Consider the following 144,179-nt stretch of genomic DNA (forward strand, 5'->3'; position numbering starts at 1 on the left):
TGTGCAGTGGCGCATCCTGGTGGGTTAATCAAGGGAAGCAATAAAGCTGGCGGGGGGGTTAGAGTGTGCCGAAGGCACGCGTATTCTAGGGGGGTCCGGGGGCATGCTCCCCCGGAAAATTTTTGCAAAATTACACTTAAATAATGGATTATAACGCTTTCTGGAAACACTTTCAGGGTAATATTTGTATGAAACTTATTAGCAGATAAACAGCTATTAACTTATTAAAGGTAGCTCTTATCTACACACAAACGGGCAAAAACTGCGGCTAAAATTAGAGAACACAAAAAACTCAGCTACACAAAAACCCTACAGAGTAAGCGATTCTGAAATTGCTTCCACAGATTAGTTAAAAGAAGCGTAAATCGCGTAAACTTTGCGCGATTTACGATTTGCAAAATTTATTGGTGTCTTTTTGTGTGTCTAAAACAAGTCCTGGGGGGTGTTAATAGCCAGATGTCTTGGAAAACAATATAAATTTATACAAATTATATTATATTTTCAACAAAGGGTTCAACTTCGGAATCCAAACTTTGAAAATTTGGGGGGGCCATGGCCCCGTTCGCCCCCCCCCCTGGCTACGCCTATGCATACGTAGCCTACAGTTAAATCGCCCGCAGTAACGACTTTTGCGCGATCAGCTGATTGCTAGTTTATAGTGACGTAGACTGTACAATCGCACGCTTCGCTGCTCACGCCCATTCCCGTTTTGAAAGCTCTGACAAAAGCACGCGCAGAATGCTGATCAGACCGCAATGGGGCAAAATTTTATTTAAAATTGTTTTATGGTAGCATGTTAAACACAAAGAACGTGTACAATCGCCAAGTCAGGTTTTTCCTTTAGTATCCCTTTAAATATGCTAATTTTAAACTAAGTTAGTTTTACGTTTATGGATCTGTGATAGGCGTAGGAGACGGGAGTGCAGGAGTAAAGGGTCCCTTTCCCGCTATAAAAAATGCCTCGAGTTTGGGCAAAAAATATTCAGTTATTTGAGCAAATGAAAGCATTGAAGATTGTTGCGTTTTCAAAAATATATTTGCAAAGACAAAATTGAGGCAAATTTTGTTTGTATCCAAAAATTTTTTACTTCTACGGCTATAGGGCCTGCGATAGCATTTTTTTATTTGTCTTTTTAAGTATGCATTAACTTAGTTGACTTTCAGCATTGGTAGGTTTAATTTTTGTATTGCAATAAAAAACCTTTTTTAATATAATACCCTGTTTATTTGGTTTTGATGCAAAGAAGTTTTTTTTTAGTTGTCATGCAAGGAAGCATTTTGTGAAAATTCTACGCCAGCAGGTGGTGCTGGTGCTCTAACTAGCTTTGGCAAAACAAAAGCCACTTGGTCAGTGGTTCTCAACCAACTCCCACAAACATTTTAAGCGACCCCCAGGTTGGAAACCACTGCACTAGGTTTTATTCCTTGTCAACTTTAGAAAGTCTAAAACCAAGTCCCTTGTTTGCTGCTCCTGCTCAAAGAGCATAACAGAAAATATTGTGAAAGGCTATTTTCTGTTGGAAATGAACTTTTGGTCTTAACGAAACTGCATTTTTTCATTCCGATAGCTCAGTACGATAAGCGCTTGAACATTTGTGAACAACAGGATAAAAACTAGCGTCGGTTCGAGACTCGAGTGTTCGAGTCTTAACTGACTTCAAGAGCAGCTTTTCGTTCTGCGACACTTAGTGGAAGAAGCAATTTATAACAATTTAGCAAATAATAAACCCAGCCTAGGCCTACTTTTTCAACGTCGGTGACCGACCTGAGTCAGTTGTTCAAAATTTCAAAAACAATCAATCCCACACTGACAGGATTAGCCTAAGCTTATAAGGCGTTTTTTTTACTCCGAAGCTGCTATAAATTGCAGGGGTCCTTATAATTACGACATAAACTGTTAAAACCACAATCAATAAGTATTAATCATAAGTCATAACTTAAGCAGAAATGTGTTTTTCAGCAGTCGAGTGTAGCAAGAACTGACAGCGATAGACACGTGTTTCGCTCATGAGGCTGGGCTCATCAGTATCGCACAACTTATTCATGCCACATAGTTCTCAACCGCCGCTGCTCAAGACAGAAATGTAGCTTATTCAGAGAGTAAAGATTCCGCAATCAATTAAATAGAAAAAAAAACTTAGATGCTGAGATTAAACTTTCACTGCTTTGAAGTAGCCTGAGTTTCCATCTTTACTGTACTTCAGGGGGGGTAAAAGGTAAGACACTGGTCATTACAATATATCGAGTAAACGTTACCAAGAAAATCTGATTGGATTTTGGCAGTGCTGAGCTGCATAATCGTTTCTTCTTTTTTTACCAGCTGCTACAGAGACGTTATTTAAATAATTATTTAAAAAAGTTATAAGAAAATGGTGTGCTGCAAAGAAAAAAAGCTTGAAAACCACCTTGTTTGGAGCAATTGTGTCTGTTTAAAAGTCCGTTGTTGCCAAACGAAATCTTCAACAGAATGTGCGAAGGGAACAAGGTGTTGCGACCGTGCTAAATCCTTGTACATGCTCAGTTATCCTTTCAGCCTGGCGCAAGTTTTAACATCTGTGTTTTGTCGCTTCTACTTTTTGTAGACCCTTGCAATGTCATGGCAAACATTACTTCTCGCTTTGATGCTTGGGAACAAATACTGAGACTGAATTTCAAGGTTGAAAAGGTCGTAGCAAAATTTTGTAACTCTCAAGTCTCAACCACATTAAACTACATCTTCCGAGAGCAAAGAAGCGTTTCTTTTGTTTCTTTTATTACAAAACACCGTACCACAAAGGAAGGCTGTTAGAAAAAGCGATGTATTCAAAAATGACAATATCCAACGAAGGCAACCGCAAAGTTAGTGTGAAAATGTGTCCCAGAGTGTAAGTGTACTGCAACAAAACGCACATAGAAAATAGTTTAAATTGCTTCGATATAATATAACGTTGAAATAACTAAAAATAAATCAACTTGCAAGACTGTCACTATCTCAGAGAGAAACATGAAAAGTTTTTCATTTTGAACAATGACAAGGCAAAAACTTCACAAACATTTCATTAATGTTACGTAAGGGTGAACTAATAATTCCAACATATTCACTGAGTATTTCCAACTGCCTTTCACATGTTAAGAATTGACCTTAATAAAACAAATAAATCAAAGCACTCGAAGTTCAAGTGAACAAGTTTTGCAGTGAAGCACTTGCTCAAGAGCTCATGGGACACTGGAGAGGATCTTTGGTATGTCCTTTACAGCTCCGTTTTAGTACAACGAAAAAAAAACATCACGAGACCATGCTTCGATGTATACATCGGTGATTCCTATCAGCGGGAGAGTTCAGATAAACATCAACCGATATGACGTTTATTCAACGACAATGAGCAATCAATCAATGTCAGATTAAATCCGAAGTTATGGCAGCAACCTAGTCAATAAAGCAGTGTATTTTACAGCCAGCAAATCAGTATTTCAGTAAAAAATACTGATTTGCTGACTGAGAAATGCATTGATGCCACCCATCATGGGTTTGCAGGTTAAAATTTGCCTTCAACGTCAAGAGAAGAAGATCAAATATCGAAAATACAATCAGAGCCAGTGGAGTGGACTACACCTCTCACGGGGGATGAGGGTATGTTGACTAAAGAAAGAAAAATCGTATCTGTAAATGGTTGGTGTGTTTCATTTATCTTTGGGAATTTAGAAAGAGAAAAGAATAACAAAAGATTGGAAAATCCTGCCATAACTGACCATGTTTTGTTTTCCATGATAAAATATTCCACAACGGGTAGGCTCGTTATGGATACAAATCACCCTTCATTGAAATCGGCGATGCTGGAAATGTACTACACCTTTAAGTGATCATTATCATTCAATCAACATCATTTTGACGTAGGCTATATTGCGACAAAACATCAGTTGACTAAACAACTAGAAAGCAATTTTTGTCGTGCTTACATTGATTCAATGTATGCAGATGTTGAATCAATGAAAAACGACGGATTCTGCAGTCTAGGCATGTGAAATACAGTCATCAGAGAATGAACATGAAAATAAATATTCTAATGGGATAACCTTGATCGCAAAAATAACGAAAACGAGGCAAGACAAAAAATACAACGATTCGGTGTGAGCGACTTCAGACTCCTTTGTTTTTTAGGTGAGTCCAAGAGGTTATAAAGAATCTAAAGGCTGCTTTATACTTACCATAGACTCAAACATTACATCAGTGTTTCTGTTAAATGAGATAAAATATTTGAAGTACACCGGATCTTGATGAAAGTGTAAAGGAGCCTTTGAGAAGCACTAAAAGCGCGGAAATATTGCGCTTTGTCAAAAAGCTTAAAACTAACTGTCAAAAACAATACAAATTGTCAAAAATATACTGCAAACTAATCAATAGAATCAGGAAAAAGATGCAAACAGAATAAAATTGCACTTGATGTAAAAGATTTTAAAATACCAAATGAGTGACATGGACCACAATTCGGTATACCAGTGTTGCCAGACGCCCACTAGTGAATTTTTTTTTAATTATAATTGACACTTATAGGACTTCACCTCTTTCAGCCTAAGTAAACAGTGACAATAAGTTATTTCGCATAAAATTTTCCCGTAACTTTCTAATGTAATAAAACAACTTTCACGCAGAAGTTTTACCAAATCCCCAATCGCAAATGTATTTCTTGACAATTTTTCAAATTTCTTAAATTCGAGAAACAAATTTCTCATGTGGCAACACTGGGGTATGTGGTGAGTGTAATGATAGAAATTATTGTCAAAGCCAACTTCAAAGGAATGTAAAATCACTTCAGAACAATTTTAGCTGACCTGCATACAGTCAACAAACGTTACTTTTTCATCCTTTTCAATGCATCAAAAAGCAACATTTGCTTCGCGTAGGATGGTTGATATATGAACATTGAACAGTTGCAAAAGATCAAATTAAATTTACTGGACCTGATAGCGCGCCCAAACACAACAAGACAGGTTGGATGACAACACATCAATTGTAAGGCGTGATAAACGACAGGTTGGTTTACTGATCAATTGCTACGTCAGACACGGACAGCACTGGACTAATGACTTCTTTAAAATTGCTTTTAAGTGAATATAAGCCCAGGTGGGTCCTTTGGTATGAAATCGTAACGAGTATATGACAAAATATATTTGATTTCTACACTTGTTAAGATTTTGTTTATAAAGCTAATGCTCGTCATTTAAGTCTTTGAAAAACAAAATGGTTTGGAGGAAGTTCATGGTTTAAATGTTTTCGATAAGTTATGCACAACTGCACATTACTTGAATGCCAATTTCTACCAAAGTGTCGATGGAACTTTTCAAGCAACCTGCAATTATGACGCAACGATGAGCAAACAAATCTAACAGGAGAAGGAAAGAAGGGGGCTAATGCTAACTAGTCATAACCGGTTCCAGCCGGTTTAAACGTCAAGAGTCGTCAAAACGTCAGCAGATCGGTTCCGGCGGAACTGACCAGACTGTACGTCTCGAGTCTGAGATGCGGATTCTCCTCCTAACAAAAAATGAAGAGACGATTTTTCCGTACTTGGAGTCGGGGACCCTGAAGATTGTTGAGAGTGGTATCCTTCAGAGGGTGAATCCGTGCCAACAAGCACGACCCCACTTTTATTTTCATGACCAGTTTGGGATGAGCAATCGTTAGAAATTGTTCTGGAATCTTCTAAAACTTTATTACATAAAGGAACATTTGAGTTTGGGAAGCAGCCGAGGAACCAATCCAATTCTGGTGTTTGACACGCGCAGTCCGTTCGTGTATTGGAACACGACTTATCAGACGTGTCTTTACCATCAGAATCCATGTTTTTGCACAACTTCTTTTCATGCACAGCTTCACCAACATCATCTTCAAGAGGTTTGGAAAGTTGCTTGTCTTCGCAAAATCTATTCAATGTCAATTGAGTGGCGTGTTCCATAGCAAGCCTGCTGGAGCAGAGTTCTTTCTTGATGATGATTTTATCAAAGCCAGGATCGGATACAGCGTGACGATGCTTACTTAGTGCTTTGCAGAGGCGCTTGTGTCCTTCGGAGGTTGAAACTCCACCAGACCGCATTTGTTGAAGAAGATCTTGTTCGAGGTATTTTTGTTTCCACTGCAAGACAAAATATGATGTCATAAAGATGATTGTGCAATTCAGCTACTAAAAAACGTCGTTTCCACAGAAAAATGGAACACTTTTCATTTCAAAACTTTACAAGTCTGTACATATTAATTTAATCCAGTTTATGAATAGTCGCATGATCATTGTAAGGAGATGATACCAAAGATAAATGAAAGAATAGACGACGCCCGTTTTCGTTATTACCTTTAACATCTCTACGTTAGTTTCTAACATTTGATCCTCTGGGCTGTTGTATAATTCTATATCGTTGGAGGAGCTGCCTGGAATTTCTGCCGCATCCATCCCGCTGATTCCTTCGTCATTGGAGGATGTGGAGTTAAGAGGACGCTGAAAATTAACAGCAAAAATTAATAAGCATCATTGTAATCATTTTTCACAGCCAAATAAGGCCGCAGATGTATTGCTCTGGCATCCTTTGTCTCTATTTATTTTTCTCAATATATTTTTCACTCCACAAGTATCTTATCTAGTTTAATGCTTGATGGCAATGAATCATTCTAATAAATGTAAGTAGAGTCACCATAGTTATACACTTTTTGACGGTGATGTGCCGTATTTTTGTCTGTGACAGTCGCATTATGACGATCGGGTGCCACCTGTCGCACATGGCGTTCTCTTCCGAGCGAAGTGTTTACATTGTAAATTCCATTAATGCTGTGTATCTGACTTTTCGTTTTAAAAGAACATCCACTGTGATTTGCAGTTGCCTTATGTGTGAGCAGTGATCTTTAAAACGAGATTCCGAGCTGTAAGTTCTTACAGCAGTATATTGAGTATTCGCGACAAATCAGCAGGCCTTCTGCTGTTCAGGCGGTCACAGTTCATAAAAAGACGCAGACGCATGCGTTTAATAACCCTATATCGCCCAGGTAGTGCCGATTCAGCACCGTACAGTTTAAGTACAATTCATTTGTTAAACTCGAAGCGTAAGGCGTGAACTAAATCCGGTACCGCGTCTTTAAGATTTTCAGTATAACTCGATATGGCATCGAACCCAGGTCTACCGTCTCATACGCGGATGCTCAAAATCTTTTGCAATTTTAATTGTACATAACAACACAAAACATGTTTTGACGTTTTTTTAGTCATTTCGTATCTAAAGTAATAAAATGCATACAGATAGTGCAATGTGCATCTGAACTCATTATTACGAAGCTATAGCACTTGATTATTATGATCTAACAATCACACAGCACAATTCTAATTCACTTCGCCGCGCGACGTTGAAGGCTTGAGAAACAAATAAATAAAAACTACTGAAATTTCTATCGTTGGGTGCGTTGCTAGTCCAAAAAAATTTCCAAACGCATTGCAAAGAAAAAAGTTTAAGAACTGCTGGTTTAGTCAAATCTGCACCTACCATCGTTTGTTGTAATCGTTCCCACAATCGTTCTCGAAGCTCGCTCTCCATCTTTGTCCTTTGTAGAACAATCTTCTGTAAAGCTGCCATGCTTTCCGAAAGCTGTGATGTCCACGCCACGTCATTCTGGTGAGGAAATTTCTCCTGAAACATCAAGGACAGATGTTTTTTTATCAGAACAACCACAACTTATAAGTGACGAAACACATGGCACAAAGTGTGAGGTGATAATGCTTTGAAGAATGTTGTGGACGTGAGATACGAGCCACGCAAGTTAAAAATATCTTTAGTCAAGTCAAGGTTTGTTAATGTTAAAATAATGTTAAACATGTGAAGTATTTCAAATGAGACAATAAATCACTCGATTCTTGTTTAAGCAATTCTTTCTCCAGATGAGGCACATGCGTCAATTTTTAGCCAGCATAGAAAATAAGTGAAAACAAGTTGCTGGTCAGAAGTACATAACATGTTTGTTGTGTTTGTCTTTTTTTTCACCTTTCAAAATCAAATAAGCCACCACGAAGACCTGGCTGGCAATCCACAATAACGCGAGCACTTTACTAATGTTGCCACATGATGAAAAACCTTTTTTTTTAAAACAGCACTCACCTTCAAAAGCTTAATAGTCGCTTGAGTTTTATGAAGCGAGGCAGTCACTAAATCAAGATCTCCTGTTAACTCTGAAATTCTTTCACGACATTCTTCCAGTTCTTCTTCTAGTTGGCGCTCCTTTTCTGCAAGTTTGCGATCTGAAAAAGAAATTGCAAAAGTGATTACACCGCTTGGCAACACTGTAGTTAAAAAAAATTAATTGAATGAGCAACTATAAAAAAGCGGCATGTCAAAAAACTATGACAGCGTTTCTATACAATGAAATGGGTAAATACAGTAAAGTACGGTAAACTTGAAAATTCGAAACAAGTGGAGAGGCACGTCTTTAAGGCACGTCTTCAAGGCACGTCATTTTCGAGTCAAACTGTAGACGAATTAACTTGTGGAAGTGAATCTTCGGAAAGCCAGAGAGAGATAAACAAGAAAATATGTCATAAGGAATTAGAATGGCGCGCTTTCGCGGTTTAGTCTGTGTCATTGGCAGACTTAAAATGTCTTGAAAACAACCGATATATATATTTACCGAGAAGCTTAATTGCAAACCGCATTGAAGACTGCATCATAGAGCAACACCAATAACTCTGACCGCACAGTCTGATCTCAATCTAATTGTTGACGACACAGGCTGAGCTCGACTTCTAAGAATTCGATGCATTTCCTTCCACAAATCAGGATTACAAGAAACCGTTTAAAACTATATACTTTTGGCCATAACGCAAGAAAAAAAACAACAACTGACTTTCTTGTGCGTCGTTTTAAAGTCGATGGAATCGTTTTGTACTTTTTTGTTATTCTACTATTTTTTGTCTAAAATCTTCAGTGTTTTTAACGGACTAGTCAACAAAAGACACTTTTTCGATGTCTACTTCAACTAAAACCTTGAAGTGAGTGAGCAAATAAAGACAGGGAGAAGGCTTAGGCGGTTTATTATTGATATACGCATGGTGAGTCGTGATGGTAATAATTTGTGAGATAATTTATAGGAGGAGTCATAAAAATACCAAACCACTGAATATTGTAGAGAAACGCTCATCATGGCTATCCACCTACCTAACATGGGAATAAAAAATCTCAGTTTACTGCAATGTTACGTAGAAAATGTTTGTGCTGGTGCAAAAAGTTTATATATATCTTGTTTTATGGGAAAGCAGTGTTTGGAGATTTTTAATGCAACTGAAAAGAAACGTAATAAATACGTAAGGGTTGGAAACAAAATACTTGACTACAAACCCCTGAACTTGTGTTACAATTTAAGAAGAAAATGACAGTAAGCATTATACAGAGCCAGTTTGACACCCTTTTTCCCAGTTTATAAACTAGCTTGTTTTATTGGGTAGCCTATTTGCCCAACTTCAAGCATCTATATAAGATGAATGGAGACGATCAGCATCACTAAGCAAATGAAAATAAGTTTTTCTCGTCGATTTCTCTTTCACAAACAAAATAAAGCTATTCACCAGGCATTTGATAATAGAATGATTTTTTGCGTTCTTCTGGAAACTACACAGTAGGAAACGACAAGATGTTCTGAAAATGACTGGTATTCAACGTCTTGTTGTACTAGTCTGCAGTCATTAGAAGAACTTAAAAATGCTTTTTTCTCGTTTGTTCAATCAAAGGAAAATCTTATTTGCAAGATGGAAATAATCTGGTGATTGATTGGACTTTTGAGGTACCGCACCGGCAGTTCCATTTGAAAAGTTTAAGTACAATGATGAAATGGTAAACCAATTTGTCAAGGTAATACAATTGCGTACCAACAGCTCAACAGCTACATTATACACTCATTTCGACATGGTCCTTCATACGACATTCATAGCATAGCATTTTGACATTTCATAGCATTTTGATTTATCATCATATTTATCCGATGTTGACAACGCAAAAAATTCTCGAATACTAATGAAAAAACAGCCTGAACTACAAACAACGAATCAAATCGCGCTAATTACTGGCTTCAATATTTACTCACAAGGCTAAATTGTTCACGCAATGCGAGCGCAAGGTATGTCAATTCAACTTTTGTTGGAACCATCAATTTTTGGAAAACAACTACAGAAATTTGCCAGCTGTGGAAGCTGCTAAACCAGTGATTCATGCTTAGCCACAAAAGTTTTCTACCTGGAAAGAATTACTGAAAGCAAAACTGACAAGAAGGAATTTAAGAAAACTATTTCGTATGTGTAGTGATGCGACTTCAACTGACTATGACATAACAAAATAAGTCTTTGTCTTAGTGGAGCTGCAATTCACATCAAATAGCTCAATTCTGACAACAAATAATGTAAATAATAAATTTGTACGTCAAATACAAATCAGGGTTAGGTTGGTGGTTTAATTCTCACGAGGCAAACCGATCCAAACTCAGCAGCAAATTAGTCATTTTTTACATTGATTCGACGTTTGTAGACATTTAATCAATATAAAAACCAGCTCATTTGCTGCTAGGATCTGTGAGTTGAGTGAATCATCGGAAGAAAATTCTCTTCATGACAAAACATCATTAACGATGATGATTTGTAGTAAATAACTTTCCATCAATTTAAAGAAACTGTTCTTTCAACATCCATTGACGCTTAAATTGCACGAGAGCAATTTGATGAGGTTGCTGAGGAAAGATATCGCGTATTTTGCATGACAAAAACAATCGGGGAAAATGACAACTTTTGCAAGATAAAAAAACGACGTATTTTAACGTCAAGCTACGGATATAAGCGGGTAAAAAATTCAAGTTTTGAACCAAAAATAACCGAGTGAAGCGTAAATTAATTATACTCTATCAAAAGAAATGACAACAGCGACGTGTGGAAGTTGAAAAATGTTTGGGAAAATAGGATGACATATGGCTTGAAGCCTTTACGCGTTGACAGGAGCACAGCTTCAGAAAAAAAGAATTTCACAAGTGTTTTAAATTGACTCGACTTCAAAATAAGAATTTTGTGAAGTTGTGGAAAATGAAAATTAGTGACAAAACCCGTCGTTACTTAGTGATGTTATTTTACGTCTGCAGACGTTGAATCAATCATGGTTGAATATTGATTCATATTATATTGATATGATAAAAATGCAAGAAAGCTTTAGCCGGTCACAGCAGAAACGTCAAGTTCGAAAACGTCAAGTTTGAAAACGTCAAGTTTGAAAACGTGGACGTTTTTCGTGCTTTGCTTTAATTGTATTATATTTTAGTATTTTGCCCCAGTGTCTTTTTGTGATGCCAAACAGCTGTTTACAATTTGATTGCAAACAACAAGCAATTTCGGCACTCCCATAAAATTTGAACATGAAGTACATGGGAGTGTAGGGTAAAGAGGCATAAATGGCTCGTGTTATCAGATAAACGAATACGGGAAATAGGTAACCAAGAAAGACATCGGAGAAATTGGTTTTGAGATATTTATGCTCGTTCCGTTTAAAACGCGGTTAAAAATTATAAAAAAGAAAAAAATGGTTAAAAAATATCTTCAAAGGCTTGAGAGGGAAATGTCTGCACGTGCGTGAAGCTGCTTAAATATTTCAAGCTCCGAAATCATAAATCCGGCAATTATACATTGATTCAACGTCGAAAGACGTATGTAAAAAAAAAGTAAGAGCTACTTTCGTTTGTTGACTTGGAGCAGTCCGAAATTTTAAGTGGTCTGATGTTGAAGGGAAGACCACAAGATAGAAAACATGCAGATAGAGAGCAGATATAAATAAATTCCATAAATCCTTGGCCTACTTTTACAATCCTAAAAACTATGTGAAAAGTCCGAGAAATTTATTTCAATTAGTTTCACGTAGATTTTTCATCTTTCTACGACAAACAAACAGCAAAGCAGCACAATTGTATACTCCGTCAGCTCAAGTCGCTTCAAGCAGTTATGACAAGAAACCACCTCTTGCCATTGGAATTTCAAAGATCTTGAAAATGCTTTGCCGAGAACTAAAATCCTTAACAAAACAGAATTCCTATCAAAAGCTTAAAACAACACGAAACAAGAAGGTGCCTCACAAGCGATCGAGCCACAATCGCGTGCCGCAACGAGATACACAATCAACATTTTATGTTTAGAATGCTGCAAAACAAAGAACTCACTTTTAGCTTGGTATGCTTCGACCAAACTATTGTCTTTCGTCGCATCGCTGACGTCATCCTTTGATGATGTCATTGTGGCCGTCTTCAGCTGCTCCGTCAAAATTACGACTTGTTCTGAAAGCAACAAAATAACGTTGGTCGTTCGAAACAGCTGCAAAAACGCGGATGAATATCTGTTTATAAATGAAACAGGCATTTAAACTATGAGCTACTTTGCTTCAGCTACCAGCTAGCAAAATCAGTCATTTTTGCATTAATTTAACGTCTGAAGACATCTGCAACGCGAAAAAAATCTACTGCCTCACACAGATGTGTTCATCTGCCAACCCAGAGCAGAAATATCACAACACAATATGATGCTGCGAACTACTGGAGAAGATGAGTAAATTGAATCTTGGAACATTTGGAAGGAATATGATGTTGGCTGAGAATGCATTATGGCTGCAGCAAAACGATTTATTTTGATTTTGGCACAAATATTTAATTGAAATCATTTCACGAACTTTTCATCAGCTTCAAACGATTATAACGCAAGTACAGCACCACACTACTGGCAACACCACGACTTGTTCAATTCCCAGAAGGACATCAAAAACCTTTGATACTGAACACCCACTACTCGTACACACAAATTGTCGAATTCTCCAGAGTGGGCGACGATAAAACGAACACCTGTTCAAGATTAAATTCACCATAGCAACTGCCCATATCATAGAAGAGTGGATTATCAAGACATTTGGTTTAATTTTTAACCAATGTTATACGTGCCCAGTGGAAATCAAAAGTATAAAGAGTGAATTTTCGACAATTTTTAATTAATTTGTGTGAACAGAATTTGCTAAATTAGAAAAAATGACAGCTGAGGTTTGCAATATTTCAAATATGCTGATGTTGCATTCAAAACAAACCTATAGTTTAGTTTGGATACCATTGTCTTGTCAAAACATAAATACGTCGGGATGACAACTATATTTCCATAAACTAACGTCTTTTTAACGTACTTTGTGTTGCAGAAGTGAAGCTATTCTTAGTCACAATGGTGTCATGCAAACACAAAGGCCACCACCAGCTCAACAAAGGCATTCAATTGTAAACGTTTCAAAAATTCAAGATGATGAATGGAATTTCTATAGATTTATCTTTCACACAGAGTGGACCACATAAAGATGTTACCCCTAGTTCACTTTCAATTATGCCATTCGAGTATCCACACCTGAGTGTTCCAACCTAGACAACAAATCAGTCGTTTTTTACATTTTTTTACAGACTTAGAATCAATTTAAAAAGCGACTGACTTGCTGTCTGAGAAGTTGTTGCTGAAAGAACGGGAAAGAGTTAATAAAATGCTTTTAAAGAAATATTGTTGACAAATTATCTTGTGATGGATTTGAAGTCGAACAAATCACAAATCACTTTGACGTCACAAACTATGGACGAAAACGTCACACACGCGTCGCGATAAGCGATATTGCTAAAAATATGGCTTGGTGTTGCTATCGACAACAAGCCTGAGAATAAATAACAGAAGAGCTACTTATAAATAACAGCAAAAAATATCACAACACTCTTCACAGATAAGATGAAGCGGCCTTTCAAAGACTGCAGAATCAATCCTGGTTTGCGTTGCTAGATTGTCAGTTTAGGTTGGTACAACATACTTCGATTATTTTTGGGTGGGATTAGATGCGAGTGCTTCAAATTTGCTGACATTGACAGAATATTTCATATCCCTGTCATCTTTGGGCTCCAATGCTATTAGTTGATGAAGACAACAAATTTACTTTATTAATTGAAAAAATAGAAAGCAGATTTTGAGAAAAATTACCTGGATAGCTTTGGCCTAAACACTTTCAAAATTTTCTATAAAAGTTAGTCAGCCTGAGGCTAAAAAGCTGCAAGCCGCCTGATTCCTCATTGTTTTTGATATTCGGATTGTTTTCGATGTTTTGGTTTTATAATTTGTGAGCACCATCAATCAACCTCAACTATTTGAAGGTCTCTATGACGTCATTTGGTAACTATTCGAGCGCGCATAAGTGAACTGTGTGCAAAACAATTGGAGCTCTTTTTTATCAATTCATAGTGTTCCATTAAAAGTTTAAAAAACAATCTTCGACATTCTGTAGTATGAAGTGGGACAAATACACCACGATACCTTACAATTTAGACATTGGTCTTTGAAAATGTTAAAGACGTTATCTTGAAGAAAGGCGCTGAAAAAGGCTTCTCCACTTTACAATATAAGCGTGTAGTCACAGTTGTGTCTAAAATCTAAACACTTAAATTCGGAAATAAGAGATTGGAGTCCAACAGCAAGCTTGAACTTACTCGGGTATCAACATTAGTATCAAGACATCTGCGGCTTTTCGTAAGCAAATATTGAGTGTTTTTGGATATTTGAACAACGTTGAAATTACAAGTCATAGAGCCCAACTACATTCCACAACTAATGCAACCATACCCTGGGCACGCACAAGGCGCGTGCTCATGCAACGAAATTCGAAATATGTGAACCACAATTTCCCTGAAAGCAAAATCAGTCATTTTTACATTGATTTAACGTCTGCAGACGTTGAAACAATGTATACATCACCGGTTTTGCTCTGGGTTTGTGGTTGCATGCTGACTAAACATAGTCTAGCCATCGCAGTCCATGCATAGCATTATTGTGGTTTAGCAATTTCCGAAAGAAATAGAACACAATAAATAACAACAACCTTTGGCATTACAATCGTTAGTAATAATGCTCCATTCTGTCAAACAGTTGCAAGCAATGATAGAGAAAGTTACAATCATGGATATATTTTATGTCATGCCAATATATGAAATCCCCAAGAAAATTTATAACCTAAGATTTGTCTTATTCCAGCAAATGCACCAGCCAGCAAATCATATTCACATTGATTCAAATATTAGTTTTCAACGAAAGAAAACACTGCTTATCAATCTTATATCTTCACAGGATTGATTGGAAGCACATAAAATTGTTCAGCTGCTATGCCACTGATCAATTCAGTCTCTGATCCCAGGCCGCAAAATCCGTCATTTTTACATTGATTCAACGTCTAGCTGTTTAAGATAGGTCGCAGCAGACAGACGTCATAAGATACAAATATTTACTAAGACCGCAAGACGAAGCCATCATCTGATCAAGAAGAATGTTTCACAAGTCTGATAATATTAAAAACCTTAAACCAAAAATAAAATGTAATTTTTCCTTGAAATACGATGAGCTTATAAAAGGGAATATTTTGGACACATATAATAAAACTTGAAGATAAATTTTACAAATCATTTTAATTCTTTTAACATAACTTGGAGATATAAAATGCAACTCAAACTCTAAAACATTAATTTCTGCCAATAATCCAGTCTCGGATGAAACACAAAAAAGAATCAGAATGTTTCTCAGTCTCAAAGCAAGGTCGGCGGAATTGCGAAGCTCCCATCTACAGCTCAGCAACTTTTGAGGGCTGATACCGAAATCCTAAAATTCTTCCGACTCTTACATAAAATTCAACTTACTTTCTAGAAGATTCTTTTCATTTTCCACTTGTTTGAGATTTGCAGTGAGATGTTGAAATCGTTCCACTTCCAGTTTTTCACGTTTGTTGGCGGATTGTTGAAGAATCTGGTGTTGTTGGGTAATCCTCGTGAGATCCATCTCAATCTGCGGGTATGGAAAAGTCGATGCTTACACGAAATCTTAGAACTCACAAAATTACAAATCAGTTTTGGTAGAACAAGAAGATGTTGACGACAGGGAGAAATAGAGGAATTATTGTAGACAACTGGTCGACTAGTGGGTGAAAGATGGGTAAGTGGGTGAAGGCTAAAATTAAGCGGACGTAAACGAAAGTTGGAATCTCCTATTCCACTTTGAAGTGTGTAATGTGTCATAAAATGTTTTGACAAAACACAGTCGCGTGTGCTCTGGATAGGTGTCAAATAAATGTCTTTTTGAACATCATGGAAACGCTTTCACCACTTGGCCATGCAACCGACCCGTGTGGTATCCCATCAGCTGATGAACATTCTGGAGTGGCAGAAATAAAGGACCGCCAGAAAGTGTCGTTTACTTAGCGTAAATGCTTGTCTGTCGCTTCAAAGTGGACAAGTAAATATGAGAGATTTTGCAATGCATTACATGTGTTTACTTATACAGTAGAAGTCGCCTTTCCTTTACTTTAATAATAATCATAATAATGGTATTACAAGCACAGTAGTGGACTAGCACAAGACAACTACTTAATCAAAACTTACCGATTCGTATTTTCGCAACTTTTCCGTTGCTGACTCTAAACGATTTCGGAGATTTTCGTTTTCTAACTCCAACTGGTCGGTCAAGTCATTGTTGCTGTTTGGGTGGCTTCCACTACTGCTACCACTGCTGCTCGCATTGCCGTGCGAGTTCTTCGAGCTGCTGTATCGTTTACGCCGGCGCGCCATGAAGTTGATCCCGCCGTTGCTGGCAGTACTTGTCGAGCTATTCAAACTATCGCTTTTACTCACACCACTTCCACTGCTCCCAGCGCTGTAATTGTCTTGCGCGTACGCTTGAGGGTGGTTGTTCTGTGGGGGTGGATTGTACAAGCAATTGGGACTGCATACCCCCGCGTCGGGAAAGGTTAGGGTCTCATGATAACTAGGAGTGTCGTTTCCAGTAGTTGTGGAAGAGGAGGATGAGGAAGTGTTTGCTAAGTCTCGACAGTTGCTTCCACTCCCGGACCTTCGTAAGTGGCCGTTTGATCCATTGCTGGTCTGACGTTGATGAGGATTGCTGGGTACGACAGGGTTGCTTGCAACATACATTTGTGGGTTTTGGGTATTGTAAGGTGAATCTTGTTTGTTTCCATAAAACGGTGTTCCACGCATTGGCGTGCCGAAGCAGTTGCCAGTTGGCGACACCAAAGCTGGGCTGTTCAAGGAGTTGCTACTGCAAAAATATCAACAATAAGCCACGAAGCCAACATCTAAAAACCAACCACTAATAAAATATTGGTTTGCATAAGAATCTATTTAGATGCCTTCATGGCCACCTAGTAGAATGGTCATGATGCCTTGCTATTCACATGCGAAGTTACTCACAACAAAGAAATTAAATTCCACGGAAAAATCACAAAATCATGGAAAAAATATTGAACATATACTTGATAATTGCACTTAAATTTCGAAAAGTAATATGGTGCCAACTTACTTGTTGTTATTCTTTTTTTTACTTAAATTTCCAAGAGCAAGTGAATTGGGTCTTGGGGGATTCCATGGTCCTCCTTCAACTTCGGATCCTTCTACGCCCCCATATGTTCTGGGGTAAGGTGGGGGAGGGGGCCTTGAGGGAGAATGACCACTGAGCGCTGACAACAATGGGGCATGTTGGGACGATGTTGCTTCTGTGACGGGACACGATGGATTCTGCCCAACCAAAACATGATTTGGCAGCCCTGGGTAATATGCCCCATGTGGAACGTGGCCGTAGCGGGCAGGCGTATCGCGCACATAAGGGGCCTGACTGACTAAAGGAGTTTGAGGCATGACTTGATGCTTTTGACTGTTCTCAATATCTTGACTCTGACAGATCTGAAAATTGACAACAAAATATTTGGAAACAGATCTTTGAAGTTTTGCTCTACTTAAAAGCGTATTTCCTGTCTGACAACCTACGCAGTACGCATATCTAGAAAGTAAAAAAGAAAGTCTAGTGAAAACACATTTCAACATTGCATCGAATATTGGCGGTTAAAAACAAAATAATGCAGCATCAAATAACTTTTTGTGAGCTTGTCAAATTGACCTTGACAAAACATTCACATAAATAGGACTTCTAAATATGCACAAGACAAGCGTCTGCCGCCATTACGGAGATAACTGAAAACTCGTGCAATTTGTTGCTAGTGTAGTATACTGTTCACTTTAACTACATAAATTTGTTTGTTAAAATAGATGATACAATTTTAACCTACAGTGCAGAACATGCTGAAAAAAGTAGCTCATCTCCGCTGCAAATGTCTATGCTTGGCTTGCTATCTTGACTTTAAGTTATGAAACGCTTGTCTTCTCAAAACTACCTTGGTCGCAAAATGTTAAAGAATATCGAAGAAAAAGTCAACCGCTATTACGCCCGCGGCGGGAGCGCTCAATTATTTCATTGCTTGGTATCTTTGAAGCGACCTACTGACTGGAATTTGTCATTGGGAGCCATTTTAAGGAAAGGTATGGTTGGAATGCTGGATTACTCAAAAGGAAATTCAGAGAAAAATTCTGTATAGTGGATGTCATCGACAAGGTATGCTTTAACAAGAATTTTCTATTTATACCTTTGCTACACTGAAAAAGTTTGGCTACAGGCTGCTCAGTTTTAGAAGATGTTCATCTGGTGTAATCTGAAGTTGTAAAACTGTTAGATCGCACATTTTCACCCATTTTCTTGCATTCATTTTCAATCAATTTACATTATAAAGTCTCCTTTTTTTTGAATTATTTAAATGAGATTAACCTTCCCTTTCCACTTTCTCTGGAGCTCTGTTACGTTGGCATATATTGTATCTTCGCTGTTAATGACCACAAATAGAAAATAAACTGACTAAAGAGATTTTTCATACCCTAGCTTGTTTCCAGCTGTTTTCCCACACTTGCTGCCTGCTGAGATTTAGACAAAACACGTAGCTTGTCACAACCACAACAAAGTAGCCTCACCACATCCTGCCAAGCCTACTTGATAGGCAAATAAACATGCACTTTTTACGTAGATTCAATCACATCATTCGTTGAGATACCAATTCGAAAGCTAACCTTGTTCCAAATGCTTTGCACCTGGATTCTTGACTTACATTTCAGCGTGGTACCAAAAAGATTTCTAACTGCTTCGATTCTTAGAAACTAAAAATTTTATTGGCGTTATAAAGTAATTCTCTGCATTCTACTTTATATTTCCTGCAAGTAAATGGACTCAAAAATACTGAATACCAAAACGATACAAAATAATCAAACTTCTTGATCATTACAACTATTCTGCGCTGCAAGGCCATAAACAATGAATGGTCTGTCATTGGTTACCCGAGAGCAAACAAGCAAAAGTAATGGCAGCATTGCTTTTTGCAATATTAAAATTCTTGGAGTAGACATTGGTAAACAAGTTTGCAGAGATCTGCTCACAAAACGACGTGGTAGAAAAACTTAACCAAACACTATTTGACGACTTTCTACGTTAAATTACCGAAAAAACAACGGCGCTTTTGCATCAGTTTATGGTAATAAAGGACATCACTAGCCTATTTCATAGAAATCCATTTCAAATATCTGCGGTGTGTAAATTAGAGTAATCAAATTTAAAATAGCCAGTTCCCTTACCGCATAAGTACACTTCAAATTTACCAGATTCTAAATGGAATTATTTAGGCTTGGTTAGCATAAACGTAATTAGCCTAATTATGGTTGGAATCCCCATTTATTTGTCGCAAATTGCCTGCTGTCCAACTCGAAAGTCAAATATTTTCCTTCAAATTTTCGCAATGTTAATTGAGATAATGGGATGAAACAATTCTGAGTAATTTCAATGCGTAATTAAAATGTGAATCGAAACCACACAGAGCACATTCATGCGCACGACACAACTTGTTCGCAAAAATATAAATCTAACATCAACTAAACACCAAACAACGTTGTTTCAAGTAGTGATAATGGCAACTACCAGAGATACCTTCACTGACTCATAACTGGGCTGCGGCGTGTATAATCCCATATTATTGCTATTGGTTGTCGGGATAAATTTGGTTTGCCATTCCTCGCAACATACTGTACTTATTCTTTAATCACAGCAGAAAACTTCATAACACTGAACTAATCGCATTTGTTCTTGGAAACAAAGAACAAATGCTGGTATTTATATGCCCCCATTTGATTTTGCAGATAAAGATTTTTTTATTGTTGCATGTTCATCCAGAACCTGGTTTACATTTCTGCTAACAGTCTGATGCAAAACAATTCACTTCATAACCATCAACAGCCACCCAGCCAAACAGTTGCATTCGTAACGTCGGCCGACGCTGAAAAGATGTACAAATTGCAACTTTTACTGGCTGGAAATATCAGCCTCAGGTCAAAGACTCGAATTCCACAAGTAAATGCGTGGGTTGAGCGAAGTTGCTTCCTGATGAAAAAAAATGTAACTCTTCTGAACAAGGTTGGCTCTGTTTACAACCAATTAATAATTTTGGCTTATACATACAAGCCACAGACCTTTTGTTTCAATTTCATCTATGACGTCAGAATGGTAGGTTTGTGATATCAAAATATCTCATTATGACGTGAACTTGAAAGTTTCTCCACATTCATGACGGCACAATAGTTTCTTTGTGCATCACAGAGAGGCCACTGAACAAACATGGCGGCAAACATGTTGTAAAAAAGCTGAACCTCTGTTTTGTCAAAACAAACATACACACAAATACCCACATCCCTGAACAATCGTTGCTTTGTTTTGTGGATGCTGGGTTGGAAAGCCAATCTAAATTTGATGAAGTAAGTTTCTGAATTTACATTTGCAAGCTTCAAAATGTTTCAAAAATAAATGCTTTTAATTTTTGTTTTTCAAATATATAATCAAACATAGCCAGAGCAATTCATATTTGCAGCTGCAGCAGTGTCGTAAGGCATGGACCCAACTGACGGCACGTCTGAAATGATCATCGCATTATCTGCAGCAGTAGACACTACACACTACAATTAGCCTCGATCCTACTTAGAAAATTATGAATTTTTTTACATTGTTTTAACATCTGCAAACGGTGTAACGTAGAATCAATGTAAAAAGGTTGATTTCGTGGCCTCCATGGGTAGGCTGCCATCAAACTTAAATAAATTTTACATTTCGAGGTGTTAAATCGACGTGTTTCAACATTACTGTGACTAAAACGCAGAGATTATGAGTGTTCAGCTGTCTGGAATTGTTGTGCTCATAGAGAGGAAAAGTAGACTAACTGTACGTTGATAAGACGTTAGTAATAGTTGATTCGACAAAATATAGATATCGTTTGATAAATTTGCAGTCGCATTCACTTAGCCCACCAGATTGCTTTAACATTCAAAGCCGTCTTTCAACTTTTCAATTGCAATTCGAATATTTTGAAAGGACGCTTTCAAAAGCTTAACTGAAATACGAAAGGGGACAACTATCAATTTTATAAGATTTTGCACTTAAATGAAGGGCAGAAGAGTGGGCTACTTTGATCTACAATTGCGGTTTTGACACAAGCAAGTTTTTTTCCATGCAAAAGACAGCATACGTGACTTTCGAATCAGCATTTAAAACCTTCGTCACTGAACAAATTATAGCTTCAGCACACACACACAGACTTTAATTGAAAGCTTTAAAATTGGAATGAAAATATAAACGCTTGTTTATGAATTAGGTTGGACGTTGGTTCAAATATTTTGATATGCTTAAGTTTAAACTTGAAAATTTGACAATTGGTACCTAATTTAAAAAATAAAACAAACGGTAATTCCAGCCTGATGAAGCTGATTTACAAAGAAAAAAGCATAACCACAGGGTTTAACCATGTCTACAAATTCAACATTATTTTAAGTTAAACTATCAGTTAAATCAACGTTGATGAAATAAAAATGTGAAAATTCAAGAAGCTGTGGCCATACACGTGGCCAATCGCCACTCGTCCAACCTACTCCTGAATATACTGTACTTATTCTATTTCGCGGTGGTAGTTACAAAATAATCGACGATAATTACCACGGCAATCGAACAACAGTCAGTGAAACAAAAACCGCATAAAGCCAATGTGACGTCAGAAATCTAAACTGCGCAAGTTGGACGTAACCGTGAGACTTGAGCAAAAGCATTTAACTCCTCTTTCTTGCAACTGTACAATTGCCACTTTAGTATTACATCTGCCTTTTCTGTAATTAGCTAGTTAAGTCCATGTTAAAACTATTGTTGCAAAATGTGTACTCCACTTAAATAACGGAAACATACCATCTTGCGCTCATGCTGTCTTGCTCTGCTATTAAATAGTTTATCGAGACTGACATGTTAAACCCTTGTAGTATGAAAGCCCAACTTCACTTCGAATTTTCAAAAACACTGCTTGCTGTAAAGGCTATATCTAATCACAAGTTGAAGCTGATGGGGTTCTGGTCATGGCTGAATGCACATATCTCGAGCCGCTTAAGCGTGACCAAGTTGTCACATTCCTGAAAGGAAGGTACCCGCGTCACTAAGTCATGTTGAAAGAAACACTTTCGGATATCGTGCAGTTGATAACAGTTGAGAAAAAGGCAGTACTCCAAAGATCTTACTCGAAATCAATGTTCGCAAATGCTGATCCGATGAAAATATTTAACTTTAACAACCGTTTTAGTTTCACAAACTTTCATGGACAAGCAATAAAAATCGTTGGCCAGTCAATAGTGAAAGCGATACTCTCTATTCAAGACTGACCAAAACAAATCCAAACTTTTTCTACAAGCCGTAAAATTGAAATAGCATCAACGTTTGATGTCGATCTATGAACGCAAACGTAACAATCAGTTATCTTTAAGTTACTTAACACTCTTCAATCTTTGAGCGCTCTTCCCAAGTGCCATTGTTCCAGCCGCTTAATGAGAATTGACAGATACAAACAACGAATACATTATGTTGTGATTCAAACATTTTTTTAGCTTGTTCATTTTGTCTTAGTTAGTAATCAGTTTCTTTTTGACGTATACAGACGTTGAATCAATGTAAAAAGAACTGTTTTTTTTTCTGGCTGGAATTGGATGTTAATATAATTGGAAAATTCTGTCGGTTTGCGTATGACCAACTGTTCTCTGGAAAGCTGGAATGTTCATCAATTTCGTAGATATTTCCAGTGGTGGCTGCAGTGTCTATTCGACCAGCAAAAATTGCCTTACTTATATGGTTTTAACAAAAACAAAACTTGAAGCAGTGTTAAAATAACATATATTTCGCCTGAGCCTGACAATGTCACTGGAGCACTTGCACAATTAATGCTATTTTGATTTCATTTTAATGTTGTTATTCCCAATCTTGAATGTGGGGCGGTAAAAGGGATAAACCATCGGCCCCAGAGGCTCACACGACGACGAGATTTAATAATAGTTCAGTGCAATAATGTGGGATGGGACAGCGCAGCGGCTAAGGGGTTGGCTTTCCAATGATGCGAACCTGGTTCGACACCGGCTCAAGCTGGTTGTTGATAAACACCGCTCACCTCTACCCAGGGTGTAATAAATTGGGTAGGCATAGTTACTGAAGGAAAGGGGACCCAGAGGAAGCAACTGGCCACCTTGCTCTCATTTGTGCGAAGGCTCAGTGTGATAAGAACCTTATTTTTTCATTCTCCAAAGCTCAGTAACTGAGTATGGGACCTTTACCTTTGCAGTTAAGTAAATTAATCAGAACCACAATGATGCTTCTTGACAAGAAGTAGCGCCAAGCGCGAAGAAGCTAATTCAAAGTACATATCAATGTAAATTGTGACCAGAGCATTTAAACAATCATGTTGATGAAAAAAATCTATCCATTTTGCATTGATTCAACGACTACAAATGTTCCAACAATGTAAAAAATGGCACTTTTGCAAGATGGAAATATGGATGGTTTTCTAGGTTTCAATGAAAAACAAAAATCACGTGTTTTATAATGACCAATAGCGTCGCCAGATGCTTCGACGTATCTGTAGAGCACAATGTCTTGACATTTTTGGTGAACAGAAAAAAGACTTAATGCATTGACGTCAGAACCATTTTTGGAGGTGATCTAAGCTTAAAGGAATTTTCCTGCCATGCTCCATTGCCTGGGGCTGTGGCATTGAATAACCAAGCCAGCATATCAGCTTTTTTACATTTAAATTTAACGTCTAGAGACGTTAAATCTATTTGAAAAGGGATTGATTAGTTGGTTGGGAAAACCAACAAAGGTCAGAATTACCTAGCATCCCAGACAGCAAAACCCATCAAAAGAATAATTTCACGTCTGAATACGTTGAAACGATGCAAATGTGAAAGTTTCTGTTACTGTATGAATACAAGCGCCATAACTTAGGTGTATTTTATGTTTCGGAATGCCAAAATAACGTCACAACTACTGACTGACAACAGCAATTGAGACAATTCGTCTGCATCAAACATTCCAATGCATGCAACAACCGCAGCTTAACGCGTGGCCTGTTCAATGCGCATGCATACCACCACCGTTTTGTAACACCAGTTCAACATAAAAGCTCAAAACATAACTGCATATTACTTAGCCTTACGTACAAATCCTTCAGAACAACATTATATTTCACCACCGACCGAGCTATAAAAACAATTGCAGTTCCTACCACATAACTTTCATTATGGCAGAAACTTTGTTCATGAAACAAAACAGAAATATTGAAAGCAAATACAACTTCCTAGGTGTATTATGGTAGCGCTTTTCAACCGGAATGCACAGTGACAACAGCCAACAGAGGATCAGAGGTTCACCGAAAACCTTGGAAAACAGAAGCTTCCTCCTTGACGTGATTTGACCTCTACATGACAACGTAACTTCACACAAACAAAATGACATTTATACGTCATGAGTTCGGAACTATGAACGCACAAACGTTGATAATGACGTCATAATACATACCTGTGCATAGTCAGCCACTGGAGTGGAGTAAATTGTTGAGTTTTCTACTTGAGGAGTTATAATGACTTCCTGGAGGTTTCCAAGGTTTCCGTGCAAAGATGCTCGCCGCCTCTCAGAAATGGACTCCTGGTTGGAGTCTTGGGATGGTGCTGATCTGCTGGAAAAGTGTTTGGTTTGGAGAGGTCTGTGGTTTGCAGACAGAGGAGAAGCCATCAAGCTGCTGGAGGCGCGATCAAGATGCTTTAGAGAATGACTTTGGCTAATAGTTTGGCTGGCATGTTGCAGATGCGCATCAATTGATCTTTCCTGGATAGATCCTTCTCTACTTTGGTGGAAAGAACTTGCGCGAACGATGTCCTTTTTATTGTTTTTACTCCTGTAGCCTCTTCGTTGATTCTTTCTTTTTTTGTCAGTATACAGATGCTCATCTCCTCCACTATTTGACTTTGGGTGGCCATGTAGCTGCATGCTTAGTTGGCAAGAGGAATTTGGGAGCTGATTATTTTCTATTAAAGAAAAGCTGCGCGACCCAACTCCATGTGTCACTTCCATATCTTGACTGACAGGTGTAGAAACACTCGAAGCACCCAACGAAAAAGTTCCTCTTTGTGAACTTGCTGTTTCGTCTGCCTCAATTTGGGCTTCAAGGTATGTGGGTGGAGGAGGCCGGAATTTAAGATCGGGTTCCACTCTTTTCTGAGCATTTAACTGTAGCTCATTTTTGGTTCGCAAAAGCACTTGCATGGCAGCAGAGTGTTTTGGAAGATTTTGATTTGCTAACGGCAAATCGCTGGACAGTTGCCGGTTCTTTGTCATTGCAGTCTTACTATTCTTTTCACCGACAGCAGAGTTTTGATAACGATAGCTAAGCTGTTGTTGGTTGGCTTTATCCAGTGTGGAACGGCAGAGAGCATCCAGTCTGGCGGCAGGGCCACTGTCATTTCGAGGTGTAAGCGGAAATGACTGACTGTCTCGCGGCCCCACATCTGATCTTGAGTCTGTGACACGTAACGCAGGGTCAACATCAAAGTTCTTTGAGTGCACTTCGCTTCGATTCAAAGCTATGTCAGGTTCAGAAGGACTTCTTTTCGGCAAAAATAGAGCGTTGACTTGACCCGACCCGAAGGCTTGGTTTGGAGACAATGCCCCGGTAGGTTCGGTGTTGTATCGTTCTGCCAGCAGCTGCTGCAGCACGTTACTACTTCCAGTGTTTCCATTGTTGGACATCATCGCTTTTGAGTGAAATTCTTTTTCGTGTGAGTTGTGGCAATATTCGGTAAGGGCTTTCGTTTTCTGAATTGAACACACCTTGCGTGCCTTTGACGTCAGACGACGTAAGAAGACTATGTTCTCGATAAAGAATCAAAGCGCATCACAGACGAAACAAAATACTTGTACTCAGCCTACTCACAATCTCATGACCAACCTAATCAAACATCTGCAAGGAAAATCTTTTGTTACTGAATTTTACATGACAAGTCGTATGGAGTAACAAAATACAATTATTATAGTTTAATTTATGTAAAATTGATGTATAAATAAAAGAATTGGAAACTTAGTGATACTACCAACGTGATTTGTGACACGACACACTCTCGGTCTCATTTTTATTTCGAAAAAAAAAATACAATTGAGTTTTTACTTCTGGTATTTGCGTTAAATTAACGTGAAAAGTCTGATTTGCAAGCTGAAAACGCGAGATAAATCCTCTTTGAAGAGATGACTCCTTCTGCTAATCAAGGAATGGAATGAAAAGTAAGTGGAGTATTTCAGTCATCGGTGAGTTGTAGCCTACAATGCCGTTTGTTAACCGAGAACCCATCATGAAGCAATACCGGACACTAATGATAGCCAGAGATAATGAAACGAGCAAAATACTTGAACAATGAGCACAAAAGAAACTTCTTGGTCATCATGTGTGTAGTAAATGTTTCCTATGAAAACCAAGTGGAATCTAAACCAGTGTAACAATAAATTTTACAATCTTACGTCAGTCTAACGTTGTTAGACGATAAATCAGCTACATATTACTACAATGACTGCCAGAGTCGCGGCGAATGAGAGTTGTGGGTTCAAACGCTTTGAGCATTTACCCTTAATGGAATGCGAAATATTTATAGAGGCAAGATCTTAAACACTGCAATCGAACACCAGGTAAAGCACACTTTTGTTCGCGTTAATTCAGCATAAAATAACATTGAATCATTGTACGATGGCAGGGTCATTCATCTTGCTGATGCAGCCAAATTTGCTCTTTGAAAGTGTTGCCAGAATTGGCCTAGTGAGCACGTTATTGCGGATTAGGATTCTTAGACAAACAACTCAAGCGCCAGCCGCCAATCCAGTTGATAAAATCGATTCTTTTCCCAACAGCATCAGGACTGATTTTGGCAGCCGGGCATTGACTTTTTGTGACAACACACCAAAAATGAAATTTTTTCACAATTTTTAACTGCGTTGCCTTTATAAAATGTACGATAGCTAATTTGTAGTTAAGTGCTTCAATTTTTCTACCACACATAAGATTGAACTAGATTACAACAGAGATACAGAAATAAATATAAGCGCCTGTACAAACACAAATACAGTTCGGTGCAGCAATCAGTCAGAAAGCTCTCACATTTTGAGAAAGGTAAACAGTTTTAAAATTATGTAATTAAAAATAAATCTATCCTCTACGAAATCGGAGTGTCTAGGGAGCTGACTTTGTTCAGCCCCCATCTTATGGAGATGCCTAAACGTGGTGTAGAGGTGAACCCAGGCTGAAAGCTAGGCTAATCCCTAGCAACTCCTGGGGCTAATAGACACACTTAAAAGTCCCCAACGGCAATCTCTTTATGGCGGAAGAGGGCAGTGTCTGACGGGCAGGCATCCTGTAAGGCGGGCCTCAATGAACAGAGCACCCGGCAGCCCGTTGCAACCGGTTCCCCTGAATCTGCACGTTCCAATCTTATTGGACCGCAGTGGACATGGAGCTGGCCAAGAGTGTGTGCGTAGCCCTCGCGTAGTCACGACCACCTTAAACAACCGCACAAGCGAATGGGCTTTGTCTCAATTTGGACCAGGACCAAAACAAAGCCCAATGGCGATGATATTACGAGTAACGGGGGCAGGCTTGGTAGAGCTGGAAGCCTCCAGCCCGGTCTCACACATTGGCGGCGGATCTATGATGATCAAACGAAACACTAGAAAAGAAAAGCTAAAACTATCACGTCCCCCACCCTCCATACAATGTGACTTTTGCCCACGTCTTTTCCAACATAGACTGGGCCTCCAAAGCCACATACGACATCACCATCCAAAGCCAAATTCAATTTGAAGACAAAACCAATGCTCGGACACGAGCTGGAGCCGACGAATTAACAAGAAATTACATTCAAATTATTTCAAATGATAAATTCTTGCAACATCAACAAGAAAAGCGAATTATGTGTTAATCATTATTTGTCGTTTTTCGCGTTAACACGGGGTGTCAGTGGCAGGCGAAAAAAGCTACATTGCACACAACTTTACAACGGTCCTGAAAAAAATTATCTTTTTTAGAAAATGTTACAACTACAAAGAACAACAAAGACATACGACTAAGACGACTAAGCTGCCAAATAGGTTTTCGTTTGTCATAGTTCTACACAGGGGCTTTAAAAATATTGAAATCACTACAGAAGTAGTATTACAAAAATGCTATGTTTATAGTTTATACAACATTATTTTTTTTCACGTTTCATTTCTGAGATGTACAGTACGTGGTAATTGTAATTATGATCATTATACAGAAAAAAGCGCAGAGGAAAATTTGAGAGATTAATTTCGAAATGCAAAAGTACAGATATATTTGTAGTTTAGGCCTAACATTTTTTCACCCGCAAAATATGCGACAAATGTCCTGCAGTCTTAAACGCAAAAAATGAAATAAATTATAATTTTTTCTAGTTCACAGTAAATAAGGGACATAGGTGATAGTAGAAATCTAAGTTCAGATTTGGATTCAGCACCCCAAATTACCCCAAATCAGTTTTCTGAATTCAAACCGTAGAAAAAATGCTTTTTTGTAGACCAGTGCGATCAATGAATAATTGTTTTTCAGCAGCCAGTTGTAGCAAGAATTGACAGCGATAAACACGTGTTTCTCCCACTTCAGGACTCATCAGTATCGCACCATTAATTCATGTCGCAGACTATCGTCCACCGCGTTTACCAGTAAATTTTGCAAGATTGTTATACAAGCATAAGGCTGGTGGCTTTTGGAATTATAGCTTGGACGTTGAAAATTTTCTCGCAAATTTTCTCCTTAAAAAAAGGAAGAAAAGCTTTGGCTAAAATGCAACATTTTTTAACCATCATACAATGCTGATAACATTAACACGACACAATATTGTAATCAAAAAGATAACAAACCGCAAGAAATTTAAACCATTTTAACTTGTTCGGAGAAAAGAAAAAGACAAACCTATATCAAGCAAATGTTTTCTAACCTAATCTGAGATATCCATGTTTCAATCTGCAAAACATGTTTTAAACCTGGAATTTGTTGCTACAAGTTTTTTGACCATCAATAAAAGGCGAGCGTTCAAAAGGAGGAAGAAATTTCACAAAATATTGTAGTCTTGTGGATCATGTCAATCATCACTTGTTGAAAACGATGAGCTGAAATGCTATCTGGCTGACTGGCCACCATTTCACAGACATATTTAAGCACTTTAAGTTTCTTTAATTTTAATCTAATAACAAGGGAGTAAAAAATATATTGACAGATCTCGCACTTTTATTTACGCTTCAACGACTGAACATACTCTACTGAAAATGGAGCATTTCCAAAAAAAAATCAGATCAAACAGATATGACCAAAACTTCACAAATTTTGTCGAGAAAATTGTAAATAAGCAAAACTTTTCTTGCAAATTCCTTGCCTAAGCTTCTTTTGCTTTCTTGAACTAATTTAGGTCTTGTAAGCACAGGCGTAATTGCGCTGGGGTATCAGAGCATGCTTTCCCGTAATTTAAGTACTCACGGGTAAAATTAATTCGGTAACTTTGGAAAACCATTAATTACGCTCTACCATACACGTCAACTGGTACAATTGATTGACCAAAAATATGACAAATCGTGTTCTCTTTTACAAAGTAAAAATGCAACCAACATTGTCAACCGAGTTCGCATTGGTCGCTCAATGCTTCTACAATAAATCTAACAAGATCAAGGTAAAAGCTTTGTTGGACCAAACTAAAATGGCTTTTACAAATTCTTTTTTCCTAACAGAATTTCCTTTATTTTTGTGATTAGGATCAAGAGAAACTGGTCAGATGTAGATCACAAATCGACCTATGCCCAGAATTTTAATATCATATCCAAGCCGAACCCAACCTCAAAGTAAAATTTACCTTATCCGTAAACAGAAAAAAAAAATTGAATGAATTGGACTTGCAAAAGTCAACCTGGCCTACACAACAAAGGTCTATACAGTGACACCAAATTCGGGGTGTATTTTTAGGGTTACGCCAAGCCTGGTCGGGCTCTGCAATAAGTATTTACGATTAAGCCTACTCAAGAACTTTTGAGAATATTGCATTCCTGGCTGCACAACCGTCGTTTTGTACATTCAAGACGGTTTTTCTGGCTGAAATGGCCTGCTCTAAAAGAAATACACGTCCTGTTGTAAACTACCCAGCCATGCCAGAATCGAGTAGCTGACAATTAAATTATCATTAAGTAGTTATTTTGACTAAAATTGTAACTGATGAAAGTGAAGTAGATATTAGCACACCTGTTCACAAGTACCAAAAAATGTCTACAAAGTGGTAAGCAGAAGCTGCGTCTTTTTGACATTCATTGTCTGCATAAGTGATTGTTTAAAACTACTTTTGTGTTATTTTCTAGCCTAAAAGTAGAAAAATGATTTGAATTTTTAAAATATTCAAAGTAGGCTACAATCAGTGTCTGAATACCTGCACCGCCTTTACCGCATACTTCATTGCATTGACTGGAACACAGACAAGCAAGTGATTTTTTTTCTTCACTAAGAACCCACTGTGGTAAGGCGCTCGCATACCTGACATATTCTAGTGACTGTACTTCATGAATATGCAAAATCCTTTTTTTTGCGTTTGTTAAACGCGTAGCAACGTCACACAAACGTTAAAATACCTGACTAGATCTCGAAAGTTAAATGAATCACCGAGCTAGTTGCTCGCATACCACATGCCACTTTTCTTTCACATATTCCAACGGATCACATCTCAAACCAAAAGGTCAAGTCACCTCAAAGACAAATTGAAACTATGAAGAAAATTAAGTGTCACACAGTGGCAATTCCTTCCATTCAATGATAATAATCTTATCTTATAGACAAAGCAGTAAAGCACAGCATTTTTTTTTCATTTGCTTGGGTTCGTAGTCAAAGCATGCCGGAACACTGAGCCCACTTTGTCGTTAAACTAAGTAAATAAAAAATAGTTACATTTTTTAAACCTGATATTCAATCCAGTTGTAACAATCAGAAGCTACGCGCCAAAAATTTCTGGGATAAATCTCTTGGTGTCATGTTTCTGAAAGGTATTTTTATCAGCGACAGAAACTAATCTATTTATACGTTGCTTTAACGTCAGAAAACATAGCAGAGATGCGTTTTCAGCGGAATATATGAATCAGCAGCTAATGAGCTAGGTGCGTTAAACATTCGTTAGAGAACCCTATCTTTAAAGCTGATAAAAAAATTTAGTTTTTGATTCTACCGAAAAACTGTGCTGCACAACAAAGACTCCCGACTTTTGCTCTTTCAAGGTTTCAACAAATGAAGCGATTTAACAGAAGTAGGCGCGTATTTGCTGCATGGATAAAGTAATCATCACAACATATTGTTATGTTTCTGATAACTTGCACTTATTTTGACTTTTATCTAATCAGGTAGGTCTGATGTCTTCATGGACCAACATTAGATAATTACCTATCTAACATACAGTATATAGTACTAGAAGAAATAATCCGCATCATCATACAAAACTACACTAACGACAGGTAATTAACAAAATTAAAACTGCCAGGAATGAGATTTCATTGAGGGCACAAAATTTACATAGAAGAGTTTGAATATTTTTTCCACGTAATAACCTTAGCGGTTATCGTTTCAATTGGGGCGACGCCTCAGTCCGTCGGCGCAAAAAACTCAATTGTTTCTTTGTTTCTTGTTACATAAATCTACCATAGATACCTCAAACATTCCGCAGACGACGCGAGTCTTATTATCAAGACATCTTAAGATGGTTTCTCGTAAAACTCGACACCGCATGATCGGTAAGTGTGCTAGCGTTACTAATAGGCTTATGTGATCTATTTGATTTGATGCTGAGCCGAGTTGGTTTTGGAATTTTGTGCACGTTTGAAAAATTTCTTCAGAGTGGCAACTACAAGTATAGAAAATAAATTTTCTATTCGTTGTATTTTTTGGCGACAGCTTGGAAAGTGATTATGCTTTTTTCAACAAAATTTATGGTTACGGCAATAAAATCAGCTAAATGTGAACAAAACTCTTTTTTCTTCCTTTTCTGCTGAACTACTTTCTTTTACTTTTACACTTAAAGAACACAATTAAAGACACAATTAAAGACACAATTAAAGACACAATTAAAGACACAATTAAAGACACAATTAAAGACACAATTAAAGACACAATTAAAGACACAATTAAAGACACAATTAAAGACACAATTAAAGACACACTTAAAGACACACTTAAAGACACAATTAAAGACACAATTAAAGACACACTTAAAGACACAATTAAAGACACAATTAAAGACACAATTAAAGACACAATTAAAGACACACTTAAAGACACAATAAATCGCTTTTGTCGCAAAATCAGTGTAACACCGACAATTTCAACAAAAGCAAAACGCGGCGTCTCTTGTTCTTGCTTCTTATACTATGGAACACCAAACACATAGCCTATCATGCGCATGTTAACATCGATATACTTCTACTGATTGGATTTTATGTTAATAAAAATCATGTTGACATTAAAAGACAATTCCCTATAGAAAAGCTGTCATCAGTTTAATTCAGGTCACTTTTCATTCTTGTTATCTGGGGACTGGAAACGAAAGGCGTAGGCTCTTTTTTTTTTCTAAAGCGTTGGTGCTGAATCAGCATAAAGTTATAAAACATACCACAAACATTTTAATGGTTTTAAAGCGTTGTGTAAACTCACACGTTTTTAGATTGTGACTGATATGGGAGTCACGATGGGGAAAATGCTTCACGTTTTTGTATCAATTTATAATGCGTAACTTTAACAAAAGTTCTGGAATGCTATTAGTTATGCCAGAAGGCAGCAGAGACATAACACAATCCTTTCAAGAAGCTTTTAGATTGATTGATCAGCAAGTCCCATTCTCCCATTTGAAATTCAAATTAAGTTTTCCTTATTCAATGCCAATTCTCCAAATATTGCAGTCTGACACAAACCAAATGTGACGACATGATTTGTTTGTTTTTTGTTTATAAACGTGTCCGGATTTTCCGGTAAAGCTAAGAAAGAAGTGGATGGGAAAGCAAAACGGTCATTTCAAAAGTATAGGAAAGACAAGACTGACGCGATTTCAAATGTCAAACAGAACTTCACACATCACACCACCTGCGCCCATAGCCGACACATTACTTAAAGAAAAACAAATCACCATAACCAACAAGACATAAAAACTAGCCAGAAACGATTTCAAAAGCCATTGATTAGTGCGAGTTGTTCATTTTTTACTCCGCTCTACGCATTGATCATAAATACAATTTCTTTCGATAACACAGTTCTGTTGTATCATACATTTCATTTGGCGCCTTGTAAGTGGGACACGCAAGAATGACACAGTCAGCAGTTTGTTCCTCAGGGCAACATCTACAGGCGCATTGAGGTGATGAAATAACATCACGATGTATTTGCGTAGCTTTGTAGTATGTTATGCTTCACGTTTTGTTTATAGAATTTATGTTTTTTTACTTGTTCTGGAAAAACAATTTAAACTTAAATAGATCGTCTTGGCTGCCTGTGCATGGCTCGATCAAATTCTAAATCAGTCCTTTTTCACATCATCAATTTAGCGTCTGGAGACGTTGAACTATTGTGGAGAAAGGTGCCTTTTATCGAACAAAGTAGCCTACATTCACGCACAATGCCGTATGACTGTTGTCATGGCAACGAAAAATCTAAACGTACGTCGGCCACCACTCTTCATGTGGAGATGCCACGTGCCGATGCGTTCCCAGGTCAAAAATCATTTATTGTTATTGTGGTGCATTGATTTAACGTCTGCAGACCTTGAATTGGTGAGAAAGACCTGATTTGATGGATGAGCCAGCGAAAACCTTCTTTCGGAAAGTTTATCCAGCTATGTGTGTTTCTTTGACGGAAGCTGAGGCGTTTGCAATTAGACATTTTTGACACCACGGTGGCATTCTGTCAACTTCCTTTTTTTTTTTTTTAATTGCCTGAAACTAGGAGTTTGCAAAACAAATTTTGTTTCGGTGAAATCAAGAAAAGAGAATCTGCTTGCCGAAATAAAATTATTTGGTTTTGAAACTGTTTTTGTTCACGCTTATTAAACAGTTTTCACAACAATACGTTATGGTAGAAGTAAAAAGCTAAATATTTTTCTATAATTTGCAATCACAATTCACGTTACGTTGCAGCATAATAAAAACTTCTAATGATAATTTTCCGTGCTTGTCGTTAGCATTGGTGTCAAACTAAATACATTATGGAATAAAGCCGTCACAACCCGGCAATTAAATCCCAGCTTAAAACGAACTAATGTATTTTAACGCTAAACTATTTAAGACATCTTAATTGTTTAGCATTGGACAATGGCCAAGTGCAAAAGTATTTCGACAGTTGTGACAGCTACCACTTTAAAATCTCAACTAACCAAACTGTAGTACTCCATTATAATGCGGCTGTTGTTGCTTTGTCACGATAGCGCAACACAATAAGCCTCTTGTGGCGCGACAATCACACACAAGTAATCAATGCTTGCTTAATCTCACTGGAATGTGAAACCAATTATTGGGAATACCGATAGTAGTTAATTCATCAATGCACAAATATATAAATAAACTTGGATTTTATTAATATTATTAGTCAAATTGTGAATGCTTTAAGAGGTAAACAGTAAGAATAATAACATTTGATAATTGAATTGCTTTCAACAAGCAAATAGAAAGTATAATTTCACATGCTAGTCATCATCACTTGCTACAATAGCCAGCAACAAAGGTGCATCAATACCGCATCTACTGCTGTTGAAAAACAAAGTACCGATTTTGTTTATTTTCCTTAATTCACTGTTGATGATGAGGCTACTAATTTACATTAATCGACGTGTGAAGGCATTTACTCAACAGTCTGATCTTTAAACACTGTTTTTCACAATCGATTTCTCACTTGCTTCATGATTATAACTTCCTCTTATCTTGCTACTGCGTACAACTTCACTGGTTTTGAGTCTTTCTGACCCATCTTCAATTTACCTGCTATTTTATTTAATCAAAATGTTCTCCTCCAATGAATTTTTAATCTTTTGTGCAACAAAACGTTAGTTAACGTTAACATGAATGGATTGTGACGCAAGATAAGGTGCGTCACAGTGACTGATGTGAGAAGAGCCACGTAGCGTGTTGGTTGATTACAGTTCAAAAACCAGACAACCCTCGGGAGAGCTTCAATGAAATTTTGGACGTTGGCTTCCTCTGGAAAAACTTGTCATTGATTTTGTGGAATGAATTAAATACCAACTGGGAAAAAAAGCTTTCTTACAATATTTTTTGACGTTGAATCATAGTGAAATGGCAAATTGTTAACAAAAAATATGTAACGAATTTCGTTTCCTTTTAAGGTTTTACCGCACATGTGATATAGACTAGGAATCATGGAAATAAAGTAATTCAATTTCATTTTTAACAATCCACTTAGCTGTAAAATGCAATTAGCGAAGTGATTTAGTCATGTATAATGAACTGGTAGATTCGAAGTCATGGATCAGGGCTCACGTACAACACGATTCCACCATACAAGTTGCAAACTGGTAATTTAGTTTCATATAACAAGTTAATGGCAAATTTAGAGGGATTTTAACTTGAAATACGACGACAGCACTTGCCAGCACAGACAGAGACAATGCATTGTTCTATTGTTTGGTGTATAACACAAACTCATTGTGTTATTGTTACGTAATTGTACAACCAGAAGGGCGATTCTTGCAATGGAACCTACCCAATTCTTACCAAAACTATTTTAAACTTAAAACAAAGGAAAATCATCATTTTTACAACCATTGAGTTAAAGAACAGATCTTCCACAAACAGAAAAACAACCGTTTCTACATTGAATTAATATAAAAAACGGTTGATTTGCTATCTGGGTAGTTAGTTGTTATATTGGCGCAAAAGTAAACAACAATGTCAGGGACAAGGGCCGCTTAGGTTACGCACACGCAGCAATATGTGCTGACAAATACTATCATCCTTAAAATACTTTGTACAAGGATAAGCAAAATCTTTTTACTACCAAGTCAAAATGGCAATATAGTAGACCAATACAATATTATGTTAGTCATACATAGTTTTTCAAACTAGATTTTTCCCTCAATATTGACTGTCTATTTATGGTTCTTCTAATTCTGCAACCGCCAGTAACATCGCAACAATTGGCTATCGTTAAATAACATGATATGCGCTCTTCTGGTACAAACTATGCAGAACTATGCTCAATTATTTTTCCTACTTTGAGCTTTTTGAAGTTTTTCCAATTTTTTGTGTTCATTGGATGGCTGGTAAGTCGCTCATTGTAGAAATGGTTTTATGAAAGAGCCCGTTCCAGGAGGAATGCCGTTACTCTGCAGAAAGCTTACAATGCCATCCCAAGCATCATAGCCCTGGTGGCAAAAGGTCTCTTTTTATGTCGTTTCAACGTCTCCGGACGATGTAACAAGGTAACAAATGATAAGAAAGCTAACTTTTGCCAGGAAAAACACCTATAAGTATAAGTGGGTTTTCAAGTGGGGTGGGGTACATACCGCACAACGAAAATAACTCAGCACAAGATAAGATTCGGGGCATAACTCTCCCTTATTTACCTTTCACCATATTGTTGTTGAATTGAGATTATCATAGGCTTAGCCACTTTATTGTAAAATTTAAATGTCTGTAGTTCTTCAACCCTACTTGCTCTTAAGAAGCTTATAGGTGTGTCAAACTCAAAGACAAACTTAAACTTTTAATAAAATTGAAAGATTTTGAATTCCTTTTCCAAAGTGTACCAAAAAATTTGCGAAGTGCTATGTAGAAGCATTTCAAAAGCAAAAAATGGAAGATTTTTGTTTTATGGTTTGTTTACAGGTGCAAACCCACTTAAGGGGCATACAATGCAGTCCAGTTGGGCTCAGTTGTGCAGTCAAGTCGACGCGCTCAGCAATTAGAGTTTTATCTAAAACACAACAGCTTCACAAGACAGATGAAGAACCGGACACATCATATTGGGTTCTGAAATCAAATACGCCAAGCTTAACTCGGCATCATAAAACATATTAACATAAACGAGCGTTATTACATAGATGCAGTAACTCAAGAAAGGCTTTTATTGGTCTCACACTCAACTCAAGTTGAGATGAAACAATTCAGAAAAGGTAGTTAAATTTTTGCTTGCTTTTGGCCTTTAACCGTCTAATCTTAAAAGATTCCGCATGATTAAATAAACACAAACGCACTCCGGAATTTTTATAGGCGAAGGCTTGTTTCAGTTGACCTCATCTCGATTTACTTTTCGGCATTAAAGTCGCACCAATATATTGCTATGTCGCACTTATCGTATGCAACATAGCAATACGTCTACGAAGATGGACAAAAGGCTAAAATTTTAAACCGAACATGAAATGTTAGTTGGGTAGCAAGGTAGAAAGTACGTAGATTGACAGTCGCAAAACCGCACATTAGATTTCAACTATACTTCACTTGATGTTCATTCACCATTGTCACTGACTGACTGACACTGCATTTGCTCTCAAAAACGCATTTTCATAAACGCGCTTACAAGGGTTTGCTGTTTCAACTCGTTGAAGAAGCCAGTCGCGCTTGATTGACGAAACGTCGGAATAAATGCGGAATATCACGGAAAACATCTTGTGATAGCTTGGCTTAATTTTCTCCGGAAGAACTTATTATGCATTTGAACAAAAACATTTCTAGTGATGCTAAATGATTTAAAAAGGCAACTTACTCATAACGTTCAATAGATTTCTTCTCACAACATGCTAAAATCATATCTCAAAAATATATCTTGACTATTGTATAAAGTCTAATTCAATCATACATCTCATGTTGAAGCATGTATTATACCTGGCCACTATTGTCTGACCACAAAACAAGGAATGTATTGTTTGTTTTTCAAAGCTGAGTTTTTCTTTTGACAAGCGAATCTCGTTGAACACTCGCCATACCTTGCACACACACGTCAACACGCACGTAGACGCACGCACACACACCACCAACGGCATTCCACTGGGTTCGCTTTAGTTTGTTTGTATAAGGCTTAGAAATGTCAGGCATGCCACAAGCTCAAATGCCTTGGGCAATTCACACACACTCATGTTTCTACTTGAAGAAATGTGGCGAACCGTAGTGATTACGAAAATTATTCATCGTCAACCGCAATTTCGCAAAGAATTTTTGGCCAAAAGATGAATTGCTGAGAATGGAAGAAGGGATTAGTTTTACAGGAGCAGGAAGGGTAATGGCGTGTACCTCTCAAACTTTGCAAGCCGTACAGTTTAATTATTTCTACTTTTTACAATCCAACATAATTTTACAAGCAACATCGACCTCAGAGGTTGGATGTTAGCAACAAATAAATGGATAAGAATTATAAATAAAAACAAACTAAACTACTGTAATCTGTTTATTCAAAGCGATTTTGTTTGTTCAAGATCAAACAAAAACAATCCCTTGAAAGTAACTTTCTAACCAAAACAAAAACGTTTTGTCAAACTAAAACATAATAGTGCGGGAGTGTGGTCATGAGACAAGATAGTGAGCGGACAACATAACATAAAATAAACGTAAGCTAATACAAATTCAACAAAAAAGATGCCCCTTTAGCGAATAATTGTTTGTTGAGCCTGGGGTTGTGGAATCTCTCGTATACGCTAAAAAACTATCTAAACTCTTTAAGTGTAAATTTGATATCGACATTGTTCCTCTGTACAAAACCTTTAAAATAAGTAGATATTTTTCGCTGAAATCTCCCGTTCCGCAGTCTCTTCGTTCCAACATTGTCTACAAATTCACTTGTTCGTGCGACACGAACATGACATACATAGGTATGTCCACAAGACACTTGGTAACAAGAGCAACGGAACACCTAAATTTAACAGACATCAATAAACACAGTGCAATCAAAGACCACATTTATGACTGCAGTATTTGTTCCAACATCAAATTTACATTAGATTCATTCAAGATAATTCGCAACTGTCAATCAGAGTTTGAAACTAAAACATAATACTCTCTCATATCGATGTATAAAAATATAAAATATTTGTGTTTTGAACATTCAGCTTGAGTAATTCTTCTTCTTCAGTTGCCTTGCCTGAACCAGGCATCGACGGCCTCAGATGAATAACACTGGTCTACACAAAATTTCAGGTTGGGGTTTTTACAACTCATTTTAGCTAATTTTGGGGCGCTGAATCCGAAAATGAACTCAGATTTTCTCTATCACATCACGTTTTTGAGATATGAAATATCCCTAATTTTTGAAAAAAATCAATTTTTGCCCCCCTCTGTTGTCAAAACAAGGAATTCTGATGCAATAAACACTGTTTTAGCCTACCTGCAATAATCTAGCTTTAATTAGAAAACAAGCATTCTATATTATATTCACACAAATTTGCGTTGTCTTTATTAAAATTTCATGCCTTGGAATAATAAATAGGCATGCAAAAGAGCAACCATAATAACATCAAACGCTACATTATGCTGACGAACATGTCGATAGGACAGTGACAAGGTATTATCTGAATTACAGCCTACAGTTCACACAATATGCACATAGACATTCCAATGGAGTATAGAAATTCTGAAGACACATACAGAAATAGCAAAGTGCCAAAATAAAGATTGACTCAAAGGGACTTGGCCAGGGCGAGTTCAGAAACAGTCAAAAAAAGAGCTTTCATACAATATGAACTGGTCCCCCAACTTATAAGCTTAAAAATGATCAATGAAAAGTCTCCATTCGTCTGCATCATACTGTGGTAATCCCATTTCTAGAAGAAGCCCTTCTATATTGTTGCAATAAACAAAATCATTGTGGGGAGCAAAATATGGAAGCAGTTCTTCTTCTCGTTTGCGATAAAATGTCACGCTTGTACCAGCTTTGAGAAGTTTACTTTCCTGTAGCCTTGATGCCAATAACTCCGCAGATTGCTTAGGCAAATACAAATTTCTCACTAAATCATTTAATTCCATCTGATTAAACTGGGAAGGCTTGTCTGACAGATCCTCGGGTGCTGGTTGAAAAATTTCACTTTGTGATGTAAATACTGGCAGTGGCTTTTCATCACTGTGAGGAACTGGCCGCAATGCCGAATCCAGATTTGGATATTTCAAACGATGTTTACTCTTTTTGTTATACCCTTTCACACTAACAAGACAAAAATAACAATCGTCAACATGATTTCGTTGCTCTCGCCAAATAATGGGTATTCCAAATTTCACTTGTGAACCTTTTCCTTGCGACCAACTTCTCAGACATTCAACGCAGGTCTTGCACACTTTATGAGGAGCCCAGCTTTTGTCCTGGTCCCCCAACTTGACTTTAAAGTAAGCAGGATATGCCCTTTTTACAAACGTGGTAATATTGCATTGTTGAGACTTCAACATGAAGCATCCACAAATGTAACAAAATATATCCGGATCATTACAACATTTTCTTCTTTAGCTGGAACTGGAAGCAGACATAGCTTGAGATCAAATATAACCTTGCTTTGTTAGTAGTTTTCTAAGAGCAAGTTTTTCCACAGAAACACCTCTATACCAAAAACTCTAACCGACTTGAACTCAAACTTATAAAGTATGAAAATACCTTTTCCTTCTACAAACCACTTTTCAGCTTGAACTCTGATGTTGTTCTGTACAATGTACATGTGCTTTATGAAACTTCTAAATAAATCTTCCTTACTAAGCAAGAATTTATTACTTAGTCAAATCTACTCCCACCAGCTGTCTTCCTACGATATTCCATCTGCACACTGCACAGAGATAGCAGCTGACCCACGGATAACGCCTGAGAAGCCAATACAGGGAGTTCAAGCCAGCATGGAAAAACTCAACGCTACCAATCTCCACTATGTCCTATTACGATTATCATAACAGGAATTTTTTTTAATTTAGAGGAAATCTGAACCAATTTACGAATTTAATGTAAAAATATCTCTATGTTTGAAAGTTGATAGCTGTCAGAAAATAATTATATTTGACATTTTACTGCACTAAAAAGGGTAAAAATTGGTCAATTTCATAAAATAATGGCAACGATAGAAAGAAAACTTGATGTGATAGAGAAAATCTGAGTTCATTTTCGGATTCAGCGCCCCAAAATTAGCCAAAATCAGTTATCAAAACCCAAACCTGAAAAAAAAAGTTGAAATTTGTAGACCAGTGTAATTAGACCAAATGTTCCTATTATATGTTGCATGGATAATTGTTTCTGTCTTGTCGTTAAATTGTTCCAGATGTGTTTGTCTTTGTCTGCCAGGTGCCCGCTTTCCAAAAATTTTACCAGTTAAAGAGAGATGCTCCAGTTTTTGCTTTCTTACTACATGGCCGAGAAATTTATATTGTCTGGTTTTCATACTTTTTAGTAAATCGTAAATCAGTAATTAGTAATCAGTAATTAGTAAATCAGTAATTAGTAAATCTTTAAAGCACATAACAATGTTATGTCGGTGCTTTTCAACAGTTTTTCGTAAAATATGTTTTACAATTTTTCAGGAATCTCTTATACCTCACGAATACCGAAGCACAGAAATAGGAATGGATTTATCATTCGGAATAATACCACATTAATTTTTAGAATAAATTTGGGGGGGACAAATCTCAGCATACCAATGCTTATTTTCGATTAAGGAAACGTCCTCTTAACCTTAAACGTAACAGTTTTACATGCTTGCAGGAGCTTGAAATGCAAATCCGGTAACCAAGACTGACACAATAAATTTATTTTTACAGTTTAAATATTGTAAAGCGTTCCATCCGCTTGGTGCTGCTAAGTGAAAAGCTCTTGTTGAAGTAAATTTCTCAGACACACCGTGAGTCGAACCACGGTCCATTTATCATGTGACACTTTGTTCACAAAATCAAGAGTTTCTTAACTGAGCTGCCGGGCTGGGTACCATACTGGCCACATACATTGGGCAGAGGGGAAACCTCGAGCATGAATTAACAGCATTTAGATTTTAGACACAGTCGCCAAATCAATCTTTTTCACAATGTTTTAATTCTTCAAACGTGAAAATCGACAAAAAAGTTCTAAATGGTTCCGTAACTTTCAGGTTAAAAAAGGATTGCAAATCTGGTTAAAACAATAGGCTAAAACATTTTTTTCTATTTGCCAGCACTTTGGGTTTGGTTACAAAATGATACCTCTCAAAACCCTTCACTGATGCACAACTAATTTTGTGACTCATTTGAGGAAATTCTTATGCAGCGTCAGCTAAATTCTTGAAATTGTTAGGAAACTTGATCTTGTCTCAGGCTGCAATATATTAACATCAATTCAACCTCACATTACGTCGGATTGTGACAAAAGAATGTGGAATTTTGTAACCCATGATATGAGCCTTACTGTAGATCGCATTGAAAACAAGCATTTCACAGTTACAAGGTTTTCCCAGGACATTTCACGTATGTTTTTAGCAACAAATGTATGGCTATCGCAACTCTCTCTGAGACAACATGTTGACCCTGTGCGCAAACGGGCTTGTTCTCTTTCCTTTTTTTTGGTCAAAGTTTTTAACGCCATGCAAATAATAAGAAACAATTGTGCACTTTTTGTTTTATTTCTTCATTTTCTCAACTCTAGTGATAAACAAAATAAACGACCGTTCTGTAACTCAACCAAACTAAAAACTGGTGAATTTTGCTCAACGTAGTCAAAAAATGAAACGTGTGACTTACAAAAAATGTGAGATCATCTGAAGGCAAGCGCGAGACTAATTTAGTTTCCGAGCTTGCGGTGATCGAAGCCAAACGTCACAACCCCACTTCGCATTTGGTGAGCCTGGGTTTGATTTCAGATTGGGTCCTGGCAAAGGCTTAGAAGTGGTGCCAGGATACACTGTCACGCGATGCTGTAATAATCTCCATTTATTCCGACGTTTCGTCAATCAGACACTTTAAGGAACAAGACTTCGTCAATCAGGCACTTTAAGGAACAAGATTTCGTATATAAATAAAGGGCATGTGATTGATTTTTGCAACAGTTAAACTGGAGTGCGCTGTAGACAGTCGAAGAAGTTATTCGTTTCATATATATGCCAAGCCATGTTCAGAATGGTTCTATTTGAGAAATGTAAACATTTACTATGCACAAGGCTTTGGATAGAAATATACTTTTTTCTTAATAAGGTCGTAACCTCTCTGCAATGATGTTAATTCATTTTTCATACGGTCTATTAGTTCAAAGAAACACCTTATGGCAGTTTGGCTCATAGAAAATACAGAAACTGGTACCAATACTTCATTTGAACCTCGGTCAAGTAAAGACATCAGATGTTTCTAGAATATTCTCATAAAGCAACACAACATTGCCTTTTTCACTTGAAATGTGAAACTTTTGTATTAGCTGCCTCGAAAAGCTGCCTTGTCTTTGACCCGTGAAGATCTAATCGGTGTTGGAATGTCAAAAAGGCAAAAATTACTTCCTGTACAAATCACATTAGCTTTCATAAGTAGTGAAGAGCTTGGATGTTCATCAGTATTACCATCTTTTTTAGCAACAGATTCTTTGCATACGTTGTCGTGCCGCATTTTCGCCTAAAACAGTTGGTTAGAATTTTGTACCAAAGGAGTAAAATCATGTAAAGCGTTTTACCGGCCAATGTTTTGATACAAAAGATAGGTGAAGATGAAGGACAGTTTGTGGTTAACCTTTTCCAGGTGTGGTAGGTGATTGCCCCCTCCCCATGTAAGTTGTTCTAAAAAGTTCCATTAACAAAAATAAAACAAAGACAATCCTATCGATAATAAACAAAACTTTTCAAAATTTTCAAACTTTTCCCAAATGTTTCGTTTTGAAAGATAATTCTTTTTTATAATTTTATTTATATTTGCTTCGATGTGGAAGTGAAACGAAAACAAAATATATATCAGAGCTTTACCAATTTTTAACCAACTTCAGCACAAAAATCTTTTGTTTCGTTTCTAAGCAAAATTCTCTATTTCCATTTCAATGTGCAGGATTGCATTTGTACGAAGTGGTTATTGACATCAATCCAGCCATTAAACCTCCACTTTTTAAATTGATTTAAAGTTTTTCTAAACGTTTAATTTTAGAAACTTTTATGATCTCCAAAAACCTTTTAAGCACACCAGACTTTCATCATGATCCGGAAACGCCTTTAAGTAAATGTAACTTTGACGACATAAACTGATGAGAACATTTTGGATTTTTTTCCCAGCGAATTGCTTTATCAAAAATGAAAGAAAATAAAGTAGAAATGAGTTATGAGATTGAGCCAATGGCATAGAATGCAGCTTTTTTATTGTGAGAGTGTAGAGACTCATAAACTTTTCTCAAAACTCGTGTCCTACTGCATGAGAGGTTCATGCAGTATAAAACTTTAATGCAAAGTGTAAACTGATTGACTCAAAAGTGGTTGACCAAGCAATGAGCTTTATATTTTCACTTTAAGTCTATAAATCCACTCCTAGCAGTAAGGGTGACAAAACAAATTTATTTTATTTCTCTATTTTTACCAGTATTATATTAGACTTGAAATCATGCCAGTTTAAACGACAAGTTCCATGCTGAAATCAAACGACAAGTTCCATGCTGCATCATATACCTGACAGTGGACAGGACCTACTGTAAAACTTAAAGCACCGAGCTTTAAGCCTGAATAGGACAAACAACGCTTATCATCATGAAAACAACGCACAGAGACAGTTCAGTTTGTCATGTTCAGACCGTCAAGTTCAGTTTTCCCTGAGAGAAAAGATATAAAGTAAATTATATTTCCGTCTGAGAAAAGTTGTTGTCTTCTTTCACATGATCAGCTTTCTGTCAGTGCCAGGATTGTTGACGTAATAATGGATAAAGCTATTAAAAAAGTAAATAAATGATGCATCGGATGTACAAGAAGGTTAGTTTCTCCTGAACGGTCAATTGTCAATATTATATTTACTGGTGTTCATAATTATGCTATACATCATTAATTGAATATAAAGGGATTTGATAACAGGAAATTAATCAATGCGCTAAACCTGGATATCCTCTGCATGTTTATTAGTTTACGTATTAGTCAGACAACAATGACTTTCTTCGTGACACTTTCTACAAAGTTAAACGCACTCAAGCGCTTCTAAATAGGTTTGTAAAACGATCCAAAATTACCTGACAAAAACAAAGAAAATGTAAAATTTTGTTAAGTCGCTTCACTCTCTTCATACACTCACTTCACTTAAGTAGCTCCATTTAAACTTAGGCACTTACAATCTGAGTCTAATCTCATTTTCCTTACTCAGACTGCTTAGTTGAAAAGCATTGTTATGGTGCCCGTGAAAGTATTTTTCTATGTATGCTACATTGCTACAAGTATTGCCGAATGTAACTTACAACACTTTGTGACGTCACAAGTGCAGATTCTCAGCAATCAAACCAGGCCGAACATGCATCGTGATCACATGCGGTAGAAAAATATTTATCTTCTGCTAAAAAACGATTTAAGTTTATTTGTTTTCATAGATTTGCCAATTTTCTTGGTTTTAACATGTTCACAATCTTTTCGAAAAAACATAGCTATCATAAATCAAATCTTCTTGTATTCAATATTATTTGCATCGTAGAATAGCGGTGACTGTCATTGGTACAATTTTTGTATCGTTGTGATAGATCTGTAGCCTAGAAACAAGCTTTATTGCTCCTTTGCAATAGCAACAGCAAAGGCATGTTTCAATCTGTATCATATTTTTGATATTTGTTCCACTTCAAGGAAGACGATACTGTTCGCACCACGGCAAGAATTGCAATCAGTGACAATTAAATAAAGAATGGGACTGTTCACCAATCACCATATTCACTAGGCATTATAATTACCACTAATTTCTTGCGTTCTTCCGGTGACTGTAGACTAGATAATCACAAGATGTTGAAGTGATCCATTTCAATATCTTGTGATACTAGTCTACAGTCACCAGAATAATACAAGAAATTAAATAATCAGTGAAACTTGTTTCACTTCAGTGCTTCACCAACTATTTGGTTTTTGAACCTCAAGGATGACATCTAACGAGTAGTTTAAGTATACATTAGGCATTAGCAGCTTGTCAGCACTCAATGTGGATGAAATCTACCCGATATCAGCAGTCAGCACAAGGCTGAGTACTCACTGTACAACAGCAGGCATTAACATTTGTTGCTTGTAAAAGCCTTGATGGCTAGCCTGGAGGCTACACCGGTGTAATTAGTGAGACGCAATGTTCACTGTTCAGCCTTATGTTAACGCCAGATAGATCGCTTCTTTTACGCCGTAAATGTACATTGCTTGTATGTTTTGAATCTATATCCTCGGACTGACAAAACCTTGATAGGTTATTTCTGGTAGTTTCGCATACTTGTAGAGGATTTTGACGCAGGGCCGGTTACCGAAATTGACAGAGTGAAGTTTTTCGATTGTTGAAGTGTTGTTGCCAAGGAACTATTCCATTCACTAGATGCCGCTGAATGGAGAGCAGTCCTGAAATGTGTTGCTCAAGCACACCCCGAGAGTCGAACCGGTGCCCCGTGATCTTGAGCCAGGCGCGTAACCACTGAGTCATAAATCCTTGGCAACAGCTTGTTTGTTTGTTTGTTTCTTCCCATTAAGATAAGAATTCAATGGACCGGTAAAGGCAGCACTTGATAGCTTTGTGGCAGAAATTAGTGGTGCGAAACTGATGAGCTAAGCCTCATGAGCGAAACACCGGTGTATCGCTGTCAATTCTTGGTACACTCGGTTGTGGATGAAGATTTGATAAATATTAATCACATTTAAAGTTTTTTCGTTTATTCAAGTCTCGAAAGTTTATACAGCGTTGCATTATAAAGCTATATGTCGTATTCCAATACGTTAAAATACATTAGAATTTGCTTGTAGTGACAATTAAAAGGACGTTCGAAAAAGCGTCGCTAATAGCGAATTGTTACAAAAGCAGAATTCAGCTATATGTAGTTTGAAAACGGGACTTTGCAACAGATGCCACTGTAGCGAAATCCATATCAAATCTAACTCTACTTTATATTTTTTCGATTTATTTGATCTATCGAAAGGGTCAGGCTTGCTGCACGGTGAATTTATTTGAGTAAGCGTAAGTTATTTACAAACAAAAACAAGGGACGCGATCCAGTAAGTTATGCACATGACACAAACTAAACGTGTTCGTATTTTAGTTTTGCCACATGTTAGGTTTATAATGTAGTGTATTGATCAGGTTTTTGGATTGCAAATATACATACAAGATGTGGTATTGTATGAATTCTGACGTCATGAATGAAATGCAATGCACCGAATAATTTCAATTTGTAAATCCAAATAAGACAATCTTGATATTCTTTAATGAGCGTGTAATCAAATTATTGAAACAATTTGTTAGATTTACAATCAGTGAGTTTGTGAAGAGAATTGTATGGAATCGTGTTTCTTCTGCCAATACCCATGAGAAAGATTAGGACATTAGCTGTATGCGATATTAGCTGCATGCGACGGGACAGCTGGTGGTTTCCGAATCCACACCTGGACAAAGTTGGGAAGAAACCTGGAACAACAATAAATTTATTCAGCAGAGCTGCCTTCACAGTTCAATGCTTGGTAGTTCCAGTTCAAACTTTCATGTGTAAGCCTGATGGACACTTCTATTCGCATAAACGCAAAATGTTTCAACTAAAACTATGAACAATAAATTTGTTTGGTTTGGTTTTGAATCTTTATTCTCGGACTGACAAAGCCTTGATAGGGCATTCCTGGTAGTTTCGCATAGCCTACTTGTAAAGGATTTTGACGCAGGATCGGTTACCGAGATTGGCAGAGTGACGTTTTCTGATTGTTGAAGTGTTGTTGCCGGGAAATTATTCCATTCATTAGGTGCCGCTGAATGGAGAGCAGTTCTGAAATGCGTTTTTCAAGCGCACACCCCGAAAATCAAACTAGCGCTGCGTGATTTTGAGCCGGGGCGTAACCGCTGTTATACTTACAAAGCCTAGCCAAGTCTCCACGTTGCACAAGTGGCAACACTGCTGTTAATGGATAAACCTACAAGTTACAAAAAATAACATATGAGTTAAACCACTTGGCATCCCTGTTTTTAAGAGAAAAACAGTTTCTAACATTTTTGTAGCAGTCAATGCGTCTGCCTATAAATGTGCCTCTTGGTGGTTGTTCTGCAGGTTTAATGTTTTTGGTTTCAACTTTTTCGTCTCACATAATTTTATTTTATTTTATTTGAATGTTCTCATCACCAGCATGCCTCCTTGGATGCACATTCTGGATCTTGTTCTCCTTGCAATACCGCATGAGTATAATGGGTTGCATTGCGAATACTGCGACCAACTGGACCAGCCAGGACGAGCTTGTCTAGAAAAACCTACGTATAAAACAGTGGTGTAACTATACAGACAAATCTAAGATTGAAAAAATATTTTAGAGTAACTTTCTCTATGGTCGAAAGAAAATGTCAAAACAGATTGCTATTTCTTGTTTGTATTTTGTTTTGTTTTGCTGTTTTCAAATATCCATTTGCTGTTCTTTTGGAGGCAGCAATGGCGCTGAATGGAGAGCAGTCCTTAGAATGCGTTGCTCAAGCGCACACCTCGAGAGTCGAACCAGCGCCGATGTTTACAGCTTTGACTCTCGAGAAGTCATAAGAAAACAGTTTTAAAAATTAAATGAGGCTGTTGACCACTGACCAGGCATTTAGTTAAATAACATGATAATGATATACGTTCTGAAAATTGAATGAGGCTGTTCACTAGGCATTTAGTTCAATAACATGATACGTTCTACTGGGGCAAATTAAGCTAAACTATCACAAGATGTATGAAGTGACAATCTGTTTTTATTCCGACGTTTCGTCAATCAGACACGATTGACTTCTTCAGGAGGCTAAACCAGGTAGTGACCACCTGTCTTTACTTATGATATACGTTCTTCTAATGCAAACTAAGCTTAACCCTGAACTATCACAACGTGTTGGTTACTCACAAGAGTGAACGTTACAGATGTCGGTGTCGGTGCACTTCCCCGGTAGTTCATTGCAGTTTCTCAAAGACGTTGTGTATCGATGATTGCGCACACATATTCGGGTTCGAGTTTTGACTCCTATATCGCAGGTTTTTGAACACGCCATAAAAGAAGACCAAGGCCCCCATGAATACGTCACACATGGGGGTAAGTGCCCCCTGCAGGGCCGAGTATCAATAAAATTGCCTCGACAATTTTGTTTGGCCAGCGTTGGATGAGTTACATAAAGACAAATTCTTCTTCTTGTTTGTTCTCCCTTTCCGCAGGTTACTGGACAATCACTCCAAGACTTCCATGAACTCCATCTTGGGTCTATAAAACACAACTTTTACTATATTATAACAACGCAATGTGAAAAATTTGAAGTAAACAACTACTAAAGTCACAAAAGTGAATTTTTGAGAAAAAAGTTAAATCTGTAACGGCCTTATTAAACAAATTTAATCGGGTTTTGTTTATTAAACCAATCTAAGTGGGTTAAAATTCTATTCTGAGCCACACAGACCAGAAATTTAGTTACACCTCTTTTGGTTTTGACTTGTTGATGTAAGTCAACTTTTTGGACCACCTATTTATTTTGCATCTTACCGTGATGGGTGATCAAGTGTTTTTACATTCATAAGAGGCGACACAGCCGTATTATGCTTATCAAAAAGCGGAGTGGCCACGACTACATAAGCCTGATTTAGGTCAATCTAACGTTTCAAAGTACTGTACAAATTAGAAAATTTGAAAAAATTTTGTGCAGTTTTGTAAAAGAGGATTTTATCGTTTCTTACTTGGTGGATAAGCCCTTACGGCACATGTTTGTAATGGAGCTCTCAAACCTGATCGAGTTAACAATATCAAATGATAAGGCCAAGTTTCGGTTCCATTGAACATAGGAAGTCTTCTTAAGTTGCATCTAGATATAAATAAAAAATCATAATCATGTTTTATAACTACTTTTTCAAATTCGAATTTATAAAATATTGACAACATTAAAAAACGACGATGTAGTTAATTACCAAGCACACTTGTATTAGCCTACTCTTTTACAAGTTTTCTAGCTTTCTAAGGAGTTTAAGACTGTCCTTGCTTTTATTATTTCTATTTTATTGAACTGTCTTTGAGTGAATGTGACCGCACAATATCTTTTTACAGGACTACACATTTCCAGCTCTAGAAAGACAGAATATTACTTACGTGTCTTTGATGGCTCCGAATTGCATGAAATCGGCAAGAGATCGAAAGTTTAACTCACTTCTTCCGCTCCTTTCTGACATACAGCGTGTGTACTCATTAATACCTCGAGCTGCGGGGCTGCGGTCATATGGTCCTGACGTCAGCAATAACAAAGGAATTGACGTCAGTGATGACGTCGAATCAGATGGCGAGCATATTCGTTCATTTGTTGGCAAATTGAACAATTGCACAGGAATATTTTCACTCGATCTCTTTTTGCGTCTATTAGAAGGATGTTGATCTGTGAACAAGAGTTTAAGCTGGATGAATACTGTATACTTGCAATATAGACACTTCTTGTCGGTTGCAAAACCGAGTAATGATAGCACCTGCAACACATTTGAAAACGAGTCGGTTCGACATCTATTGACGTAATTATTGTCATGTTTTTGTTTTGCACGCATTGCTTAACATTGCGACAGCGTATACTCAGTAGGTCGTCTGCTGCACTGCGATCACAAACGCAAAACAATAAACAACAGGAAGCAGCAAAGGAACATATCAGTCTTTGAGTCAGCTGTTTTTCTTATTTTGGCATGCCATTAAGTGTCTTTGCCGAGACACAGCCGCGTGCTCTGGATCAGTGTCGAACCCATGTCCTTACGAACGTCGCGCAGACGTTTTCAACAGTCAGCCACGCAACCGACTGAGAGCATGTGGCTGTGTCTTTGGCAAGACACTTAGCTTAGCTACCTTGTCTTCCCGTCCATTTAACTTAAATCTTCAAAAGCCTCTACAAGTATGTGAAACCACCAGGAATATTCTATCAAGGCTTTGTCAGTCCTAGAATAAAGATTCAAAGTCAACCAACCAGCAATAGCCTGGATATCACAAAAACGTGTTGTCAATCAAATAAGAAGTTAAACGAAACGATCAAGTTTGAGCTCAACACTGCCGTTTATTGGCCAAATTCATCATCACCACTAGCACTTTGTATGGCATTCCGTCATCTATTACACACGTATCCCATGACACAACTATAGCATGCCTGTCGCACTGCTACCCTTGAGAGATAAACAATTCATTGCAGATGCAAGCTCTCCAAATACTGAAACAAATGAATCAGCTGTTGCTTGTCTTCCATACCACAACCAAGAAGATATTAACACCCTTGTCCAAGAATTGTCGTTGACGAAGTCAAATGCTGAGCTATTTATTTCCAAATGAAAGCAATGGGACTTACTGGCTGAAAGTATTCAAATTAAGTACTTCACAAATTAAGCGACACCGCGACTTCCAAGTGTTCTACACGTTCAAAGACGGTTTATGCTACTGTCATGGTATAGAAATGGACTCTTTAAGGGTATAGGTATTTCTCGCAACTTTTCTGAGTGGAGACTCTTTATCGGCAGCTCATATAGAAATTAAAGCCAGGCAAAGCACGGGCCCAGACCATATATGCCTAGAGTTCATCCTCCACGCCGGCAAAGCACTGAAATCGTGGCTGCCTGCTTTCCTCTCCTCTTGCCTGCACCACTTAAAATATCCAAAACCTGGAGACGAGCTGACGTCATAGCCATACCAAATCCCAACAAGCTCCTGGATGATGCTAAGAGCTACCGTCCTATCTCACTCATATGCATCTTTTATAAAATCCTCGAACGGCTCATCCACACCCGAGTCGATTCAATCATCGACCCACTCTTACCACCAGAGCAAGCAAGTTTTCGACGTGGCCGATCAACTGTAGAACAGGTCACTCGCATGAGCCAAGACATAGAGGATTGTTTTGAGGAAAAAAAGGCTGATGCCGTGTTCATTGATCTCACTGCAGCATATGACACAGTGTGACACAGTGGCCTCGCCTGCAAACTTTTTTACTTTCTTCCCCACCGGCACATGGTCAGAATGCTTATGGAGCTTGTCTACAACCGCAGTTTCACCTTCACCACCGGACGCGGACGATGAAGCAGGCCAAGACACCTCAAGAACGGTGTTCCTCAGGGATCCGTCCTCGCTCCACTCCTTATTAATGTTTACCTCCATGACCTTCCACCAACAACATCTAAGCTGCATGCCTATGCCGACGACTTGGCTATGGTGCATAACGCTTCGGAATGGTCTCCACTGAAAAGGATCCTAACTCAAGATATGGCTGAGATGTCAGACTACCTCCACAAGTGGAAACCCAAGCTCAGGAAATCTAAAACGATGTCGCCGCTTTCCATCTAAACAACAAGGAAGCAAAGCGTGAGCTGAACATCAATATCGATGGAAACATCTTGCCCTTTAACCCCACACAACTCTATCTCGGTGTTAGTGTGGACAGGACTCTCATGTACCGACACCACTTGAAATCACTCCGAAAGAAAGTATCATCACGCGTTGCCCTTATTCGTCGACTGGCAGGTACGAGCTGGGGTGTGACAGCAACAACTCTGCGCACCACAACCCTGGCTCTTGTCCATTCCACCACAGAGTACTGCGCCCCTGTATGGTGTCGTAGTGCTCATACTCACTTGCTCGACAAACCCATCAACGACGCCTTGCGTATTGTATCGGGATGCCTGAAACCTACACCTACTGAGTTTTTACCAATTCTTTCAGGCATTGCCCCTGCCGAGCATTGCCGCAGAGCTGCCACACTCTCCCTGGCTCGTCGGTCACTGGAGTCATTCCACGCGCTTTACAACTACTTCACCAGACCAGCAAATAAAGAAACGCCTCAAATCGAAAAGCCCCTTTGTTGCTCAAGCACAGTCATTGCTGGAGCACAACACCAGTGCCTCATCCTGGATCACCAATACCTGGCAAGAGGAGTGGACACACAACACCTCCAGACTCCACACCTTTATTCCTGACACTGGACCCATGCCACCAGGAAAGGAGCTTAGCCGACCTGCCTGGGTACGGTTGAATCGCCTCCGCACGGGTGTTGGGTGCTTCGCACCCTTGATGCACAAATGGGACCTATCAACATCTGCGGCATGCAGCTGTGGTGCAGAGAAACATACAGCAGATCACCACATCCTCTACCAGTGCCGACGTTTACTCCACCAAGAGCAGATGGTCTGCCTACGCTGGAGGACTCTACTATCAAGTGGCTGCTCGAAAAATGCCCGGACATTTGACCCCAATGAAACGTAGTCCAAAAACTAACCTCTCATAGGAAAGAAGAATATACAAACCTCAAAGGTTTGTGTTGCAAAACACAAACAAATGTCTTTCCTTTCTTTTGGCAAGTCCAGATGAGTGATTATGTGCTTATGTACCTGAGATGCAGTAAAGTACGACCTTTACAACTTGGAGGTCCTGAGATGAGATATTGGATATTTGATTTGGATATTCCTAAGATGCTGTGTGAGGTTGAACAGAGAGCTGGATTTGTTCCGTCCTTGTACTTAATGGGCTTCTAGGCAATCACAAGGCAGAGAACTACGGGAAACTCATCATCATCATCATAATCCATCGTCGGTTTGTTCCCCACTAGTGGGGGTGGCCGATTGTTTCCGCGCAGCAATTGTTTTAATCCCTTTTCTCCATTTCACCCTGTCCCTTGCATCTTCCTCCTTCAGTCCGACTTTTTTAAATTCATCCTTCACTTGTTGTTTCCACGTTCTTCTTGGACGACCGCGTTTCCTCTTCCCATCCACCTTTAGATCTAGTGCCTTTCTAAGAAAACTTCCTTCCTCCCTCCTTATCACATGTCCATACCATCTTACTCCATTTGCCCTTGCCAGTTGGTCTATGGTTTCTCTCATCTCTAGCATATCCAACAATTCTTCAGTCCTTTTTTCCCTTCTCGTTTTCACCCCACACATTGCTCTCACCATTGACCTTTCCGTTCTTCTCAGGATTGCCAGTTCACTCTCTCTCAATATCCATGTCTCGCTACCATATAGCATTGCAGGCCGCACACAGCTCCGATATACTTTCCCTTTCATCCTTAGTGAGAATTTTTTCAATGTTTTTTTGTTTTCTCGGAACCCAGAGATTCTTCGCACCCCTTGCCCATCTAAGGGCTGCTGGGGACTAGGGGCCATTTTTAGCTTTTGCTACATTTAAATAATATTTTGGAGCAAAGATTTTCCAGCCGGATGCCCTTCCTGACGCTAACCACAGTTATTGGCGGTGGGCCTAGCCTTTACTTAAAAAAGTATTTCCTGCAAGGCAGCAGGATTTCTAACAAGTTTTAGCCAACCAGTCGAGGTTGTTGCCCATGAGGTGGGACGTGGACCCACTTGTTAGTTTGGTGTGTGATCAAGACCAGTGTTCCCCGAGACCCATGGTGTAACAATCCATGGCGACTGCCCAGGGTTCAAAGGTGCTACTTGTACCTCACACCTACCTCACAGGTGAAACTACTGTCGTTAATGCGTATTGGAAAAACAAATGGAAGATGTCGCTGAAGCTACACTCATCCATGTCACCTTGATAAACTCAAAGATAACATGGGCGAATATTCACAAGGACAAGGTGAAAGACTTCATCTTGTGTGGAACGCTATAAAAAAACGGTATAATGATGAAAGTGGAAAATGGTATGATGACGGGGACTACACATAGAGCCTTTTACATGAACGCAACTGATATATTATCGCCAATCTCAAAAACACATTTCATGCTAATTGTGTTGTCAGTTTTGAGTGTTTCAAGTAGCCTAATAACTTAGGTATCCTATGGATTCTAAGCTTAAATAAATGCCTACAGCACCAGGCACTTACGGACTGTATCGGGTTGGTGCAGTGAAATTGCCTTCATACATGTTTTATTTTTGTGGATGTATTTATTTTAAATACTATCAAAAAAAAAGCTTTTGCCGTCATTGCATATTTATGAGAATACAAAACAACAAAAATGAAATAAGATTTACTGTAACTTCATTCTATTGATTCGAAAAGACATTGTGTTAACTATTGCGTTAAGAAAGCAAAATTTGTCATTAAAATTCCAATAAATTGATCTCACAAAGTCAGAACCGAAGTTTGAAATTCTTGAATGCTCATTCCTATTGATTTACTAAATCAAAAAATAACAGTTTTAACCTATAGCCAAATTTTGTGTTATACAGTGTAATTGTTAACCTAACAAGTGACAACAAACCCAACTGGCCCTATGGCACTTACTTCTCTTATGAATATAATCCTGGATAAAATGTTGTATGCAAACGATGAATTTAGATCTGACCATTCCTGGGTTGAATCGATCTATTACCGCGTTTGTCCAACATACCTCACCAACTGCAAGATTGCTACCTACCCTAGAAAAAAAATTAAACTGAATGGATTATCTCGTTAGCTTTTTAGTTTGTTTTTGCTAAATACTAATAGACCGGCAAATTTACAACATACTTAAAGTGTAGTAATACAGTAATTGACGTAAAAAAACATATAATATTTTATTATAGCTTGGTAATAAAGATTAAATAGTCTATTACATTAGAATGTGTTGAGCATGTTAAGCATGCACAATATTACACATACAACAATTTCACATTAAACATCTTCAAAATCTTCAATAAGCAACCTAATGATTGTCAATCGTTTACTAGATTTGATATATTTCACGCTTTTCGACTTAGAATATAATGAAATTCAAGTTTATGAATTCTATAAGTACCTTGAAACTTATTAACAATCTATTTTACCAGTTAGAATGTATAATTCTTTTTATCTAAATTCTAAAGGATACAAAAATTTAAAAAAAAATCTAAACGTCTTATCACAAGTCGACCCATATTCATTAAATGGACAATTAACTTCGAGATTTTTTTTATAAAATGTTTAAAACTGGTTAATTGTTTCAATTAAAGTCCAAAACTCCTTTCCGCTTGCCTTCCAATGCCGTGATAAATTTCTTTCAAGTATAATGCAAGCTCTCTACACATTGGTTTGTCCACGCGACTCGCGACATACGGCCAGGAGTGGAAAGCATCTAAATTTAGCTAAGTTAAGTAAAAACAATGCTATCAAAGATCACATTCGAAAAATGTCAATGGTGTCTAAACAGCAGACCTTCATTGGAGTATTTTGAGATTATTCGAAAGAGTTTTTCCGACTTTAAAACCCAATTGACGAAGCACTTAATGTTCATACCTTGCGCTCAACTGACAGTTTAATAATAATAATGTTATATTTTTATTTATTGTTGTGCTAAAACTGCTAAGGTCTTTCAGCTACAGAGATAATTTTTAATTTTGTGTCAGGTTTACGATGTCATCACATTATTATCCGACATGTCACTGCGTTTTATGCAAGAAAGAACAACAATCGATACCGTGTTAAAAGTCTTTGCTATGACCCAACAAAGAATCGATTTTAGATCTACCAGCACCAGAGCCGAAGACGATAACCACTCGGCCACTGAGATGGTAACTGACAGTAGTCTATGCCGGCTAGGCCTCAATGCCCTGTGTTTGTTTACAGCTTTTCATTAAATTATCACGTGCTATGCTTCTGCTAGCCTTCTTGATGCGTTATTTATTCTCTGAGTAAATAAAATCACTATTATCAAGGTAATCTAACAGCCTAGCCCTAATGTCACCCTTTTGGAATCGTTAGAAGATGCTGAAAAGCATGCAAAAGTGAAACCGATAATATTAAGCAGACGTGGCAATAGAAATGTTTGTTTTTATTTTCAAATGCTTGATCCGTCTTCTGTGCAATCCTTTTCTCTGCATTTCGTATTTGAGCAATGTAAAACAGTTTTCTCAAATATTTAAACTGTTTTTCTGCGCAATACTGTAGGCTACATTTTTGAGAATTTTGTTTTTACTGTAAATCAGTTTTTTTCAAAAACTTGTCTAGGGATACACGTATGGCTGAAAATTTTTGCGGTTTTTGTTTCTTTCATCATGTTTAATGTCTTGTTATTTTTTGGTTTCATTTGCTCATCTAAAGTCGTGAAACTTATGAGTTTATGACGCACTGGTGCACTACTCACTGGCAGTCTGGTAAACCATCTGTCACGTGATACCATATGGAGTGTTCGATTCCCCAACCTACAATAGTTCTCCAGTCGAGAGTGGAGTTGACCTGAAGTAAAAACGAAACCAATTTTTTTCATTTATTGAACTAAAAAAGCAGACAAGTGTTGTGACCCGAATTAGATGCTATTTTTAATAGTCTGTAAAAACACACAACACAAACTTAAAACCTATCGACTAAGTTATTATACAGAAACCAACGTATTTAGGCAAGAGTCTTATCAATACATGGAGAATCATGATAATAAAGTTGCGCCAACATCATACAGCACAATAGCTTTAGACAGACAAGGACAACCTAACAAAAAATTAAGTTGCCTGATCACGCCACAGAGTTCAAAGTTAGCCTTATATTTTAGGTCGCAAGCTAGGCCACTAAAAAATGAAAGCCCGAACTTATCATTTTGCTAACAGCAAGTTCGAAACATGAATGGTCTAAACTCCAAATGAATCGAAGTGGCAAAGGCAAGTCGGCTTGCGCAACATCATACAAAGTCTATGGAATACAGACGGGAAACTAGTCCGAATATTTTAAAATCTTCATTCTGAACTGGATGCAGACTGATTTACAAAACGTATTCCTATTATTGTATAAATACGTTGGATTTTATTCTTATAGTCAGGTACCGAACTCAGCCACAACCTTCGTTCGTCAATTTGTTCTGTTTTATGTTACTCCAACAATTCCTAGGAGGAAGTGCATTGATGTTGATTCTTTTGACTTTTTGTCCACATCAAAGTGTGCTTCATCGGTTTGCCTCATTTTTTTTATGAACTTTTTCACCGTTGATTCTTCAACCTTATTGCGTTCCATTGCTTTTCTTCTGGCCGTCGACGCACATTTTCAATTTCCATAGTGTCTTATCCCAAACATCCTCTTTTTTGAACTCACAGTTTCTGTATCATCTCTATTGCATTTCTTCCATGTTCTTTTAAGTCTTTCTTCTACATCATCAATCATTATAAAGTTCTATCTGTCCAAATACATTCTTTTTCTTTAAAATGTGTATAGAAACATAGAACTGGGGTAGCCAAATAGGACACTTCAAACATTTTTTTTGGAGATTTGAAAATCATTTTAAAACAATTCTAAAAATATAACTTTGACGAGCTTACTAGATCGTCCATGCATTGAGTGAAGTATTCTCCTCTACTGACGCCAGTGGCGCGTTTGCGCCTGCGCTTTCTGCCCCAAGGCAATCCATTGATGCAGCCTGCAATAAAACAAAGTTAGTAATGACAGTAGGTAGTCAAGTAGAAGAAAAATCGAAAAATTTGACTAGCTGCAGCAGAGACCAGAGAGTCATAACAGTTGTTTTTTATTATGTTGCTCAACTGCACATTCTGAGAGTTGAACCAACATAGCTGGCGCTTGTTGTTTGGATATCCGATGTCCGAGTCTGACGTGTGCACTTTTCTCAAATCAGGTTTGGATTTGGCTAACAAAGCACAAACAAAAGCATTTAACAACCAGAGGATACATTTGATAAACATCAGAGACAACGCATTCTGAGGTGTGGACACCAGCTGTCAAATGGCTGCTGCCAGATGACACAGTAAAGGAAGTGTGAGCAACAACATTGCAAAGATTGTTTGCGTTCTTTCTGGACAACAGCGCGGCTTGCAATAACGCGACCACACCAAAGCCAATCGACTTCTCTTTTGTGACATAATTTACCAGATTGGTTTTATTTATTCTTGTTACGCTGTAGCCTATGCTTTTTTGTTTTGCTGTATTTAAAGAATGACATTGAATAGAACTGTTACGTGGACATTTATTAGCAGAAGACATTTGGAGTTTTTGACTGATCATAATTATGTTGGTAAATGCAGATGTGCTCAACTAAACATCACCACGATTATTTATCGCAACGTATCACAAGTAATTTGTGCGCAGGGCTGTGGAGTCTGGTGAAAAACATACGACTCCGACTCCTCGGTTTATAACTGGCCGACTTGGACTCAGGACAAGCTAAAATTCCTGTGGCTCCAACTCCACATCCCTGGTTTGTGGTCATTAGTCGTCAAATATTCTTTAATACTCTCTTTTACATAGAGTGACTGCATGATGCTGTAATGTAGTGGAAACGGTTGGACTGTTTTCTGACAATACATATCTGGTTTAAATTGGACGTTTATGTTGACTGGGTATTGCCTGAAATTATGAAAGTTAATTTCAAAAACACAATTTGAGCAATTGCAACCAACTTTAGTGCAATTTTTACAAAAATTGCAAACTTTGAAAAGCTTTTAATTTTTTAGTCTTGACTATTCAAACTGTATGATTTATCACTGTCTAGCTGAGTGGATTTCGCTTTCATGGGTGTCTCGCTAATTGACCTGTTGCACTGTTGGTTGTTCTTGCATTGATACAGCGCCTTCGTGAAGTACAGTAACATCCCTACAATAGTTAATTACTTTTTCAATGCATGTTGTCACGGTTGCTAGAAGAAAACAACTAATTGACCTAGTTTTATTGGCAAAGGCTATATTTACCACATATAGTGAAAATAACCTTCTTTTTCTTATAAAGCTTCTGTCTATAAAATTTGGCCAAATTGTCATTTTTTGTCCGAATTTTAGGCCAAACCTAGCAACCGTGCATATTGTAACGTAGTGACTTAAGCGCAGCGAAAAGTTTCTAGCTGTCTGCAAAACGCTGAGCTCCTCCCACTGTAGCGAACATTGCGCGTCGTTTATGATACTACTTAATATTGACAAGCATTAATATCATGTCAAAGTATAATGGCGTATTTCTGTATCCTCTGCCATTATACACACCAGAAAACCAATGTAGTCTACTGTAGTGTACACTGTACATACCTTCACAATGGCCAATAAACAACAACAATACACTGAATGATGCAACAAGTGAAACTAAAGAAGCCATTTTCTTTGCTCGTTCACAGCTTCATGTCATCACCATTGCTGCTCAGTGCTGCAATAAATAGCTGCCAGCAATTACTAAGATATCATGGAATGTTAAACCAATCACAGTATAACAAACTTTTTCCTATGGCAATATAAGTACCTGATACCACTGGAACCGATGATTGGATTTTCCAAATGCCATTGCAGATGAAATTAACCAAATTGGCCTGAAGCAAAGTAATATGAAAAGAATTGCAATAACAGTTAACTAGCCTGTCAACCTTATTAACTAATTAAGTGACTTGCGTTCTTCTGGTGACTTTCGGCTACTAGGTTACCTCCTGATGTTAAGGATGATACCTAGCTTTTATTACCGACGTTTCGTCAGTCAGCACGACTGACTTTATCAAGTGGCTGAAACAGGTAAACACAACCTGTTCAGCAACAAATGGCACAACACTTTTTAACCAATCTACCTTAGCAAAAATGGAAATTAAATTTTAATTACAGATTTTGATTTTTTCTTTCTGTTTGGAGATTTTGTGTCCAAAGCTAGTGCCAAAATTTTACTACAGAAGAAAGCTACAAAGTAAAATAAAAAAGAAAGTTACAGAAAAAGCCAAATGTTTTAGTATGTTTGGAAAAACACACAAGGATTGCTGCATCACTTCATGTAATAATAGTCTAATGCTTGCTTTTACGTAGCGCTGTAACCATTGTATAATAATGCGTTGCTCCTCAGCCCTTTACAAAGCAGAGTGGAACCCAATGGAAGAGAAGCCGAGTACATTATTGCACGAATCCATTCCACTACTGAGTGTCAAGCAGGAGTAAAGTTCATTATCACTTTTGAAAAGTCTTTGGTATGAGCCGACAGGTTATCAAACCCATGCCTACCGATTCAGAGGCGGGCGCACTAACCACTAAGCCACTAAGCCGGTCCGTAAAACTGAAAATAAGAAACATGACAAGATGCAAATATAAATAACACTCAACAAAATCTCTGTTGATTTCTAGTTGTTTCTTATGAATGTCTTTTAGTGGAATTTGTTTTCTGTGCATCTTTATATGGATTTGAGTTAAGTGGACGAGAAGACAAACTTGCCAATCTTTATATTTGTCTTCAAGCACTCCTCCAAGTGTCTCGAAAGAAACAGTCGATTCTCTGTGTGAGCAAAAGAACATAAAACCATGAAGCGACGCAGCATTTAATATAAATGAGAAATAAATTAAAAATTGCAAACGTTTTCGGCTATACAGCATGTTAACCGTCCTCAAGCATCTGATCGCCAAATCCGGACCTTTTCGCTTGCCAAATTTGACCCGTGGGCCACTGTTTGCACACTCTTGGCTTACAGCATGTTAGCCCTTGTCAAGCATCTGAACAACTAATATACACATAGCCTACATAAACTGAAATAAGAAATGCACAACAATGAACTAAACGTGGGAAAGGAATGAAAGCACACTTATACGTGGCAGGTTAATTACACATGAAAACACATCTCACATAACGATTTAAACAAAGATGTTAAGCAGATTAAAAAAAGTGGACAGTTGTTTGCCGAAAGTGCCTCGTATATACTCAACTTTTTAGTTTATTGCACCATGCCTCTTTCATCCAAAAAATTCTTGATATGCCATTATTTCGATGTGAATAATCGGCAATCACGACAATTTGTGTTTAACCGTGCATCCTCGTAAAAATATTATCTAAATTGTCGCTTTTCTATTCCAAAGATAGTAAATTTTAATATCGGTCCCTTTTCTGTCTTCAGCTTAATAATACTTTAACTCAATATTCAACCGGATCTTAAAGAAATGTTGCAGTTGTTCACTGTTGTTTTGTGGACTAAAATTATTTAACTCTATAGTATGAATATAATCTTTTCTATTATATTATTACAACAAAGCGTGTTTTTCATTGCAAAAGTTGCTTACGGCGCTGAGTTCATGCCCCTGATTTTCCTTGTAAAAAACTTTTTCCTATTTTGAATGACTGAATTCACTTCAGGGGTCGAGGGGTTCTGCCTTTTACCAACCTTGGGCAGTGGCTGCGACGCGGTCTAGATGTTTGGCCAGGTGTCGAGCAGCCATTGAATTGATTCGTCATCCAGTGCACGCAGACCACGCACACCATTTGGCGCATGGTAGACGGCGCAATTGCAGATGGCGTGGTCTGCGGTTTGTTCCTCCTTGCCACACTCACAGATTGCGGATGGAGCCATCCTCTCATTTGTACATGTTGGAGCGGAATAGTCTGACGCCAGTACGCGGCGGTTGAGCCGCACCCAGGTCTTCCTTGGCAAATGCATTCCGGTTACGTGGAGGCAGGTGTCCGAAATAAAACTTTGAAGTGTTGAGGAGTTCTTTTTCCACTCCGAGAAATAAATGTTTACTTCGCTGAACTATTATGCTGATGTAGCAAGCACAAAGAAATCTGTTCGTTAAAGAACATGGTAAAAAAACAACTTCAAATAGAATGTTTAAGTTGAAACAAGTAAACCGATAACAATTGTTTTGTAACTTTGATATTGAATCTTTTAAGATGCAGCGAGAGCTTCCAAAAATTAGTATACACAAGTATGTACATTGTACAATTACAGACAGACGGATGTCAGTTAAACGTTGAACAAACGCCAGGGTGCGCTTTGCAGTGTTTAAATGGATGATAATCAAATCTCAGCCCGCTCAATGAGCAATTTGTTTTTTGAAGGAGTTGAGTGTAAATACAACATATCGGGAACATGAAAAGAATATTTCTTTCACCTTTTCATGAGTCAAGCCTTTGTAGACCCAATTTCGAATTTGAAAACTGACAGAAATCCATTTGTTAATCATTTTTTAGTCTGTTATTTTTTGCAGTCTTTCTGGTTTAGCGCAAATTATTGCTGCATGGATGAGGGCAGCAAAAAGAATGGTTAAGGGCCGCATGTGGCCCAATGGACGGTGGTTGAGAATCACTGGTTTAAACAACAGTGTTGACAGGTTAGCTAATTAAATTGTTGTTGCATTTGTATTCACATTTTTTTGCTGCACGCCAATTTGTTTATAAGCCATGAGCACGAAAAAACCCACAATCGCCTTTTAATTCCAAGTCCGTTAGAAATACAACAATGTGTTTATTGTGGCTAGCTTATGTTTGCACATGACCTTAGCTTAGTCAGAAGCTACTTATTGAAACATTGAACCACAAGAGAACACGCATGACAAGAAATTGTCTTGAAACGACATACTGGACACCGTAGTACAATCTCGATGGAGGTTCGATTCCCACTCAAGTCGAAGTCGTCCACAATTCCTATCAAAGCTAGTGTAATCCGCTATTACCACAGCGAACTCGCAGCATCAGGCTAAAACAGGTCGTTAATATTTACATTGTGAAGTAAGCAACGATCATGCTGCTAAAGGCGAAACTCAATCTATTGCATTCCTATCACAGTTGGAAGTTCGATTTCCGCTCAAGACACATGTATGTGCACCATTAATGATCCCAAACAAGGGTGAAACTCAAGTATGGCTTCTTCCATTTTCGTTCAATCGCAGTCTTAATAACTTTACAAATCCTCACACTCCCTTATGTTTTTGTTTACAGTTTAAATATTGTAAAACATTTCATCCGCTAGATGCCACTAAGTAAAAAGCTATCTTTAAAAAGTCTTTGTTACACACGGCGGGGTAAAACCAGTAGCGTTGACAGGGGGCTTAGGGGTTAATTTTTTACTCTGGTCCAAGATAAGTCTAGAGGCCTGTAACCTTTCTAAGGGGATCTTTACAAAACCACCAAGTATTCTCTAGATATAGTGCGTTTTTCTTAGAGAAGTATCTTGGTTTAAAGCCTGAAGATCCCATTGGTACCGAGCCTAAATTATCTTCTCAACGGCCCTGGGTTGAACCATCGTTCCTTGATCATTTAATGTTTTGTTTACAAGCCCAACATACCGGAAGCATTGAGAGTTGAGACCTCTAGGTGTGCGCTTGAGCAACGCGCGTTAAGGACTGCTCTCCATTCAGCGGCACCTAGTGAATGGAGTAATTCCCTAGCTACAACACTTCAACAATCGAAAAACTTCACTCTGCCAATCTCGGTAACCGGCCCTGTGTCAAAAGCCTCTACAAGTATGCGAAACTACCGGGAATAACCAATCAAGGCTTTGTCAGTCCGAGGATAAAGATTCAAAACCAACCAACCAACGACCTGGTCATCAAACCCACCTTTTTCACATTAATGTAATTCTGCAAACTTAAAAATCGTTGACAAAAGACTTATCTGCAGGCGGAGATTGATCAGACCGAAAATTAAAGTCATCCAGAATAAAATGAAAGTCGCATGGACTTTTCTGAATTGGTAATTGCAACTTTTGATTGAGAACCTGCAGCCATCACATAGGCACTAAATGTAATTCGTTTAAAAATACATAGTTATCACGATTCAAATATTTTGGCATCCAATGTTTTTGCTTTGTGGAGTAGTGATAACTGTTAGTGTCATTAGTATTATTTTTATGTCGTTGTGATAGATCTGTAGCCTAGGCTTAAGATTTATTGCTGCAACAGCAATGGCATGTTTCGATCTGTATCATATTTTTGATATTTAGTTTCACTTCAAGGAAGGCGATACTGTCCGTGTCAACGCAAGAATCGTAATCAGTGAGAATTGTTATTTCTTTTATTTTACTTAGAACAAGTCAGTGGTGACATTTAACGGGTAGTTTTGTCGGCAGTCTATTGTAGCAAGAATTGAAAGTGATAAACACCATGTTTTGCCCATGAGCAGTTTTGATATACTGTACATTGGAAGTTTTTTAGCACTCAGCACAAGGCTGAGGACTCATTGTAGAACAGCAAGCATTAACATTGTTGCTTGTAAAAGCCTTGGTGGCTAGTGTGGAGGCTACACCGGTACGACTACCGAAACGCAATGCTCAGCCTTATCCCGACGCCAGATAGATCGCTACTTCTGCGCAACTGCGCAGTAGGCTTCAATTGTACATCCTTGGCAACAGCTGGTTTGATTTCTTTCCATTACTGTAAGAATTCAATGGACCGGTAAAGGCAGCACTTGATAGCTTTGTGGCAGAAATTAGTGGTGCGAAACTGATGAGCTAAGCCTCATGAGCAAAACACGGTGTATCGCTGTCAATTCTTGGTACACTTGGCTGTGGATGAAGATTTGATAAATATCAATCACATTTAAAGTTTTTTCGTTTATTCAAGGCTCGAAAGTTTATACAACGTTGCATTATAAAGCTATATGTCGTATTCCAATACGTTAAAATACATTAGAATTTGCTTGTAGTGACAATTGAAAGGACGTTCGAAAAAGCGTCGCTAATAGCGAATTGTTACAAAAGCAGAATTCAACTATATGTAGTTTAAAAACGGGACTTTGCAACAGATGCTACTGTGGCGAAATGTCATTACAATCGAAGTCATTATGATCGAATTCTACTTTATATTTTTTCGATGTATTTAATCTTTCGAAAGGATCAGGCTTACTGCGTGGTCATCATCATCGTCGTCTGAGCTTCTGGGGCCGAGGGTCTATCCTTTTACCACCCCCAGATTCACGATGTTCCCGGACTACACTGGAAGGCTACTAGAGAGCAGCCAGTCTTTAGTTTCATCATCCATGACGCGCAGACCTTCCACTCCGTTAGGTGGCTTGAAGATGGTACAGTCATTGATGATGTGGTCTGCGGTCTGTTCCTCGGCACTACATTCACAGGAGGAGGAAGAAGCCATTCCCCATTGGTGCATGGTTGAGCGGAAAAGCCCGACGCCCGTACGAAGACGGTTGAGGCGCACCCATGCCTGTCTCTGTAGTGTCAGGCCGATGGGGCGTGTGTCGGCGTCGGGGATGAATGAATGGAGTCTGGTGGTGCTTGACCTCCATTCAGAATTCCATTTATGGTCCGCCCAAGTAGCCGCAGAGATGTCTTGTTCATCAGCTTCGTTGATCAGAAGCCGAGCGGCTGGCACGAATGGGTGTCTTGATTTCAGTCGGCGAGGGTGCCCGTTTGGGAAGGCAGAGATCTTGTGGTGGAGAAGATGGTTAGGCTCCAGTGCCCGTCGACCGAGGGACAGAGTGGCTTCTTCGCGACGAAGCTCAGTAGGTTGGATGCCAGCGAGAATGGGGAGATTGTCCAATGGTGTGGGACGCAGGCATCCGGTCACTGTGCGCAGGGCGCTGTTTATGGCAGTGTCAATGTTGTGGCGGTGAGCATTGCGGCACTGCGGCACCGCCACAACTGCGTGGTGAATTTATTTGAGTGAGTGTAAGTTATTTACAAACAAAAACAAGGGACACAATCTAGTAAGTTATGCACATTGGCCACATGTTAGTTTTCAGTGTAGTGTGATGATCAAGTTTTTGGATTGCAAATATACAAACTAGATGTGGTATTGTGTGAATTCTGACGTCATGAATGAAATGCAATGCACCGAATAATTTCAATCTTTAAACCCAGATAAGACAACCTTGATATTCTTTAATGAGCGTGTAATCAAATTATGAAAAAAATTTGTTAGATTTACAGTTGGTGAATTTGTGAAGAGAATTGTATGGGATTGTGTTTCTTCTGCCAATACCCATGAGAAAGATAAGAACATTAGCTGCATGGGACATTAGCTGTATGGGACATTAGCTGCATGCGACGGGACAGCTGGGGGTTTCCGTATCCACACCTGGACAAAGTTGGGAAGAAACCTGGAACAATAATAAATTTATTCAGCATAGCTGTCTTCACAGTTCAATGCTTGGTAGTTCCATAGTTCAAACTTTCATGTGCAAAACTGAAACTATGGACACTTCAGCATTTGCACAACGCGAAATGTTTCAAACTAAACTGTTGAAAGTAATTGATTCTGGTTGTGCTTAAAGGCTTAGTCTACATCATACATAAGTGGCAACACTGTTGTTTATGGATAGGCTAAAAAGTTGAAAAAAATAACAGATTGAACAACTTGACATCTTTATTGATAACTGATAAAGAGTTAAAAGCATTTTTGTAGCATTCCATGCTTCTTTCTTCAACTGCATGTCTTCCTTGGTTGTTCTGCTTGCATTTTGTTTTTGCTTACACGTTTTTACGTATTATGTTTTATTACGTTTATAAGTTTTATGTTTTACGTCATTATGTTTTACGTCTTACATTTTATTACGTTTATAAATCACGTTTTACTTTGTTACGTTTTACATTTTATTACGTTTTTAAGTCATGTTTTACGTTGTTACGTTTTACATCCACAACACCAAGGAGGAATCTTTGTTGGAATGTTCTTTTTACCTGAATACTTCCGTGTATGCATATTCTGGATCTTATTTGCGATCCGGTACCGCAAGAGAAGTATCGCGTCCTGCATCGAGAATACGACGACCATTCGCCCCACGCAGGACCAGCTTGTCTTGGAGGACCTACGCAATACGCATGAAACAATTTTGTAACCATACAGACTATTCTAGAATCGAAAACAAAACTTATAGCAAGTATTTTTAATGGGTGAAAGAAAGTGTCAAAACTAATTGTAGTGGTTATAAAATATCTATTTGCTGTTATTTTTTTGTGGAGACAGCATTCCGTATTTGTAGGGATAGGGAATTATTCCAGGCTCCAGCAGTGGCGTTTCCAATAATATAAACAATAATTAATTTTAAACAATAACACAATTTTAAACAATAATTGTATATTTTCAAGTTTTAAGTAATTACTTTTTGTTTATTATTGTTTACATAAATTTCGTTTTCATATGTGTGGAAAAAAACATAACAGTTTTTGTGAGAAATGTGTGGAAACTGGAGGAAAAAGAAACGAGAATTAAGTTTGTGAAAAGAGCAAAAGAGCTGGTAAACATGAGTGCGCAGGACTTGTGGGCTTCATTTCAGAAAGGTGTCCTAGCAGCATGTGATGAAGTATGTGGGAAAAAGAAAGTGAGGAGGGTTCGTGGAGACACATGGTGGTGGGATGAGGAGGTGAAGCATGCGATTTCACAGAAAAGAGATGCGTACAGGCAGTGGCGCAAAAATGGGTCAGAAGAGAATAAAAAGAAGTATAAGAGTATGAAAAAGAAGGCAAAGAGGGTTGTTGCAAGAGCTATGAAGAATGGTGCTGAGGAGGAACTTAATAAAATGGGGGAAAGCCAAAACAAAGTATTCAGACTCATAAAGCAAATGAAAAAGGATGGGAAAGATATTGTAGGGGGAAGATGTATAAGGAGTGGAGATGGGAAGTTGCATTTCAGCCCGGAAAGCAGAGGAGAAGTGTGGAAGGAACATATGGAAAATGTTATGAATAAGGAGAATGTATGGGATCATATGACAGAGGTTGATCTGGTGGAGGGTCCAGTGGGAAAAGTTACTCGTGATGAAGTGGTGGAGGCAATGGGACAAATAAAACTGCATAAAGCAGCTGGTCCATCAGAAGTGAGCGTAGAGATGATAAAAGCAAGTGGAGAGTTGGGAATTGAAGTAATGCTACAACTTAGCCAAAGGGTATTAGATGGAGAGGGAATGCCGGAGGAGTGGAAGCATAGTATTGTTGTTCCACTGTTCAAGAGAAAAGGGGATGTGAGAAGTTGCAGTGCATATAGAGGTGTAAAACTACTAGAGCATGGAATGAAAATTGTGGAGCGAATAATAGAAAAGAGGTTGAGAACATTGGTGAAATTAAATAATATGCAGTTTGGATTTATGCCAGGAAAAGGTACAGTGGATGCTCTGTTTATATTGAGAAGAATGCAAGAGGAATACCGAGAGAAGCAGAGAAAACTATATATGTGTTTCGTCGACTTAGAAAAGGCATTTGACAGAGTACCAAGGAAAGTGATGGAATGGGCAATGAGGAAAAGAGGTATACCGGAGGTATTAGTGAGAGCTGTGATGTCTATGTATGAGGATGCAAGAACAAAAGTGAGAGTTGGATCAAATTATTCAAACGAGTTTTCTGTGAAGGTTGGTGTACACCAGGGATCAGTTTTGTCACCTCTGATATTTGCTATTGTGGTTGACGTTGTAACTGAAGGAGTGAGGGAGGGCTTATTGAGTGAAATTTTGTATGCAGACGACCTGGTCTTGACAAGTAATAGTATGGAGGGAATGGAAAGAAGCATTTGAAACCAAGGGTATGAAGGTGAATCTTGAAAAAACAAAAGTGATGGTGAGTGGAGCAGAAGGAACAGTTGTTGAGAGCAAAGTAGATCCCTGTGGAATATGTGGCAAGAGAGTGATGAGAAATTCAATGCAATGCAAGGAATGTGGAAAGTGGGTACATGCAAGATGTGCTAATGGCAAGAGAGCCGCAACAAGATTGGCGAAGTGCTTTGTTTGTGGGAAATGCAGTAAAGGAAGGAATGAAGTGGAAGGCCATGATGATGAGTTCTGCCATGGCATCGAAACAGTGACAGACTTCTGTTATCTGGGTGATCGGATAAATGGAAGTGGTGGATGTGAAGCAGCGGTGACAACAAGGGCAAGATTGGGCTGGGCAAAGTTCAGGGAATGTGGGGAAATGTTGTATGGCAGAAAATTTTCACTAAGGATGAAAGGAAAAGTATATCGGAGCTGTGTGCGGCCTGCAATGCTATATGGTAGCGAGACATGGGTATTGAGAGAGAGTGAACTGGCAATCCTGAGAAGAACGGAAAGGTCAATGGTGAGAGCAATGTGTGGGGTGAAAACGAGAAGGGAAAAAAGGACTGAAGAATTGTTGGATATGCTAGAGATGAGAGAGACCATAGACCAACTGGCATGGGCAAATGGAGTAAGATGGTATGGACATGTGATAAGGAAGGAGGAAGGAAGTTTTCTTAGAAGGGCACTAGATCTAAAGGTGGATGGGAAGAGGAAACGTGGTCGTCCAAGAAGAACGTGGAAACAACAAGTGAAGGATGAGTTTAAAAAGTCGGACTGAAGGAGGAAGATGCAAGGAACAGGGTGAAATGGAGAAAAGGGATTAAGACAATTGCTGCGCGGAAACAATCGGCCACCCCCACTAGTGGGGAACAAACCGACGATGGATTATGATGATATGCTCTATATAGCAATGCATGTTGTTTTTAACTGAACATGGTTGTTGTTTGAATTCAGATCTGGAAACTTCGAGCTCAAACTTTCACATATTCTTGCAAAAATCGGTAATTTTTTGCAAAGCGGCTTAAGCAAACTTCACAAAAATCTGTAAAATATTGCTGAGTTTTACTCAGCAGGGGAATAAAATGAAACAGTTCCGTTGTGATGACTTTTGCTACTTTTTATTTTATATAATTACTAAAACATAATAAAAAGTAAGAGCTTGTATTACTGTATCATTTAATGTTTGTTCAATTACTGCATTTCCTATATTTAGTTATAATTTTATTATGTTTAATCAAACATTCTATGATAAAACATTTATTTGTTGCTTCACATTAAGCGTGAGACCCAGTTACGGTGTTGCATTTCATGGAGTCATAAGAAAAAAATGTTAAAAGTTACTTACAAGGGTGAGTGTTGCAGGGGCCAGTGTCGGTGCTCTTCCCGGGTAGCTTATTGCAGTTTCTCAAAGACGTTGTGTATCGACGATTGGGGACACATGTTCGGGTTCTTCTTTTGATTCCCCTGTTGCAAGTTTTTGAACACGTCATAAAAGGAGTCCAAGGCCCCCATGAATACGTCACACATGGGGGTAAGGGCCCCCTGCAGCGCCGAGTATCAATAAAATTGCCTCGACAATTTTTTTTGGCTAGCGTTGGATGAGTTACATAAAGACAAATTCTTCTTCTTGTTTGTTCTCCCTTTCCGCAGGTTACTGGACAATCACTCCAAGACTTCCATGAACTCCATCTTGGGTCTATAAAACACAATTTTTACTATTTTATGACAACGCGGTGTGGAAAATTTGAAGTAAATGCCTATTTATATCACTATGAGCTCTATGAAACTACGTGTTGTATGGGGGTCAAAGCTACAAAATCTATTCTTTTAAAAAATAAGTTTTTTTTTTTAGAAATATCTTGTGATCATTCAGTTTATACAGTTTTAGTGTTTCATTGTTTGTGGGAGGCTTTATCCTCGGACTGAGAAAGAGTCTTTGAGCGCTTAGCCCTGGCAGTTCCGCATACTTGTAGAGGCTTTGAACCATTGACGCAGACCTGATCCCCGAGTTTGACAGTGCGAGGTTTCGGATTGTTGAAGTGTTATTGTCTGTGAATTACTCCATCCACTCGGTGAGAATTTAAATGGAAAGGAGTCCTGGATATTCCTTGTTTAAGCGCACACCTAAATAATTGGGCCAGAACTTGCAGTTGCTTTCGTTCAAAAAGTAAGGCGCTGAACCTACTGAGTTAGCGAGGCGGACTCAATACTTCAAACAACGTGGTTTATTAACTCTTTCGCGCCCAGCATCATTTTAAAATGATTTGCGGTTTAATGCGAAACGCCCAGCATCATTTTAAAATGATTTGAGGTTTAATGCTAAACGCCCAGCATCATTTTAAAATGATGCTGTTTGAAGCGTGATATAAAACTTTGTCTTTGTAGCAGAATATCTACAAATTTACAGGTCCCTTTTAAAATGCTTATTTTATTGATATTCTCGTGTTTTTCAAAAAAAAAAATGCTCAAATTTGACAAAGTGTGGTTACTTTTAGCCAACAGTTAAAAGAAAAGTATGTACTAAAGGAACAAGGCATGTTTGATTTTTCCTTGATACTTCATATCATTAGGAAGTCCACTGAAGAAAAAAAATCTTTTTAGGTTCTACAGAAAAGGTGGGAGTATTTTTTTTGTAAGATCCTTCATTTTCACAAAATTTTTAACAAAAAAAAAAGTTAAAAAAGTACACATTTTGAAAATACTGCATCTTCAAATGTGTTGTATTAGGAAAGTAGGTTCTTACATTTATAGTCAGAACTTGAAATTATCTTTACAGTGAGATATTCCATGTCAAAATACGCAATCGGTGTCACGCGTGTCAACTCGTTAAAGTTAGAGAAAAAATAGCAAAAATGCCTGGGTTTTGCGGTCAAACCGTGCAAAATCGCTGGGCGCGAAAGAGTTAAAGAACAATAACTGCTATCAAAACCCTGTTTCGACCTTCCACGTTTCATTAGTGCGGTGAAGACTAGTTACTGGACAAACAATTCAGGTCTTCAGGAATATAATAATGCTTGTTTTTATTTATCGCTGTGTCCATCGCAGAATGCGTTGCTCCTCAGCGTTTTACACAAAGCAGATAGTGTCAATGAAGCCGTATGGAGGCGCAACTGCGTATATTATTACCAGAACCCATTCCATTGCTCAGTGACAGTAGTAATTAATATTACTATATTAGTAACATATATTAAACAAATACTAACCAGCTAGATACTAACAATGCTCATTTATATAATTTAAAATGTACAGACATAATTTCGATAGTGAAAGTAATTTTCTATAATTTCCATATTAATAATAATATAATGTCAATTTCGAACGTTTTCAGGCATGTTACTTGATAAGGGCTAACATGTGTGTGGCCAAAAACGTTCCTAATTTATAGTTTATTTTCACTTTAATGTATTATGTTAAACGCCGTATTGTAGCTAGGTTCTATCTGTTTATTTAAAATGCACAGACAAACTCATAACTTTTTGTTTAAGAAATTCCATTCTGAGCCACACAGATCTGAAAGTTAATCACATTTCCATTGGTTTTGGTTTGTTGATGAAGGTCAACGTTTCGGACCAAATATTTACATTTTGTCGTGATGGGAGGTCGAGGTGTTTTTACATTCATACTTATTACAGCTGCCAAGAATCGGAGTGGCACTGCAACTACATTAACCTGATTAATTCCGATTTACTGCTTCAAGTACAAATCAGTAGATTTTATAGTAACAAAAAAATTTCTGCTGTCTTGTTTACAGTTAGACTAATTATTAATTTATCGATTCTTACTTGGCGGATAGGACCTTACAGCACAAGTTCGTAGGGGAGTGCTCAATCTTGATCTAGTTAACAATATCAAATGATAAGGCCAAGTCTCAACACCACGAAAGAGAGGAAGTCTATCCAAGTTGCACCTAGACATAGAGAGGAAATTGTAATCATGTTTTATATTTAATTTCACAAACTCAAATTTGTAAAATATCGACAACTTTTTACACGATCATATAATTCAAATAACCCAAGATACTTTTGTGCGGTATTATACTTTTTGGAAGTTTTTAAGCTTTCTAAGCGGTTTAATAAAGACTGCCCCTGTTGTTGCTATCTCTACTTTGTTAAACTGTCTGAGTAAATGTGACTGTCCTCTTACAGGACCAAACGTTTCTAGCTCTAGATAGACAGAATATTACTTACGTGTCTTTGATGGCTCCGGATTGTATGAAATTGGCAAGAGATCGAAAGTTTAACTCACTTCTTCTGCTCCTTTCTGACATACAGCGTGTGTACGCGCGTAATCCGCGCCGTGGAGGACTGCGGTCATAAGGTCCTGACGTCAGCCTTGACAATGGGATTGACGTCAGTGATGACCGTGTATCATATATCGAACATATCCTCTCACGTGTGGGTAAACTGAACAATTGCACAGGAATACTTTCACTCGATCTCTTTTTGCGTCTATTAGAAGGATGTTGATCTGTGAACAAAGATATTTACGTAGCGGAATGCATAAGATACCTGTTGGTTGTGGAACCGAATAATGATAATCGAATATCCGAATAGCACTGCAAGGCACTCGAAAGGGTGGAGGTTCGACATTTAGTTGTTGTTGTTGATACAGTTTGAAACTGAAATTGATACAGTTCAATAATGCTTTTTATTATCTAATTCAATTATCTATTTTCAATTATTATATCTATTTTCAATTATCTAACATCAAAAGTACTTTTGGTTCCTGTCTTATTTGGACAGCTTATTTTTCTTGACGCAGCCGGGATTGTTTGGATTATTTTCCGTGCCATATCTCATACTTTCATCTTGTCTTCAACAGACACAACAACTGTTTCACCTTTCAAACATGAAGCCACCTTAAAACTGTAACGACAATTAGGCCTACTGGTCCAGTACAATGTGTAGTTAAGTAGTTCCCAGACAGCAACATCCATCATTGTTAGACGTTTACGTTAAATTGAATGACGTTGAATTGACGTTGAATCAATGTAAAAATGATGGATTTTGCTGTCTGGGTACAACTCTATAGCTAACTCCACCGCAGGAAAGCAGCCCTGATTGTTCTATTGGTGACGTTATTGAAAGTGATGCATCCATGACTGGATTTATTACAAGAGTTCCCAACCTTTTTTACACCGTGGCCCTCCTAAAGTATTTGAAAAATTAATGCCCCCCCCTATATTTTTCAACGTTTTGAAAAAATTAAGAAACGTCACAACAACCGGGAATTAAAGACCATTTCATGAAGATTTGGGCAAATGCACTATTATTTTTATTAAATTTTAATTTATTTATTTTATTATATAGTGTTGGAGTGGACTTAGAGATGATAAATTAAAAAAATTATTATTTTTCAAATTTTTCCACGGCTCCCTTGAAAAAGGCTCATGGTCCACTTGGGAGCCATGGCTCCCAGGTTGGGAACCCCTGATTTATATTAAAGTAAATTTGTAGGAAACAATTCATGCAACAACTGGAAAACCACAACTTATGAAATGTTGTAGGAAAATAAAGCAACCGGGTAATCGAATATCGGATAATATAATATCGGTTAACCGGGGTTCAGATAATCGAGAAAGCACTTCAGTATTAATAATACAAAAAAAAAAACGCTCAACGCCTAACAAAAAGCCAAGCAAAGCAAATTACATCAAATGCTGGCACTTGTCTCTAAAACCTATTACGGACTGTTTCTCCCTTGGTTCATATTTAAATATCTATTTGACGGTGTCTGACGTTTTCTTCGTAAACAGTTCTTCGTAAAGCAATTCTTCGTAAGCAATTTTTCGTAAAACAATTCTTCGTAAACTTAATTCTTTGTAAAACAATTCTTCTCAAAGCATTTATTCGTGCATGCAATGGAGATTTGATGTATGCGAAGAAATGCTTTACGAAAAATTCTTTTACGGATTTCATTTCACCAACAACTGTTTACGAACAATTGTTTTACGAAGAATTGCTTACGAAGAATTGCTTTACGAAGAATTGTTTACGAAGAATTCGCCTATAACCCTATTTGACTAAGAACCTTCTGATGATCCCAAACAAGGGAGAAATAGTTTGTATAATAGGTTTTAGAAACTAGTACCTGCATTTCATATAATGAATATGCATATGTCATAATTGTTAGGCCTGACAAATATGACTGATCAAAGTGTACCTACTCATTCCCTCTATCTGCACTGTCTAAGTATCAAAGGATCGGTCAACAGTCTCAATATTTTAAAATATTGAGACTGTTGACCGATGCTTTGATACTTAGACAGTGCAGATAGATCAAGTAGTAATGGACAAAGGATCGTCGCAGCATAGCAGCAGCTCAGGTAGTCAGGCAGATCTCCTCCCTCAGTTTAAAACTAGAGACCTTCAAAGACATACTCATATTCCCGTTATGGTCCTCAAGAAAATCCTCTATGCAGTTGATCAGTCCGGTTCTGACTGTTCCCGGGTTAAATCTTGCTTTTACTGCGTTTGTCCAACATTGCTGGCCATCCTCAAGATTCCTGGAATCAAATCAAACTTAATCTATTGGTTTTTACTAAAATCTCAGAAGATTTAAACTGTAATACTTTACTTACAGTATTTGAAGTGAAAATCATATAATTTTCTGTTCAACCTTTAGTATTATGCTATTAATATTGAAAAGAGAATGTTTTACATATTATGCATAAAACAGTTTTTCATTAGGGATCTTCAAAATGTTTCGCAACTAGACTAGGAGTTATACGTATATAAACAATTAGTTTTGGAAGATTTGCTACATTTTATTGGGTCACGTTTTTTTCATTTTTCTTCTGTTATATTTTATTCTAACAAGTGTTACATAAGTTTCTCGGCAGCCGATTTGTAGCAAGGAGAAACATATTGTTGATTGGATGGTCTGAATGGCTAGCGTGGAAGCTACACCGTTATGGTTGGCGAATCGCAGCTGCTCGCTGTACTAGTGAGTGCTCAGCCTTGTGCTGATAGCCGGGAAGAACGCCCCTTTCTTCACAAGTGTTACATAAGGTTGCTTAGGATGTGTTGAGGCCATTTTAATGCATAAAAACCATCAATACATACAGATAGTCTATTATGTTGTCGGGCAAATGCTGACGTGTAAAACCAAACCGATGAGTACAAATTATTAGATGCTACTACATCCTTAAACAAGAAAGATTCTTCTAGGAAAAGATGAGTTTTGATTTTTTAAGATGAAGAGGAGGTCCCACGTTCCTATCCATCATCCTCTGTGTTCATGATTCATCATTTCATGTTCAGCATTCCATGTTTCAGGTTCAGCATTCCATGTTTCATGTTCAACATTTTATGTTTCATGTTCAGCATTCCGTGTTTCATGTTCAGCATTCCATGTTTCATGTTCAGCATTCCATGTTTCATGCTCAGCATTCCATGTTTCATGTTCAGCATTCTATGTTTCATGTTCAGCATTCCATGTTTCATGTTCAACATTTTATGTTTCAGGTTCAGCATTCCATGTTTCATGTTCAACATTTTATGTTTCATGTTCAGCATTCCATGTTTCATGTTCAGCATTCCATGTTTCATGCTCAGCATTCCATGTTTCATGTTCAGCATTTCATGTTTCATGTTCAGCATTCTATGTTTCATGTTCAGCATTCCATGTTTCATGTTCAACATTTTATGTTTCAGGTTCAGCATTCCATGTTTCATGTTCAACATTTTATGTTTCATGTTCAGCATTCCATGTTTCATGTTCAGCATTCCATGTTTCATGCTCAGCATTCCATGTTTCATGTTCAGCATTTCATGTTTCATGTTCAGCATTCCATGTTTCATGTTCAGCATTTCATGTTTCATGTTCAGCATTCTATGTTTCATGTTCAGCATTCCATGTTTCATGTTAAGCATTTTATGTTTCATGTTCAGCATTTTATGTTTTATGTTCAGCATTCCATGTTTCATAATCAGCTTTCCATGTTTCATGTTCAGCATTTTATGTTTCATGTTCAGCATTTTATATTTCTTGTTCACATTTCCGATAAATTTATACAGGATTTAAAGGCATTCGCTTCAATGCAATAACGCATTTGTTAAAACTGATTCTGCCTAACACTGACAACCACTTGTCTTTCCACTTAAATTTATACAATTTGGAAACTTGCTTTTTTCAAAATAAGCAAACTAAACCAAGCAACAACACGGCTTTTAACATGATACACGAAACAAAATCGGCAAAAGTTTTCGGCTATAGCCTACATCTAGCCATTGTCAAGATTTTGAACAATACGAAGAAAAGCGGTTCAAACATTTGCGAAAACTGCTTTACACTGTAAACGTTCTCGGCTATATATTTAGCCATTGTCAAGCCTTTGGAAAGTTTGATTTACAATTAATACGAACTGCTAGAGAATGTACAGTATTGCGCAGAAAATCGGTTTAAACGTTTGAGAAAAGTACTTCACACTGCTCAAATAGCAAATAACAAGACAAAAGATTATGCAAAAAAACAAATGAAGTTGAAATAGACAAAAAATAATTTATGTTGCTTAGAGAAATGACTGAAATCCCGGAATTTTAACCTTTTTTTGCAATCCCGATCTTGGAAGTATTTTTCTTGAAATTCTACATTAAAGTTGCGGCACTGTCAAATAAACTAATTACTTGCTTGTCGATTCTACCTGCATCAAAGTAATTTCTTTTGTTTTTTGACGGCAACACTTAAGATCCCTAAAACTTTGAAACAATCTCTAATGTAAAAAGGCTTTTATGTTTAGCCGAAAACGTTTGCATTTTAATATGTTTCTTTCATCGTATTAAATACCTTGTTGCTGGATGACAGTTGCTCATCTCAAGTTATGACGCATTACTTACTGGCATTCTGATAATCCATTTGTCAGTTGATACCATTCCGAGTCTTGGATTCCCCACCCTACAACAGTTCTCCAGTCAAAACTGGAACCAACCTGAAGAAAAAAGAAAGTTTAACTTTTTTTATTTCTTGAACTGAAAAGCAAATGTTGTGGTCTAAATTGTCCAGTGTCTACCGTTAACTCAGTTGATTAACTTTGGTTGGCGCCGACTTTATACGTAGATCAAGCAGAGCTGGTTCGGCTCTCGGGGTGTGCACTTGAGCAACGCATTTTAATGACTGTTCTCCATTTAACGGAACCTCTGATGCATTCTTTTCATAGTCTGCTATGTTTTTCCACCATCATCAAAGCAGTTCTACTTGTCTAAATTCAGTCTTTAAAATGTGGACGGAAGTATAAGGCTGGGGTAGATAAATAGCCTACGCCAGACGTTTTTTTAGAAGGTTAGAAAATCCTTTAGAAAACAATTTTAAAAATATGACTTTGCCGATCTTACTAGATCGTCCATGCATTGAGTGAAGTATTCTCCTCTACTGACGATGGCGCGTTTGCGTCTACGCTTTCTGCCCCAAGACAATGCATTGATGCAGCCTGCAATACAGTAAGGTTTTTTTTTCTTTTTTGTCGTCCCAAGCTTACACCCGGTAAATTAAGATTTGTCTCAGAGATTAACCTGTTGCGTTATTGCTAGCGCCTTCATGAAGTAACATCCCTGCAGCAAGTTCTCTTCTCAATGCTCGTTGTAACTTAATGACTTATGGACAATGTCACGTTGTGTATGGCTGTCAGCAAAACTCTGAGTGCCATCCACTTTAGGAGCACTGCTTGTCGTTTACTATAATAATAGGCATTGATATTATGTCAAAGTAGGCTAAGAGTTGCATACTTCCTTATCGCCCGCCATTATGTATACACCGACAAACCAATGTAGCCTACATACCTTGACAATGGCCAATAAACAACAACAATACACTCAATGATGCAACAAGTGAAACTAAAGAAGCCATTTTCTTTGCTCATTCACAGCTTCATGTCATCACCATTGCTGCTCAGTGCTGCAATAAATAGCTGGCAGCAATTACTAAGATATCATGGAATGTTAAACCAATCACAGTATAAATAGAACCGAAGATTGGACTTTCCAAATGCCATTGCAGATGAAATCAACACAAATTGCCTGAGGCAAAATAATATGAAAAAATTGCATCAACAGTTTAATAAACTAGCTTGTCAACATTACTAACTACTCTATGGTTGCAAAAATGGAAATGGAATTTTACATTTGCAGATTTTAAGCATTTTCTTCTATTTGAAAACGTCGTGTCTAAAGCAAGTGCTAAAACTCCACTACTGAAAAAAGCTATAATTTTAGAGAAAAAAAAAAGTTACAGAAAAAGTCTTATGTTTTACAACGTCCGGTAAAAAGATACACGACTTCTAAAACCAACACGCAACAAAAACTCTGTTGATTTTTACTTGTATCTTATGAACGTCTTTTGGTGAGACTCGTTTTCTGCGTATCTTTATGTGAATTCGCAGATTTAAATTGGACGAGAAGACAAAATAGTCGGAAAAATTTTGGCGTGTCCAGAGTCGGAGTCGCCCAGTTATAAACTGAAGAGTCGGAGTCGTATATTTTTACCTTTTCTGTCTTCAGCTCAATAATACTTTAACACAATATTCAACCGGAACTTAAACAAAAGGTTTGAGGTATTTACTGCTTTTTTATTACTGTACCGTTCTTTCAACAACCACGCCCACCAAATTTAATCCACCCTGTGTAGATGTGATGAGCTGTAACTTTTCAACCACTAGCCAGTAGACAGATTTTCCGCCGGCTCGGTTTCCTTTTCTTGGATTTGATAAACCGTTCATGTTGTTATTCCTTGGTTCGGCTGTGAGGTGAGGATGGTAGGACCACATTAAGCCCCTTCTAGGACAAGGAACAAATCAAATAGAAGATTTCATTTTACCAACTAATCAGGATCACATGATCGGATAAGTAGGAGGCTTGTCCGCTGCGCCCTTCCAGCTTATCAAGAGTGTGATGGGGAAAAGTAGTTAGTACAATGATAACAAGTATGGGGTATAGTAATAAATTCTTTACAAAATTGATTTCTTGCAAGCATGGTATAACCTTAGAGTTTAGACAACAGTGTTGACAGGTTAGCTTATTAAATTGTTGTGGCATTTATATTCACATTCTTTTGCTGCACGCCAATTTGTTTATAAGCCATGAGCACGAAAAAACCCACAATCGACTTTTAATTCCAAGTCCGTTAGAAATACAACAATGTGTTTGTAGTGACTAGCTTATGTTTGCATATGATCTTAGCTTAGTCAGAGGCTACTTATTACGACATTGCACCACAAGAGAACACGTAGTTCTGAAATGCATAAAATAGCATCTTTAATTTTACTCGCAATCGTGTTCAGTGCATTCTTGTTTTTTGACCATTTGTGAATTTGTCATGCAATTCGTTACAAATATTATGTTGTACTGGGGAAGTGGCCTGCTGAGAGAAACCCTTGTAACTAACATTTGCAAATGGAGTCGTTCCACGAGTTTTTCAACGTCATAATGTTAGCATTGTTTTAAAAGTGGATGAAAGTGATAACGATAACATTATTCATTGTTGACGTATTGCGTTTTACGTTATATTTACTTATTACGCTGTGTTTTCGAATTACGTTTTACGTCATGTTTACGTATTACGTTTTACGTCATGTTTATGTTTACGTTTTACGTGCATGAATAAGACGTCAACTCATTGTAAAAAATTACTTTAGCAAGAAATGGCATCCGTAGCATTGCATTGCTGACTGTTTTCATTTCATTTTAAAAACAATCGCTTGCAGCTGCTTGGCGTCGACCCATTGTTTCTACATTCATTCGTTACAATGGTTACCAGTTATCAAATGCAGTTTAGAAATATAAAAAGGGCTTGCAAACTGTTTCATGTTACAGCGTATGCAAATGGAACCGTCCTGCATGGACTATTTCATTGTATTTCTGCAACTACTTCATTTTCGCCAAAATATTTTGAGATTTTGCGATCAATATTGGGCCCTTTTAAACCTACTTTGTCACCAATATTATGCGTTTGAAAAAAATTAGTCAAAAATACTGTCATCAAGTGGAAGGTCTGTGAAAATAATACGTACCAACAGAAATGACGTCATGCAGCCAACTCGTGCTTTTATGGCATAAAATTGTTAAAATGTGGTTTTGAGTATTTTTGTGAACGTTTCACGTGATGGTTATTTTCTTCTAGAGAATTGAAGAAAAGTTCCAGAAGCATCAAACCAAATTCATTTGACAGTTCATTGATATAAGGCTTCAAGGGCATGTTATGTTTACTTTGCAATAGCATCTAAGCATACAAAAATCATTATTTTATATATTCAATAAAAAAGGTAAATTAATACATGTGCAGAAGGTAAAATGACACCCAACAGCATATTAAATTCCCTTTTGGGACTGTAATAAATGTTATTAGTCTGGTTGATTTAAATAAGTTGTTCTTCTCAAACATGACTTGCTACTTTGGGGAGAATCCATTATATAGGTTTTTGAAGCTACGCTGTCAAAAAAAAAACAAAAAACGAGAACAGCACAAAGTCCAAATTTTGAATAAATACTCGATCTAATTATCCTTTCCGTGTCCATCATGCAGAAGAAGCTTCACCGCACTAACAGCCTCATCTGTCATCTTCATGTCCATGCACAGTAACCGCGTAGCCTAATCAATTTTCATTTAGTGCTTTACTCTCAAATGGGATGTCTGCATTATTTTTACTGTAAATAATTAGTAATTACCTTTCGGGGGTATCAATTTATCTTCCATTAAAGTGACGATTTTAAAATTTCAATTAAAAAAAAAGTATAAGAAAAGTAGGAAGGTGAAAATGCTTTTGGAAAGTGTGCAAGAGATCAAAGTTTCACTTCAACCTAACTAGTTTGTGTCGCTTTATTTTCAGTTAACTTGGCAAAGTGTTGAAAACGTATCAAATTACTTTCCCTTTTCCTACAACTTTAACAGCACATAGTCCAAATTTTCAGAGATTAGCAAATCAAACAAAAACCTAATACTGCACTGTATTCGTTGTGTTTTATTTCAGTTAAGTTATGTCAGGTAAAGCTTGTATTGTGATCTATTTTACTGACTATACATTTTGTAGCTCGCGAGTGTTTGTAGTTTTTGGCAAGTGACTCGATCTCTTTTATTGAACAAGTTTGCCCAGTGCCCACCCCTGACCTAGACACTTGATATTGGACAAATCTTGCTGAATATAAGACTCACTGTGCAGTGTGCAGTGTGCATGGCTGTCTATTAATATGAAGAAACTATAGTATCTTTAAGCAAAAGAAAAAATATTTAAATGGATAAGCCGGTCAGAATTATCCATCGTTCTGGTTAAGAACCCATAATTAGACTAAAAAGGCTGAAGCCCATGGCCTCAGGCTTTGGGGGCCTCAAAATTTAAAATGTACCACGTATATTTAAAAACATTTAAACATAGTTCCTATATTTGGAGAAACTTTCGCATTGTAATAACTTCAAGATTTCTGGCAACCAGTTCTAATAAAGTAAAGTAGATATTTACAAACAGGTTTAATACAAATTAAATTTATGGTGTGTTTGTTTACTATGAACAGGGATTCTCTGTTCATGGCAAGGAAATATGACACAGGTTAAAGATCACATTTTAACTGTTAGCCTAGTTTGAAAATGGCTTGACTGTTAATAGTCATTGAGAAAATTATCTGCTAATATTTAATGAGCGAGGTTAGTTAATTATTTACTTTGACTGTTGTCCTATGTAACAGTAGCCTAATATCTCATAAATTGCCCCCCCCCCCGAAATATTTTTGTATGGCACCGACTAACAGAGTTTTAAGCGAAGCTATTGGCCAATAGATATTAATATACTGTCAGTGTCGGTCACATTTTTTTATGTCTGAAATGTCAAAACTATCGTTTCTGTAGGGTGGCAATTGGCTAGTAGATCGTATTGTCGTTTCGTATCCCTGCCAGTATGGGAACTTGTGCCACTTTTACAGTGTATACATTTTGACCATGCAGGCCCACTGTTTCTGGCAAATAAACCATCGATTGATTGATTGATTGTCAGATCTCGCAACGATGCAAATAAGCAGAACAACAATCTCAAGCAAACAGGTAGCGTAGGCTACACCTCCAAAGGCAGCAGTGGCCGAGTGGTTAGCGCGTTGGGCTCGCAGTCGAGAGCCTACATTTTCGACTCCAACCACTCGCACTTGCTGTTGTTTCTCTGGGCAAGAAACTTTACGATAATTGCCTCTACCCAGTGATCGATTTCGAGTAATGGGTAGTACCAAATTTAAGTCATGCGTAGAGTAGACCAGTGCTCTTCAACCTTTTTTGGTTTGGTGAACCCTTAAAGTTGTTGTGACGAGCTCATGCACCCTGTTTACTTAAAAGGTAAACTGAGGTAAAAGCGATATAAAAAATCATTATTTAATGACTGTTTTGTTGTTGCACATTATTAACTAACAACTCAAACCGAGGTATGATATCTTTTTCAATTGCTCCCCTCATCAATGGATCGATGTGTGTGATTGAATTTCTCTTTCGAGATTTGATTTCACACAAACAAGAAAAGCCGCTTTCGCATAAATACGTTGTTGGCATTTGAATAAGTACGGAAATTGCCCTTTCTGCTATGCTTTTGTATTCTGGCACATTTAACAGGTGCACCCAAAAGTCAGTGTATGGTGTCTCTTTAAATAATACTTTCATACCAAAATCGGATTGGAGATCAATCAAATCTTCAATTTCTGTAGTAGGCCCGTCATAAATGAAAGGTTGTAATATCCATGAACTGGCATTAAGTGTGGCATTCTGTTCAGCATTGAAATATTTCTCAAAGTTTTCTTGCAACAAATTAAGATGGGCATGAATAAGTGGCAACAGTTGCTCTTGACAATTGCTTCCATGTTCTTCCATGAAGTCGTGGAAAAGCGGAAAATCAGAGAAATTGTATGATGCAACTCGGTTCTGCCACAGTGGTAGTCTCTTCTTTATAACATTGACTTTGGACATGCTTCAAAAATATCCCCTTTCTACCCCTGCAAATTCAGATTAAGTTTATTGAGGTGTTCAAAAATGGAAGCCATATACGCAACTTTTGCCAACCAAAAATTGTCACGAAATTTGCTAGCTTGTTGGTTATGTTCCTCTGTTAAAAAAACTCCCAATTCTTCTCTAAGCAGAAAGATACGGCTAAGAACTTTGCCTCTGGAGAGCCACCGTACCTCCGTATGCAAGAGAAATTTTGTGAATGACGCGTCCATTTGTGCACACAACTTAGTGAACATCCTGCGTTTTTTTGCGCGGCTTCGAATATAGTTAACAATACCAACAACTTCCTGAATTACCTCTGCAAAAGTGGTACCGGCATCATTTTCGCCAATATTTTTTTCTTCACCTCCTCTTTTCATTTTCTTTGCGACAAGAGCTTCACGATGTAAGATGCAATGAACACCAACGCATTCAGGAGAAAGTTCTTTTATTTTTGTTACTTTTATCCTCTTTTCATTTTCTTTGCGACAAGAGCTTCACGATGTAAGATGCAATGAACACCAACGCATTCAGAGAAAGTTCTTTGCAAATCAGTGGTAACTGATTTACATTTTTCCCAACTAAGTCCTTTCTTCTTCATATAATCATTCAATTTCTCAAAAATAGAATTGGCGGTTGCATTCACTCCCAACGGTTTACAGAATAAGTAATGCTCTGTAATTGTTTTATGTGAAATATCAGCAAATCTACAAAACACAATGAGTTGAGCTTCTGAAGATATATCAGTTGTTTCGTCTAACTGGATGGCAAACGAAGGCGCTTCCTTCAACTTTTGTATCAACTGATCCTCCAAGTTTGTTGATATACTTTGACATCGGCGATAAACTGTGGTATCAGACAGAGAAATTTTTGAAACTCTATCAACTGCTTCTTTACCACCATGAATCAAATCTGCTGCTACTTTAAGACATGGTAATACTACTGATTCTAGCTCTGTATAAGGACGTTTGCTTTTAAGAACAACATGAGCCATCTTGAACGAAGCTAACACAATGTCTTTACTCTGTTTGCCTATCATTTGCAATTCAAAGGATCTTTGTTGCTTACGAATTGATGATAACTGTGACTCAAAAAACTCCTTGGACTTGTACTGGTGTTCAGGATGTTGTTTTTGAAGATGCAGCTCGAGTTTAGAAGGAACAAGATTGCAGTTGGCATACTTGACTGCACAAAACAGACAACTAGCCGATAGATACTGATTGTGTTTATCATCTGTTGAAAGATGGAAACCGTACTTCACATAATCCTCATTCCATCTTTTTCGTTTTAGCGTGGACACTGTTTGACTTTTGCGTTTCACATTTCTCCCGCCTTTGCAGGAATAGACGTCAGAGGAGTTTCAGTTTCCGTTGCACAACTTTGGCTATCTTCATGCCTTGCACTGCCTTCGTTTTGCTGAAAGACACTACCCTCGCTCGTTGATACAGAAGTTGAAGTTTTCGTAAAATATTTGAATAGAGACATCACAGACAAAATAGTTAAGTAAATAATAATATTATACCTAAAAAACAAAAATCAAATTAGACATCAACATTTAAAAAAATACAGAGGATTGTAGTAGCATTGCGGTCTATAAATACACAGTCAATATAGTCCTTCAGTTGCTGCAAAATGACTTGAAACCTACATCTTTTTTCTAATATCCTGAAAGTCAAATATTAGGCTAATGGTTCATTTTTGCTCACAGAAAGTTTTTGTAAAAAGTATCTGTTTAGTGTGACAAGTTTGTGATGCACCCGTGTATACCTTTTCGTACTGGTGCACCCCATGCATATTTTGGTGCACCCTAGGGTGCACCATGCACACCGGTTGAAGAGCACTGGAGTAGACAACCGGAAACAGACATTGCCGTTGGCTGCAGCGTGGGTCAGGTGTATGTCGGAAGGCGTACACCGATGCATAGCGCTCAAGTCCGCTTTCCCGCAATGCAGGATAAACATAATAAAACAAAACAAAAAAACAAAAAACTAATATGAACATTGTTTGAAAACTTTACTTTTAATGTTGTAGGCCTAATTGTTTGTATGTAATTTAACGTGGAAAGTAAACGCTCACACATATTTTGGCCATTCTTCAAAATAATGTTTCATAAATAATGTTTTAATTTTTATTGCCTTTAACCGCACTGCAGTATATTACTTTGTAAATATTATTTTGTATGTTATTCGCTCTGAGGATGCGCATTGTCATGGTGCGCGAAACGTCAGTGAAGCAATAAGTTAACCTGTTTGTAGTTGCTTTTACTTTCACTTTCATCAGATGAACGTTGCAAATAGTGCTATAAACGATAATTGTCCTAATAAACACCTAAACTTTTCAGTATTCTGAACTAAGTCGGCAGTTTTCAACCATTTTAAGTCAATGGCACATTTTTATTTATACTGAGGGTATAACTAGGGCATCGTAACTTCCTCTTCCCATTAATTAAGATTTAAGCCAGATCTACAGAACGGTAAATAAAATAGTTGGATGTGCGAAATGTGCGTTCTGTATGTTTTAATGGCAACCAACAATTTAAGTCGAAATGCTTATAAAGTGTAAGCTGATATTTTTCAATTGAAGGAGTAATCTTCGTAGAAGAAGCATGGCAAAGTTTATATGCTTACGACCTGTTTGTGCTTATTCAAGCGTGCAAGCGGTATGTGATGCACTTTTTTTAGGAAAAGGAAAGGATACCCTCAAATGACTCAACCAACTGCAATTGAGATCTGTGGCATAATTAAGACATGCTAACGTTTGACCAACCAAACTTTTTCTGATTAAAATATAAGACATCCGTCAATATACAATTAACGCCTGTCCAGCGCCTAGTTTGCTTTACACATCTTCTTGCTTAATGAGGCAGCAATTCAGAGTTCAGACACATGCGTGGTTGCACTGTCAAAAGTGCCTAAGTTGCATGCAGCAATAAACGCTTTGCTAACTTTGAACAGTGATATCAGCGTCTGAAACAGAACTAACCTACCTCCATATAATGAGCGGAGTATGTCAGCATAGGTCTTTATTAAGCTAATTAAAAAAATAAGTAGACTAAAGTTTCGTTAATTTTGAAACGATTGTTACTGCCAGTGATAGGCTAGCTCAGTTGGTTAGACCGTGGCTTCGTGAACAAAGAAGCTTCAAGATCAAGCGGCGATGGTTCGACTCTTGAGGTGTGCAACTGCTCTCCAATTCAGCGGTAGCAACTGTAGCAATTCACTGTAGCAACTGCTGTAGTTCACTGTAATTCACTGTAGCAACTGCTCTCCATTCAGCGGCACCTAATGGATGGAATAACTCCCCGGCAACTACACTTCGACAATCGGAAAACATCACTCTGTCAATCTCGGTAACTGGACCCTGCGTCAAAAGCCTGTACCAGTATGTGAAACTACCAGGAATAAACCTTTCAAGGCTTTGTCGGTCAGAGGATAAAGACTCACTAACAAACCAAACCGAAGTGGCAGCGTTATTTTTTCAACATTTGGCTTGATTCTGACTCTTAGAAAAAAGGTACCGTACCGTAACTTATTCTTTAATAATAGCCTACATTTTACAGTATTACAGCATTACTGTTGTCATGCCATGTCCACCAAAGGACGTCAGAACAGTGTAGTAGGCCTACATCCGTATACTGCATTGGGCGGTAATCCATTATAGCATGACAGGCTATGTACTTGTACTTCAATTTAAAGTCGCCTTTATTAGCCTCTAATATTAGAGCGGCATTAAGTGATTTACTTAAAAGAGTTCACAGGTTTCCGGTGAATCATCAGGAGTGTCCGTGACACTGGAAAGTTTGTGAAACACTCAGTAGCGGATTTACTGTAGAAACAATTTTGGAGAGGGCACCAGAGGTTAAAAAAAAACTCGACAACTAGAAGGCAACAAAAAAGTCGAAATCTGGCCGAAAAGTAAATCAGTTTAGAAGGGAGTCTGGCTTGAGCTCTCCAAAACATTTTCACAAATTTAATCCTGCCTTAAAGAGTTTTTGTTGATTTTTTGGCCCATTGATAGTTTCTTGATCAAGACACACACCTTGTAGCCTACTTGACCAATTCATTGCAGCTCAAACTTTACGTTTTAAACTCTTGAAGCAAACTCAAGCAATTTAGATCTTAGCTGATTGAGTGAGCGGTTTACTTTGGATTAGTGCATTATTATTAGTTCTTCCTGAGGGGCACATAAAAAATTTCTATTCCCTATATTCCCTGCTGAAGGCATGCATTGCCAATGCCGCTGTAGGTTAGTTAGTAGCCTACAGTAGCCTAAAGTCAGATTAAGCGAGTAAGAAAATATTCTAAATTGTAAAAAATTTACATTTTTCTCTATTTTGAAAATTCACCACCACCAAATGCTACTCCCTGAATCCGCTTGTGGAAACACAAACTAAACCAAACAATAACTCTACTGCACAATTGCATACAACTCATGTGGAAATGTATTCTACACTTTCAGATGGCTGAAACAAAAGTACAAGTAGCTTTAGATAATCTCAAAAATACAGTTGAAAGTGATTCGTATGAAGAAGCTCAAAAAACTTACGAAAACTGGAGTGATACATATGATACTGACTTGAATATTTTAGGAAGCCAAACTCATGTCCAAACTGGTTTGATGGCTTTGAACTATCTGAAGGAAGGTGATGTTGTTCTCGATATAGGGGCAGGTTAGTGATGTTTAAGACAAACATGTAGAGGAAAATGGAGTTAGTTGGACAAGCAACAAAACTTCATAAAACAAATTGAAACATTGGGCACCACTAAAAGACGGAAATGTGGAAGATTTCCCAGCGTAAATTAGCACATTATTCGCAGAAGTAAAAAATTAAAACCGATGTAGAAAAAGCCGAAATCCAATCTTTACGTTTAGGCTACATTTTACAGCATATAGCATGCAGTCGGATTAAGTAGCAACATGCAATTCAAGATGATTTATCAAGGCAAAAAGAATCAATTAGAAAATACAAAGAAGAAAAATTTGGTTTTTGCTGTGGTAGAAATAAAATCCTGGTTCTGCCCGTGATTCACAACCATAGGAAAGTATAGCCTAAATGAATCTATGAAGCCATAAAACAATGTTTAATTTTTTTAAACATGACTTCGTTGTTGTGTTGTACATTTATACCATATAGCCTAGACGCCAAGACCGGATTTCCGCCTTTTCTATATCGGCATTTATTCGTTTCTTCTGCGCACAATGCGTTATTGTACAATCGAAAATTTTCCGCATTTCCGCCTTGCAGTGTTACCCACAATCATTAAAATAATAATTTGATTAAAATACGCAAAGCATGAAAAACAAGCGCAAGTATAGGCAATAACCGTTTGTTTTACCATGGAATGTTACATTTGATGTGTAGTAAGACTATCAAAAAGCTAAGGTAATAATAAATGATTAAAAAAAATTTCGTGTAACATTCGTCCTATTTATAAAACGGTTAATAGTCAAATATTTCCAGCTAAAGTCGCCCACTCCCTTTGCTCTATGTCTAATGTTAAAAACTCAGTTGTTTGGGTGATATCTGACATAGGCCTACATTACATTGATATGTTAACAAAGCATTTATAGACCAGAGCAGGGGAGCACCTGAATTTGAAATGTACACACAAAACTGCAATTAAAAATCATATTTCTCTTGTACAGCATGTAACTAATAGCATTGTTTCGATCGGTCAACTCGAAACCTGAAAGGGAATTGGAAAAGCTGTCGAGCTAGGCGAAATGTCGGGTTAATTATAGGCCACGGATTTTATATCACGAGCTAAATTTATATATTTCTTTGTTGAATTTTATATCTAGGTACTGGCCGTGTAGAAGAAATTTTACGAAAACATCATTTTAATGGAGTCATTGATGCCTTGGATGCAAACTTGGAAATGCTGTTTGTGGGGGAGAAGAAACAACTCAAATACAGGTCGTCTAAAATGTTATTCGCTTAAAGTTCCAAATCTAGGAGGACATCTAGATAATTCCATCAAAGTAATACGGTCATTAGGATTTAATATATCGTTTGTGGTAGCCTACTTAATACTATTAAAGTAGGCTGCTATTTAAGCCTACTGTTAAAGTAGGCTGTTGCAATTGCAATGGATAATTGTGTTATACAGTTGGCTATTTAGATTTAAACACTATAGGCTACCGTATTTAGTTTTCTTAGGTCTCTCCTCAACCCCTTTGCTCTTCGCAGACCCACTCTATCGTTTGCGTCAATGGCGTTTATCAAACCAAGGCAGTTGATCTTGCTGTCCTCGTTTGTATGAAGTTTTTTTTTGCTGTCAACATTTTTACTTACAGCCACATTTGGTATGTCTGTAGTCTCGTTCCTTAGTTATATTCCAGTTTTAATATTCTTGATTCTCAACAGTACAACAATGTCTTTCAAATCAAGATTCTTAATTCTTTTTCATATTTTTTTCTTCTATAGATAGCCTATAGATTTTTCAACTTGAGGTCACAGTAACGGAAGCAGCATTATTCAAGCCTGCTGAACGCTGTTAAAAAGGTGAACATATAAGCTACTTTAAGAATAAACAACTTTAAGTTACGTTTTTAGAAACATTATTCGTCATTATGTTGATGAAAATGGGACACTTCCTTTGAGAGACAGAATGTATGACGTGGTTATCAGCAGCGGCGCATTCCTTCCGAACCATATTCCTGTCACAGCTCTGAAGGTAAACCCTATTTTTAAGTCAAGCTATTGCGCTTGCAATAATAAGCTGTATGCAGCACTAGTTGCAGACTATTGCATCGGAACTATACTTTCTCTAACCTTTTATAATAATTAGCCTTTCAACAATCGTCCTTTGTCAAATGCTCAGTACAAGATTTCGTAGTGTCCAGTTCATGCCGGTAGCCTGTTCATTTTCTACCAATAAATCGAATCTAAACTTAATTTAGTTAATAAATTATGATTATAGACTATTCGAATTGCTACGAATTACTATTCGAATTGACTACAACATTACGTAAATTTTTTAAGCTTCAACAAGTTAGATGAATCAAGTAGTATCGTTTTGTGTTTATCTATCTCGTTACCGGTAGCATGTTGGAATTGAAACTAGAAAAGTAATAAACTATAATAATAAACCGTATCTTCACTTTCATCTATCGTTATTTCAGGGAATCATTAATGCAGTGAAAAGAAATGGTATTTTGATCATTACTATGCGTCGCGACAGTATTGAAGAATACAAGGCTCAATTTGATCAAGTTGTGGAAGAGCTTGAAAAAAGTGGAAAAATCATATTACTTGAAGCAAAAGAATTTTCACACTATACAGATTCCGCGAAAAAGCTTGTGTCAGTCTGTCAGTTTATGAAAGTATTGTAGACCGGAGTCACTTTCACAGCGTTACTCAATTGGCCTAAGCGACCCAAAAATTGAATTTGATAAAAGTTAAATTGTATTTTTGCAATTTGATTTGAACGTGTATTCTAATAATAAATATCAGTGGTGCATTTCTGAAATGATTCCTGGTACAATAGCTGCTATGTGGATCAGTGGGTGTTGAGCTATAGATTGCGCTTTTTTCAGAGACAGTGAAGGACGTGCAAAAGTGGATAAAAAAAAGTTTTTTTCAAATAGCCTATTTTGTGACGAAATGTTTACTCACTGTTTGATGGTCTATAATATACTCTATAGCCTACTCGTATAGCATGATGAATTGCCTACTTTCGAAAACATAGGCTTCCTCTGGCAGGATCATTTAGTTTTCTCCTTGTAATTTGAGATTTGATACGAGCGTGACAGCCGTTGTTGCTCAACTTCGCCAATGAGCTGTCAGCTTGCATGATGAATACGCAGCCTGTAAGTAGTTTGACTTCTGGGTGTGTGCTTGAGCAATGAATGCACCTCACAGACAGTCCATTCAGCAGCACCTAGTGAATTGAATTCAGGAAAGTTTCAGGAATCTAATTAAATGTTGTGAGCTATTTTACGGTGATAATGATAACAAACGGCTTCTAATTCCTACGCCGAATTGAGAATTCTCGCGGTCCTTTATTCTTACGCCTGCGCAATTCCCTTTTGTGCTTGGCCGTTTTGCACAGGCCTACTTGTAGGCTAATTCCAAAGGCTTTGAACCACTGACGCAGGCCAGGTCACAACGGTCATTGAGAAAGCGAAATTCATCATCATTTCGATGTTTTAAGTTGTCTGTAGATTGTTTCGTCCACTTCTTTTTTTTGTATGAGTCGTTATAGGATTAGATTTCATCAAGGTCAGATGTCTGGGCATTTTTTGAACAGCCACTAGGTGCGATTAATAGAGTCAGTTAAAACTGGGTAAACCATTACACATTACCATAAAATTAAGAAGATTTTTTTTTAATTTCTCGTTTTCGAAACCCACACTTTTTTCCTCACAGTTTATGCTTCTGTCTTCTTCCTTGTCAATTCTATGGTCAAGTTCTAGTGTTTACTTTGCAACTCAAGCTACGTATCAAAATTGCCCCTGAAAAAAGAAACGAAGCGATGCTTATGAAATAACATAATTAAAATACGTAGTAGCCTACTTCAATGGCATGTCTAAATGTATACTATTAAACTCCACGTGATTACACATTATGACGTCAGACACGGCCGCTGTGAAATTTTTCCACTGTGGGCCTACTCAAGGCAATGAAAACCTCGTTTTTGAGGTTGATTCTGTTGTTTCTGCAGCAAGCTAGTTATAAGTTTTTGTAGAAAGCCTACTTTTCGATGCAATAAAGTAGCCTAATAATATTTCTGTCAATCAAAAAGCAAAACAAAAATTATAGGCATGGCGTAGTTCAAGATCACCAATAGAAGAAATAGTAGCCTCATGTTGTTCACAAACATTTTTTCTATATGGTATTGATTATGGTGCAAATAAGCTCTCTTGGTTTATAGCAGACAAGGAGAGAGGCTGAGGTGAAATGGTCATTTTTTGCTCAAAGTGTTTTGCAAAAATAAAATGTTTTGTTTTGAAATGTTTTAAAACGATGGACATAAAAACACTGCTGGGATAAGTTATATGTACGTTTTAGTTTGAGTTTTTATAGTGCTCGTTTTTTCTCGCACTGACTAACTATTATTGTTGTACCATTTTCACAACAGACGAAATAAAAGTTTTTCTTATTCTCCTTTTTACGCAGTTATGATTAATGCTTTTTTGATATCAGGCTAATATTGATATGCGTGTTGCTCAACTTATCACGATCAACATTTTCTTGAGTATAAGCTACGGCAATGGCCTGGGATAAGTTGTAGCATAAATACAGTAAGGGGCTGTTCATGGAAGACGCCCACAGTCAAAGGAAAGGAGTATTTTGCAATGTGCGGACTTTTGTAGACAAGGGGTCAATATTTTGCTCAGTTGAAGACAACCGCGTCGCTCTAGTTGTGATTAAGTTTCCGGTCGTTTGGACTTCCGTCTTCCTTTGTTACTAGTGTTGGCTGCATCCTTACGTTATTTCAATAAAAGTTGTACAGACAGTGATTAAAAGAAGGTCTCGTACCCGGATTGCCACAAAAGTGCCCAGGGGTATGGCCGTCATCGGACCGCACTAGTATGAGCAGTTAGCATTTTTTGCAACTCCCGCTACAACCACCATTTCCAACTACAATCCTAAACAAAACCTCCTTCACTGTGATTCCTGCTTTAGTAATTGTAATTCTTTGTAATTGCATGTACACTTGCATTACCTTTATAGGAAGAATTGCCGGCCTGCAAGGTTGGTTGCTCAACCGATAATGGTTCAATTCCTGGTGGAGGAGACACAACAAAGATATTGAAAATTGTACCATTCAAGTTTTTTTCTTGTGTAACTCAGTTATGTATAAGTATCCGTACGATTATTGGCAGGTCGCAAGCATGATGCTACACAAAAAGATATCAAACATTATTCCAGACAATAAACCAACCCCTTTTTGAACTAATGTAATATCTGCAGATGTTGAACTATTTATATAAAAAACGCTGAGTTCCTTGTGACATCCCGTTTCCTGTTCACAAAGTGACGTCCCAACTAAGTCAAAGCGAAGTTAAATGAACGTGAAAACTAAGTTGGTTTCATTGTTGTTTGTTCAGTTTTGCATTGAGCTAATATTGCACCACGTACCTTTTATTTCAGTAAAAAAAATTCTCAAGCCATTCTGAAACATTCTTGTTTTCTTCGACAAAACATGATAAGATTAATTCAGCATAAACAACAAAGAGAGGTGTTTTGGCATAGATCTGACCTAAATCTTCTTTGGCAATATCGGTGAGCTTATGTCTTTCCCCTTGACTCTACAGCAGAACATTGCACAGCAGTTTGTTGTTCTAGATTTGTATTTACAAGTTTTCGACATTCAAAGAAACATGATCATTGTGATATCTTGGCATCGAAGTATAATAAAAGTATTTGGAATTAAGGTTGGACGCTGTCCATCGGATAATATTATTAGCCACATTTATTGCACGAGTTTTAGTTGTGTTTTAATTATTTGCAGCATTACCACTCAAAAAGTAGCAAAGTAATCGAAAACTGGACGAATGATGATAAGGGACATTACATTATGGGACGCGCAGCTGCGCTTTTCCAACCACATTAGAAAAGCCAATTGCCAATTTGACGACTCGCTATAAGCTTGTTTAAAAAAAAAACTTAACTATCTAAAAAACTAACTCCATTACTTTTGCACAACACATAAAAGTGCAATATTTTATCAGAAAAAAATGTACTGTGATCCTTCTGGTGTGGTGGATAAGTAAAAATCGGATGTAGTTTTGCATCCCTATGATTAAAAGTGCCCAATGATGATGTACAAAACAGCGCGGATTCCAATAAGAAACACTAAAAACGACCCGGCCAAGAGAAGTTGCTATGTTACATCGTTTCAACGCTATCACGAGGTTGTTGCTTGTTTTTCACGAGATGACTTCCAACGTTTAGGCTGCGCACCGCGCATTGCAAGATCTTGTCTGGATATCCAAGCCAGGACATAACCGGGACGATACCTGAAGAATAAAGGTCATACAGGTATGGTAATAGGTGATCATTGGATTAGGTTGGTTGGTTGGTTTTGAATCTTTATCCTCGAACTGACAAAGCCTTGATAGGTTATTCCTGGTATAAACAGACGTAACAAACAGAATAAACAGACGTTGAAGACGAGGTTATAATGTTAAATGTAGTGTTGTTGCTGGGTTACGTCTGTTTATGGTTTAAAAAAGTTACCTCTCTTCCCAAATTGTATTATTCCTGGTAGTTTCGCATACTTTCAGAGGCTCTTGACGCAGGGCCGGTTACAGAGATTGGCAGAGTGAAGTTTCCGATTTGTTGAAGTGTTGTTGCCGGGGAATTATTCCATTCACTAGGTGCCGCTGAATGGAAAGCAGTCCTGAAATGCGTTGCTCAAGCGCACGCCCCGAGAGTCGAACCGGCGCCGCGTGATCTTCAGCCGGGCGCGTAACCACTGAGCTAACGGAGAGGACGCTTTGTAGGTTTAGTGCTAGGTGTAGTGTCTGCTTTTGTAGGTTTAGGTTCGATACCCAGTCAGGTTATAAGAAAAACGGTTTAGGTATGATAATACTGTAGTGTATTTTTTGTCGTATTGAAGCTTAGTGGTTGAAAATTTACATTAAGTGGACGGGAAGGCAAAAAAGCCAATCTTCATGTCCACCTTCAGGCATGCCTGTGCCCTGCCATAGACACAGCCGCGTGCTCTTGAGTGGTGTCCAACCGGCCCTCTTTCAAGTACCGTATCAGGGCTCTCTCCACTAGGCATGGTATGATGTATTCATTCATACAGGCAGCATCATGATAACCTCAGTTAGCAAATCAGCCTTTGTCACATTGATTGAATGTGAAAAGTGAATGACCTGCCAGCTTATTTAGAACAAGACAAATCGATTTTAAACCAAATTGGTAGATTTTTACCAAAAAAATCTTACAGAAACAATAATATTGAACTTCTTATGGCTTACAAGCGAGAAATCGGAAACAAAAAAATTAAATTTTCAAACAACTTAAATTTCATTATTTTTCAGTCACCTGGAATCGGTTCTGCAATAAACACCTTCTGGATCTTGTTTGTGTACCTCTGCCACAGCGGCCACGGGCTCGGCAAGGTGTGTATCCAGACCATGGAGTCCACTCGTATCGACTTGAAGTAGGGCCTGAACACAAGAAACAAGTTAGAGTTACACACATGTTGCCTTGTGCATAATCTAAAACGCTGCCTGAAATAGGCTCTGTACACTCTGTATTGAGTGTTTTTGATCTCTTTAATGAATCTGCAGACATCATTGTTATTTTATAGTTTTGCTACTTATTTAAGTTCCAAAATGGTTATGGAAATATAAATTGGATTTACTAAAAAGAATATAGGCTAAACAACTTTTTTGAAAGTTACCAATGCATTTAGATTAGTTAGCCTACATTGCTTTAATATTTTTAATTTTTCTATCTTTATTGCTTGAATATTAGAGCTTTTTTGTGATCGAACAGAAGTGAATATTTGCTCACAATCGAATTGGTTGCATTCCTGGGTTTCCCGAGCTTGTCCCCCCAAACGACGACAGAAGACTTGGCTAACCGGAACACCTCTTCCTTGAAAACATTGCCGTGTCCTGAATTGAGTTCCTCCTTCGCAGGATTTTGTGCAATCGGAGAAAGAAGACCATGGACCCCATCGGTAGCGATCTGTACAAATCTGGATGTTGCATGTTTGCCTTTCTACGTCATTTCCGACGCACTGGTTCGATCGTTGACGCGCATTGGACCCGGACCAACAAGTCCGTCTTCTCGTTTGCGTTCCTGGATTGCAGGTGGTAGAACAAGGACTCCAACTTCCCCAGTTGTCAAAATAAGGGGCTGCAAAGACCACAAAGTGTAATAAATACCAAAACATGCCAACAAAAATTTAATGAAAAACCAGAAATGTTTTGTTAAATAGACAAAAATGAAATAAATTTTCTTTTACAAATTCTCTTGAATTTATCTCTGCCCTAAACTTCTCAAAAGAGCTGCATGGATGCCCAGAATCAAAAATTTAAAATGTTTATTCAATACTCCCCAGAAGTTCCCTATGCGTGTTTTTTTTTATCATATCCAGACTTAACCCCGGCAGAACTATTTGAAGATTTAGATTAAGTGGAACGGAAAACAAGACAGTGAAGCTTTGTGTCCATTTTCAAACATAGCATTAATTAGATGGTTTGCTAAAATACAGTGGTAGGCCTACACTTGTATTAAGTGTTAAATCAAGGTATTTTCCAATGACGAATCTATCCTTTGCACTGCTGGTCAGTCAAAATACTCGGGCCCCAAATTAAAACATTTTGAAGAAAAACACACTATATCCATGATCCAACAAATACAAGGTAATTTCTTTAAGTTCCCAAGCCCCTTGAAATAGTTATGGCATCTAAAATCATCTCGGATTCGGGTCTTAAAGTACTCTCTGGACCTTTTTGTCAGCGCTACTGCCCCGCTCTGATGACTCTGCAATTGACTATAGGTTGTTTGGAAATCAATAAGCGCTAGGAATTGGGTAAGTACTACATTCCACAATGGATGATTGGCTTGGCTTGATAAAGTCTTCTACAATAAGAGTTTCTAAATCAGGTATGAGATATATTTCAACATACACGTCTAGCTGTCGTCATTGAGCAACAATGATGTCATAAGCATCTACATGCAATTATTACGCGGTAGTAACATCATGGAATTTTTTAAGTTTCTTCTATTCAAATATTCTTATTCTGTGCATTGCAGTATTCACTGTAACATAAGATTAAGTAAACTACTGTATGTTTGATATAAATACATGCAACTACAAAAGCACAAATTTTCTTCTTACGTAATGGGAAGACTTGAGTTGCGCAAGTATCGAGGGGCCCTCGAAGAGGAGAGTCCGCTCTCGTGAGGGCAACGAGGCGATACGGCCAATTGATTGTGCGGGTAGGCCGTTTGGACGACCCACGGGATCCGCAACTGAAAAAAAAACAAGTGGTTCTTGAATTACAAATAAAAGTTGGTTTTGTTAATCTACAGTACTGTCATTTCGGCGACTAACTTTGTGTTAGCGACTTGGCTTTAAAAACTACCGAAGCTTGTTAGTAGTCAGAACCTAAACGGCCTTCAGGAATTACAATTATTTAATTTTTTTCAACAGATTAATCAGCTGTGATTTACCTTCCTTTTATATTATTTAATGAATAAATTATTTCTTCTCCGACAAGTTTTTATCTAAATCACACACATAATAACTCGAAGAAGAAAAGAATAAACTACTCAATACAAAAAATAGGAAAGAAACCTGAAAATTTCAATCAAAATAAGGATTGTACTGAAGATCATAGGGATGCGAAACTACATCCGCTTTAGGCTTATCCGCAGCTCTAGAAGGGCTACGTTGTTTTCTGGTTAACAAAATAATATGCTTTTTATAGGTTATATAAGAAGAGTGAAGTTGATTTTAAAGTAATTTAAGGCTTTTAGTTGAAAGCAAGTCAGTAGCAAAGCGTAAAAAAGTATCAAATTGGCAATTAACCCTTCTAATGTTGCAGGAATAGCGGATTTGCGCGTCCCATAATGTACTGTTCCTAAAATAAGATCACAAAACGAAACTTACTCAATCGTATTTTCTTCTACGAAAAAAGCCAGCTTTTCAAAGTTTAAACGGGGCCTTCGAACTCTGAAGAAAACTCTTCGGTTTAAGCAGGTTGAGTACTCAGGCAATTGATTGAACCCAAAAAACGTATTTGCATTCCTTCGAATTGCTCTTTTTTTTCGTCCATCTGTTAAAATCAATTGTGAAGTAATTTAAATGCTTCTGATGTACAGTAGTTCAGCTTATTTTAGTACGACGTTTCAACTGACTTGATTCTTTCGTGTCTGACTAACGACGTTTAATATTTGAACTTTTTTTGTGTCTTTCTCGAGCACGACTAAAGGATTAAATGCACAAATAACGGATCTTATAAGCGACCAATTATGTTACTCTCTAATTCTTGGATGGGCAACTTGCGGATCGGAGGCCGCCTGTGGCCCTTTTTCACTTTTTGTACGTTTTTTTCTTTTTACCAAGAAAACGTTAGACGTGAAACAAACGCCTTAATCGACCGATTTTCTTAATCGTTGACCAATCTACTGCACTATCGATGCATCCAACCCTAAGTGTCGCTCCATGTCTCGATTGTATGTTGTACAAAGGTATCGAACCGACGTTCGTCGAATGTTGGAAAAATGATCTCAGCATTCGGACAAGATCGGAAATGATTTCAACATTCGGACAAGATCGGAAATGATTTCATTCTTCGAACACGTAGCGGGCACTGAAGTTACCAAAGAAAGCAAATCTTGACCCCAACTTAATTCTCCTTCCAATAAAGCGCACATGAAAGAAAATCACTCTCCGGCCGTCTGTTTTGCGACGAGAAAACTAAAGCTTTTTCCACTCAACTGGTGTGAAATAAAGTATTATTACTATTACTGGAAATAGCCGCAATATGGCACTTTTGAGCACAACAAACCCTTTTTGGAACGTTGACCAAGCATAAAGACAATTTTTTAAAAGCTTATCCAATAGTTTAAAAAGTTAAAAACAATATTAGGTAGAAATGTTTTTCACAACGACGTTAAATTTGATATAGAAAGTTTTTTAAGAATAGATCCATATTCAATTAAGCAAGAAAAATCTCTCACTTCCTGATGTCTCGTCAATAATTCGTTGGCTGAATCGTTGAACACATTCTTGAGCAGCCGGAAGAACACCGTTATCGCCATTCACAAAGTTCGTAAGCTCGTGCTGCCAGCATTCTTGCGTGTCATCACCTCTGTAATAGCAGTTATCAGTAGCGCTCACAGGAGGGGTGAGGTGTTGGGCCACAGCCTCTCTCCGCCTTGCCAAAATTTTTATTCTTTACATAGAACTATAAAAACAGAACACACAGCATTGCGTTTGTTAACCATACCGGTGTGAAGTCCCGGAGTCCCCCTGCCGTTACAAAATCCTGCATACGCCACTACCAGATATCTAAAACTCTAAATCTTCATCTGATCTTACAGATAAAGTGATAATTCCTAGCTGCATCAAACAAACCTAATTCGAAATATTTTGAAACGAAGTGGAATTTTGCTTTGACACAAACATGGTTTGTCTTCTGCTATATTTAGAATAATAAAAATGCTTGATCTATATAGCGCTATGTCCATTGCAGAATGCGTTGCTCCTCAGCGCTTTACAAAGCGGACAGTGTCAATAAGGTTTTTTGTAACAAATTTTCTTTCGTTCACATACAATTCATTTTCAACCCCCTTATATAAACACCAAAGGACGGTAGTTCAACTCTCACCATGCACAGAAACGAAGCAAACAACAAGAACGGCCTTCGATTGGGTAAAGTCGTTATCAGCAGTGCAGCACTACAAGTAGAGCCTGAACTCTTAAACTGTGAGCACCTGTGATCAAACCACTGTCGGTGATTTTCATAAAAAATGATTTTCAACAACTCACTTGCAGAACGCTTGATCTACGTCGTTGTACCACTCCGAGTCAAAGACACTAAAATCCACATTAGTTCGCCAATCATAACCCAAGTCGGCGGGTACCTGCAGCAGGAAACAGTTATTGTGCATTTTAAAATAAAAATGCAATAGATTGAGTTTGTTTCGCAACTGAAGATGGAACGTTCTTTTTTAGCCTGATGTTGCAGGTTAAATAAAGGTGTTTTTGGATTGGGAAAGCGATTAATGTGTGAAGGTTAAGAAAATTGTAACCGCTAAATATAATGTAAATAAGCTTACAACAAAAAATAACCAAACTTATCAGATCAGAGTATAGGTTGAAACAACTACACAGAATGGACATGGTCTTAATGACGTCAAACAATAGGAATAATGCATAAACAAAGTTGTAGGAACAAATTTACGCTGTCAACTACTAGATGACGTGATTTAGATTTACGAACATGGTTGGGACTATTTGGCCACCCTGTCTACCACCCTGCTAGCATACCAGGGCTTCCATGCATCCTGTAAAAAAGTTTGTCAGTTTTGTTGATTCATCGTGGGTGAGTAACGCGCGTTTTCGCCTATCGTGTAGGTCTTCGTCATAATGGAAGTCATCTTCTACGTCCATCAGATGGTGGCGGCACGCTGTAAGAAAAAGCTGTTGATTTAATTTTCTTGATTTGATGTAGGTATATTTACAATATTACCATGACTACCTGGAGCCATCAGTAGACAAAGAAGTCTTTTATGACAATTGATTTCAACATATTTCTACACTTTTGCTTCAGAGCAAAGAATCATTTATGTCTTGGGGTTAAATTTCATCCATCAAATTTATTAAAAAAGAAAATACGACTAAAAACAATGGAGGAAAATTCATCCTCCGGCAGTCGGCAAGGAGTAAACGAGATCAAAAAGTTTGAAAAGCTCTGACCTAGTGACTGAATCACCACCTAAACTCGGCAAACAAAGTAAATTGTTGACCTCATAGTTAGCTTTATTGCCTGTGAACCATTTTTGTTTTGTAAAACTGTATGCAGCATACAAACGCGATATAGGAAGTACTGAAACACAGTTATTAGCCTACTTTATTAATGTTGAACATTGAGATTGGTCATATGTTGATATGTCAAGTTTCTGCAAGTGGAAGACGTACTTAGTTTTTGTTATACTCAGCAAAGTCTTAAACTCATGTTCAGCAAACGTTTGGAAAACTGTACTGTCTTCATCTTCAGTGCTATAAATGTGAGATTACATTTATAGTGAGATTACATTTAATGTGAGATTACATTGTGCGATTGATCCGCACCAAAACTGGGCGGTAGCCCAGTAACGTACCAAGAAATAAAATGTTAAGGGAGCAAAAGTAACCGTTGGGTAGGCAAACGTCATTGATGATGATGGCGTATGAGCGATCTTTCCAGGCTAGATTGGAGGGCAGGAAATCTTCAGCCACTCAGCAGTCTCGTCGTCCAGGATTCTCAGACCATGCGCACCGTGTGGAGGCCGGTGGGTTAGGCAGTGGTGGATGACATGGTCTGCGGTCTGTTCCGTGGCACCACACTCGCATTCTGATGAAGGAGCCTGGCCCCACTTGTGCATGTCCGAACGAAATCGGCCGACGCCAGTTCGCAGGCGGTTAGGCCTGACCCAGGCAAGCCTTGTGAGGGACATCCCTGGTGGGCGGGGATCGGCGTCGGGTATGAAGTCACGGAGCGTGGAGGTGTGATTTTGCCACTCCGTGTTCCACAGATGATCCTGAGCTTGCTGGCCGTAATGCCCTCGGTGTTCAGCTGCAGTACGGTGGGTCGTCGGTACTTTTCGACAGAGGAGCTGCCGCGCCCTAAGGGCGTTTCCCTATCCACCCTGCGCTGAACCTGGGCCTGGTTTGCTCGAGTGTGACAAGCTTCGCTTCGCATATCTTTTTTTCTTGAAGATATGGTACTGACGGGAGGGACCACGAGAAGGTGCTTGTTCGATTAATGTGAGATTACATTTATAGCACTGAAGAAGAAGACAGTACAGTTTTCGAAACGTTTTCTGAATATGAGTTTAGAATATACATTTTAAGCTAAGTTTTCTTTATTATATGTCATATCTATGCGTTTGTCTGCTTTTTGTTAGGGATGGATGACATTGAAGAAGAGATTGGCAACACCTGGATGAGAATAGCGAAAGACAAAAAGGTGTGGAAACATAACAGAGGCCATCTGCCAGCTGGCATGACTGGCTGATGATGATGATCTAGATCAGCGGTTTGTAACTCCCGGTTCGCAGCAACTTTTGTGTCGGTGAAAAGTTGGCTTCAGTTGTTCAATTTGCTCCATGCATCACTTTTTCGCTTTGTTGTTTCGGCATTTTTCTTTTGTAGGCATTATTTTTCGCCATTTCTAATGTTGTCCTGTGAGATTAGGCTTATTTTAACCTCATTTCTAGCAGCGGTGTTTCTCAAACTGGTCGTACAAATAGTAGCGGAGTCAGAGAGTTGGAGCACTTCTTCACGTGTCCCATGTAAAATCGAAAACATGAACTTTTTCTCCGTTTTTACACAATTTTCTGGCATTGCTCGCTTAATCACATTTCATTGACCTAAAAGTCCTAAACCAGCGGCAGAGGAATCGCGTGTTTTCAGCAGTTGCCTTAACTTGAAACGACGAATAAATGACATTTTTAGCTATTTTTTGTTCTAATGTGGGTGCTTTGTGCACAAGTATTTTGCTTTCAAATTTGAGCTGTCCGATAAGCAATTCTCCTCGTCAACTTGGAAATTAATTGAGAAGATCGCAATTTGCAATTAAATTAAACCATGATTAAACAAATTTGCAACGTCGTTAAGAAGCAACGCTATGTAGCTGTTTCAATTTCTTTATGGTTAAATTGGCTCAGTCTAAATTCTGTTAGCGTTATCATTATTAAAATCACGAACCGGCACCTTTTCGAGTGCCGTACCAGTGTGTTCTCACCACTCCACTATGCGGCCGATTTTTACCAAGTATTGAATCAGCCAGCAAACGTTGCCTATCGTTTAACAACGTTAACTTGAAATGATGCATAAATGACGGTTATGCGTCAATTCAAAGCTGATAATTCAAAGTGGTCAATTTAAAGTAGATGATTTATTTACGATAAAGACAATAACCCTAATCCTAACCCTAACAATAACACTAACCCTAACCTTAACCCAGGGATATATGAAGAACAGAGATTTTTTATTCAGAGATCCCTGCCTTAAAATTTCGTCTTTGAATCATCGGCTTTGAATTGTCGTGATACCATAAATGACATTTTTAGCTTTTTTCTGTTGGAATGTGGGTGCATTGTGCTCAAGTTTTTTGTTTTCAAATTTGAGCTGTCCAATAGGCAACGCTCCTTGTCAACTTGGAAGTTAATTGAGAAGATCGCAATTTGCAAATACATTAAACACAATTACCAGGTCTTTGAGAAACAACGCTCTGTGTAGTGGTTTCAATCTCTTTATGGTTAAATTGGTGCAGTCGAAAATCTGTTAGCTTTGTCATTATTAAAAAATCACTCACCTTCATACTCATGGTAAGAACATACCAACACCAATACCACCAACAGCAGTGAAAACGTAGATGTCATTATAAAGTTAAAACTTGTTTCTGTACGTTCTGTCTTTGCAAGCAAACAACCTGGTTTAAGCTAGAAAAGCTGAAAACAGTTTTAAGAATAAGTTTAATAAAAAAAATAGCAATTTCAATAAAAACGCACTTTGAAGAAAATCAGAGATTTATGTTTTTGCTATTTTATCTTCAAATCTTCAATCACTGTTCATAAGTTGCAGTGGACCAATGTTTGCAGAGTCGCCAGAGTGCAACGTCTGCAGACATTCAATACAGTATAAAAATACAAATTTTTGTATGGTCAGTCTGTTTCACGTTACACCATTACTACTGAGTAACTACAGATTTGTGGCAGCATATGCGAACACTTCTTTGCATCCCACAAAAAAACAAAGTACAACATGTTGTTTGGTTTGAGCTCAGCAAAAGTGTTGCCAAAAATTAACATATTGAACTGAAGTTGATGCCAAAACATTAAATGTTAAGTCAGGAGTTCCATATCTTTAAGAGAAAGGGAATGATCACAAATTCTGGATACGACTACAATTTCTATTATTTAAATGGGGACTTTCCAAAGGCCAAGCCCATTCATCTTCAAGTCAACAGATATTTGGAAAACTCTTTTAGTTTCCTTCATAAAAACGTTTGTGCTTCGTCATGTTCCTTGTGATGTCATCATTAAATTAACGGCCAGCGCAGGAGCGCTTTCGGCAGAATATCACAAAAACAACTTTGTGTTTCATTATTAACCATACAGCTATTTTTTCATGCCGTCCACTTTTTTAACCTTTCTTTACTTTTTATTTTTTTAAGCGCAGTGTTTAGTTTTTGTTATTACAATAACAAGTCAGGAAAACAAAATTTTCAAGCAAGTTGTGGCCAAATGAGCCTAAACACCGCATTTTCCTTTTGCATTGCTTTTTTTTAAATATGAGGCAACTCGTTAGTTCGTCTTGCCAGGTATCTTCATCTATGAAAGCCAAAACCATTCACACTGTGAGTGGCCTGTCTAGAAGGTGTTGTTAATTATGTGACTTCTCGTCTGCCCCTCTCCGCACTCACGGATCCCACTCTCTGTTCAGGGCACACGCTCTAATGCTTCAAGATATAGTTTTCCTAACTTGTTACTATAATAACAAAAACTAGGCGCTGCGCTTAAAAAGTTAAATATAAAGAAACTTTAAATAAATAGACAATATGAATAAGTATTCACTCAGTGCTCATTAGGAAAAATGGGAAAAAGTTTGTTATGGTAGAAACAACGACAGGATTCTGAATTGTGACAAGGAATATTTAGTGCCGCTCTAGAGTCTACAGTCACTAAGGCTTCTTAGCAACTATTCTGTTTTAATTTTGTATAATAATTACTTCTCATATTATTTTCCTTGACTTATTTTTTATGTTAAACGTAAGAGCTCCCGTAAAGCACTTTTTTAAAGTTTTTATCTTAATCTAACCTGGTATCGAACCGAAAACTGTTAAAACCAGAAACTAAATTACAAAGCACTGATGGAACAGACTCTAATAATAAAAGTGTTATGCTGCATTTATTGTCGCTCTATCTACAACAATTACGATATTTGAACGAAAGAGCTTATTTTTGATTTTGTATCATATTTATGATGTCTCCACATTATTACTCGACTTTTCCTCACTGCATTAGCTCTCTCACAAAAATCACAATTGGTTTCGATTTTTTAAGTTTTCGGTAAGACCTAACCTAGAATCAAACCCAGACCCATCAGCGCTAAAGATGAAGGCGATGACACTCGGTCATTAACTTGATGGAACAGCCCCGTCTGACTGAATGCAATACTCGCTTATTTATATCTCTGAATAGCTTTACTGCTATAAGAAAAATCCTGATTTGAAGCTCATTTTTTAGACAAGTGCACTAAATGCGTTTATTGGATGATGCTACAATTCTTTTAGCTATCGCAACAAACAGAAGAAAACATTTAATTTGGTTGAATTTGCGAAAAGCGAGTTTGAATGGTTGAAAAATGAATTAAATGAGTTGTTTTTCTTTCCTGATTATTTGGAGATAATCGCTTTTCGCGAAAATGCTCCAATCACTTTTTTTTTATTAAAAAACAAGTGTTTATGAGCGCGCAGAAAGCCGTTAATGAGGAAAGCACGACTGCCTCTGCCATATATGGGCGTTCGATCGTGATTAGCCGCAACACAGCCGGAAGCGCGGAATAAACCAACTACATTGCACAATCTTGATGTTGCAGAAACAGCAAAACTCACATTGAGCGATCACGTGTTTTGCTGAGAGATGTGATTGGTGAGACATTTCATAACTTTTGAGTGATTTGATTTTAACTTTGAAGAACAAAGTTTATAATAATTTGCAAATAAACTACAGTTTCCATGTTTTGATTATTCAATCTGTTATTGCATATTCAATTTTTAATCAATTAATCAAATCTCCAATTTGTGGAAAGCATCACATTTGATTGGTTTTGAATCTTTATCCTCGAGAGTCGAACCAGCGCCCCTTAATCTTGAAGCTTCTTCGTTCACGAAGTTACGCGCTAACCAATGAGCTATCGGGCGGACAAATATTTAAATTGAAATGCTTTAAAAGTACGTTACTTTAAATATTTCACTGTTGATTTACATAACAACCGCTTTATAAGCCAGTTACATTGATAGAGCTTAAATAAAGTCGACTTTACTTGTGTTGTGGCATTTTTGCGTGTCGAAATCAGTTACTGAAAATCCAATCCAGATTATTTGCTCAGACAGCACAAGAAACTGCTCCTCAGATGCGGAACTAGATGAACAGTTGCGGTTATCGAAAACAGCTTTATTGCATTTTGCGCATCAAAAAATTTTTGCCGTTGGCAGAAAGTTTTATCCATTGTTATTTTTTTTGCAGCTTACAATACAATATATAGAATGAGTTCTTGTTCCCAGGTAAACCATCATAATCTAATTCGGATTTCTTCAATAGTACTGGCTCCTTGATCCAGTTGGTTAACTTTATTAGTGCAGAAGAACACGTCTCAGATAAATAAATGATGCAAAAGTATAACTTTTCGACATTACAACAAAATAAACTAGTGCAGTTTTAAATCATTCTTGAACAATTCAAGATATTTGAAGCAAAACAAATTAAAATTAAGCTATCACTTTCAGTGCTTGTTTACGACCGTGCTTAAACACTTTAATCAAAAAATTATCAGCAAAATTAAAATCCAGTTGTTTTGCAAGAGCTCAGTAAACGTGACCAATATATGGCTTTCTCTAATTGCTCTTCACTCGTCATAGAAATTAGAAAGTACTTGTTACATCATGCACAGTACAAACAGAAAAAAACAATATCTTGTTTAAAGATTGGTAGTCAGGGTATACAGAAGTTTATTCTTTTACTGTGGCGTACGTCTAAGGAGTTTAAATCATGGGGATGCGAAACTACGTCCACTTTTGGCTTATTCGCCATACTAGAAGGCTTAAGTTCTTTCTGATTTACGAAATATTGTACTTTTATAGGTTATATACACTTACGTTGGACTAGTCAACTTGATTTTTAAGTAATGTAGCATTTTTTAAAGCAAGTTTTTACCCATACAGTAAAATCCGTTATTTTTACATTAATTTAACATCTGCAGACGTTGAATCAATGTTAAAATAATGGATTTTGCTGTTTGCATAACGAGACGTAAAAGGTTGTCAAATTTACAATTGACCCTTCTAGTGTGGACAAAACAGCGGAGCTGCACATCCGGTAATATAATATCCCCGTACGTTGCAAACACTGAGTTGGAATGATCATCATCGTCAGCATGCTTTGAAACAAGTTCTGGTGTCTACGAAGGATCCAGAACACTTAGATGGCTGAACCTGAGAAAAGAATAAATTGAAAATGTATTGTTAAAAAGTAGCTTGCACCCAGTGGCTTACAGAAGTGACTTGTTAACTATAAAAGGCGTAGCCTTCTGATGAAGTCGTAATTGTTTTAGACCGGTAAACGACCCAGAAAAGGGCACTTGTTCACATGCTCTCAAAAGCTGGAAAAAATCTAATTTTGGTCATTTTTTGAATTTTTTTTTTGCTTGTTTAGCTCGCTCAAGCCCATTTTTTAAAATTAATTGGCAGCATTAGGCACGGAAAATTTCAGCAGTGTAGTTTAGCTATAGAAGAAAATTGGAACAACTCAAAAAGATTTATAAAAACTTACTGAAACATCACATAACACTATACAAACCTTCAACAAACAAATTTTTAAATTAGTTTGTTTTCCTAAAAGAAAACTCTTTACAACGTAATTTTAATTTGAAACTAAAATTGCAACTCAATGTTTTTCGAAAGAGTAGGCTTATTCAATTTAAATTAAAAGTTTTTTTCTACAATTAATTTAACAAAGGTGGGTATGAAAGAACACTACCTTTGTGTGACGTCACACACAATCAATACATTTGTTCTTGTCATTAAAAAGATTAAAAGTCATCCTATAAGATCCACTCGGCTTGGAAATGAGGCTCAAACGATTATTGAGGCTCATCTGTATGAACTTACATTTTTCTTTCCTCGTTTACAGTTTCGTGTAAAGATTTGACGACCTCGACCACATCGGCCCCTTGTTACCGTGCAATCACCAAATCGACTCCATTGTCCCCAAGAAAGAAGAGAACCTAAATATAGTTTAGATTTATCTAGAGTGTTTTTTATTTTTCATCATTTTGTGAATATTATGTTTGTGCTGTTTAAGTTCACCTTCAGCAAAGCTCTTTATAGCAATAATGATAAATTAGCACAAAAGCGGATCCAAGTAGTCTTAGGGGAGGTGATTTGAACAACATACAATGATATGCAAATTTACATTTATCGGACCTTGCAAATATATTGTAAATAAAATTAGTTGGATCTTCCGCTGTATAAACAGCGGTATAAAAGTAAACTTAGTCCGAGCTGAGAAAGATAAGGTTTCAGCCACAATGAGCCTTCGACACTAAGAAAGTAGGGTTGCCAGTTCATTTCTTTGGACCACTTTTCCTTCAGAAGCTACGCCCACCCAATTTATTACACCCTGAGTATAGGCGAGTGGTGTTTATCAACAGCCAGTTTAAGCCGGGTGTCGAACAAGGTTTGCATTATTCGGAAACCACTACCTTATCCGTTTTGCCATTTCACCGCATGTACTGATACAATTAATTACAAATTTCGTGGTTGTTATCATTATTTTAAAATCATTGTTATTGTTAGTTTATTTAAATAGCTAATAATATAAGTAAATTCACAAAAGGTCTATACGCAATAAACATAATACAGCAAGGACACAGCTACTAGGCATGTGACGCAAAGGTTGAAGGAATTGGAAATGTTTTGTCCATTAGAAACCATATTAAAAACTTCATCTCGATAGCGCAGTCAGTTGATACACATTTGAATAAAGAAACTACTGTACATCACCGAGCAAGCTGATTTGTTGCGTTTGAGCTACACATTTCCAGGACAGCTATTTACTCAACGGCACCTAGCGGATGGAATTAGTCACTAATAACAGCACATAACAGTTTACAATCTCAGTGAAATAACTGCAGCTGTTGTCACTGGTCAACAAAAGAATTTTTTTTTCTTGTTGCAAGAGATGTTTTGATCGATTCTGAATGAATTTTAGCCACTGATTCCAAATCTGCAATCAGATTTTTTCTGCAATCTCTAGTTTTGATGCATTACACCAGTGGATATTTTGAGGCTTGCAGCATTTGGTCTGAAATTTAAAACAAAATTCCAACTATTTAGTTGGAACACCCAAACTTTTCAGTATTCTATTTAGTTCTAGTTACCACGGCAGTTAACCTCGATTTACAACGATACGATGATTGGTTTTACAAATGCCAAAAAAAAAAGTTGATTCTTTTTGTTATATTTGTGGCATATACTCATTCCCTCGTCAGAGACGAAATATAACGCCATTCGTGAAGCGGGCCTACAAAGCTTATTTTCAAGTTCCTCTGGGAGATCAAGAGAAGAAATGGGCTCCACATATTGTCTGCCATAATTGCGAAGAAATCCTTAGACTCTTAGAGATTGGACAAAGAAAAAACATAACGGACTTCCTTTTGGTGTCCCTATGGTGTGGCGTGAACCGAAGGACCACTGCACTGATTGTTACTTTTGTTTGATTAACACCAAGGGCATTGGCAGGAAACAGACAAAATATTTCTTATCCAAATATTCCTTCCGCTATTCGACCTGTCCTTCACTCTGAAATGTTTCCACCTTCAGTATTTAATGGTTTTGCATCTTCCGATGATGAAGAAACAGACTCTGAGATTTACCACGGCAGTATGGAATGTGAGTATACTAAGGAAGCAGCTGCAGACTCAGAAGGTTCTAATTCTAAAACCATTCAGAAATTTAACCAGTCAGAACTAAATGACTTGGTGCGAGACTTGGACTTATCAAAGCAAGCTGCTGAGCTTTTAGCATCAAGGCTCAGTGAAAAACACGTATTGGACCGTTCCACAAAGGTTTCGTTTTTCAGGAAACGAGATGAAATGTTTATGTCTTTTTTTTTCAGAGGAAAAGCTGTTAATTTACTGCAATGATATTCCAGGCCTTCTCGTCCAACTAGGAGTTTCTTCATATGATTCAAGTGAATGGCGCTTAACCGCTTATTTATAGACAGTTCCAGGCGAAGCTGTGACAGCTTTTGAAGTGTGTTCTTTTGCACAATGGTAATGCACATGGAGGAGTTCCAGTTGGTTATTCAACTGTCTTAAAAGAATCATATGATGATAATTATTAAGATAGTCAATTAGTCATTGACTTGCTGAAATATCATCAGCACAATTGGATATTATGTGCTGACTTGAAAATGGTTGGTTTCTTACTTAGTCAGCAAAAAGGATACGGTACACAAAGTTTCCATGTTATCTTTGCATGTGGGACAGCAGAGCTAATGACAAGCATTGGACCCAAAAGGATTGGCCCATACGTGAAACACTTGAAGCCGGCATGCCAAACATGTTAACGATCCGATTGTAAGTAGATACAAAATTGTTTTCCCCCCTCTTCACATCAAGTTGGATTGATGAAATAGTTTGTGAAAGCTTGAAGCCCTGATAGCGACTGCTTCCAATATATTGTTCACACATTTCCCTCCATTTCATACGAAAAGATTAAAGCTGGTGTTTTCAATGGACCACAAATTCGAAGCCTTGTGCGAGACCAACAGTTCACCGATAAGATGAAAACCAAGAGAGAGCAGCAGGGTTGTCCTTTGTGGATGTCATTAAAAACTTTCTTGGAAACAAAAAGGCTCACAACCACGAGGTTCTTGTGAGCAAAATGTTCTTTGCTTTCCGCGACTTAAGATGCAGAATGACCATTAAAGTTCATTTCCTATTCAGTCATCTGGACAAATTTCCAGAAAACTTCGGAGCTGTCAGTGACGAACAAGGAGAGCGGTTTCACCAGGATCTTATGAAAGTAGAAGAACGTTACCAAGGCCAATGGAATCGACACATGATGGCAGATTACTGCTGGAGCATTAAACGAGACTTCCCTCAAAAAGCTTACAAATGCAAGAACCTCAAACGCCAATTTTTGCCCAGCATGTTGTGTGAATTTCGCTTTCTATTTTCAGCCAGTGAACTTTTCTCACAACATCAAACTTTTAAAGGAGCTTATTTATACTTGTAATTGCAATAGGTCTGCATGCAGTGCTATGGTTGGTACTGTAGTTGTCAAAATGATTCGTTTGTTTTGTACTGTATATAGCCTATATAGTTTTTGAAAGTTTGTTTACGACGTTTTTCGAATGATTTTGTAATGTTTTTTTTCAATATTTCGCTGCATTTCTATCAGTAAATATAGATCTAAGCTATAGACAAAACAGTTAAGCAGTTATTTCGGTCGTAAAATATGTTTTTTTTTCCCTATTCATCAAAATATAATTTTTTTGAAAAATATTCAGATTTTACTCAAAAAAAAAGAAAAAAATAAAATTTGCAAAAAATCTAGAGCTTCTAGACCAAAAATAACGTCATATTCAGATTCAGCACCCCAAAATTACCCAAGACCAAGTGAATTTGAAAATGCAACAAATTTTTTGTTGACGAGTGTTGCCTATGAATTTTACGACATAGATATGATTAAATATTTTCTTACAATCTTCGACGTTGCATTCTGACGTTTCGATGGCTGTACCATTGTTTGCTTCACAAAAGGTCTCGTTAACCATAACTATCGCTGCGACTCTTTTTTTGAAGCAAGATCTTGTCCTCTGTTTGGTACCAGGTCCACAAGACTGAGAACAATTAGAGAAATCTGACCATTCCCCCCATGAATAGGGTGATCCTAAAGAGCAATTTCGACGGTTGCAGGAAATGAATTCTCGAGCTTCACCGGGACAGTCAGTTGCTCTTTTTCTGGGGTTGACACCAGAGCGGCACCCTCTTCGCCTTCTTTTAACCCCCTCATCACATGTGACAGAGCATTTGCTGAATCCTCCCCAACTTCCCCAAAATGAAGCTGTCATACAAAAATATATAGATAAAATTTTTTAGAAGTAATTGATACCAGTTGCTATCATCTTAAGGTCCATGAAACCCCAAAAAAGGGCCTTGAATGCATTCATGTTAGAAAGAAATACTGAAATAATATATCTAAAAGTATTTTAATTTTGTAAAAAGATTATTTTAAGTCATTTTTAGAGTTTTAACTTTAACGTCTACGAGGTTTTTAAATGAGTCAAGAGGTTTGAAAACCCTTGTTTTAGGTTCTACAAACTAGCTGGCGTATATTAGGATACACAAAACATATAAGTTTTGATCAATTATTTGATAAATAGTTCTATTTGTTAGTACGTTTGATATTGATATAACACAGTATCATTATGGTAGCTATGGTTGGGATTAACCGATGTTTGTGGATTTTACTAAAAATAAACCCTATATGTAACATTACCGGGAGGAAACTTTTCCTTCTGGCAAGCGTTGAGAGGATTCCGAAGTGAAGAGTCAGGTCGAGTCAGAGCCACGAATCGTGATGTAAATCTTGGGCCCATTTTAGTCCGATTGCCTCTTTTTCGATCACAGCTGCATGCAAAACATTTATTTAAAAATCTGCTCAAGCATCATGACGCCATTCCATCTATTTGTTTGTCATCAACGTGTCATAGACAAAACAAGAAAGTACCAAGTTTTACAATGTGCAATTTCCAACACCCCACATGGAACGTCGAAAAACAACCAAACAGTGTAAAGGTTAATGCGCGTAGACTAAAAATTATATCGACTTGTGATAGTGCTGAAATGTATTCTGGCTATACTTGTTGAGATGCGACCCTTTGTGTACAACTGTATGCCTTTTATTTTTTTATTTTTTTTCTAATATGGACATTCTTGTCTAAATACTGAGAGTTTTGGGTGTTCATCAGGACAATTATCGTTTCTATAGTACCAGTTGCAACGCTCATCTGATGAAAGTGAAAGAATTTATTTGTCTGATGCAAATAAATAGCAATAATATATATTGGGTACTAAAGGGTGTGTTTGTTTGTACAACAACCATAAAACAATATAAGTTTGTCAAACACGTGTTCGAATCCCAGACATGACACTTTTTATACATTTTATCGATCACTTGTCTTATTTTAGTAATTTCTCTAGATTGAAACCAAATTGAAGTAGCAAGGCTGCTGGATTTTTTTTTGCAAAAGGAAAAACTTCAGAATTGCTAAAAAGTTTATTTGTTAAACACATTTTTTAATATAGTTTCGGGAGAGAGTTTGCTTTTTTGTACTAAAGACAAGCAAGACACAACAATACCACAGGGTTGAGCATTACAATTACAACAGTATATTTTACATACTTATTACAAATAGTTTAACAGTCAAAAATCTTTAATAGTATACAACAGAATCTTGTTATGTTGTTTAACACACGGTTTCCTGAGGAAGAGAGATTATAAGCTTCAGTCTAGCAAGGCTATATTTGATCCAGGGCGTGTCAGAGAATTCGTGCCTGGCACTAACAAAAGCCCGGATCCTTCAAACAAGACCTTTCTAAAGAAAACAATACGACTCTAGAGAATAAGCATCGCGTTTTCGTCGTTCCAGGCCACCTGGAAAGGCTTCGCGACCTTAAAATGACTCCAGGCCCAGATCCAAAAGTACCCAATTAACTTCCCTGTCATCGCTACTGGACTTACCCATCTGTGGTTGCCACAGCAACAAAGAGGGAAAGCTGAGTGAAGTTCAACTGCTGCCTCCGGAGTGTGTAAGAGACTTGTGACGTCACGCAAGAGTCGTAGTCATTTAGCTCGGTCAAGTTGAGTGATGGTTCTGCCTCTTCTAAGTCTTCCACCAATGATGATGTTGATGATGGTGACGATGATGATGATGACGATGATGATGACAATGATGATGGCGCGTCTCGCTTTTTTCTTTTCTGTTCATAACGATCTGGGAAATAGTGGTCATTCTGAGTAAAACTGAGCTTGTAAAATGCATAGACATTACTTTTAATCACGAAATGAAATATCTTCTGACAGATGTCAAACCCTCAACAATGCTTGATATGAACGACTCGGTTTAATGTCTTGCAATACAAACGAATTTATTGTCACACGAGTCAGTTCAATCGTAAACAGCTAAAAATCGATTTCGATCAGATGGCAGCTAGATCATCTTCAGTTAAGCTTATTCAAATAGAATATTTCTAATATTCTATTTACAATATTTCTATGACTTCTATGACAACATTTCTAATATTCTATTTGAATAAGCTTAACTGAAGATGATCTAGCTGCTAGCTGATCAAAATCGATTTTTTAGTTGTTTATGATTGAACTGACTCGTATGAAAATAAATTTGTTTGTATTACATTACTTTTAACGTTCTTTTATATATGTTTTTGTTTAAATTATAGAGCTTTATTTTAGTTGATTAAGTATTATTATTAATAATTATAAAACATTTTTATTATCATTTTTGTGTATTTTCCATTTCAATATGTATGTAATTTTTATCTCTTCTTGATGTATTCGGAACTTTACTCTATTTGCAACTTCTGAAATTCATCTTTGAAATAATTTTATCTTATGTACTGTACAGTACTTTGTAGGCCAATTGTCTATTTTGTTTTGCTCCCAAAACAAGAAGCAGTTTATAACTTTTATAAAAACAATGTAAGAACAACAACGGAATGCTTGGTCAATCTAAATAAAAATAAAGATCCCAATAATGTGCATACTAACCCGATGTTTAACAAACGTTTCCAAAACTAAACTGTTTCTATCTTCAGCTCAACTGACTAACAGAAATATAAATCAATTACACTGATGATGAAAACAGTTCAGTTTTCGAACCATTTACTGAACATGAATTTAGAATCAATTGGTGTTTCAATCGGAAACTTCACTCTGTCAGTCTCGGTAACCGGCCTTGCGTCAAAAGCCTCTACAAGTATGTGAAACTACCAGGAATAACCTATCAAGGCCAAACCAAACCAGAATCATTCATGTTTCATGAAACTTAAGATAAGAATGTCAAAACATTTCATCTGAAGCGCTTTCACATGTAAAGAAGACCAGACAATATAAATCTAAGTGCCTTCTCACTGGTAGGTGGCTCTGCGTACGTGTCTTCTGCAAAGTGGTCGATGCACGTTTGTGACGTGCTTAAGGTATCCGAGCCTTCCACAAGATAACTAGTGATCTCAGATTTCCAACATTCTGGAGTAGCACCATCAACAGAAGGACTTCATATATGCAAAGTTAATATAGAAAAAAATATTAAGTCATAGCTGTAAAACACATATACGTTTACTTGTACACTACACACACCGTGCATAAATTCTTTCTCGGCGTTGAAGCGATATTATAGCATACACATCAGAGAGGGAGCACAAAAGAGCGATGGAGGGGGAGAGAGCGCGAGGGAGACTGTCTGCATTTTATAATGCTTGGGTAGGCTTTGTTTATTCTTAAAGTGCACAGCGATGTAAATGCAATGTTTGACTTGCGGCATGTGCAGCATTATGTCCTGAAATGTGGTGGCGTTTTTGCTTTCACAAACATTCTATACTGTATGCACATAAAATACACGTCTTGTTCAGGAAATTAAAAAGCGCGGCAGTAAAATTATTATCATTGAATATTGTTGTTATTGAATCTCAATCAGTCATTTTTAAAAGTTTACTTTACAAAATTGAAAAATTGTTAGGCCTATGTATAAAGGTATAGGGCAGTTACGTAGCAAGAAGATAATTTTAAAGGGGTAAAAGCAACTGTTGGGGGGTGACAAATATATTAATAATTAAAATAAAAAATTTATTGAAAAATATAGCTACTGAATGCAGAAAAACATTTATAAAACGTCATTTAACATGTAAAACAATGTAATTAAAACGCTGTAATAGTATAAAAAAACATTTTTTGGGATGCTCCGATTTCTACCCCAAGCTCTTCCCCTGTGCTAACGTCTCTGGTATAGAGTAGCAGTATACCTGCAGTAAGTTTCGTCAGTGTTTAAATACCAAAGGGTATCCAGAACTGTGAAGTCGACGCTTGAGCGCCAGTTGACGTCAGACTCTGGCAACTGCAAAAAAACAAAGCGAGTTACATTAATCCAAAAGAAGACAATGCATGAGGATGGATTTTTGATGGATGGAACAGCAGGCAAGCCCAGTCTTAAGTCCATTAGAATTTTTATTGAGTTACTTTTGTTTCTAGTTTGAGTTAGCGTCATATTCAAAATTCAACTGAGCATTTCAAACTTTGTGTCTTTTCTTTCGTAAGAGAGATTCTTTTCGTTTACTTTCTCCTTCTGGCCAGTGGCGGCTCGTGGTATTTATAGCAGGGGGTGCTGCAACCGGAAGTAGCCTATACGTGAAAGAGCGAGCGCCAAAGGCGCGATGCCAAGGGGTCTAGGGACATGACCCCCATAAAATTTTACCTTATTTTAGTGGTATTTTATGAATTCTGAGGCTATTTGAGCACTTAATTTCCTGATGTTCATCAAGTTTAAATAGGCTGTTTTAGCATGTGACCTTTGGCCTTAACTTATTATCGTAAGTTAACAATGAACCTAGGTTACATTTAGTTTATAAAAAATCCACCAGGTTTGGTAACTACAAAAATTTATTGGTAGAGCTTTTCTTAAATTTAATTTAACAACACTAATGAAAACCTAGTCTAAGCTTTATCTTTTTGGCAGAAAGCAAAGCACATTAGTCTAACCATGTAACAGCATCAGTCGCAGCCACCTAATATCGTGCTTGAAAACAACAGTATTTGCAACAGTAGCTGGCCTGACCACGTGACCAGCAACTGCAAAATTTGCAGTTCGAAATTGTGGGATTTGAAGCAACCTCAGCCAAAATATGACGTCACAATTTCTCTTTGTTCTTCTTTTATAAGATCGCAACTGCAGGGCTTGCAGTTCAGAGCTGCCAAATACAAAACTTAAAAAATCATCATATTTTTTAAAACCCAGAAATTATGAAACTTCCAGTCGGTAGGATCTATAGAGAACACGAAAAACGTTAAATTAATAAAAAAAATAAAATACTGAAATGTGCAGGGGGTGCTGCAGTTTTGCAGTTTCTATGGACGAGCCGCCACTGCTTCTGGCTACGTTTTGTCGGAATCACAATCGTCCAGTAATGACAGAGCAACTGCTTTTCGTGAAGTAAAAGTCGGACAGCCGTACAGTAGCCTATGTGGGTTTGCTATCTGTTTTGCTACTCCGCAGTTTCTGACAAGCCCCATTTGTGCATTAAAAGTTTGTTTGTAATAACTGACAGGTTTGAAAATTGAGTTGGAAAAACTTTTAACACTTTACTTCAGTTAAAACATATAAAAGTGAAAGCATGCAGCTGTGAAACATTTATTTAAAAAAAAAACAATTCTGAACAAATGACAAAAATATTTCCAACAATATCTTTTCCGAAAGAACGAGTTTTTGTCTCATAAACGCAGCTCAGAGAATTCATTATTTTGTTCAAGTTGGATTTCTAATATGAAAGACATTCAATTAAAAACACTTCGATACTGAGGATAGACTTCGGTTAGAAAAAGAAATTTTACTTGCATTCCACAATATGAGTAAACAAGAGTCATTACATGCTACTTGCATATCTTGTAATCAGCAGACGTTTTATGAAAAACATTAATTACCAATGTGTTCATGCATGCAGTGAAATAATCCCGAAGTACTTCCGTTTTATCAGCTCTATCCTCATCTGTGGTTCTTTTTTTTCTTGCAAGGATAAAGTTATCCGCTTCCGCTCCGCCTTCTCCTTCGGCTCCGACATAATACTGGCAAGCTGGATTGAAAAAAAAGCCAATGAATCAATCCATCAATGACTTTTTTTGACTTACAGTATAGGACATAGGGACGTACTCTCCAACACAGAGACAGTGTACTGGTTGTAGCAGCTGAGAGATGTTGCCTGAATTTCTGCAACATAATGTTCAATTGTGTCCTCCCCGTTAGCTCAGTAGTTAAGCGCCCGACTCACGATCAAGTGGCGCTGGTTCCCCAGACAGCCACTTTATCTGGTCCAGATCTTTACCAGATCGGGTACGGGCCTGATCAGATCTTTACCAGATCTGGGCCAAATAAAGTGGTTGTCTGGGTTTGCTCTCGGGGTGATCGATTGAACAACACATTCCCGGACTGCTTTCCATTCAGCGGCACATAGCGTATGGAATATTCCACAGTCAACAATACTTCAACAACAAGCGAAAGCTTCACTCTGTCAATCTCGGTAACCGGCCCGGCGTCAGTGGTTCAAAGCCTCTACAAGTATGCGAAACTGCCAGGAATAACCTATCAGTGGCTTTGTCAGTCCGAGTATAAAGATTCAAAAACCAACCTACCAAGCAAGAAGAAGAAGAATCAATGATGTGTAGAGCAGAAGTGAGACAAACAACAATTTGTGAAAGAGAATTTAACTAAACACCATGTTCAAACTGGCCACGAAATTTATATTGGTAGAAAGACAAAAACGGTCCAATGGGCAATTTTCAGCATAAAGCTTCTTATTTCAAGCTGAACAATCTGAATAGGCTTTACCTAGGCCAACAATAAAAAAGCATTTTTTTTTGAATATTTAAAGAAAAAAAGTTGTTTTATGCCCTTAGCAAGGAATAATGCTCATTTTTAATTTATATTATATTTATGATGTCATCACAATATTACCGACGTAATTTCACTGCGTTTTGCAAGAAAGAACACAATCAGTTTCAGAACAAATACCATTTTTAAAGTCTTCGATTTGACCCGACCTGTGATCGATCTCAGATCTACCAGCACCAGAGCCGAAGACAAAACTCCTCGGCCACTGAGCTGGTGGACTTGTAGTTCACAAGGCTTTGAATTATTTAAAGAAAGTCCCATTTTTTCGATGCGACGTCGCACTACCCAATATTGTAGTCAAGCGAATTTTCCCAGCGTATGAATATAATCAAAATATTTGAATCAACACTTCCGTCTCGTATGTGTTAATGGAAGGAGTAAAGACATGATGCGTATAACTGTAAACAACTAAAAAAAACTAACAAACAAAAATGGTCTTACTGGTTTTGATTGACAGATTGACGACATATCGAGAGTCGATGTATCTTTGGGTGGAAAGCATTTATTTTGAAATACAACCGTTTGTTTTTACATAGCCTACTTTGTACAGATTTAAACCATTGACCCAACACGTTTCACCATTGTTAATAAATTGAATTTTTGCTAGTTGTTGAAATGTTATTGTCAGTCTGTTAAATTTGTTGTTGCATTTAGAATGAATACGAGGAATTACGAGCCTGCTGTTCATTATTGTGCGTTTGAGAGAATCGCAAATTTGAACCAATGAAACGATTTCGTTCTTTTGAAACGAAACAGAAAGGAGTGCCTTTTTGTCAGATAAAAATGTTTAAGATAACACAGCCAGAATACGACAAATTCAACTGACAATTAAATATGTTAACTTGTTTCTTAAATTTGCTATAAATATTAAATTTCTTCAAAACAAAAATGGTTCGAAATTCCGAAACATTTCGTTGTTAGATAATAATTTTTAATCGCGCTTTATCGAAAACTTCAAAAACGGTAGCCTATCAATCGTGTTCTTTTTTGCACAACGCAATGAGGATAAGTCGGGTAATCATGTGATGACGTCATAAATATGATACAAAAATTAAACGAGTCCGGTCGCTAAAAGACCTTAGCAGTTGTAGAGCGACAATAAATAAACTATTACATTAACATTATTATTATTTATGATTTCTACAAACGCTCACTCACTATTAATACAAAAGTAATTGACTAATCAGAAAGAAAACCGATCAGTTCAAGGCTATGCACTGTAAGACATCACAAAAAACAATCCCCATTCTTCACGCAAAGTGCTTTTTTCATCTCAGTTTTAAGTTTGCCGTTAGCGCTGCACACAGCAGACAGTTTCGGTGCAAACGCATAAAAGAAGCATACGCATTGCGTACATATTATATACAAATGCGTATTTTTGTCATACCCAGGCTTACGCCCGCTAGTTGAAGATTTAAAATAAGTGGACGGGAAGGCAAGGAAGCCAATCTCCGTGACTACCTTCAAGAATGCCTTTAAGTGTCCTGCCAAAGACACCGCCGCATGCTTTAGAGTGGTGTCGAACCGGCGCCCGTTGAAACATCGAGCTAGGGCCTTCACCACTCGCAATTCAGCCAATGTACGAATATTAAAATAACCTAATTATATCACTCTTTGCAAATCTATGTGAAAATACTTTGTGCTGAGAAGAAATCAAGTTTAATATTCTTGATATAAAACGTATAGTGTGACCTAATGAGGTATCGAAGCCATACCAACAAACACAGGAGCTGGCACTTTATCTGGAAAAGAAAATCGTAAACAATTTGTAGTTTCTATAAAAATAAACATTCTTGGAGAAAAAAAACGCTTACATTTTCTGATAACATTTAAGCTATTGTCAACTTGCAAGCAATTTCACGTTATTCAAACTCTGTTGAGCTTTGAAATAATTTACAGTAAATTCCTTTGTACTCACCTTCACTATGATTGTAACAGTGCAGCATAAAAAATAGCAGTAGTAGAAGTAAATTGATGAGGTGCATTTTATTATCTCGTACAAGTTAACTGCAGGAATATAATAGCTTCCTGTGTTATAAGCATAAAATAAACACAATAGTCATTCCGATGTAGGAATAAATTCATAGTTTAATTTGCCCCTTAATTTTGACTGCTTTTGGATCTTGCTAACAACTTTAGTTCAAGAACAACTTTGTGTCAATCGTTTGTAGATGTTTGTGCCTCCATAATGGATGAATGCACCTAAAGTAAGTGCAGTAAAGATCCTATACTCAGCTTTGTGAAATGAGAATATAAGGTTCTCATTATAACTCACTAGGCCTTTGCCATTAACGAGAGTAGAGGGTCAGTTTCTTTCTCTCGGCCGCCTTTCCTTCAGCAACTTTACTCACTCCTTTTCTTACACCCTGTTAGTATCTCAAGAAAACTGTCTAAAGATGAAAATAACTGACCTGCTTCCGAAACGGTACCAGGTCATTTGGTCGACAGGACGTTTGGTCGACAGACATTTGGTCGATAGGACGTTTGGTCGACAGGACGTTAGGTCGACAGAACGATACATTTTAGGGTTAGGGTTAGTTAACTAACCTTAACCCTAACCTTAACCCTAACCCTAAAATGAATCGTTCTGCCGACCTAACGTCCTGTCGACCAAATGTCTTGTCGACCAAACGTCCTGTCGACCAAACGACCGTACACCTTCCGAAACAGAGGCCAAATCTTCTAGTCATTTTAATTTGATGATTTATCGCGTTTTTGAAACAATCAAAAACTGTCCAAACAATGATACGCACTTCAAATCACGCTTTAATCCTTGTCTTTTGTGTGTCATATGACCGTAGCCTATAGCATCTCGCAAGCTCTTGCTTTCTATGCTCCTGTCTGCTTGTGCTTCTTAAGAAATACCCCCAGTGTTCCCCCATAAATACCCCCAGTGTTGCATCAACATTTTAGATCTGCCAATGCTAGGTCTTAGACGGTTGAGGCATTTTGAAATATCGCTTTAATTAAACGCAATCATCTTTAGGGAGATTGTGAGCCCAGTGTTTTGTTTAGGAAAAAGCTTATTCGTGCAATTACAATTTTAAATGTTTCCGGTAATTTAAGTAACCTAATTAACAACAACATACCAGTTTAGACATGTGACATGTGGAAGCAAATGACAGCCAACCTTCGGATCGGAGACGGCACGTGATGATGATGATGATGATACCAATTTACTTTTGTTACACGTAAAACTAGTTTAATATTTTTTTGATTGAGTGCAAAAACACACTGCAAGATACATTTTTAACCAAAGTTTCCTTCAGTGTTTGTGGTTTACAGTACATCCTCATAATCAAGCTGCCTGCTGAGCGCTCAATTTTATAAGCGAAGAAAAGTTGAAACCAAGTGACGGTGGTTCAACTCCCATGGTGTGCGCTTGCCTCGTGCAACACGTTTTAAGGACAGCATTTGAACGTAACTTTTCGTCGGCGTAACATATTCAAAATAATATTCATTTTTATGTGTCACAAGCCAAGAAAAAAATTGGTGCCACTTATCGCGCAAAAATAATTTAAACGGCCCGTTCATTTGTTGTTTCATTTCTCTATAAGCTTTGCATACCTTGCTTGTACCGTTTTGGCTCTAAAAATGACAAATTTCAGGAGAAAAATACCTACGCTAGTTATTTATATTATCTAAATTCTAAGGTATGTTAACAAATTGAGTTACTGTATCTATGTTAGCTTAATGTTTGCAAACGTAAAAACTAACACTTTTACAAATCTATAGTTTTAGCATGATTTTGGAGCAGCGAATCAAAATATTAGACATGTTGTTTTTTATATACATGAAGGTAGTCCCAAACTTAGTTAGTGATTGAGCTTCCGGGAATGAGAAGATAAGATTCTCATTGACCAAGCTATTGGCACTTATTATAGTAAGGGTGGCCAGTTCGTTTTCTTGGGCCGCCTTCAGCAACTACGCTCACCCAACGAATTACACCCTGAGTAGAGGTCAGTGGTGTTTATCAACAACTAGCTTAAGCCGGGTGTCGAACTTGGTTAGTATTATTGGCAAGTCAACGCATTATCCGCTGCACCATTCCACAGCTTCCTATACACATGGGTACGACTAAAAAACCTATACATCTCCAAAGACAACATAGTAGCTTCTAACAATTACAAGATAACGATAATGATCTAGAATGTTTATTTGTTTGTGTTTTATATCAGAGTCGAATTGGTTCACATCACGATCAAATCAACGCAAAAAGCATAAACAAATAAAAAATAAGCCATGATGTAGCAAATAAAAATTTTAATTACCATCTACAGTAAATACTGACAACGTAACAACTCAATGAGCTTTGATACTTCTAAGATATTTAAAACTAAATAAATTCCAGGAATTCTTAAATAAAGGCGTTGGTGTAATTCACTTTATCTAGCAACCGGTCGCTTTGACTACAATTAGGCATATCTGGCAACCCTGTATATATTTCTCGGCAGTCGAATGTAGCAAGAATTAATAGCGATGAAGAAACACATGTTTTTGGAAAAGTCTTGATAGCTAGTGTGGAGGCTACAGCGGTATGGTTAGCGAAACACAATGCTCGATGTTCTATAGTGAGTTGTCAGGTAGTGCTGACGCCAGGAAGATCGCTTCTTTTCAACGACCCTGCATAGTGCATATGGTTGTTGTTGATGTTGTCGTGTCCAGGCTTACGCCTGATAGTTGAAGATTTAGGTTAAGTGGACGGGAAGGCAAGGTAACCAATCTTCGTGTCCACCTTCAGGCATGTCTAAGTGTCCTTCCAAAGACACAGCCGCATGCTCTTAAGCGGTATCGAACCGGCGCCCTTTCGATTTCCATACCAGGGCTCTTACCACTCGGCTATGTAGCCGGCAATATGGTGATTATATCAGATCCACTTGAGGATATTGGTCAGGAAGCGGTTCTGCAAACGTTTTTATTTTTAGGAAGCGGTTTGCGCAAACCGGCCAAATCCCGCCAGTGGCTGCTTCGATCCTTAATCGGTCATACCTTCAAAACCGGTGTAAACCAGCTGAATTCCACCGCTGAATAGGGGTAGGCTAATTGGACTGCTAAAGGGGTACAAGAATTTTTTCTAGTTGACGCTGAAATATTAATGCGAGATATAAAAAAGCCGTGACCGGTTTTTCGGAACTCTTACCAACATTCCGGTTATTTGTGATATTAATTGTTTGGCAATTCTGGAATAAATACAAGTAGGCTACTGGTTGATGATTTCAAAGTGGTACCAAGAATAAAAACGGCTAAGAACCACTGAAGAAACAAACTTACAAAGGAAAACTATCAGGGCTTGGTCAAGTCAAAACGTAACGGATTTTCGAAACATTTTGTTTTAAACAAGTCTTATAGTCCCGTGGAGGATATTTTTGAAGATTTGTACGTATGAGGAAAACAAAATCAACATAATTTCTTTAAGAACTGCAACATCACACATCTCGTTTGACACCTTGAGACCCATTGGGAGGCTACACTGAGCCCGGTACCAATGACTTTTCTAGACCCCTGAAGCAAGGCACTGCTTAACAATTGCACTTTAACAAAATTATGCTTGAACTTATCTTTAACTTCCTTGGCCTCTAGAAAAGTTTTGAAATTGTCAAGAAAGTCAAAAAATTTCAAAGGTGTGGATTGCGTAGTTCTTTAGTATTATAGCTTTGAAAAGTACCAAATCCAACCCGACCTCCCCGTCACATGACAAACGGTGAAAGGGCTACAATGGCAGTGGGCAAGGAGTGGCGTAGCGGTTAGTGGAGTGACACCTCACTCCACCGGCTTGGGTTTCGATACTCGGTGCTGTCACGGGTAGTCTCAAGTCTTGAAAGGCTGCAATCGCATTGGGCAAGGAGTGCGTAGCGGTTAGTGGAGTTGCACCTCACACCACTGTCCCCGGGTTCGATACTGAGTGCTGTCACAGGAAGTCTTACTTAACTCTTAAAAGGCTGCAATCGCATTGGGCAAGGAGTGCGTAGCGGTTAGTGGAGTTGCACCTCACACCACTGTCCCCGGGTTCGATACTGAGTGCTGTCACAGGAAGTCTTACTTAACTCTTAAAAGGCTGCAATCGCATTGGGCAAGGAGTGGCGTAGCGGTTAGTGGAGTTGCACCTCACACCACTGTACCAGGGTTCGATACTGAGTGCTGTCACAGGAAGTCTTACTTAACTCTTAAAAGGCTGCAATCGCATTGGGCAAGGAGTGGCGTAGCGGTTAGTGGAGTGGCACCTCACTCCACCGACCTGGGTTCGATTCTCGGTGTTGTCACGGGTAGTCTCACCTAAACTCCATAAAAGGCTACAATCGCATTGGGCAAGGAATGGCGTAGCGGTTAGTGGAGTTGCACCTCATTCCACCGGTAAGGGTTCGATACTTGCTGCTGTCACCTTAAGTATCACTTAACTCTTAAAAGGTTGCAATCGCATTGGGCAAAGAATGGCGTAGTGGTTAGTGAAGTGGCAGAAGAACCAAAGGAACTATCCAGCTTGGTCAAAACGAAATGGATTTATGAATCATTTTGTTTTAAACAAGTCCTATATTCCTGTGGAGGACTTCTTCGTTTGAAGTGTGAGAGATATTTTTGGAGGTTTGTACATATGAGGAAATCAAAGTCAACATAATCTATTTAACAGTTGCAACATCACATATCTCCGTTGACACCTTACCAGGCCCGTTGGGAGGCTACACTGCTACACTGAGCATGTACCAATGACTTTTCTAGACCCCTGAAGCAAGGCACTGCTAAACAACTGCACTTTCACAAAATTATGCTTGAACTTATCTTTAACTTCCTTGGCCTCCAGAAAAGTTTTGGCCTTTGAATTTGTTCCGCTTCAGCGTCCAAAAATAGCTGTTAACGGCTACAACGCGAATTGCATTCGGGGTGTTCAAGCAATAAAGACATGATCATTTTATTCCTCTGCACCACATTTCTTGGTAGCTAAAAAGGAAAACTCTATTTTTACATTCTAGAGTAGGAACGTCCAGTTCCAAATTTATAGTTATCGCTGAAGAATAAGAACTAAACTTGACAACTTGATATTGTTTAGTAAAAATATGCTCGTGACATGTCTGTGCAATGTTTCGGACTCATGCTGCTGAGTCGTAACACAAATAAGAAATTCCAAGAAATTCTACGACAAATTTGAGGAATTCTTAACAAATTTAATAAAAAAATTTGAGAAATATTTGCTTTGTGAAATAATTTACATGTTTGCTTCTTGTACAGAAAACAACAATCTAAACATAGGTTAAAAATACGTTTTCAAATTATGTTGTTCAAAGCAAATCATAACGATCTTTCATACGAATTGTATACAAAAGTCCCTGCTTATTAAGCCCACGGTTAACAGGCTCATCCGCTTATTAAGCCCAACTTGGCCCGTCCGGAATTACTGAATGTAAAGGAGTGGCAGATAATCACCCCCGCTTAATAGACTCATCCGCTTAATAAACCTAATGGCGCCCTCCCGAGGTGGGTTTAATAAGCGGGGACTACTGTATTAGACAAGAAGTGTTCTCAACACTTTAAAAATGACCAACAGAGCGAGTTAAATATGTGGAGTTGCTATTCTCTTGAGAACCTTAAAGGCTTGTTTTAACTTTGATAGGACAAACAAAATATTCCAGACTAAATTGAAATGAGTTGTTCTAGATAGGCTACTATCAAAATTTTCAAAGTATACATTTATTAGCAACAAAATCTTGTTCATTAAAAAACGAAATATTTTAAAATAAAATTTTCGTTACTGTTGCGAGTATACTTTTATTTCAAGCTATGCCTTGCATACAGGAGGAGTCGGCTACATAGCCGAGTGGTAAGATCCATTGTACGGCACTCGAAGGGCACCGGTTTGACACCACTTAAAAGCAAGTGGCCGAGTGGTTAGCGCGTTGGGCTCGCAGTCGAGAGCCTGCATGTTCGACTCCAGCCACCCGCACTTGCTGTTGTTTCTCTGGGCAAGAAACTTTACGATAATTGCCTCTACCCAGTGATCGATTTCGAGTAATGGGTAGTACCAAATTTAAGTCATAAGTAGAGTAGACAACCGGAAACAGACATAACAGTCAGCTGCAGCGTGGGTCAGGTGTACGTCGGAAGGCGTACACCGATGCATAGCGCTCAAGTCCGCTTTCCCGCAATGCAGGATAAAGATAATAAAACAAAAAAAACAAGTGACTTTATCTTTGGCAGAACACAGACATGTCTGAAAGTGGACACGAAGATTGGATTCCTTGCCTTCCCGTCCCCTTAAACTAAATCTTCAACAACCAAGCGTAAGCAAAGAAACCAAACAAAAAAATTAAGATAGACCGCCATAGTACTGTAGTGGTAAGCCACACAGAACCATGCTTACCCTTCTCTTCTTATAGCTCGCAGTTGGATATGCGCCTGACGTTACGAACTAAGAAACCTCAAAATCAAGCGGCGCTGGTTCGACTCTGGGGTGTGCGCTTGGGCAAAAGATTTCAAGAACTGCTCTCCATTCAGCAAACTTAAAAGATGGAAAATTTTAAAGACAGAACGCTTCAACAACACTTGGAAACTACACACTGCCAATCTGGACAAACGGCCTGCGACACTCACTTAAAGCGTTATCACCGTTCAAACCTCTACAAGTTTGCGTAACTGCCAAAATTAAGCTTACGAAGAGGCTTCAGAGAAAAATGTTGGACAAGACAATTTTTGTTGCTAGCGACCATTTATGTCATTTAAAGAAGACTTTATGTGCGCTTGGAATAGCAGTTAGGTCATTTATAGACACAAACTACATCTGTTGGAACTCTAACTTTGCTGAAACAAATCCTTTTGTTTGTAACGAGCAACTACTCGTTGAAATTTGTGCAATAAAAGACTTGCAATAAAATTAATTGCAATGAACCAATAAGACCCTTAGCTATAAAATCAATCCTTTTTCTTTGATTCTACATCTGCACATGCTCCATAAGCATAAAGAACTGATTTGCTGGCTGGGCTGTTATTACTTACTTTCGTGACAAATAGCCTAGAACTTTTCTTGACAAAACTTTGCTTAAAATCTCGTATACACTGCATTTGCAATTTTAATGAATCAAGGCTTACATTCAGGCTTTGTTTGGCTTAGGAATTGTTTGCCGTTTCCATCCGCTAAACGATCCGAGTTCTAACCCACAGCACCGATTGCTGCACGCAAGAGTTCACTTAAGGTCATACCAAAGACTTTACCAGACAACTAATCAGTCTTTTTACGTTGATTCAACGTCCGTGGGTTGCTCTCTAGCCACCAGTTTCGTGGCCAAGTTGTGATAGCACCTGACCAACAAACCAAAAGTCGCCGGTTCGATACCAAGAGAGTGCAGAACAACTCTGACAATGAGGGAACTTTGTGTGAGGCAATGCTGATGCCTTGAGTTGTATTGTACATTGACATTGACCTAATGTCAAGGGAGAACAATGCTTTCGACATGACCTCAAACGCAATAAATCAACATGATGAGCAGTTAAATTGCTTATGCTTAACATTGTGTAAATCTTAAAGAACTTTTTTGGACATCGTGATGGTGTAAACCAACTTCGTCATTTTTTAAAAGATTTATTTGAACTTTGTATTTATTTGAATATTTTTGTGTCTTTTGTTTAAATGTTTGGGTGGTAGCTGACTTTGGTGACCTTTTGGTCTTTCGCTGTCATCCTTGTTGTGCGAATTATTTGTGTTTATTGTGTTTTTGCTTTTTGTGTCTTTCTTTTTCGCCAACAAAACAAAAAATAAACTGAACTGAACTGAACTTATTCCACACTCTCTTCTGCCACCTTGCTTTATTGTGTTTGCATTCTTATTTCTGCTTGCAGTTTAAAAAGATTGTAAAGTTTTGTTTCTGACAATAACAGAAATAACGTTTTGCTTCACTGAGGTGAAGTTATTATGCTTGCTTTGGTTTTATTTAAGATTACAAAAGATTTTATAAATATTGTTTGTATTTACAATAAACATCATCATGTAAAAATATTTTAAACAAAATAAACTATTCAAAAAAGACAAAATGAATGACAGCTTCCACGGTTGGGGCAATTGTAATCCATGCGCAATAGCAGAAACCCAGACAGCAACATATGTCATTTTTAGATTGATTCAACGTCAGAAGACGTCTGAAGACGTTGAATCAATCTAAAAATGACGGATTTTGCTGTCTTGAAATAAAATGTTTTGAGAGATTTTTGCAAATAAAGTTTACAATGCAACAATTCTGATTGGTTAATTTTTTAACATGTGCTGCATGCACCTACAAATTGCAAGAACATTCATTTCAGAAACTATTTTTTCACAGGCTTAGACTCAAAGAGAAGATGGAAAAGGTTAGAATTAAAAAAATGATTGCCAATGCTCAGAAAAATATTGAAACTGGGACCCAAGGTTTATACAATGTATTCAAAAACGCTGTTTGCATTAAAATATTATTGGGAGGCTATATTTGGCTGAGTGTTCTTTCAAGACCTAAATCTCTACGTACGTTCTACTGCTTAAAGTAAAATAAGTTGATTTGTTGCTTTATTCTTGGGGTTCAAAGGAATTTCCGGCCATCTTGCATTGGTGTTAGAAGTAAATAAAACACATTGGATCATTGCATAAAACATGTGGTATGCTATATTAGAAAATTAAACCACATAACTAATGAAGTTGATAACTTTTAAAGCTTAAACTGGCCAATTTTGAATGGCCTTAGCTCACAAAGAAATTGCTTGAAAAGTACGTTCAGGTTCTTTGGCATATTCTCCAAAATAGAGATTGGAAACATTATCCAGCGTTTGATGAAAAACCAAAAGTGAAATTTGATGAAGTGAATCTTGTGTTAGTCGACCCTTGGCACTCGATGAAGCATTGTCGACGATCATTAGTTTTCTGCCCTTTGCAGTTGGATGCCGAAGTCTAAATGTAAAACTTAGGTTAAAACTAGTCAACAATCTCTCAACAGAACATATGTGTCATTTAGTTTTTTAAATCGAAAGAATCTTAATTATTTTTTCTTAAATTATCCATCATCAAAGTCGTAAAGTTGCGGGAAAAGAGTTAAGTTGATGATTTTTTTGCCTGAAACCTCTTCGACACACATTTATTGTAGTATACGGTGGTATAAATTGTCTAGTAATCTCTTAGTATTCTGTTACACGTTTTGTGTAACAACTAAACAATTCGACAAACAAACTTCAATTAAAAAATATTGAAATCACTTTCAAGCAAGTAATGTCGAAAGTTGCACTGTTATAAATGAGATCTCGATAGGGGCCATTTGCATATGTATAGCATTGTAGGCTATACTGTACGACAATATTACATATTTGTTAGCATTTTGACAAGAAAGATTCGCAAGGTTTAGCCGGCGGTGCTTCAAACTTTGACAATTTTAATCACTCGATCAACAGTCAATCAATAAAGAAACCCACCTGTGAAACTCCAATCATGCAAACTCTTGATCTTTCGATGAATCCTCTTCGGCATCCATCAGGTCCAGCTGGCTCAATTAGACAAGACGAAAAAGGTGTCCAAGAACTCCATAAGTAAAATACAGGACCTAAACGGAGGAAATCAAGTATCAACAGAATTACTAGGCGCGTTTTGTTAATTGCGTTACAGTTACTGTAGTTATTACAATATGAAGATACTGCATTTTAGACTTATTAACTTCTGGTTCGACTTTCGAAAGAGCTTCGGTTCGACACCGCTCATGAGCGTGCGGCTGTGTCTTTGGCAGGACACTTAAAGGCATGCCTGAAGGTGGACATGAAGATTGGCTTCCTTGCCTTCCCGTCCACTTAATCTAAATTTTCAACAACCGAGCGTAAGCACAGAAACGAGACAAAAAACAGAAAAAAAAGCTTTCCTTACAGGAATCAGGGTTGCATCTTTTACGCTGTCGTGGTTCTCCGCCAAGTGAGCTGCATCGAGCCAGGTTGACATTGTAGCGTTGGTTCAGACGACAGGATCTGGTTCTTTGCTGCTGCCCACCACCGCATGACTTTGAGCACTTTGAATACGGTGTCCATCTTCCCCAGCTGTACTCAAGACATTGAATCTCATAACAAGGTTTGGACTGCCTCGAATTTCCAAGACACTCGGTACTTTGACCTTTTGGGCTATCTCCCAAATAACATCTTCTTCTTCTTGTTATAATTCCTCTTCCGCACGTCTTCGAGCAAGACCCCCATCCTCCCCAAGTTCCCCAATAAGGATCTATGAATTCATAAAAAGATGTCTATGACCTCAGAAAGGTGAGGTTTAATCCTAAATTGTTTAAAATTAAGTTCAAAAATTGTCACCTGGATTTCGTTTAAATCGTTTAGAAAAAATTTGAGTTTGAAAGAACTGCTTTTGCAAATTCATTGTATCAAGTCAACCCTACTAATGACATCATAAGCACATTGCATCTTCTACGGCATAGACATGCACACATTGTGGTACTTTTAACTCTTTAGTGAAATCTACTGTAGCAAAGAGTTTTGTAAATTTCTGGGATCATAATTGTGCTGCTGTGTTCATTCAAGATGATAAAACAAAAAAGGATGAAACGCTTACATTGTGTGATAGCTTCACTGATGTTTTGAGTTTACTTTTAGCAGTCTTTCGTTATCGTGTTCAACATAATTACAGTATATTGTGAACTTGCTCTTTGGCGTTGTGCGCAGCAGTATGCGAAACATTGAAAAATTCCAAGTCTTTTTTCACATTTCGAATCCAAAGTTAGTCTAACCTTACAGATAAATCTTAGTATTAGAAAATAAAGTAAAATATTATTTCTATTACCTGGTGGGTATATTTGTTTTGCACAAGCCTCTAATTCACTTCTGAGAATTGAATCTGGTCTCGTCAAAGTAACGAATCGGTACGGCCAGGTGGGGTTCTGTCCACTTCGGGAATGCCGTCTTGAGTTACACCTGATTAAGAGATAAACATATTTTTATTGAAAAGAATAAATAACTTTAATTAGTTGCGAGGCTGAGTGGTGCGAAAGCTTACACAACGCTTAAAAGACGTCATAAAAGACAACCCTTAAAAGCGCACTGCTGTGTCTTAGCAAGTCAATTAATGATTGGTTGCTGATTTGAATCTTTATCCTTAGACTGAGAAAGTCTTTTTGGAAACTTGGCCCTGGCAATTTCGTATACTTGTAGAAGCTTTAAACCAATCACGTAGGGCCGGTTACCGAGATTGGCCGTGTGAAGTTATTATTTATTGAAGTATTGTTGCCTGTGAATTATTCCACCCGCTAGGTACTGCTAAATGAAAAGCAGTCCTTAAAATGCATTGCTTAAATGCACAACAGAGAGCCGAACCAGCGCTGTTTGATCTTGCTATTTCTTCGCACACAAAGTCAGGCGCTAAACTAACTGAGCTGTCGGAGTAAACAGAAATAGGAACAGCTGATTTGAGTGACTATCTATCCAGTGCCTTGCTGCATTCAGCTGTTTGTTGTGTTGCGTTTTGTATCAACACGTTGTACTAGCTTGTATGCTGTCATAATGGATGCGAATAAAATGATTGTCCTTATGATTTATGTGAATTTGTTTGGCTTGTGACTTTATATATGTTAGATTGCGAAAAACGCGGTGCAATTTTTTTTTTATTTTAAACGGAAAGTTAGTTTATTTGATTATTGTTTATAATCGGATTTGATTCAAAAAATTAAGCTTTAAGAACTAAAAAAACAGTGAAAATAACTCGAAGTTGTAGTATATTTATTGTAATGGTACAAAAATGACTACTCACCCATCTACAGTGTTTCCATCGATAAAAAGAGAAAGATTTCTAAAATTTAGCGAGGCCCTTCCTCGTTCTAAACGAATAGTCGAGTCGAGGCAATTTGAGTAGTTTGGTAATTCCTCGGACCCGAAACTGAGCACAGGATCTTCTGAAGAAGTGTACGTGTAGGATCGGAACGATGGAGACGCGTTTCGTTTTTGTCGTAATTTCTGATACCGATCTGCGGGCAATGGTAATTGTCATTCTCAACTGTTATCATAATGGAGTAACAACCACATATAAGGAGAAGATGCAAAACAGCTACATTTAAATGTAATCTAGCATCTAAACTTATGTTTAAAACTTTAGAGACTTAAAGAAAGTGCCATCAAAGACCATATCATGGATTGTTCTTTTTGCACAGATCGAAAATTCTCTACTGACTCATTTAAAATTTTACGCAAAGGCAAATCCCAATTTGACACAAAAATTCAGGAAGCGCTGTTAATCAAACGCTACAACCCAAATTTAAACAAACAATTGTTTGCGGGAGGCGCCTCCATTCTGGTCAACATTTATTAGTGTATCACGTTCCCTGTGGTGCAGATTCATTTGTAACTTAGGCATGCAGTTGCCTTTTCTTAATGTAATTTGCTTTTCGTCTGTCTGTAGGTTTTCCACTCTATTGCTTTTAATCGTTGCGTGTTTCTCGATGCTTTTAGTTAGTTGTTTAGTTAGTTAGTTACAGTAGTTACTGTCAAGAAGTGAAATTTATTGTAGTTTATAAATATTTGCAGATTCCTGATGAGAGCTTAAGTTAAGCCGAAAACGTTTGAATGTTGAACTATTTGTAAATATGTAATATACTGTTGTAATGCTCAACCCTGTGTTATTGTTGTGTCTTGCCTGTCTTTGGTATAAAAAAGCAAACTCTCTCCCGAAACTATATTATGTTTAAAATACTTTTCAAAACTTTGCTGCTGTTATAGAGAGTGCTGTAATTAATATCAATTATGAGAAACGTATTTGGCCTACTTGTAGGTGGTTCGGAGCCTGTATCTTCAGCAAAATGCGCAATACACGTTTGCACATTTCTCAGTATTTCGGAGTTTCCCTTTATGAAATTAGATATTTCTCCTTGCCAACATTCTTGTGTTTCTCCGCCGCCAGCGCCGCTAGAGAGAAATACAATTTTGATAAAGTGGATCTGTCTGGTACTGTGAGAAACGGTTTCAAGCAGGCAATTCAGTTGCATTTTACATTGGTTCAACGTCTGCTAACGTTAAAACCAGGCAAAACATACAAAGAACTTCTAAATGTCTGACTAGGTTACCAACAAAAACGATCTTTGTGCACAAAAATGTTGAAGAATCCAGTCAGCTGATCACTCTTTTTACATTGATTCAACGTCTGCAGACTTGAAATTAATGTAAAAAGAGGTGATTTGCTGAGTGGAAAAGGTTACAGGGTCACTGCAGAGGAGTTCGTGTTGCTTGAGTTCTTGAAAACTTCAAAGGGTTATTTTCCGGTTATTTAGGTTTAGTGGTGGGATATGGTTTGTGTTGAACGGCAACAAAGAACTACTCTTAAAATGTACATCGGAAGTCGGTTGCTGGTGTACATGGCAAGATTGAAAGCCTAAAAGTGTAGCATGGAGACGACACTGATATACGTGTAGTTAGCTAAAGATACATGTATAGCTAGTCTTGTGCAGTCTGGCGAGTGAAACTTCTTTTTTCTATGTAAATCACTAGAATTAATTTCAATTTTATGATTTAGATTAAACGTCTACGGTTGATAAAATATCTGGACTTAGACCATCAATGAAGAAACTTGGCGCCGTGACAACAGACGCATTTGAGAGAGACAATTCTCTAAGAATTTGTCGGTAATGCAAAATACGTGTCATGTCTTGTATACAGAACATGACTTCTAAATTTTGATCACGAATATTCGAGGCTGTGTGAGTGGGTTAAATAGGTTGGGTTGACCTCGAATTGGCTTAATAATTTTTTATTTTTTGATAGCCAGCTTTTGCATATAAGTTTGCATGGAAAAATAAATGCTTATTTCTTGGAATTATTGTTTGAGTGAGACATCATGCTTACTGTTGTATTCATCATCTTAAACCTCAATTGTTGAACTTACTGCTCTCAAAACAACGCACTCATGTCCCATCCATCAAACATAAAACAAATTAAGTTTATTAAAGTTTCCAGAAAGCATTCAGGGACTTAAGCTTCCCTGATGGAACTTGAATCGTATTCAAAGCTACACAATCGTGTTTGTTATGGTCAATTTGTTGGCTTCAGAAAAGTATTTAAAAGTTTTGAAAGGTTATACAACATGTTAATACAATTCAAAGAAACTTTGCCCCAATTTTTATTCTGCTAAAGTTCAATAGCTCCATCATTTCTGAAAAGTGCATGTCACATGTTATCATGCTGTATCAAAATGCCTTGGCATTAAAACTACCGTTTGCAAAATGCAATTAAATGTCACAGACGTTAATCTATACAAAGCATTAAAAGTTTAAAATTCGCGCAGGTAAAATACGTTTAAAAAACGTCTTATTTCATAATGTAAATTAGAGTGCAAGGGGGGCATTTAATGATTAGCTTTTCTTTAGCATGTATTAAAAATCCAAAACCATAATGAGACATAGTTTCTTTATATGGATGAAATCTTTATCTGCTTCAAATGCGGAGAACTATTTGCATGTTTGTAGAATATGATCAATAATCCTACAAGTTTATCTCCTACTTCAAATCTCACATATTTGTAGCGCTATTGACAATTTTTTGATTTTGTCAGCATTCTTAATCCTTGTGATAACACGGACATATAACCAAAACCTCATGTGTGACTATCAGGGCCAAGTAGTAGGCTACAAATATCTTGTTCATTTTTTGTGACACTTCTAATTTAGGTTAAAGCAGACATTGAAAAGTTAAAACTCTATTTTCGCATGCAAAATAAAGATTGGCTACATAAATAGTAAATGCGCGTGTGTTTCGATTGATGTCTTAGTGAATTTCATTTATTCTAAACTCAAGCAATTTCTCTGTAAATTTCATTTATTCTGCCATCAAAAATCTGTTTATATCAAAAGCTAAGAATAATAAACTCAAAGTGAATGTAATGATTCTTCTGGGCTGGCCATTTGCCTCAGAGTTTTTGTTGTAATCAGACTAGTGTCCGATGGTTGTGGATTTATTTTAAGTGGAAAAGCAAGAAAGTCAAACAAGTCTTTAATTTAATCTACCTGCAATATGTTTGATGTGTATTGAGATACCACAACGAGTCCAGGATGCTGAAATCAACATTGGTTCTCCAGTCATATGGTGAATTTGGTAGCTGCAAAGATACAAAATAAACATCACTTTTATGAAGTCATGAAGATCTTTTGTGAATTCGTACATCCTTACTGGGGAACTTGGGGAAGATGGGAATTATGCTCGAAGAGTTGCGGAAGAGAGATTATTACAAGGAGAAAAAGATGTTATTTAGAAGTTTGCCAAATGGGGCCATTCAACTACGGCCTATAATACAAATCAAGCCCAAGATGTCGGTTATGTCTGCTCTATTCAAAATCACATCGTTTTAAATACTTTGAAACACAACAAATGATTTTTGAACCAGATGATCTCAAGCGATATCTCGCAACTAACTACTGCGACTCTTGTTCAAAAGTATCTTTTAAAATAATTTACTAAATTCAAATTAATAAAAAATGAGAAGTTATTTTAGACATTGCAATTTGCATGTAGTTTGAGTATGTCAGTGATATATTAACAATGAAGATGTGAATGAATGTAGTAGTTAAAACGTAAGTAAAACAAATCTACTTTAAATAACTTTGTTTTTACACTTACATTACCAGAAGATTGCCGCAAAATCATTTAAATTTTTTACTCACCCTGGTTTCCAGACATGCTGTGAAATAAGCTCTGACTCTAGAGGTGCTTTTCATATTGCCACTGATGTCACGTTTCCTTCTTCTCGTGTAGATGTCATCATTGTCGTAATCATTTCCATCACCCTCATCTTCATCTTCTTCTCCATGAGCTCCGCCGTGATCGTTGTGGCATGCTGAGGATGAATATTATTACGTCAAAATGGTTTAGAAGTTACTTATTCCCAGATCACGTCACGGCTTGTCTTGCCCCAGTCTTGCAAATTCCCGCTGTATCTTTATTTTGAAATTGTTATCTTACAACTGTGGTAGAGAGGTGATTTTCTTGAGTCATAGGCAAATGCAACTTTGCAACCAAAAGCCGTGCAGTTGCTAGATTGTATTTGTCTAAACTGTAATCTTTATCTGTATTATTTTTTAAGCATTAAATTTGTTGTTATTACTGCCATTAAAATCTGCGTAAAACAATAATGAATAATTGATTGAAAAGTCATGTTCTACACTTCTTATCTTTCCTAAGTTTGTGGGATCCAACCATTCAAAAGTTGTCGTTGTTAATGTTTTTTGTTTATGCTGCAATATTATCATGCTTTAAAAGAACCGCAGTTTCATCTTTACAAGCAACAATGTGGCAACTTTAAGAACAATTGTTCGTTTGATTGAGCAAAACTACATGATACTGATGACAGAGAAAGCTTAGAAAGTTACCACAAATGGCCTTTTGTATGAAAATGCACCAAACTATATGCGTCATTGAATCAAATAGGTGATTTATTGTTTGAAATTGCTGTTTCCAACAGAAGCATTTTCTTGTGCAATACCTTCACATAGGTCTGTTTTTAAGTGCCTTGCCAAAAACACAGTCGCGTTCTTTACATGGGAGTCGAACCAGCGTTCTATTGAACGTCGTTCCAGCTCTCTTTGGCATTCGTTGTTCTTATGAAATGTTATTGTCATTCACTGAACTGTTTCAGTGCATTATTAAGTCAAATACTTTGCTGTTGTGATACTGTTCTTTTTTGTATTTTATTGCGATTTTCTGCTCATGTGTGCTTAGGGATAACTGTTTGTGTAAACAAGAAAACAAAATTCTTTTGAGAGTCTATAAACTAATAATATATTTTGTTTCATCACAAACTGACTGTTAATTGATACAGTAATAATCTTTTTTATTGAAAAACAAAAAAGGTTGTTATAGCTTTGTTTTATCACAACGTTTTCATTATAATACGACAAAGCTAACCCTTTATATTATCAAACGGTATTTTGTGACTACCACAGATACTATTGTATTAAGGTAGGCTAAATAGTAAATTACTAGTTAGTTCTTAAAAAGGTTTACTACTTATTACAGTATGTACCAAAAGTTTAGGCCTATACGGCTTAAGCAATTAGTTACACCTGCTTGCTTTATCATGCAAACTTACTTTCAACAATCAAAGTTTATATAAACGCATAAAAAAGTATCGAATTAAATTTATGTATCGTTACATTTCATCTATAGTATCATTAATTTACTCACCTTCAAGACTCAGTATAAAGAACATTACGCAGAACAGCACCAGTAAGAGTGAGTATAAAGTCTTCATTGTACACCTCGTCCTTGTAATAAAAAACTACGAAAACTATAGAAGAAATTCTAGAAACCCAGGCTTTAAATATGATTTCTGCAAAAGTAATCTGCATTATGACAAAATAAATTAATTAGAAGAGATAGCCAACTTCTTCCCTCTGCCCCATGATGTTGAATAACGACAACTCTCAGTATTAAAACTAGTTCTTCGTAATTCCATCCATTTGTCACGAATGGCTGTTTTACCTTCAAGTAAAGTACTGTCTCTGGGCATAAGTTAGAGGCTGCCAAGCGATGCCAGCAAGCAGTGGTGAGATAATTTGTCTGTAATATGGGCTTTTATATAAATTTGTGTACTATCTTTAATTGGTTGATTTTTCCTTTATTAAGGCTTTTTTATTCATGGAAGCTTTAATTCATGAGGTAATCCGGGCTGGTTCGTGCAGTTGGTACAAACCTAAAGTCACTTATTTATTTAAAGCAAAGATGCAAAAATTAAAAGTTACCATGTGTCTATTTTGGGTCTCAATTCTAGCAGTATTTAAAGCGGAAAAGACGCTTACAACAATAGCGACATTTTAACACCGTATACTCTCACGCATGTGCCTGGATTCTGACGTCACAGAATCCCTTCCGCTTCCCATAAAACGTCACACGACGGTAACCCTTCAACAATTGTTGACAAAAAATGTGTGCTTTAACAAAAAAACAAAAAGTCATGCAAAACGCCATCATAGGCGTTTCACAGAAAAAAAAACATGTTTAATTTATATTCTAAATTAACACTTGATTAAATGCCGCAATTAATTTCTGCACGTTCTCATCAATAAATCAACAAAATCCTTGATGACTCAGCAATTTATGTATTTGTGTGCCAAGAAGAATATTTTGAAAGTCAAAACAAGTCAATAAAAACTTTTTTGATTTCAAAAAAAGGCGAACGGTCTTTTGTATCACACAAATTATTTTGGATAATTGGATACCTTACTTTTTGGATATATTTTGGATACCTTAAAAAAGATAATTGAAGCGGTGCTTTAGACGTTTGTTATTTAATGTCACAGTTGAAAGGTCGGCTCATAGGTCACCACTTACTAGAAAAAGTAGCATGTTATTTTGGAATTCTGGTTAGAAACAGCAGAATTCCCAGTAGGAATAACAAGCTCAAACCGCGGGTCAAATGTGGAAAAAACTAATTGGGAAAGGCGATCTGGTACTAAGACACTTCCTCAAATGGGCGATCTACTTAATACAGAAGCAATCACTAAGAAAACTAAATCAATAGTTTTGTTTTTCTCTACACAACAGTCTAAAAGTTTTCTAAACCTTCAAAACATGTAATTTTTTATAAATTTTCAATTTATTGTAAAACAATTTATTAATAGACGTACGAAGCCGAGCAACGCGATCAAGTTTAACATATTAAAGTTTATTACATTTACATAAACATAAAACTACGCAACAAATTAAGTATCGAACGTTTTCGACATCACAAGATGTCCTCTTCAGGAATAATATACATACAAATTAACTACATCTGAAAAAAATACAATGGTTAACTAAATCTATAAACGGAAAAAGATATTTATGTTGACGATATTTTTGCAATTTTTGACAACGATCAGTCTTGTTCGAAGTTTTTAAACCTTTTAAATGCTCAACATCAAAACATCAAGTTTACTGTTAAAAAATCTGATGACACTATTGCCTTTTTAGACGTTGAGGTAAAAATAAATCATGACTCGTTTGACATACAAATCTGGAGAAAACCCACCAACACTGGCCTATTTTTAAATTACGATACTTTTTGCCCAAATAAGTGGAAATCTGGATTAATCTTATGTCTTTTATCTCGTGCCCGTTTGGTTTGTTCGACGGATTTATTGTTCCACAATGAAACTAATAAGTTGAAAAATATGCTACATTTAAATGGATACCCGTCATACTTTTTTGATAAAATATTAAAAACTTTTTTGGATACGAAACCGAAAGATAAACCCGAAAAAGACGATTTTAGCAACTTTTTTGATATACCATTCTTGGGAAAAGATTCGGTAAGATTTTCAAAAAATCTAGCTAAAATTGTCAAAAAGAAGTTTGATTGTGACATTTACCCTGTATATAGAACGTTCAAAGTAGGCAGATATTTTCAGCTGAAGTCGCCTACGCCCTTTGCTCTATGTTCTAATGTCGTTTATAAATTCAGTTGTTTGCGTGATGCAAGCCTGACATACATCGGTATGTCAACAACACATTTATCGACTAGAGTTGGGAACACCTGAATTTGAATTCTATACAGAAAAGCGCAATTAAAGATCACATTTTTTCATGTACAGAATGCCAAAATAACGTTTCTATCAAGCAGTTTGAGATCATGTCTAGAGGCAGGTCTGAGTATCAAACTAAGATCTTGGAAGCCTTGTACATAAAACGTCACAATCCACTTTTGAACAGACAATTGTTTGCTTGCGGCTCGTCTTTCTTGCTCTCTGTATTTTAAAATTAGTTTTTTCGCACCTTGCCTTTTTACCATATCATGTGATCTGTTTAACACCTTTTGATGCAGTTACCTTTGATTCTCGTGGAGCCTATATCGTTGTTTGAGCTAGTCAGAAGTACTGTGCAGTTTTTGTCTTTTTCTGTTTATAGATTTAGTTAACCATTGTATTTTTTTCTGATGTAGTTAATTTGTATGTATATTATTCCTGAAGAGGACATCTTGTGATGTCGAAAACGTTCGATACTTAATTTGTTGCGTAGTTTTATGTGTATGTAAATGTAATAAACTTGAAGATGTTAAACTTGATCGCGTTGCTCGGCTTCGTATGCCTATGGTTCAACAAGACAAACTCTCTACCGAAGCTCTATCAATTTATTAATATAAAATAAAATAATTAAAACTTCAAAACAATTTATAGTAATGATGTTTTGAAGGTTTAGTTAGACTTTAGAGAAAAAAAACTATCAATTTGTTTTCTCAAAGAGCGGACTAATGTCTTGGCAAGCATTGCAAATGGCTTTTATATAGATCTTGAATAATTGCAGGAGAAAGTTTAAGCTTTACGTTATAGTAACATACAAAATTTTAACAAAAGTAAAAGTTTTGAAAATATTTTGTTTTCGAAAATTCGAAAGTAAACAGAAACTAAGATAATAGGTTTGCCTTGTTGTTTTACTGCTGACTGTATGGCGAACGCTGTTAAAAGTTTGTTTTTTCTTCGAAAAACTTTCCACACGAGGTTAATCCTTTGGATATTATTGACTCGATTCTACATTTAATTCGATGAGTCAAATCTAATCGTTTCGACTTAGTCACAAAAAGCGTTCTGTACAAATGAATGCGGATGTTGTCCTCAAATAGGTTTCCACAAGATGATTTTATTAACTGCCTCAGGTGCAGTATGCACGCAAACTTCGTTTCTCATTTCAATGTTTAACAACGTGTTTTTTTTTCGGAGTCTCATGGCAGCCCTGATTCGTGAATTAACCTTTGAATGATCAATTTTTCATCTTATCGAGAAAAACTAAACCTGTAACTTGCAGTAAATTGATCTACTCTCTACAGTAGCCTATAATTATTTTAGCACTTAACGCAGCCCACGGGATGTATCCACTCTTATAATCAGATAATTTGCTTGTTTTGTTTTTTTCAGTTTTCTGCTTGCCCTTGTTTGCTCAACATTATTCACTTATGTTTCTCGGCCGTCGAGTGTAGCAAGAGTTAACAGCGATAGACACGTATTCACTTAGTTAGAGGAATCTCTGACTTTTGGTAACTAACCTGATGAATTTGTGAAAATAGAATTGGTTTCGTTGTTCGACTAAAAAGTAAGACGTGATATTTGTGATTTAAAACATCTGGTTTCATCTCTAATTCAAATCACAATACACTGACTAGAAGGAAACACATTATCTTAACTCTTTTTTTTTTATGTAACCACACCACCTTTTATATTATGCGTTGTCTAAACTAACACAGCACAGCCCCAGACAGCAAAATTCGTCGTTTTTACATTGATTTAACGTCTAGACGTTGAATCAATGTAAAAATAACAAATTTTGCTTTCAGGGGCGCTTGATGACACAGTTCTCTTGAATTCTCTTTATTGCTGCACACATTACTAGGCGAGTACTTCCTTTAATGGCAACTTATACGTAGCTCACATGTCTATTTATGAAATTATTGTAATTTTTTATATTGCATTGATATTTCAAACCTAAGCTGGTGTGTGTATAAATATAAGTTATGTATAATTAATCAGTATATGAGATAAATGGCGATGATTTCATTTACTGTAAAAATATATGTATATATATAGTATACACTCATTGCTGAAGTGGATTTCAACAACGCAAAATATTAACTCTCACTTTGAAGACGATTATAATGAATTATTTCTGTTAAAACCCAAGTGTCAATGTTTTCTTTGTACTGATTTAATAAAATTTATGAAGGCATTCATGTTTGTTAAATATCTGGCAACTTTTCAGCTCAAGATTTATTTTCTGGGAACGTGTGGGTCTGGCTGACTGCAATTGTGATTAATAACAATAATTTGCTTTACAATAAGCAATAACAATCATAATATGATAGTCGCCAAAAGATGGAGCGCAAATTTTTAAAAATGCAGAAGAAATTTTTTATTTTTTTTTATTTATCTAACCCTGATCATCAAAATTCTAAAATGTCTTCACACTTGTGCAACATATCTTTACTGTAAACCGGCTTTGCAGCAAAGTCGAACTCCATACAAGAACAATCTCTTTTTATAGTTATACGATTGTGACATCACTTTATAAGTCACGTGACAGACCTGAGCTGCACCTGACGTCGTGAGATACGACAGAAAAATAAACAAACCGGCACTTCATAATTTCGAAAGCTGGTTTGAAGATAGTTAATGTTTATGGAAACACAGTTTCAAAGTCAACATAATTTGCTTCTTTGCCGACTATTAGTATTTTCAGTTCCAAAAAACGAGTTTGCAGAAAGGCATAAAATGGAGTGAAAAAGTTATATTGTTCGTACGTTTGTTGAATTGAAGTTAACGTTTTAGCTACATTTAACTACGATAAATTTTCAATGCTACATACAAACAACGAAGCGCTCTGCAATAGCTTTGCTTTGTATTTTTTTTTTTTATTCACATTTCCAATCCTGTGATGTTGTGATGTACTTAGCCTCTTGATAAAGCAATGAAAATAAATTTGTATCAGGCCTCAAGTTTAAGCATTGCATTGAAAACCACAAGTTAAGTTGAAGTGATTTTCAGTTTGACTCGATTAATGATATTGCATTGTTTGCTAATAACGACTTCAATTCGTATCTATGACGTATTTTGTTGTAAGAATGAAATCATTCTAAATATCTTTTACAGAAGAAAACACAT

General features: G+C 37.3%; 8 protein-coding genes across 8 annotated transcripts; 1 reads left to right on the forward strand and 7 right to left on the reverse strand.

Annotated features, from left to right (window-relative positions):
- Positions 1–2,746: 2,746 nt before the first annotated feature.
- LOC145766036 (uncharacterized) lies at positions 2,747–26,048 on the reverse strand. The gene is made up of 9 exons (XM_082577687.1): positions 24,822–26,048; positions 17,385–17,764; positions 16,451–17,123; positions 15,713–15,857; positions 12,188–12,301; positions 8,110–8,249; positions 7,501–7,644; positions 6,324–6,467; positions 2,747–6,110 (listed from the first exon to the last, which is right to left on the reverse strand). Exons 1-9 carry the CDS (start codon positions 26,046–26,048, stop codon positions 5,421–5,423), a joined length of 3,657 nt encoding a protein of 1,218 aa, XP_082433813.1. The 3' UTR covers positions 2,747–5,420.
- Positions 26,049–47,138: 21,090 nt separating this feature from the next.
- On the reverse strand, positions 47,139–60,403 carry LOC145766037 (uncharacterized). Its single transcript, XM_082577688.1, has 9 exons — positions 60,323–60,403; positions 58,616–58,713; positions 57,457–57,548; positions 55,641–55,774; positions 50,537–50,816; positions 50,131–50,255; positions 49,313–49,663; positions 48,571–48,695; positions 47,139–47,870 (listed from the first exon to the last, which is right to left on the reverse strand). The coding sequence occupies exons 1-9, from the start codon at positions 60,387–60,389 to the stop codon at positions 47,805–47,807; spliced, it is 1,338 nt and encodes a 445-aa protein (XP_082433814.1). The 5' UTR covers positions 60,390–60,403; the 3' UTR covers positions 47,139–47,804.
- Positions 60,404–66,622: 6,219 nt separating this feature from the next.
- Positions 66,623–79,405, reverse strand: LOC145767105 (uncharacterized). Its single transcript, XM_082578860.1, has 9 exons — positions 79,277–79,405; positions 78,833–78,927; positions 78,338–78,429; positions 75,881–76,005; positions 73,688–73,967; positions 73,283–73,407; positions 70,846–71,196; positions 67,660–67,787; positions 66,623–67,079 (listed from the first exon to the last, which is right to left on the reverse strand). Exons 1-9 carry the CDS (start codon positions 79,341–79,343, stop codon positions 67,014–67,016), a joined length of 1,329 nt encoding a protein of 442 aa, XP_082434986.1. The 5' UTR covers positions 79,344–79,405; the 3' UTR covers positions 66,623–67,013.
- Positions 79,406–84,903: 5,498 nt separating this feature from the next.
- On the reverse strand, positions 84,904–85,434 carry LOC145766038 (zinc finger BED domain-containing protein 5-like). Its single transcript, XM_082577689.1, has one exon. It carries the CDS (start codon positions 85,432–85,434, stop codon positions 84,904–84,906), a length of 531 nt encoding a protein of 176 aa, XP_082433815.1.
- Positions 85,435–88,898: 3,464 nt separating this feature from the next.
- Positions 88,899–91,903, forward strand: LOC145766039 (malonyl-[acyl-carrier protein] O-methyltransferase-like). The gene is made up of 4 exons (XM_082577691.1): positions 88,899–89,109; positions 90,243–90,357; positions 90,997–91,117; positions 91,566–91,903. Exons 1-4 carry the CDS (start codon positions 88,899–88,901, stop codon positions 91,773–91,775), a joined length of 657 nt encoding a protein of 218 aa, XP_082433817.1. The 3' UTR covers positions 91,776–91,903.
- Positions 91,904–94,727: 2,824 nt separating this feature from the next.
- LOC145766955 (uncharacterized) lies at positions 94,728–104,582 on the reverse strand. The gene is made up of 9 exons (XM_082578674.1): positions 104,445–104,582; positions 101,414–101,553; positions 100,913–101,007; positions 100,102–100,232; positions 99,029–99,194; positions 98,255–98,388; positions 96,919–97,266; positions 96,445–96,569; positions 94,728–95,408 (listed from the first exon to the last, which is right to left on the reverse strand). The coding sequence occupies exons 1-9, from the start codon at positions 104,509–104,511 to the stop codon at positions 95,340–95,342; spliced, it is 1,275 nt and encodes a 424-aa protein (XP_082434800.1). The 5' UTR covers positions 104,512–104,582; the 3' UTR covers positions 94,728–95,339.
- Positions 104,583–107,348: 2,766 nt separating this feature from the next.
- LOC145766040 (thrombospondin-1-like) lies at positions 107,349–113,517 on the reverse strand. The gene is made up of 4 exons (XM_082577692.1): positions 113,418–113,517; positions 112,620–112,982; positions 109,020–109,135; positions 107,349–108,344 (listed from the first exon to the last, which is right to left on the reverse strand). The coding sequence occupies exons 1-4, from the start codon at positions 113,515–113,517 to the stop codon at positions 108,282–108,284; spliced, it is 642 nt and encodes a 213-aa protein (XP_082433818.1). The 3' UTR covers positions 107,349–108,281.
- A 16,027-nt stretch (positions 113,518–129,544) lies between these two features.
- LOC145766954 (uncharacterized) lies at positions 129,545–138,872 on the reverse strand. The gene is made up of 9 exons (XM_082578673.1): positions 138,739–138,872; positions 137,220–137,392; positions 136,566–136,657; positions 134,336–134,475; positions 133,328–133,541; positions 132,365–132,495; positions 131,450–131,794; positions 131,008–131,135; positions 129,545–130,492 (listed from the first exon to the last, which is right to left on the reverse strand). The coding sequence occupies exons 1-9, from the start codon at positions 138,803–138,805 to the stop codon at positions 130,361–130,363; spliced, it is 1,422 nt and encodes a 473-aa protein (XP_082434799.1). The 5' UTR covers positions 138,806–138,872; the 3' UTR covers positions 129,545–130,360.
- Positions 138,873–144,179: the final 5,307 nt, after the last annotated feature.

This window comes from Aplidium turbinatum, chromosome 3, assembly GCF_918807975.1.
Source record: "Aplidium turbinatum chromosome 3, kaAplTurb1.1, whole genome shotgun sequence".
Lineage (NCBI taxonomy): Eukaryota > Metazoa > Chordata > Ascidiacea > Aplousobranchia > Polyclinidae > Aplidium > Aplidium turbinatum.

What these genes read in the sequence shown, in the direction of transcription:
- LOC145766036 (XM_082577687.1), bottom strand. Translation starts at nt 26,048, where the DNA reads ATGTCCAACAATGGAAACACTGGAAGTAGTAACGTGCTGCAGCAGCTG. An exon ending in AGTTGCGAAAATACGAATCG is followed by an intron (nt 15,858 to 16,450) that starts GTAAGTTTTGAT and finishes CCATACCCGCAG; the next exon opens with ATTGAGATGGATCTCACGAG. An exon ending in CTAACGTAGAGATGTTAAAG is followed by an intron (nt 6,111 to 6,323) that starts GTAATAACGAAA and finishes TTTGTCTTGCAG; the next exon opens with TGGAAACAAAAATACCTCGA.
- LOC145766037 (XM_082577688.1), bottom strand. Translation starts at nt 60,389, where the DNA reads ATGGCTTCTTTAGTTTCACTTGTTGCATCATTCAGTGTATTGTTGTTG. An exon ending in CTCAATGCATGGACGATCTA is followed by an intron (nt 57,549 to 58,615) that starts GTAAGCTCGTCA and finishes TTTTTACTTCAG; the next exon opens with GTCAACTCCACTCTCGACTG. An exon ending in CGTAAGGGCTTATCCACCAA is followed by an intron (nt 49,664 to 50,130) that starts GTAAGAAACGAT and finishes TGTGTTTTATAG; the next exon opens with ACCCAAGATGGAGTTCATGG.
- LOC145767105 (XM_082578860.1), bottom strand. Translation starts at nt 79,343, where the DNA reads ATGGCTTCTTTAGTTTCACTTGTTGCATCATTGAGTGTATTGTTGTTG. An exon ending in AATGGATTATCAGAATGCCA is followed by an intron (nt 76,006 to 78,337) that starts GTAAGTAATGCG and finishes ATTTGATTCCAG; the next exon opens with GAATCTTGAGGATGGCCAGC. An exon ending in GCATACACGGAAGTATTCAG is followed by an intron (nt 67,080 to 67,659) that starts GTAAAAAGAACA and finishes TTATTGTTCCAG; the next exon opens with GTTTCTTCCCAACTTTGTCC.
- LOC145766038 (XM_082577689.1), bottom strand. Translation starts at nt 85,434, where the DNA reads ATGGCTCATGTTGTTCTTAAAAGCAAACGTCCTTATACAGAGCTAGAA.
- LOC145766039 (XM_082577691.1), top strand. Translation starts at nt 88,899, where the DNA reads ATGGCTGAAACAAAAGTACAAGTAGCTTTAGATAATCTCAAAAATACA. An exon ending in TGTTCTCGATATAGGGGCAG is followed by an intron (nt 89,110 to 90,242) that starts GTTAGTGATGTT and finishes TTTTATATCTAG; the next exon opens with GTACTGGCCGTGTAGAAGAA. An exon ending in TTCCTGTCACAGCTCTGAAG is followed by an intron (nt 91,118 to 91,565) that starts GTAAACCCTATT and finishes TCGTTATTTCAG; the next exon opens with GGAATCATTAATGCAGTGAA.
- LOC145766955 (XM_082578674.1), bottom strand. Translation starts at nt 104,511, where the DNA reads ATGACATCTACGTTTTCACTGCTGTTGGTGGTATTGGTGTTGGTATGT. An exon ending in CAGGATGCATGGAAGCCCTG is followed by an intron (nt 101,008 to 101,413) that starts GTATGCTAGCAG and finishes TTCCTGCTGCAG; the next exon opens with GTACCCGCCGACTTGGGTTA. An exon ending in GTAGAAGAAAATACGATTGA is followed by an intron (nt 98,389 to 99,028) that starts GTAAGTTTCGTT and finishes TTTTTTTTTCAG; the next exon opens with TTGCGGATCCCGTGGGTCGT.
- LOC145766040 (XM_082577692.1), bottom strand. Translation starts at nt 113,517, where the DNA reads ATGGGCCCAAGATTTACATCACGATTCGTGGCTCTGACTCGACCTGAC. An exon ending in GAAGGAAAAGTTTCCTCCCG is followed by an intron (nt 112,983 to 113,417) that starts GTAATGTTACAT and finishes TTTGTATGACAG; the next exon opens with CTTCATTTTGGGGAAGTTGG. An exon ending in GTAAACGAGGAAAGAAAAAT is followed by an intron (nt 108,345 to 109,019) that starts GTAAGTTCATAC and finishes TTCTTTTCTCAG; the next exon opens with GTTCAGCCATCTAAGTGTTC.
- LOC145766954 (XM_082578673.1), bottom strand. Translation starts at nt 138,805, where the DNA reads ATGAAGACTTTATACTCACTCTTACTGGTGCTGTTCTGCGTAATGTTC. An exon ending in ACACATCAAACATATTGCAG is followed by an intron (nt 134,476 to 136,565) that starts GTAGATTAAATT and finishes ATTTCTCTCTAG; the next exon opens with CGGCGCTGGCGGCGGAGAAA. An exon ending in GCATGATTGGAGTTTCACAG is followed by an intron (nt 130,493 to 131,007) that starts GTGGGTTTCTTT and finishes TTTTACATTTAG; the next exon opens with ACTTCGGCATCCAACTGCAA.